The sequence below is a fragment of the Myxocyprinus asiaticus genome, chromosome 44 (genome assembly GCF_019703515.2).
Source record: "Myxocyprinus asiaticus isolate MX2 ecotype Aquarium Trade chromosome 44, UBuf_Myxa_2, whole genome shotgun sequence".
NCBI lineage: Eukaryota > Metazoa > Chordata > Actinopteri > Cypriniformes > Catostomidae > Myxocyprinus > Myxocyprinus asiaticus.
In genome coordinates this window covers 20,491,673-20,635,851 of record NC_059387.1, presented here as the reverse complement: position 1 = coordinate 20,635,851, position 144,179 = coordinate 20,491,673, and the positions used below count along the sequence as shown (strand labels likewise).

The following is a 144,179-nucleotide window of genomic DNA, read 5'->3' as shown; positions in this document are numbered from 1 at the left end:
TCTAAAAGAGTTGCATTAACGGAGAGCGTCTTTTTAAAGATGCCTCTCCGTTTGTGTATATTTCCTGGTTGCGGTCGTTACCTCTCCGCTTCCGATGGCCACGATCATGGTCTTACATGCTTGGGCGCTGCCCACGCGGAGACAGCGTTCGTGGACAGGTCATGTTCTCACTGCGAGAGCGTGACCATGGCAACATTGCGGTCGCGGTTTTTCCTTCATTAGAGGGAAAGACCACCCCAGCGGCTCCCTGCCTCGGTCCTTCTACCTACGGGTTTGAGGCCATGTCGGTTAGCACTGGGGGCAATTTGGGGACCCCAATGGGAGCCACTCCGGCGGGTAACTCCCCACGGACCTCCCATTCCCCAGTACGCTCGTTTGCCCCGCTGGGATGAGACTGCTGGCTTGTCTCAGGGCGAGTTCACGATCTCTTTTCGGCACTCGCAAAGTGGATGAGTTCTCTATTGCAGCCTGATGCTGAGGACTCAACTGGGCTCCCACCTTCGGGTGTGGTAAACCAGTCGCAAACTGATGCACAGCTGGCAGCCATGCTTGCCCGGGCGGCTGCGTGTGTCAGGCTGGAGTGGAACCCTCCACCCCCCCTGAACCCTCGCAGCCTGATGATTAGTTCCTGGGCCCGGAGTGCCGCTCACGGCCGCTCCCTGCCGTTCCCTGCCCCGGTCCCTTTCTCCCCGGAGGTGCATGAGGAGCTCATGAGGTCGTGGTGGGCACCTTTTCACTGCCTGGACCCGGTCTCTGAGCTCCTCCGCTCTCACTACCCTTGATGGTGGGGCTGCCAGGGGGTACTCGGCGATTCCCTAGGTGGATAAGGCGATTACAGTGCACCTGTGCCCGCAAAATGCAGCCACCTGGCGGGGCTGCCTGAAACCCCCATCAAGCGCCTGTAGGGTTATGTTGTTACGACGCTTCCAAGATGGGCTGGGGCGCTGTATGCAACGGGTCTTGGACTGGCCGATGACTACGTTGGCACATCAACTGCCTAGAGTTGTTGGCAGTACTGCTCGCCCTGCGGAGGCTCCGGCCATTGATCCAGGGCAAGCATGTGTTGGCCCGGATGGACAACATGCCGACGGTAGCATACATCAACTGCCAAGGCAGCCTACGCTCCCGTTGCATGTCATAATTCGCCCGCCGTCTCCTCCTCTGGATTCAGCAGTGCCCCAAGTCGCTGTGAGCCGCTCACATCCCGGGCGACCTCAACACCGCAGCGGACGCGCTGTCACGACAGGTTACTTCTCAGGGGAGAGTGGAGATTCCACCCTCAGGTGGTCCAGCTGATTTGGAGTTGATTCGGTCAAGCGCAGGTAGACCTGTTTGCTTCCCGGGAATCCTCCCACTGCCCACTGTGGTACGCCCTGACTGAGGCACCCCTCAGTATAGACATGCTGGCACACAGCTGGCCCCCGGGACTATGCAAATATGCGTTTCCCCCAGTGAGCCTACTTGTACAGGCCCTGTGCAAGGAAAGCACCGATCCGACTGCGCATCTCTGGGGGTCTTCGTGTCGGGAAGAACACCACTTAGCGAACAGATGCCACTTCAAGGCATGCAGACACCTCGTAGAGGGAGCCCTAGCCTGAGTGATCGTGTCTACCACCGTGGGTGGTAGGCCACTTAGGTCTTCTGCGTCCCGTCCAAGGGCCAGACGTGGAGATTCCAGAGGTCTGGTAGCGGGTGCCAGATGGTGCCCCGTCCCTGAGAAAGAAGGTCCTTTCTTTCGCTTGGGGGGGGGGCTGCTGTCGTGAGGAGCGTGAGGTCCGAGAACCACGTCTGGGTGGGCCAGTAGGAAAGCATGTCCGTCATTTCGGCATCAGCCTGTGACTGGGCAATCGTCCCCGAGGGGGGTGCCTAGCTGAGGCTTCTGCGTCCGACTGGACAAGCCCACTCTCCGATGCTGCGCTCAAGAGCTCATCATCTTTGCGGGCTCCGAACAAGAAGCCAGACGAGCCATGAGACGAGCCGGCGAACTCATCCGGAAGCCTGACTGGGGCAGACGAGCATGCTAGGGAATGGGAGGTCCGCAGGGGGATACCCGGCAGAGGTGATCCCATTGGGGTCCCCAAATCATCCCCAGTGCTAGCCGCGCTGGCCTCATACCCATAGGTAGAAGGACTGAGGCGGGGAGCCGCTGGGGTGGCTTGCTTTCTTACGAAAGCAAGCTGCAACGGCAACGTTGCCATGGTCATGTTCTCGCAATGAGAACATTTGTGCCTCCGTGTGGGTCGTGCCCAGACCCGAAAGACAGTGATCATGACCATCCGAAGTTGAGAGATAACGACTGCAACCAGGAATAACACACAATTGGAAAGGCATCTTTAAAAAGATGCGTCTTTAAAAAGACGTTTTGTGTGTGCCTCTCTTTTAGAGAAACATACTCTTTTAGAGGAAAAGCTCTTTCAGAAAATACACTCTCTTTGTTTTCTGCCGAAGCGCCCATGGGCGTTCTCTGCAGTGCACCAGTGCAGAGGAGGGAGAAGCCACTGAAATGCGCCGTCAGATCCAGCAGAGGTGAATGAACAGTAGAATTCAGCTCAGTGAGCATGACCGTTCAGCTCCGAAGAGAAAATCTGAATGAGTGGTTGCATACCAGCTCCTTTTATACCCATATGTCCGGGGGAGTGGCATGTAAATTCCACTCGCCAATTTTCATTGGATTTTTATCAAAGACCAGAGGTGTCTCGGGCTCCCAAGAGTGACCCATAGTGTCACTATATCGACACAACGTCGAGTGAGAGACAGATTGGGAACACAGTTCAAAACCTGAATGAGTGGTTGCGAGCCAGCTCCTTTTATACCCGTATGTCCGGGGGAGTGGCATGCAAATTCCACTTGCCAATTCCCACTGGCCTTTTTTCAAAATTAGTGGTGTTTGGGGTTCCCAAGAGTGACCCCTAGTGTCACTACATCGACACAACATCTCGTTCCCTCCATCAGGGAATGGAGGTTACGAAAGTAACCAGGACGTTTTCCAGACACTCAGGTGACATTTCACCCCACACTTCCTGTAGCACTTGCCATAGATGTGGTCTTGTCGGGCACTTCTCATGCACCTTACAGTCTAGCTGATCCCACAAATGCTCAATGAGGTTAAGATCTATAACACTCTTTTCCAATTATCTGTTGTCCAGTGTCTGTGATTCTTTGCACATTCTAACCATTTCTTTTTGTTTTTCTGTTACAAAAGTGGCTTTTTCTTTGAAATTTTTCCCATAAGCCCTGCACCCCTGAGTCTTCTCTTTACTGTTGTACATGAAACTGGTGTTGAGCAGGTAGAATTCAATGAAGCTGTCAGCTGAGGACATGTGAGGTGTCTATTTCTCAAACTAGAGACTCTGATGTACTTATCCTCTTGTTTAGTTGCATCTGGGTCTTCCACATCTCTTTCTGTCCTTGTTAGAGCCAGTTGTCCTTTATCTTTGAAGACTGTAGTGTACACCTTTGTATGAAATCTTCATTTTCAAGCATTGTATAGCCTTCATTCCTCAAAACAATTATTGACTGATGAGTTTCTAGAGAAAGCCGTTCTTTTTTGCCATTTTTGACCTAAGATTGACCTTAAGACATGCCAGTCTATTGCATACTGTGGCAACTCAAAAACAAACACAAAGAAAGTTCTCTGTCTTAGGTCAGTTAGGATGTGAAATCTCAGAATAATAGTAGAGAGAATGATTTATTTTACCTTTTATTTCTTTCATCACATTCCCAGTAGGTCAGAAGTTTACATACACTTTGTTAGTATTTGGTAGCATTGCCTTTAAATTGTTTAACTTTGGTCAAATATTTTGGGTAGCCTTCCACAAGCTTCTCACAATAAGTTTCTGGAATTTTTTTCCTCCAGACAGAACTTTGCAACTGAGTCAGGTTTGTAGGCCTCCTTGCTCGCACACACGTTTTCATTTCTGCCCATAAATTTTCTATCGGATTGAGGTCAGGGCTTTGTGATGGCCACTCCAATACCTTGACTTTGTTGTTCTTAAGCCATTTTGCCGCAACTTTGGAGGTATGCTTGGGGTCATTGTCCATTTGGAAGACCCATTTGCCGAGCTTTAACTTCCTGGCTGATGTCTTGAGATATTGCTTCAATATATCCACATAATTTTCCTTCCTCATGATGCCATCTATTTTGTGAAGTGCACCAGTCCCTCCTGCAGCAAAGCACCCCCAAAACATGATGCTGCCACCCCCGTGCTTGACGGTTGGGATGGTGTTCTTTGGCTTATGTTTTTTCCTCCAAACATAATGATGGTCATTATGGCCAAACGGTTCAATTTTTTTCATCGCACCAGAGGACAGTTCTCCAAAAAGTAAGATCTTTGTCCCCATGTGCACTTGCAAACTGTAGTCTGGCTTTTTTATGGCAGTTTTGGAGCAGTTTTGGAGCAGATGCAAGTATCTATATCCACTGTAATAGCTCAGCAAGGAAGAAGCCCTTGCTGAGCTATTACTGTGGATATAGATACTTGTCTACCTGTTTCCTCCAGCATCTTCACAAGGTCCTTTGCTGTTGTTCTGGGATTTCTTTGCACTTTTCACACCAAACTGCGTTCATCTCTAGGAGACAGAATGTGACTCCTTCCTGAGTGGTATGATGGCTGCGTGGTCCCATGGTGTTTATACTTGCCTACTGTTGTTTGTACAGATGAACATGGTACCTTCAGGTGTTTGGAAATTGCTCCCAAGGATGAACCAGACTTGTGGAGGTCCACACATTTTTCTTGGCTGATTTCTTTTGATTTTCCCATGATGTCAAGGAAAGAGGCACTGAGTTTGAAGGTAGGCCTTAAAATACATCCACAGGTACACCTCCAATTCAGTACACCTCCTATCAGAAGTTAATTGTCTAAATGCTTGACATAATTTTATGGAATTTTACAAGCTGCTTAAAGGCACAGTTAACTTAGTGTATGTGAACTTCTGACCAACTGGAATTGTGATAAAGTCAATTAAAAGTGAAACAATCTGTCTGTAAACAACTGTTGGAAAAATTACTCGTGTCATGCACAAAGTAGATGTCCTAAACGACTTGCCAAAACTATTGTTTGCTAATATGAAATCTGGTGAGTGGTTAAAAAATTTATTTTAATGACTTCAACCTAAGTGTATGTAAACTTCTGACTTCAACTGTAGTGCCGTCGAATTTAACACGTTAACGCAAAATTAGTTTAACGCCACACATTTTTTTAACGCTGTTAACTCGTAATATTACCCTTTGAATAAACCATCGCTTATGAGAAGCAAGTCAATTTGCGCAAACACAGCTAATGTCACATGCATTGACCGTTGGGAAAACAGATGGTGAGAGACATTATGCTGATACCTGCGCCAAGCATTTTATCAATGTAGCACAGCAGTAGAACATGCCCGCAAAGCACAGATTGAGCTTGGGACTTTGTAACATCATTGCAGCATCAAGACAGCTGCCATCTGAACAGCTGCCTTGCACTGCGAGGCATGTAATAAAGTTGCGAGGCGCGGTGCAAGCGCGAAGTGAAAGTGTGAGCGTGAGGCGATCGTCTATGTTCCGTAAATAATCAAGCATTTTTACTAGTGGCCTCAGACTTTTGGACCACATAAGCCAGTCTGTGATGGTCAGGTCTCTTTTTTGTTCTCTCTATTTCTCTCTCTCTTTCTCTTTCTCTCTCTGACCTGGCAATGATCCGGGTCAACTGATGAACTGATTTGTCCCTGTACGAGAAGACCGGTGAAGCAAGAAGCACCCTTACTCTGGGGGAGCTCTGGGAGGGAACTGAATAACTCTTCTCAGGCATTCTGTGTTTTAAAGCAGCACTTAAGTTGCTCGGGGACAGACAGATAACTGCTCGTGTATGTGCTTGTTAGTTCATGTGAGGTAATTAGTACCCCGTGCCCCCACCCCATCACCCTTACCGCAGGTCCATGGCTATGGCTACATGATAATATCTCTAGACTACATTATTTAAGTGTGATAAAATTGCTTAAAAACCTTTACTGGTGTTGTGTCTTTATTGCAATAAAGTCGTAAAACATTGGAAAAAACTTTACACATATAAGGTTATTAAGGGATTTTATATACTAAAATCATGTTAAAACATAAATTGTATATATATATGTTTGTGTCTTGTGGCTAGACTTTTTAAAGCATTTAAACATTTATGGTCTAACCCCATTCACTTCCATTGTGAGTGCCTCACTGTAAACGTCATGTTTGCTTTTTATTTTTCGGTAATCATTTTTCCTTTGTGGTAAATGGTAATTGACTTTATGCCACAAATGCTCTCAATTGAGCTTAACTTGAATTGAACCTGGAACATTCCTTTAAAGGTTCTAATAAAGAAACAATAAAAATTATTAAAAAAAAAAAAATCAAAATAACTTTTGAGTCACACAGCCATATACACAAGTGCAATGGTGTGTGAAATTCTTGGGTGCAGTTCCAATAAACATAGCAGTCGTGACAGTGATGAGACATATACCAATTTACAATAACATCAAATTAACACAACACAATTTAAAGTCTAATATACACATAATTACACACAACACAATATACAAATAATAACATACACTGTACAGTATACAATACACACAATATAGATACACATTATTCAATAAAAAAGTATATATAATATATATAGAATGTACAGTAGGTTGTATTGTACTGTATTGACATTCAGGCTGTTGGTTGATAGTAAGTTGTTAAGAGAGAATATAATAATAATTTATGACAGTCCGGTGTGAGATATAAGAGTAAGAGTAATAAAGTGCAGTGCTGATGTATTTTGATCGTGGGAGATCAAGAGTTCAGAAGTCTGATTGCTTGGGGGAAGAAGCTATCATGGAGTCTGCTGGTGCGGGTCCTGATGCTGCGACACTGCCTGCCTGATGGTAGCAGTGAGAACAGCCCATGGCGCGGGTGGCTGGAGTCTCTGATGATCCTCCGAGCTTTTTTCACACACCGCCTGGTATATATGTCCTGGAGGGAGGGAGGCTCACCTCCGATGATGTGTCTGGCAGTTCGCACCACCCTTTGCAGTGCTTTGCGGTTGTGGGCTGTGCTATTGCCGTACCAGGTGGAGATGCAGCCAGTCAGGATGCTCTCTACAGTGCTGGTGTAGAACCGTGTGAGGATGTGGCGGTTCGTTCCAAACTTCCTCAGCCGTCTCAGGAAGAAGAGGCGCTGATGAGCCTTCTTCACGACGACTTCAGTGTGGATAGACCATGTGAGTTCCTCAGAGATGTGGACACCCAGGAACTTGAAGCTGCTGACTCTCTCCACTGGTGCTCCATTGATGGTGATGGGACTGTGTTCTCTATCTCTTCTCCTGAAGTCCACCACAAGCTCCTTTGTCTTACTGACATTGAGGGAGAGGTTGTGCTTCTGACACCAGTGTGTCAGAGTGTGCACCTCCTCTCTGTAGGCTGTTTCATCATTGTCAGTGATCAGACCTTCCACCGTCATGTCATCAGCAAACTTAATGATGGCATTGGAGCTATGTGTTGCCACACAGTCATGTGTGTACAAGGAATACAAGAGTGGGCTGAGAACACAACCCTGTGGGGCTCCAGTGTTGAGGGTTAGTGATGAGGAGATGTTGCTGCCTATTCTAACCACCTGGCATCTGCTTGACAGGAAGTCCAGGATCCAGCTGCACAGTGAGCTGTTTAAGCCCAGAGCCCGGAGTTTCTCATCTAGCTTGGAGGGCACTATGGTGTTGAATGCTGAGCTGTAGTCTACAAACAGCATTCTCACATAAGTGTTCTTTTTTTCCAGGTGGGAGAGAGCAGTGTGTATTGTAGATGCAATGGCATCATCAGTGGAGCGGTTGTTGCGGTAAACAAACTGCAATGGGTCTAGAGAGAGAGGCAGCACAGAGCAGTTGTAATCTCTGATTAGTCTCTCAAAGCATTTGCTGATGATGGGGGTCAGAGCAACAGGACACCAGTAATTTAAGCAAGTTATTTTTGATTGCTTTGGAACAGGCACAATGGTGGATGTTTTAAAGCATGAGGGGACTGCAGAAAGGGAAAGGTTGAAAATGTTCATAAAAACACCAGCCAGCTGGTTCGTGCACGCTCTGATGACGCGGCCCAGAATGCCATCTGGACCTGCGGCTTTGCGGATATTCACCCGTCTGAAGGATCGGGTTACATCCGCTACAGAGACGGAGAGTGAACTAACCTCTGTAGCTTTGGCCGCGAGAGCTCTCTCCGCGAGGGCTGTGTTATTTCCCTCAAAACGAGCATAAAATGTATTTAGCTCATCCGGGAGAGAGGCAGCAGTGTTCATGGCGGAGTTTATATTCCCTTTAAAGTCCGTGATGATGTTAATTCACTGCCACATGCTTCTAGAGTTGGTGGTGTTAAACTGTCCTTCAATCTTGTTCCTGTACTGGCATTTTGCTGTTCTGATTTGCTGTTTTTCGGAGGGCATAACTGGCTTGTTTATGCTCCTCCGCATTCCCGGAATTAAAAGCGGAGGTCCGCACATTAAGTGCCGCGCGAACATCGCTATTTATCCATGGCTTCTGGTTCGGATAGATCCGTGTTGTTCTGGTCGGAACAACGTCCTCTACGCACTTTCTGATGAAACACATTACACTGTCAGCGTAAAGCTCAATGTCGTCATCAGAGGCGGACCGGAACATCTCCTAGTCCACGTGATCAAAACAGTCTTGTAGCGTAGAGTCTGATTTGTCCGACCAGCACTGGATCGTTCTGAGGGTGGGTGCTTCCTGTTTCAGTTTCTGCCTGTAAGCGGGCAGAAGCAGAATGGAAGAGTGGTCCGATTTGCCAAATGGTGGATTTGTAGCCATCCCGGAAGGGAGAGTAGCAATGGTCCAAAACCCGGTCCCCGCGTGTGTTGAAACTAATATGCTGGTGGTATTTTGGTGCGACTGATTTGAAACTAGCTTTATTAAAGTCCCCGGTCACAATGAACGCGGCCTCAGGGTGCGTGGTTTCCTGCTTGCTTATTATCCCATACAGTTCCTTGAGTGCCCGGTCTGTGTCGGCTTGTGGGGGGATGTACACAGCAGTGATAATGACCGCTGTGAATTCCCTCGGTAGCCAGAATGGTCGACACAGAAGCATGAGAAATTCCAGATCAGGAGAGCAGAAAGACTTGATAGAATGTACGTTCCTCGATCACACCAGGATTTGTTGATCATAAAACATACACCACCACCTCTGCTTTTACCTGAGAGGTCTTTCACTCTGTCCGCTCGTTGCACGGGGAACCCCGCAGGTTCAATGGCTGAGTCTGGAATCTCCACAGACATCCAAGTTTCCGTAAGGCAGATAATGCAGCAGTCCCTCGTCTCTCGTTGGAAAGAGATCTGCGCTTTCAGCTCGCAGAGCTTGTTATCCAGAGACTGAACATTTGCCAGTAGAATACTGGGTAGCGGGGGTCGATTTGCGCGGCGTCTTACTCTGATGAGAATGCCGGCTCTGTTTCCCCTTTTCCTCCTGCATTTCCGCGGCCATGCAGCACAGACAAAGAGCTCCGCTTGCGTGTTTGTAAACAGCGGGTCGGCATTGAGGAATTTGAAGTCCGGTTTACGGTGTGTAATTGCTGAACCAATGTCCAAAAGTGTTTGTCTGTCGTAGACAATAAGGCAGACAACATCCGAGACAAAAAACATAAGAATTGTAAACAAAACAAACAAAACACTACCATGTTGTGTCAGAGCTCGCAATGCAGCAGCCATACTCGGCGCCATCTTGAGTCCTGTTTTGAATATTCTATTCTATTAAGGTAACTAGTAGTCAAAGATGCACAAAATAGATTAAAAAATCATTTAACCACTGGAAACATTCAAACCCTGGATCCAGTTAATTATGACAGATTCACTTCCTCTTGCTGGTGAGCCCAGCTCCTCTAATATAGAACCTCAGAACTGGATTGATTTAGAGCTTCCTCCTCCCTGTTAATAACAATAAAACAGACAGACTCCACCAAAACCTACCCATTTATGCCTCACCACCACAGGGAGGGACCCAGCCCCCATTACACATGTCCTGTGAGTGCAGACTCCTGCAGAGCCTCTGAAGTTTGGGATGACTACTAGGTCAGGGGTCAGTCATTAGGAAGGGAGGAAGCTAAATGGAAACCACTATCATCAGCTGTAAAAGGGCCCTTGCATGGGAAAGAACATTAATCATGTTTACATAAATCACATGGCATAATACCTAAAGGTGTTAAAATACTTTATTCTATCCCAGTTTAACATGCAATGACAATTAAATGTAAGCATTCGTAGGATGATTTTCCAGAAAATTGTAAACACATATCTCTGTTTTTTTTTTAGCTTCCCGACTAACTCAACAAAGCAACATTGGTGCAACCAATAACACGAGTTTGGGGTGGGACTGTCTTTGTTTTCGTCCAGTGGAAGACAGGGGGAGTGTTTGGGAAACCTGTTTGAAAGCAAGCAGTATTTTTCCAATTATGTTTGGTGGCACAGAAATTATACTTTATGGCAGAAAAATTCATTTTTTTTTTTTTATCTCTATTCTTCATTTTTATGTTCAGCCACAAGCACTATATAGACATATGTTTTAGCAATTAAGTATTTAAACATTAACATTATAATTATGTAAATACTGTGTGTATCTAATGTGATGGAAATTTAAAAACACTTTTCGACTAGCAACCCAAATAGCGCTGTCGGGGACACACACCACAACTTTCTTAATGAAGCTATTAAACACAAACAAATTGCCTGAGCAGAAGGTGTGGATGAAGTTGGCAGCTCTGTGATCTTGTAAAACTACAACAAACTCTCTTTAGTTTATCTACTCAGTCCCGTTTTAGGTTTGCATTTTAGAGCAACACAAGAGAATGGATGCTTTTGTTCCCTTGCCCCTTTTAACACCTGATAAGATCTGTGGTTTAAAAGCATTTGATGAAGTGCTCGAACCTCTTCTAAGTGCGTTCTAAGAATGATGGCGTTGCCATTAATTTGCACAACACTTACTTCATTGTCCATGTTCACTAAGGTTCAATATGTACCCCATTTTTAAGACTTTTAAGTAGCTTTGTCTCTATCATTGTTTCACTGTGGATCATCAACTCTTTTGATAACATTAGAGGAAAAGAAGAGTTAACCCAATACACAAACTCTGTTGGTAAATTGCTGGATGTTTACTGGGAATAGTGTTTGTAATAGTGTTTGCAAAGTTGTTCCAAACAATGTTGTCTGTCTTCTGTAAATCACCAAAGGAGAATGTTTGGCAGAATGTTGGCCTCAGTCACCATCCTTTTTTATTGCAAATAAAGTTAAATTGTTTTGGAACAAAATCTTCTTCTTTTGGCTGCTCCCATTAGGGGTCACCACAGCAGACCATCCATGATCCACATATTTGACTTGACACAGGTTTTACAGTGGATGCCCTTCCTGAGGCAACCCCTAGTGGCTGGGGTATTCTCACTCACACCTATGGGGCAATTTAGAGTCTCCAATTCACTAAACCTGCATGTTTATGGACTTTTGGGGGAAACCCACATGAACATGCAAACTCCACACAGAAAGGCCCAGTTGAGCCAGGCTCAAACCCAGGACCTTCTTGCTGTGAGGTGACAGTGCTAACCACTAAGCCACCATGCTGCCTGGTTTTGGAATAAAATGAGGGTGAGTAAATGATGACAGAATTTTCATTTTTGGGTGAACTAACCATTTAAAGATGTCTTTTGTTTGGAAGTTCACACGGACAGTTTAATAATTTTCCCATCACATCCTTATGAACTGTGTTGCATAATGCAGGGTTTGTTTTCTCTGGAGCCATGCAGGAAACAATAATTAGTGTTTTGAGAATGTAAGGAAATGACCATATGACTGACCTGCATGGTTGGATCAAAGACAGGAAGTGTAGAGTGGTGATAGGGCGAAAGAAGAAAAGGAAAGATATTTAGACTGAATGACAGGAATATATATATATATATATATATGGGAGACCGAGGCTAGTTGTCACACAGGGAGGTTGTCACGAGGTCTGTGTCTTAGTAACTTTAAGGTTTTGAGTCAAAAAGCCTATTCTAAAAGCCTACTCTATCTTCCGAATTAAAATTCCAATATCCTCACATATTAGCTGTTGGGTAAACAATAAAATTAGTCTACCATACATTCAGGCAACGGTCAACTATATAATAAATGTAGATTGTATCTGAAAGGTTAAACTGTGTTCTCAGGACAAGTGTATTTTTCATGTCAGGTTGTGGCAGGTTGTCACATGTTTAAAATGTTTACAACTGATTAATTATGATATTTGTTGGCCAAAACAATGGTTTGATAATTTTGTACATTACATTTGCATTTTTTGATATTTAATAATTTTTTTGTTTGTTTATTATATAATTGTTATGCAGTTGAAATGAAAAGAATAGGCAGATTAGTGTGCAAGTTCCATTGTGACAACTTACCCCATATAGAGGGATAACATACCCCGCTATTGGGTCAACATGTGTTCATTGAACTGTATATTTTTCTCTGGACAATAAAATTTGAATTTTTCTTACCCCCCCTTTTTTTTTTTAGCCAAGACTTTATTATGTACCTAGAAATTGACTTTCAAAAATACACTTAGAGAAATATTCACAGGAGTTACTAAGTGTGACAACTAGTCCCAGTCTCCCGTATACTGTATTTAGGTAATGAGAACAATAAGGAAGGGTAAGGAGAACAATAAGGAAGATCAGATGGTGTGTAAAAAGTTGTGAGCCCTGCCTCCAGTAAGCCACCACAAGCCCACACATACAGGAAGTTGGTTGAGCCCTGGTCCCTGGTCTGCCCACATGCTAAGAGTGAAGTCAGTGATCTCCACCCTCGTTCCTCCTCACTTTCCCCTGGATGCCTCTGGTACTGCAGACAGTGTTCAGCTCTGCTCTGCTCTGCTCTGTATGCTTTAATGGGCTCTTCATGCAAATCTGGCTTTGTTGCCACACTTTGTTTTAAGATGCTTAATATATCTGGCTAATCTGAAAACCCATATCTGTGACTCAGCCTCTTGCTTTGCTAGTCTGACAGGGACTTAAGACCCCAGTACACTTACAGAGAATTCACACAAGATCAGTATAAAGAACATGTTTGAACTACTCCTTGATGATTCAAAGTATTATATGCAGTATATTATGTGTCATTTGTCTTGTTTACATTCTGAAATCATGTAGCTAATATGTGGCCATAATATGCACCGATTACTCTCTGTTATTGTAATTTATGATGACACTGACACTACTGCAAAGTTGGGTGTATAAAAGAGAGTTCATGGGTAGAGTACAATCAAAAGAATGATGATAGACATAACTTATTTTGGGCAGATGTGTGAATGGCTTTCGGCTGCAGAATGCACGAGTGAATGGGCACTTAAAGGAATGTTCTGGGTTCAATACAAATTAAGCTCAAACGACAGCATTTGTGGCACAATGTTGATTACCACAAAAAAAATAATAATTTCAACTCGTTCCTTTTCTTTTAAAAAAAGCAAGAATCTGTGTTACAGTGAGGTACTTACAATGGAAGTGAATGGGGGCCAATTTTTGAACATTAAAATACTCACTGTTTCAAAAGGATAGCCACAAGAAATAAAGGATATGTGTAAACATGATTTTAGTGTGATAAAATCACTTTCAAACCTTTTCTGTGTAAAATTATAGCCAACTTTGCAACTTCGTTACCATGACGATGAAATGTCAACAAACCCTAAAACCCTAAAACGACTGTAAAAGTGACAATTTAAACAACTTTACAACTCAAATAATACACAAGTTTTAACAGAAGAATTAATGTAAGTGTTTTTATAAAATTATAAGCTTAAAATTTCTTAAAATTGACCACATTCACTTTCATTGTCCCCATTCACTTCCATTGTAAGTGCATCACTGTAACCACGATTTTTGCTTTTTTGAAAGAAAAGGAGGAACGAACTGAAATTTATTTTTGTGGTAGTAAACATTATCCCACAAATGCTGTCGATTGAGCTTAACTTGTATTGAACCTGGAACATTCCTTTAAGAGTATTTGAGTAGGTTTGATTCCTTTTGTTGACTAATTAATCAAAAACTTGCATGACATGTTCTTAGAAAATGTCTCTATGCGAACGATTGTACAGATGTAGGTAAGTTTGCACCAGCTTGCTAATAACTCTGCATGCTGGTGTGTTCATGTTGACTGACCTTACTGATGATGTGGACCAATGGCAGTAAGAAGGTGATTGGCAGCCAGTATGACAATTTCCTGAAAGTTTGCCCCTGTGAGCTGTTACGAAAAACTAAACAAATCTATAAACACCTTCTTTTTGGACAAATTTTGTTCTAAATGACATCAGACCTGTTTATTCTTCAATTTTGTAGGAAGTATGCAGGGGCCTTTAGTCTAGCTCCCAATGTGATCTTGCAACTACCCTCAAGTGAGAGCCCATTTAAAGACCACATAAAATTGCTGACTTGCTGACTGTGTTGACTTATTTGCCATTGGAACAGGAAGTTTTGGGTGGTACTTTTCAAAGTTTCTCCTTTTTGTAAAATAGCCAATAGTCTTTTGTTGATATTACAGTCATGAATCATGGTTTGCTACTTGCAATTCAGAAAAAGGTGGTATTAGGGGGAGGGAGTCTTCTCATTCAAGAGAGCATTTGTCTGGACAAACATTTGGATACGCCCATGAGTGCAAGATGAGTCATCAATATATTTTGGTCTGTTTTCCCAGAAGAAGATATTTTTTAAAAGATAGTTTTATCAACTTTTAGCAGAACACTATCATTTAGATGACCTCAACGCTAACAGGTTTGGACTAGAATCCTCAAAAATCCACTTTATTTAAACCAAGTATTTCTTTTGGTTTAAAGATTGGCTTACTCAGAAAAAAAATTATAAATAAATAAATAATGAAACTCAATACTGCAATAACTACTTCTTATACGTGAAGCTTCAGCTCCATTCTGGATTAAACACAGCTTAAACCCAAATGGATTAAGACAGTATAGGTATTTCTCTTTTAACTTGGAAGAGATATATTGGAAGTCTTCTTTGTGTTGTCTTGGTAAGGCATGATGGGGGCTGGGCACAAGAGAACAAGATAGCTTTTTTATCAGAGAAGGCAGACATCCACACATAATCAGAGAAGATTTAGCTTAGTGGAGTTTGCTCACAATTCCCCAAATCTGTTTCAAACAGATGCAACAGATCAGCAGTATGCATCCGACAGCTGCATCGGTGGCATGAACATCTGAATTTGCAATGGACATAAGGATTTTTGGAGACAAATTTATTACCAGTTTATATGGTGTTACATGGCCTTGAGCCAAAAGTATCAGAAGTCAACCTTGTACTCGTTGTAAACCAAAAGTGAATTTGTTTTTAGTCCACACATTCTATGACATGCTAAACTCCATCTAAAAGTATTTTAAACATAATTAGGCCAATTCTTTTATAATTAATTATGCATAGTGTTTTTCTAAACTCATATTAATTGAGAGACTTTATGTAAAACCTAAAAGAAATGATTACCCATTGTAAGACCTAAGATATACACTTTTCTTCATTCCTTTGCATACATTTGTATTTATTTTGCATCAACTACCCATATTACTAAACAACATATCAAATTGTAATTTTAGTTTTGGGGTTTGGGCTTTTTTCTCCAGTGCACCAGTAATTTATGGATAATTGGATATTGCGCCAAGTGACACGTTTCTGCTTGCTTTGGCTGTAGGATCAGTGCATTACGGAGATTGGAAAAAAAAAAATCACCATTACGCAGATCTAAAGACCCCACAGTGTACAAGACCAAAGGCAAATCTGTATGACATGTTCTTGACTTTCCACAGCAAGTCTTACCATCTGCCCTGCTGCCTAATGTCCAAATGAACACCACACACTCACATTCAAAACCACTGATCAAAGCCAAGCGGAAAAGATAAAAAAGGGACACATACCTTATCTGATAGGAGTACATAACAGTCTTAAACAGCTCCATGCTCCTCAACACTGATGTGAAGTCTGAGCTGAGGTTCTCTGGGCCTCAAATGGCCCCTGTCTGACCTGATTACAGCCCTCTTCCTGCCTCATTGAACCTTTGAAGAACTGCTCTGAAAAATGGCATCTAATTCAGCAGTGCTTTGGGGAAAGACATTTCAACTTTGGCCACAGCTGATGGAATAGGACCTATGCCTCATTTTTGCATTATTAACACTGAGTGCTACTTTGTGCCACTAAGATGTCTTCCTACATGATTTACTTAGTGTTAGTATGCCCTTGTTAATTTTTCCTTGTCTTAAAGCACAGATGCAGGTAAAACTAGTGAAGCTGAAATGTGTACCTGAAGTGTGTATTTTTTTACCATTGCTCTTTTTGTTTGAACATGTCAGCATCTGGCTCAACCAATGCCATGAATTTGGGGTGGGACTGTATTTTTGGTAAACCTGTTTGGAAACATTGTATTTATGTTAATGCGCTAATAAATATTTGGCACACCAGTCACAGTCCTATAATGCACTACACACACACACACACACACACACACACACTTGTTCCAGTCTGGCACTCAACTGTCCTTAAATTACCCCTTTAGATATATTTCTTTCTGTTTTCAAAACCTGCATTGGCTCTTGACAAAGCTAATATTGCTAATATTTATCTTAAGATCAAGGCATGTGAGACATATGGAGCAAAGTGAGCAAATTCCCCATAAGGTCATAAACACTACTATTGGTTTGTGGCTGAATAATCAAAGCAAAGTGTCTCAGGCCCATGCATCCAGAGCAGCTGCTGGAGAAATCATCTCTACAGAGGCTCGGTGGAGGGTATATTTGTGGGGAAAAGGGGAGAACTGTTGTAAGTGAAGGAATCTGATGTTGTGCATTAGGAAAGCTTTGGAGTGCTTGAGTACTCTACGGATTCCTTATCCTCATCAATGTTGTGTAAAGAAAGGGAGTCTAAACCTAACAGGCCCTCAAATCCTCCTCTGGGGCCTCATCTCAGGTCGTGGTGCGCGGTATACTCCGCCAAGTATGGCCCTGGCAGCTGGCCAACCCTGGTCTGGTTGCAGGTGAGGAAGGCTGTTCACTGTTAACAAAGGCAGCATTTGTCTTCAATGCTAAAACAACTTGTGACAACCATGATCCATCATAAAAAAGGTTTCCACTGGAAGCCATTCTGAAACAATCAAAACATGATTGTGCATGCACGCATGCAACAAACATGATCATGTACCAGACTTAAAGCACAGCTATAAATGTCAATGATACCATATGTTGTAAGGTGAACTTGTGCATGATAAAGAAACTGCTTGATATGGACACCTGATCCTATTGTCCTCATTTAAACTCTCCTGCACTGGATAAACACATAGCTCACAAAACACTAATGATAAAATTGCGATGAAGCCAAACAAATGTGGTGAAATGGAATCCAACTCATTCCAGCCAGTTTCCAAAGAGAAAACGGATGGGGCTGAATGGACTACACCATTCATTCTGTGTTTCAGAGCTGGCTCCTATCACACACAAATACTGTCCTTAAATTACAGGCTGTGCATGTGTTATTCTCTGTACTGTCTCAGTCAAAATGACTCTAAATAAACAGAACTAAGGCAGTTTGGATCGCAAAATATATTCTAGAAATATTCACGGTGGCAATGAGTGAGTTATGTGCTTATGTGCCGAGACTAATGATCCAGCCTGCTTTATTTCTGGAATACTGAGTGCGGAGGAGTCTGTGTGCACTGAGAAAAGAACTACTCAGCCAAACAGTCTGGCCATACTGATGAATCCTCTGCCATCTTAATATCTGACTTGAGCAATTTCAGTTAGTGATATTGCCAATATGTTGTCTTTGAAGTATCACCTTTGGCTGCTAGTGAGGAGATAATGTTTCTATTGAATGCACAGGTGGAAACAAGGATTTCTCAGGTTGAAATGGAAAACCTGGATCAAATACGACTAGTTGGTGAAAAATGAAATTAATTTTAGCTGATACATCTTAATCTAGCGATGGTATTCCTATCCAGGGTGTAAATTATGCAGGGATTGTGGGGGTATGACCCCACCAAAATAAGGTTTGAACTCCACCAAAAGAAGTAAAAACCTGAGTTCTCGTCCTGAATTGAAACCAGGAGTTCATCACGTTTGCATAATCAGTGACAAGTGCGATTCAGAGGTTCGGATTTCCATCTAAGATTATATTTTTACCCTACTGATGGTTAGGTTTAGGGTTGAGGTTTGGATTTGTGGGTAGAGTTAGTAAAAAATGCATTCTTCTTCACTGTATTACATAATTTACAGCTAAAAATAACTTGCTTTACAGCTCGCTTTTGGCGCCCCTCTGTGGGCATTTCACTGGGAATTCACTGTGAGATCAGTATGCAACAGTACACTGCTTGCACGCATTCGATTTTGTTCAGTATTGGGCGGTACTACAAAGTATGACAAGTACTTTATCAATTCATTGTTTATCACTTTATTATATATTTGTATATAGATTGCAAATATAACACAAAAAAGTATTTTAGAAATGTATGTTTTGCTGATGTCATTGCAAAATACTGTTTCTGTCTGTGTTTTGTAAAATGTCTTTTGCTGATTTCTGCCCGGATAACTCAACATTTTAGTCACCCTAAATCCCAGCTGCAGGTGAAACAAAAAACAGTTTCACCACCCAACAATATTTCTCATGTTAATCTAATATATCATGATGGATATATATTTGTTTCAGCCACTTACTCAACACTTGCTGGTCTAATGTCCCACTGAGCTTTTCTCAAGTAAATGCTTTAATATTTCCAACTGTTCTGCCCTGCCAATTTACTGCCTCCTGGTATTCATGCTCCATTGCTCTGTGACACGGAATGCCTGATCCTACTTTGGATTCCTTTGGAAATATTTGCATTGGCTGAAAAAAAAAAAACCAAACAAACTAACTGGCCAAATTTTGTCTCATATGTAAGTTATTCAATATTAACTTCTTGTTTTTTGTTGTATTAAAGCAATATCACACTTGCAATTGTTGTAGTGTAAATATGCACATCTGTGATTACCTGCAGCCTCTTGCCTATTGCCGAAATACAGCTGTGCTGATATACAGTACAAAAGCACCCTTGCTTGATCGCTTGATTATGCTTGGGATAAGTGTATCTGCTTGGCAGAAACCACCACACTGCCCCACAAAAACTGATCCATCTCTATGATCCCGGTGTCTTTCTTTTTAATAGAGTGGAGGGCAAACATGCCACGAATCCTCCTCACTGGGAGCAATTCCATTCCATGAATTAGCATTTTTATTAATCCAGAATCACTCACATGAATGGGAATTATGGCTCACAGATTAGTGCAGTTTTCTCCAAGTTTTTTTTTTTTTTTTTTTTTTTTTGTGGCAATCTATCTTTGCAGAACCCATAAATTCTCACCAAAGAGTGAACACAAACATATGCAGGAGGGGAATGTGGTGAGGGAGTCAGACATTTAATCCTCCATCATTATCTTGCTGCCCAGCAAACAGCCATCTGCCAGAGTGTGTAGCTTGTACAGAGCTCGCTGGGTGACAGTTATGAAGGGTGGGACACACCCAGCCCTCAGTGCTGACCACATTGCCTAAATTAGCACATCTTGTACACTCCAAAAAAAAAAAAACAATTAACAAACACCACAATTCTAGAATATTTTGTATTTTATATTTTAACTTAAATTCATAACATTAAATTCAATTAAATTTGTAAAAAAATAAGTTTACTTGATCCATTTGAGTAAGGTCTACATGAATAGCTTTTGTAGCATTGATAAAACTGGCCAGGGGATTTTGATTTCCCAGCATGCTTTGCAGGGAACTGGATGGTGTGAACAAATGTTGAAACTAAGTGTAATTTATGCATTTTTGAGCAAGATAAGAACAGGATGAGTTTTGTTCATGTTTACTGTTCTGTTTCATCATATTTTAAAAGCAGTGATTGTTTGGCTGGGGGGGGAGTGGTTACCATTTTGGTGAAGACTGGTGCTTGTGCTTTAGTTGAGGATGGACTTGCACTTTCATGTGGAGTTTGATTTGAATGCTGTTTAGCTCCATAAGCAGTTATCATTAAACTGACAGTTCATCAGTTTCTCTATCCTTACACTTGCTCACCTGGTATATACTAATGATTAAAAAAAGAACTTAATTTGAACCAACATAAGACAATTAATTAAATAAACCTTAGTAAATTAGTGAAATTACATTAGAACAACATAAAAAAATTTGTTTGATTAACTCAAAGTGGAGTTAAACTAACTATAGTAAATTGATTTGACATAATCCAACAAAATTATGTTGGTTTAATGAAACTTCATTAATTAGAAGTAACTTAATTAAATTGCTTGTAAAATCTTTTTTAAATGAAATTAAGGTAATGAATTTTTTTGTGTGTGTGTGTGTTTGTGCAGTGGAAAACTGCCCATTTTTCTTATTTATTGCCCGACTCTGAAACCTCATCATCTTGTGGGCAGAAGAGAGAGAGAGAGAGAGAGAGAGAGAGGGAGGTCATGGAGGCCCTGATGAGCACTGTTTCAGTGGAAAAATAAAACTCCCCTCCATACAGCTGTGAGGTGCCAGTAAAAACACAACAGTAAGTGTTGTGAAACAAATACAAAATGATGAGTCATCTTTGAGATCAAACATGTGGTTATACGAAAAGTTCACCCAAAAATGAAAATTTGCTGATAATTTACTCACCCTCAGGCCATCCAAGATGTATCTGTGTTTCTTTCTTCATCAAAACAGAATTTAAGATTTTTAGTATTTCATTTCAGGCCTCCTCCTTTAAACAGTGCAAGTGAATGTACTTGCATTGATTATTTTTAGAAACAAAACAATACTTATATACTTTTTAACGACAAATGTTCACTTCCGTACATCTCTGTGACGTACGCTCATGAGAGGGATGACGTAAACTTGTTGGTAAATTCACGCGTGGAGGAGGAGGCAGGAAGCGAGTCATTGTTTACAAGAGAAACTTGCATAGACCACAGACCAAGTGCCGTTCACTGGGGAGTCCTGACCAGGGTTGGGAGGGTTACTTTTGAAATGTATTCCATTACAGATTACAGAATACATGCTGTAAAATGTAATTTGTAATGTATTCCGTTAGATTACTCAAGGTCAGTAACGTATTCTAAATACTTTGGATTACTTCTTCAGCACTGGTAGATTTTTTCACTTGTTTTGACTATAAAAACTAGCCCAGTACAGTAAGACAAATTACACATGTTAAAAAAACGTTCTCTGAAAAACCTAAATATCTTATGCAGTTTTGTTTCTAAAACAAGATAAATCAAACTGATCTTGTTTTAAGGATTTTTAGATATTTATACAGGAAAACAATACAAAAATTATTATCAAGAATACGATTTTTGCCCTAATATCAAAGGTCTTACTAGAAAAAAGAAATTATGATCCAACATGAATTTTCTTGATAAAAATATATGATCATGCCTGGTAACTTGCATGTAAAATGGCTAGAAATAGCATTTTAGCTTAGTGTAAAGCTGACAATTTACACAAGGATTATTTCTATTTCTTCTGCTCCAAACTTACTTCAAACTTACTCCTCTGTCTGCTCATATGAATGTAACACATCATAAGAAAGTGTTTCACCACTGTTCAAATGCACTTTGGATTGCATAATTTATATGAATAAATGTTTTCCATCTGAAAGGACTTAATATTAAATGAAACAAATGACAATAAAATGCAAAGTCATTTCTTCAGCAATCAAAATACTTTTTAAATGTAACTGTATTCTAATTACCACTGATTTAAATTGTAACTGTAGTGGAATACAGTTACTTATATTTTGTATTTTAAATACGTAATCCCGTTACATGTATTCCGTTACTCCCCAACCCTGGTCCTGACTTGGCTGAGATGGATCCTCAAGATTCTTATAAAACAACCCATCATACAGTTTGATACGTTGTAAATAATGGGAAGACACACACACACACACACACACACACACACACATACACACAGATACACACACTCACACACACAAAAGAAAGATTATTCACACAATATAAAATAAAATAAAAAATAATTTCCAAATAATAATACAAAACATTTTACTGCAGTAAATAACCATCCTTTTCAGAGCAATGCCGTTGCATTATCTACTTGTGCTTTTTCTTTAGCACAAATATATAATAGGCTATATGACAAAGTTCCCTGTCTGTCACTCATTCGAAGTTGTGTCGATGACACTAGGGGTTCGCTCTTGAGAGCCCCAATCACCTTTGCTTTATTCAGAAAAGGCCAATGAAAATTGGTGAGTGGAATTTGCATGCCACTCTCCGCCCCGGACATACGGGTATAAAAGGACTTGTTCTTCGGAGCCGAGCACATGTGTGTGTTCGTCCCGTCACCTTGCTATTGCTGCTGGATTTTACGGTGCATATCTGCGGTCACCCTCGCACGGTCGAGTGTTGTGCTTCCCCTGGTTGTGAGTCCACAGGTGTAAAAAATAGTATATTTAAAAGTGTATATTTTCTCTAAAAGAGCTTGCACAAACGATTGGCATCTTTTTAAAGATGTCCTTTCACCTTTGTGCTACTAGGCATGGCTGTTATCTCTCCCCACCGGATGGTCACGAAATCTGTCTTGAGTGCTTGGGTCACCAGCATGCCGAGGCAGCTTTTGTGGATGGGTAACATTTTCACTGTGAGAACTTGCCCATGAGAACGTTGCGGTCGCGGCTCTCTTCTCCATGAAGCAGAGAGCCACCGCGGCTGCTTCCCGACCCGGTCCATCCTGTGTTGAAACTCAGGCGGCTGGGTCGGCGAGCGCCGTGGGCAATTTGGATGTGGGTATGGGAGCTTCTCCGCCGGCTCAGTTTCCGTGGACCTCCCATCCCCCAGCACGCTTGTTCTGCCCGGTAGAGTTCACGAGCTTGGCAGGCGGTCCGCCTCAGGGCGCATTTAATGTCTCGTGACGAGGATGAGTTATCGGTCACAGCATCAGAGGGTGGGCTCCTGCTTTCGGAAGCAGATGAGTCTACTGAGCTCCCGCTCTTGGGTGGTAGAGCTCAGGACGAAGCGGACGCTGAGTTGGTGGCCATGCTTGCCCGGGTGGCTGCAAACATCGGGCTTGAGTGGAACCCTCCGCCCCGCCCTGAGCGTTCGCGGCTGGATGATTGATTTCTGGGCTCTGGCCTCATTCCCTGAGTCATTCTCCAATGCTCGCGATGGCCAGGCACTGGAAGTCTTTCCGGTCAACGAGTGGGACACGAGTATCTCGCGTTGCCTTTTTTTCCGTTGAAGGAAAGCCGGCAAACAGGAAAGTACGTTGGTTCTTGGGGTCGCTCAACCACCCCAGACACCAGCCACCATTGCGGGCTCGCAGGACAGCACGCCTCCCCCAGACGATCTTCCCCGTGGGGCGTCTGCTCTGCCTCGCCGTGAACCACCCACCCCGGGCATGATAAATCCTATCGTCCCCCTGGTGCCGTTAGCGCAGAGGCTGGAAGCCTGGTTAGCGCTTTCCAGCCCGTCGCGATGGCTCATCAGAATGATCCGGCTTGGCTACGTGATCCAGTTCGCCAAACGACCGCCCAGGTTCCGTGGCGTCCTCTCCAATGCAGTGCGTGACGAGGATGCCTCGGTCCTTCAGGCGGAGGTCGCCAAGGGGGGGGTGGGGTTGCGCCCAGTCCTGGATCTGCATGCCTTGAACAGAGCCTTACACAGGCTTCCGTTCAAGATGTTGAAGCAGAAGCGCATCCTAACATCTGTACGACATTGGGATTGGTTCGCAGCCATCGACCTGAAGGATGCGTACTTTCATGTATCGATCCTTGTTCGACACAGACCCTTTCTTCAGTTTGCCTTCGAGGGACGAGCATACCAGTACAAGATCATCCCTTTCGGTCTGTCCCTGTCCCCTCGCGTCTTTACCAAAGTCGCACAGGCGGCCCTGGCCCCGCTAAGGGAAAAGGGCATTCACATCCTCAAATCTCGATGACTGGCTGATCCTAGCTCACTCGCAAAATCTATTGTGTGCACACAGGGACCTTGTGCTTCGGCACATCAACCGACTGGGGCTTCAGGTCAACAGGGAAAAGAGAAAGCTCTCCCCTGCGTAGAGCATCTCTTTTCTCGGTATGCAGTTGGACTCAGTCACCATGATGACACGCTTTACAAACGAGCATGCACAGTCGGTGCTGGCCTGCTGGCGGTACTTCCCCTCGGGATGATGCATTTGAGACCACTCCAGCACTGGCTACAGACTCGAGTCCCGAGGTGGGCATGGCGCCACGGCACCCAGCACATGATAACATGCCACGGTGCCGGCAATCTTTCAGCCCTCGGTCAGATCTGGCATTTCTATGGGCAGGGGTTCCCTTAGAGCAGGTCTCGAGGCGCGTCGTGGTCACGAAGGATGCCTTGAATTCGGGCTGGGGTGCCGTTTGCAATGGGCAAGCAGTATCGGGGATCTGGACAGGGCACAGGGCATCCACATGTTAACCTTCCTCCAGTAGGATGTGGTCTCCGTAGTGCTCTCCCTCCAGGAGAGGAAAGAGCACTTCCCCAGCGCTATTCGAGCAGGTGCTCGGTGGGAAATTGCTTAATACAAAAATACTTAATATAGGAAAGGCCACCGCCTGTAGCATCCTCGGGTAAGTGCCTCCTCCCACCCTTATCGGGACCAGGGAGATGCCTTATCTAACTTGCTGGAAGGTCACGACGTGGTCGAGTGCTCGCTGTGAGGCACGCAGCAGCCTGCCTGTGTCCACTCCTCCGTACCTTGTGACACGGTTCAGCACCTGCAGCATTTCGTATAGGAACTCCTAGTGTCACTACATCGACACAACGTCAAGTGAGTGACAGACAGGGAATGTCTTGGTTACTGATGTAACCTCTGTTCCCTGATAGAGGGAACGAGACATTGTGTCCCTCCTGCCGCAGAGCTGAACCGACCGCTGACATGGCCGGGACTCTCTCTCGGCTCCTCAGCACAACTCTGAATGAGTGGTGCATGCCATCTCCTTTTAAACCCATTTGTCCAGGGCAAAGAGTGGCATGCAAATTCCACTCGGCAATTTTCATTGGCCTTTTCTGAATAAAGCAAAGGTGATTGGGCTCTCAAGAGCGAACCCCAAGTGTCACTACATAGACACAACCTCTCGTTCCCTCCATTAGGGAACAGAGGTTACATCAGTAACCAAGACAATTTCACACATACCTGAGTTCGCTGGAAAAACTGCATGGGCACAGCCGATGAATTCAGATATCGACCCTTTGTTTCTTTCGATGGTCTGAAATCCTCAGGGGTAAAATGTTCCAATATTTGAGAGAATGTAGGGGTGTACTGATATCCATGTTCAGTGCGATAAGCCAGAGCTTCAGTCGCTCATGATCATGTATAGGCAATTGATGAAAAGTTAATATTTTTCCCGGTGTGCATTTTCTTTGGGGTTTCTGAAGGTTGAAGCATCCAGGATACACACACCAAATGACCATTTTGAACAATAAACTTATACAAATACAAATCTACAGCAAAGACAATTAAACTTTTGTACTGCGCTCCTTCTCTTGTAAACAATGACGCGCTTCCTGCCTCCTCCTCCACGTGACGCGTGACCTTACCAACGAGCTTACGTCATCCCTCTCATGAGTGCGCATCACAGAGATGTATGGAAGTGAACATTTGTAGTTAAAAAGTATATAAGTATTGTTTTGTTTCTAAAAATAATCAATTGTTTGGGTTCAGAAGAACTTTATTTGTCGACTGGAGTCGTGTAGATTAAGAAAGAAGTTTTGATAAAGAAAGAAATTCAGATATATCTTGGATGGCCTGTGGGTGAGAAAATTATCAGCAAATTTTCATTTTTGGTGAACTATTCCTTTAAGGGAGAGAGAAAATAGCAGATTCCTGTCTCTTTTGGAATGCAGCCAGTGTCATATTAATCAATGGGTCTAATTACTGAGATGAAAATACAGGATCAATGCCCGCACTGGGACATACTGCAAAGAATCATTTTCTTAATCAGTATATTTGCTGATTAGTGAAAATGGATACACATCCTTAAAACAAAATGCAATTAATTTATCAAAATAGTAAAGATTTTAAAGGGGCATTCAGTAGTTCCTAGCTAGCATTAGAATTGCTCTTCTTCGTGTATTTTAAGTATAATAAATAACCATGTATAATAAAAATGTTTTATAGAAAAATATGAGTACAGTCTTCATCTCAAATGAGTGTACACCATTCGGATCAAACTTCACAAAAACACAATTCATTCGTTAATGTGTAAAACTATTTAAATTGGCTCCAAACTACTGAATGCACCTTTAAGATTTTATTACAATATTCAGACTTGTTTTTAGAGTATATATCTGCAATTAAATTTATTTTTCTTAATTTGCTTTTCTTGTTTTAAGCACAAAGCATGTAATTTTTGTTAGATTTAAAAAAAAAAAAACATAATATTTCTTTTTTAAACAAGTCATAATATCTTATCCAATTCTGCTGCTCAAATAAATGTATCTTGTTTTAACAATGTTTAGATATTTTAGTGGAAACAAAAAACAATTACTGATTAAGAAAAAAGAATTCAGTGTTTAAAATCTATTGTCATGCGAAGTGGCTTTTGGAGAAGTTCAGTGGTTAACAGAACCTCTGGGAATCAGTTTTAGTTTTACTTTGAAATAAGAGTGCCTTTGTCAAACACATAGAAGGAACCTTGTAAACATATGAATATAATATGTTGCCCTGTAAGAGTTCTGCTTCTGGTCTAGTTTATTAAAGAGGCCAGTTTGCTGGATTTAGATGCAAAGCAGAAAACAGAAGAAACCAGGGACAGAAGAAAGGACTAATCAAGATAATCCACTCCGCATCTGTTAGGGATACATTAATAAGATGAAAAGGAAAGATGTTATTTGCTTACAGTTCACTTCAAAGACATTTGTCATGAATCCTATCAAGGAGCACAAAGCTTTTTTCTTGTCATAATCAGTTTACATCACACTTGTAGACATGATGCCAATCACCTCCACATTTACTCACAGATTAAATGTGAATAAATCAATACATATTTTGAGTACCTTTTAGGGTCATGTGATCATATTTTAACTAAAGGAATTACACCTCTTAGGTGTTAGATTCAGGCAAGACTGTTTCTTAACACCATTAAACTTTCAGCAATTAATACTAATCTAGAAGATTAATACACCTTTGACAGCATACTTTAATCTGTTTAAATCCGTTCTGTTAAGAATGCTTGTAATAAAATTAACATTACAGGCTCAATACATTATACTTGTATAGCTACATCTAAATATTTGGTAACATTTTACATAAGGTAGTATATGGTGACAAAAGTTAATGAAATTATTTAATTGAATAATTAGTTTACATGAACCACAATGAATTGTTTTATATTCTATTATATATTCTATATTAATTATAGATTAACATCAATCTTTCTATAACCTTTCTATCATATATACAGTATATATATATATATATATATATATATATATATATATATATATATATATATATATATATATATATATATATATGCAGTACTGTGCAAAAGTCTTAGGCACATACGATGTTTCACACAAACTTTTGTCTTAAGATGGTTTTTTTATGTCTTCAGCTTTAGTGTGTCAATAGGAAATATAAATTTTAGACTCCCTTTTGCAAATAGAATAGAATAGAAGAACAGGGAGCCCTGCAACAGATGGCATGGCCCCCACAGAATATGATCATTCCTGGTAAAATGGCTAGAAATAGCATTTTAGCTTAGTGTAAAGCTGACAATTTACACAAGGTTTAATTCTATTTCTTTTGCTCCAAACTTACTTCAAACATACTACTCTGTCTGCTCGTATGAGTGTAACACATCATAAGAAAGTGTTTCACCGCTGTTCAAATACACTTTGGATCACATCATTTATATGTATAAATGTTTTCCATCTGAAAGGACTAAATATTAAATGAAACAATTGACAATGAAATGCAAAGTAATTTCTTCAGTAATCAAAATACTTTTTGAATGTAACTGTATTTTAATTACCAATGATTTAAACTGTAACTGTAGTGGAATACAGTTACTTATATTTTGTATTATAAATACGTAATCCCGTTACTCCTCAACCTTGTATGCAACATGTTTCACAAGTAACTAAAACATTGGCACAGTACTGTATATATACAGTATATATAAATATATATATATATATAAGTATACTATATAGTATTAGAAAATTAAGATTAATAGGTGTGATGAAAGTATTGATCATTATTAATTCATATTAACTATTGCATTAACTAATGTTGATGTGTAGAACCTTATTGTAAAGTGTTTTCATTATACCTTTTACATATAAACATTTTAGGCTAAAATGCTAAAAAACAACAACAACAACACACAAACATCCAAATGGGTGCATTTGATGATTTATTTAAATAACTAATAAAATCACCAATAAAAAAACAACCAATAAAATTGTATACAAATCACTGTCCGATAGATGATGTCACTGCATGCATAAGAGCTGTTTTGGATGCATTTGTGTGTCTGTAATCTGTGTTTTGTTTGCATGATTAACAGCCTCTGATGCGTTGATTAATCACTGTCGATGGATGGGAAGCTTCCAGAGGCAGTGCTTCATCAAATTGACACAGCAATACATTTTCACCCATTAGTAACCTTACATACACACAGAATGCACACACTCAACCAACAGTGCTGCTTACAAAGTTATTTGCCATTCACTTAGTTTCTGGCATTCAAAAAGCCCATTTTACTTGTTTAGTGGGTTTTTGATCTTACTGAACAGACTGTCATGAAATGTTGAACTGTTCATGACACACTTTCATGATGCTGTAGTGTGAGGCAGATGCAATCAAATACAATCAAATTATAACGTGAGTACTTTAAAGTTTTGTTGTTTTCTAACATACAGTACCATGTTTTGGGAATATACCATCACAGAATGAGATTTCAATGCCAAGAATAGTATTACTGATGGATTATAATCTCAATTCACATAATCTGGGTTCACATAATACCCCCCGTGATAAACATGTTTATCATGCCCAAGAACAATGATGAGACATCAGCCTCGCAGTCTTGTTTATGCCGCTGCCGTGTTCTGTTTGTTGTTGTTTGTCTATAATGGATTCAGCACCCTAATTTATGATACTATCACCAAAATCGGCATGATTTCACTCTTAATTTACATTTACTAATGCTGTTATCTGTTGCTGCAAAGATTTTAATTATATTAAATGATTGATCACAATAATACTATGAATGTTTAATGTAATTAGGTCTTTGACAAATAATATGTACATGGAATTTTTTTATATCATAAGATTTTAGGGTACATTTAGATGAATGTATAAGAGCAAGTGTATAAAGGTCCTGGTCACCAGTTCTTTTACATTTTTTTTCTTCAATTTGTATTGAACTTTTTGCCTTCACTAGTTAATTTTTAATGGTCCTGTGGTGTGAAAAAATTATTTGTAATATAATTTTTTTTTTAATGTACTGTAGTCTCTCAATTAATATGAGGTCGTAAAAGCTGCATGCATAATAATTATAAAAGAATTAGCAAAACACTGTTAAAAAGGATTTTAGATGGAGTACAGCATGTCCCATCACAGGACAACTAGTGTTGAGTGTAATCTGATTACAAAGTAATTAGTTACTGTAATCTAATTAATGGTACTTGTTTTAGTCACGAATTAGTGTAACACATTACATTTTATATTCTTATAATCAGGTTACAGTTACTGATTCTAATTACTTTTTAGTACATGTGTTATGCTTATTTTACAGACATATATTACAAATAAATAAAAACATTTATGTAGAGTAATACATTTAAAACATGAATTAAGTTAATATGTATATATATATATATATATATATATATATATATATATATATATATATATATATATATATATATATATATATAATAACTTGCATACTAAAATGAACAAGGAGGAAATAGATATCATTTTGATTTCATTGAGCGGAAAAACAAAAACTGTTTTTTTAGAGAGTAACTTAAAAGTAAAGTAATTAGTAATGTGATTACTTTTCCATGAATGAATCAGTAAAGTAATTGATTACAATTACTTTACAATTCCAATTAAAAAAAATCTGATTACAATTTTGGAGAAGTAAATAGTAATTGTATGGATTACTTTTTTAGTAATTTACCCAACAACGAGGACAGCACACCAAAAGCATTTCATGTCAACTACCCAATGACATTTCTTCCTAAACATTATATTTTATTAATGAACTTCAACATATTTGAAAGATTTGATGGTATTAAATTACATATGACAGGTATTTTGCATTAAAAAGAAAAGGCATACATCTAAAACTTGATATTGCTTTTTAACATGCTGCCAACATTAGAGAGTACTGCATAAGGACCACCATCAGAGGTGGGTAGAGTAGCACAAAAACTGTACTCAAGTAAAAGTACAATTACTTAAAAAAATAATTACTCAAGCAGAAGTAAAAGTACTAACATAAATAATTACTTGAGTAAGAGTAAGAAAGTATCCAAGTAAAAGAGTACTCAAGTAGTGAGTAACTTGTTACTTTCACAAATGACATAATGGATGTTAACTCCCCTACATTCCATTACGTAATACACATTTAACATGTATTACAGAATTATTATTATTATTAGTAGAAATTCTGTCATCATTCACTATCATGTTGTTCCAAAGCCGTATGACTTTCTTTCTTCCATGCAACAGAATAAGGAGATTTTAGACAGAATGTTTGCCTGAGTCACTATTTACTTTCAGTGAATGTGTTTTTTTTTTCTCCATATTTTGAAAGTGAATGGTGACCGAGACTGTCAGTCCCTAACATTCTGCCTAACATCTTTTGTTTTCCACATAATACAAAGCGTCACACTGGTTTGGAACAACATGAGGGTAGGGAAATTATGACAGAATATTAAATTATGGCTGCGCTATCACTTTAAAGAGATAGTTTACCCAAAAATGAAAATTCTCTCCTCATTTACTCACCCTCATGCCATCCCAGATGTGGATGACTTCCTTTCTTCTGCAAACACAAATTAAGATTTTTAAAAGAATATTTTAGCTCCGTAGGCCAAAATTGTGATGCTCCAAAAAGCACATAAAACCAGCATAAAATAATCCATAAGACTCCAGTGGTTAAATCCATGTCTTCAGAAGTGATATGATAGGTGTGGGTGAGAAACAGATCAATATTTGTCATTTTTTGCTAGACAGCAGGGGCGATATGCAGAGAAGTATGTGAATCACCAAAAACACAAGAAGAATGAGAAAGTGATCTGTTTCTCTGTTTCTCATCCACACCTATCACATTGCTTCTGAAAATATTGATTTAACCACTGGAGTCTTATGGATTACTTCTATGCTGACTTATGTGATTTTGTTTAGCTTTAAAATGTTGCCACCCATTCACTTGCATTGTTTGGACCTACAGAGCTGAGAAATTCTTCTAAAAACTTCATTTGAGTTCAGCAAATGGAAGAAAGTCATACACATCTGGGGTGGCATGAGGGTGAGTAAATAATGAGAATTGTAATTTTTGGGTGAACTATCCCTTTAAGGGCTCTTGTCAGATCTGGATGAATTTGTCAACAAGAGAGGTTTGGAAACATTTCTAGTAATTATTACAGTGAAAACACGAAAATGTCCCACAAGGACATTATATATAATGCTGAAATATAAACCAAAGCAAAATCATGCTTTATTAATGCCTTCTTTCGCTATTTCATAGCTTATAAAGTCCTGTGTGGATACTTATTTCAGTGTAGTTACAGTTTCAGTGTAGTAAGTATTTAGATCATTAGTTCTGTACAGCAGTACCACAGCACTCTAACTGCAGAGTACGCAGCCTAGTGCATAGGGCATCAACCCCGGTCGTGGAACACTCAATGTGTCTGAAACCGCCCCTATCCACTATATAGTGTACTATTTCGGGTGTCTGCCATTTTGTAGGAGTGTCTGAATTCTGAGTGAGCCACTCGTTCCCAACTTTTGTTCACTCATTATTACCCACAATGCACTCTAATTTTGAGTGTACATTCGATGTACACTCGACAATGGTTAATTGCCCACAAACCACCATGGGGAATACGTACAAGCTGAGAGTTTACTGCTTCCTTTACGTCTGCAATGTTTTATTTCATGCTGAATGTAGTAAATTACTTTTTGACAAATCATTACTTGATTAAAATAACATAATAACATATAGAGAGACAAAACATACAGATACATTTTAAAATGTACTATTTATTTGATCAAATGTGTTTACTCTTTATATTAACACACAGTATATATTAAAAATGACAAACAGATGAAGATTTATTGTATTTTACTGTGACAGCCCCAGAGTTCCGACATTCGGTGTATACGTCAGCGTCCGAATTCACTCATCACGCGAATGGCAGTGATTTACACTTAACTTGGATGTTTAAATGGATTTATACAGTTAATCCGCCTGAAGTAGCTGCGATAGTTTCCAGTACCCCTGCGAGGGCGCGTGGTAAATGCATTGTCACACTTCTCAGTGGAAGGAGGAGGCAAGAAGCAAGGTTTCCTGGTTAGGTAGGTGTTTAATTGAGCACCCTGTCGTTTACAGTTCCACACAGTCCACATTTTCACAAACAAATAGTTATTTAGATAGTCCCACTTCATTACATTATCTGCATAACAACGTATGACGCCGTGGCCTTCCTTGTGCCAGTCTCTCTCTCACCGCGTCTACTGGCGGTGTGGCTCTTTTATGCCGCTCTCCCCGTGCTCAATGAAATTAGAGACAGGTGTTAGACATAATTTAGCTCAGGTGTAAGCGCCCTTACCGCTTTCTCTCTCTCCGGAGAGATGCTTGACCACGCCCCCGCTGCCACATATCCACTCCGCCCAACTCAGGCCGGGGCAGCATCCGGCCTGCCTACCACTCCCCCCCCATTCCTGGAGAGGAAGTTGGCGACAGCCATCTGCACCCCCGGTCTGTGGACCACCTTGAACTTAAACAGCTGAAGAGCCAGATACCAACGGGTGATCTGCGCGTTGGTATCTTTCATGCGGTGGAGCCACTGGAGCGGGGCGTGATCGGAACAGAGGGTGAAGGCCCGCCCCAACAGGTAGTATCGGAGAGTTAGGACCACCCTCTTGATGGCGAGACACTCCTTTTCCACGGTGCTGTACTTAGTGTCCAACGAGAGCTTACGGCTAATGTACAGCACCGGGCGCTCCTCCCCCTCCACCACCTGCGAGAGCACGGCCCCCAGCCCTCTGTCTGAAGCATCTATCTGTAAAACAAAAGGGAGAGAGAAATCAGGTGAATGTAAAAGCGGCCCCCCGCAAAGTGCGGCTTTAACTTGCGTGAATGCCCGCTGACACTGCTCCATCCACTGGACCGGGTCTGGAGCTTCCTTTTTAGTGAGATCAGTCAGCGGGCTGGTGGCGTCCGAATAATTAGGCACGAACCTTCTATAATAGCCAGCCAGCCCCAGGAACTGTCTCACCCCCTTTTTGGTCTTGGGCCTCGGGCAGGTCGCAATCACCGCTGTCTTGTCAATTTGGGGACGCACCTGCCCGCGGCCCAAGTGGAACCCCAGATACCGTACCTCCACCCGTCCAATCGCGCACTTCTTCGGGTTCGCTGTGAGTCCCGCTCGGCGCAGCGATCTCAGAACCGCCCTCAGATGTTGCATGTGCCGCTGCCAATCATTGCTGTAAATGATGATGTCATCTAAATAGGCAGTGGCATAAGCTGAATGCGGTCTGAGGATTCAGTCCGTGAGCCGCTGAAACGTAGCCGGGGCTTCAAACAAACCGAACGGAAGTGTCACAAACTGGTGTAAACCAAACGGTGTGGAGAAGGCGTTTTTTTTCATGGGAAATTGGTGTCAAGGGGATCTGCCAATAACCCTTCGTCAAATCCAATGTCGAATAAAATCGAGCAGTGCCCAACCGATCGAGCAACTCATCAACGCGAGGCATTGGATACACATCAAATTTAGACACCGCGTTGACTTTCCTATAATCCACACAGAACCATACAGACCCGTCACTCTTAGGCACTAGAACATCTGGGCTGGACCAATCGCTGTGGGATTCTTCTATTACCCCCATATCGAGCATTGCATCCAATTCTTCCCGAATGATTTTCTTCTTGTGTTCAGGTAATCGGTAGGGGCGGCTACGTACCACGACCCCCGGCTCGGTCTCGATGTGGTGGTGAATGAGGTTTGTATGCCCCGGTAGAGGGTAAAACACATCCGCAAACTCCTGTTGCAACCTAGCAACCTCCACGCGTTGATTTGGTGAGAGGTGGTCTCCGCAAGTGACTGGGGTGAACTGTTTATGTTTTGAACTCACCTCTGGTCCGAGCTCCGCCTTCTCGGGAACTACCGTAGCCAATGTCACAGGGACCGCCTCCCTCCACAATTTTAGGAGATTGAGGTGGTATATTTGACATGCGCCCCCTCTATTGGTTCGTTTAACCTCATAATCGAGATCTCCCACTCGTCGTGTGACCTCAAAGGGTCCTTGCCACTTGGTGAGTAATTTAGAGCTCGATGTGGGAAGCAATACAAGCACTTTATCTCCCGGTGCAAATTCCCTTAGCTGAGTTCCCCTGTCATACAGTCGGCGCTGTCGTTCTTGAGCTTGGAGCAAATTCTCCTGTGTTAGTTGCCCCAAAGTGTGGAGTTTTGCTCTAAGATTAAGAACGTATTGAATTTCATTCTTACTGTTTGAAGGTCCCTCCTCCCAGGCCTCTCGCAATACATCAAGCACACCGCGTGGGCGTCGCCCATACAGCAGCTCGAATGGGGAGAAGCCAGTAGAGGCTTGCGGGACCTCTCGTACTGCAAATAACAGGGGGTCGAGCTATTTATCCCAATTTCTAGCATTGTCGTGCACGAACTTACAAATTATGTTTTTGAGGGTTTTATTAAATCGTTCCACCAGGCCATCTGTTTGAGGATGGTACACGCTGGTGCGAATTGATTTAATACTCAAAAATTCGTACAGCTCGCGTAGTGTCTGTGACATAAACGTTGTGCCCTGATCGGTGAGGATTTCTTGCGGAATTCCCACCCGGGAGATTATTTTGAAGAGTGCCTCCGCAACACTGCGTGCTGAGATGATGCGAAGAGGCACTGCTTCTGGATATCGCGTTGCATAGTCCACTAGGACCAATACAAAGCGATGTCTGCATGCTGACCGTTCTAATAGCCCGACGAGGTCCATTCCAATTCTCTCAAAGGGGACCTCGATCAACGGAAGAGGGCGCAATGGCGCTTTTGGGGTGGCCAGTGGGTTAACCAGCTGGCATTCACGGCATGCTGCACACCACCTGCGGACATCGCCGGCAATGCCCGCCAATAGAAGCGGGCTATTAGATGGTTCAGTGTTTTCCTTTCTCCTAAGTGACCCACCATGGGATTATAATGAGCCGCCTGGAATACCATTTCCCGACGGCTCTGTGGTATCAAAAGTTGGGTTGTATCCTTTTTAGCCTGAGCGTCCTGTGTCACTCTATACAACCGCTCATTTATAATCGCAAAATAGGGGTATGAAAGGGCGATGTCCAGCTGGAGTCGTTGACCATCGATGACTCTCACTTGGTCAAAGGCGTGTTTGAGGGTTTCGTCTCGCGACTGCTCCAAAGGGAAATCCCCCTCAGGGAATTCCCTGAGAAGGGGAGGGGCTGTAGCCTCTCCCCCTCTCTCGTCATTATGACGTGGAGCTCTCGAGGACGGCCCCGGCTCCGCCTCCCCTGCCAGAGCATCGCACATTGCACATCTCCCTAATTTCATATAGGACCCATCCGCACAAATTCCCTTTAATAAAACTCTAAAGTCAGGCCAATCAGTCCCCAAAATCAGCGGATGGGTGAGGCGGGAACTAACTGCGGCCTCCACTCTATGCTTTTTCCCCCAGAATTTAATCGTCAGGATCACCACCGGATACTTGTGAATATCCCCGTGCACACATTTCACCCTCACCGTTTTAGTTGTGCCCAAAGGGTTGAGCCAAGCGTTGGTGGATAGTGGTTTGATTACACCCGGTGTCCACCAATGCTTGGTGAGTACCCCCCTTGATACTTACCGGTATCTGGTACGCTCTGGCCCAGTCGGGGGCAGCCTGCGGGAGGTCCGAGACCTGCACCACTGTCCCCAGCTCCATTAGAGGGCACTGATCCCAGAAGTGGTCTGGGTCCCCGCACCTCCAGCAGGCTGGCCTAGGCGCTACACCCGCACTTGCGTCAGCGGGCGCCCCCCCTCCCCGAGGGGGAGAGCGGCAGGGCATCGGGGTAGGGGAAGGTGTCGCCTCCCACGCCTGGGGAGGTGGTCTCGGTGGCTGAAGTCCTCCTCGTCTGCGTGGGGCAGGAACAGGCCCTGGGAGAGAGCAGAACAAGAGGAGAGAGGGGAGGGGAATGAGACAGTTCCACACAGTCCACATTTTCACAAACAAATAGTTATTTAGATAGTCCCAGTTCATTACATTATTTGCATAAAAACATATGACGCCGTGGCCTTCCTTGTGCCAATCTCTCTCTCACCGCGTCTACTGGCGGTGTGGCTCTTTTATGCCGGTCTCCCCGTGCTCACTGAAATTAGAGACAGGTGTTAGACATAATTTAGCTCAGGTGTAAGCGCCCTTACCGCTTTCTCTCTCTCCGGAGAGATGCTTGACCACGCCTCCACTGCCACATGCGTAAATACTGCTCATGACATGCGGGACGCAGGAGAAAGCACACTGATATTTTGCTGCACTGATTTAAAAATGTACACTTAAAAACTGGTCTCATAAGAGCCCAGTTACAGAATCACCCTGAAAATGACTATCACATTACACAGAAAAGTCCTTGTTAGGATTAGAGCCAAAACTTACCTCAGCATGCTGCCTTAAACTGGAGCTGTGATTTTAATCTCGAAATATCAGCTTGTCTTGGTGTTAAAAGAAGGCATTGCATGATGAAACTATTCTTTTTTCCACTGTGCGGAGCGAAGAAAGTGTTTCACTTTGAAGAGTTTGATGCTGCAGCATTGATGACTTGAGTGACAGTCTGTGACAGCAGCACGCGCAGCTGTGTGAACTTCCGCTCTCGAAAAAGTCCCATTCAGTAATCTCTCAATATATTACACATTAACTCAAATTAAACCCAGTAATGTAACGACAGGAACGCCACCCATTGTAAAGAAGTAAAAGTAAAAACATTGCATTAGAAATTTACTTGAGTGAGAGTAAAAAGTACCCACTTTTAAACCTACTCTAAAAGTATTGTTTTTTTCAAAAAGTTACTCAAGTAAATGTAACAGAGTAAATGTAGCGCGTTACTACCCACCTCTGACCACCATCTAATATTTGACTGTAAATATTAATATCCGCTCATGGAACCTGACTGAAGACGTCTACACAACACACACACACACACACACACACTCACACATAAACAGTGTGTATCAGATGCTAGATGATGGATGAAGAGGACTTGTATGTGCACGTGGCACACAATTCTAGAGACTGTTACCTTGCTGCTTAACAAATTTTCCAATTGTGACACGCTTATGCAATTCCAGCAACAGGAATCATCATCTTAATACTGTCAGTTCTTTTTTCTTCATTTATGAAAACAACCTAAAAGGCAATTGTAACTGAGTGATTTAGCTAATGCTCTGGAAGTCTGTATCCAGCTTTAGCAGTTTAGGTAAACAATCCTCATGTGAACACGCCAACAATTCCAGTGCTCTCATCAGATTGGATTGCCAGCTATTTGACATTCTCCACCTCATTGCAAGAGGATTAAAAGAACATTGCAGCCTTTTCCAAATAGTGGAATTTACAGTGCTCTTGTTTTTTATTGCATTCATGAAATGCTTTTACATACTCTTCACCCACAAAAGTTCAGTAAATAAATGATTGTGGCAATGAATGCGAGTGTGTGTGTGTGTGTGTGTGTGTGTGTGTGAGAGAGAGAGAGAGAGAGAGAGAGAGAGAGAGCAATAGATTCAGAGACAGTGAGATTCATTGGGAGTGTCTGTGTGTATGAATGTGAGTACCATGTGTGTGTGTGTGTGTGTGTGTGTGTGTGTGTGTGTGTGTGTGTGTGTGTGTGTTGTGTGTGTGTGTGTGTGCAGGTTTGGGTGGTTTACGGACATTTTTTTAGGTTACAAACTGGTAATTACAAGGGTATTTTTCTATAAATGTGGTTTATGAGGACATTTCTAGTGTCCCCATAATTCAAATCACTTAAAAAACATACTAAACAATGTTTTTTGAAAAGTTTTTTTGTGAGGGTTAGGTTTAGGGGTGGGGTTAGGGAATCTATAGTTCGTACAGTATAAAAATCATTATGTTTATGGAGAGTCCACATAAGGATAGCCACACCAACATGTGTGTGTGTGTGTGTGTGTGTGTGTGTGTGTGTGTGTGTGTGTGTGCCAGGTATTCCTTATGTTGTGGGGACCATATGTTAGGGTAGGGTAGGGTTATGTTAGGGTTAGACAACAATTATGTCTATGGAGAGTCCTCATAAAACATGAAAACCCAGCGTGTGTGTGTGTGTGTGCGCGCGTGATTGAATAAGGTGTTTTTTTTAATTTGTGCTTTGTGAAAGTGTTTAACTCAGAATAAGTGCTTGTGCATGAATGAGAGGTATTCTCTGTGTTTGCATTTTAGAGCATGCTAAATGTGTGCCTTCTGTGTGTGTGGGATCCTGGGCAAAAGTGGTGCATTGCATAAGGGTAGAGAAAGAGAAAGAGAGAGAGAGAGGGACCTGCTCCAGTGATTAATGGGGGTCTTCTGTGAGACGCAGCCAGGCGCCGAACACAATCATGGCCCCAGACTGACGCTCCAACAGACTTGTCCTTCACTTGGGAAAGAGAGGGCCCGCTCCTCCTTCCTGCTCGCTACTTCCTCTTCTGCACCTCCCTTCATATTGTTCACCAGGAAGGGAGAGGGAGAGAAAAAAAGAGAGGGAGACAGAAAAAGAAAGTGTCAGCACAACAGCCAGTATGTGTGTGGAGGCTGGCAGTGAAGCAGGCAGTGTGAGGCCTGCTGGTTCTGCTCTCAGTCAGGGTTATGCCGCCTTTTCTGTGCTGTTTAACAGGGTTTTTAAACAGACTTTAACCTGGGTGCACTCTCAATGGGGCCTTTGTGGAAAAGGATGTGTGGACACTAGCCCTCAGCAAACAGGACCACTTCGTTCCTTTCTCAGGCTCTGAGGGCATAGCTAGTTTGAGTGCTTGTGAGCGTGTTTGTGTGTGTGCTCTTGCTGCAAGAATGAGATGGCTTCACTGGTGTAATATTTATGCTTAAAGCGATAGTTCACCCCAAATTAAATGAATCGCTTGATTCGGAACACAAAACCAGTCTGACAAATTTGTTCTTGAATTGGACTGTTATGATCCAGTTCTTGAGTTTAACTTCTGAGCAAGTTTAATTGCACAATATTACACCTATTATGCTTTAAAAAAACAGCAATGTTTGCAGTCATGTAAACGCCTTAATTTGTTTTATTTTGTCGGGGTAAAGTCACAAATGATTTAAGCAAAACTATTAACATATGTTGATTTTTGCCCATTACCTCGATTTTGTATTGCATGTAAACACCATTACTGAAGTTTTTACCGGCTTGTCCAATGTACACAAGTGTTGATTTGAAGTCTCAAAAACGTGGTTTTCTTGCATTGTCAGTTTTTTGTTGTAAGCCGATTTTGGTAGCATATTGGTGTGCACAGCTCTCTAGAGGGGAAAACTTTGTCTGTTCCCCACGCAAAGCTGTTGCATGGCTTCAGAACACTTATGCATATTACTCACAAATATTATAGACTGCTTTGATGAAACTTTTATAGAGCTTCTGCTGTCCTTTTTGAAGCTTGAAAGCTCCAGTCTCCATTCGTTGAACAACATATTTGAATGGGGGGGGAAAACAGCCAATGTATTCTTTAAAAATTCTCTTTTTGTGTTTCACAGAAGAAATACGGGTTTGGAACAACATGAAGATAAATAAATGATGACAGAATTTTCATTTTTGGGTGAACTATTCCTTTAAAGTCAGTGTGAATCCCTGCTTGCAACCCATTTTACTTTTTTAACGTGATGTATTTCCGAGTGAAACAGAAATATCTAGGGGAAAAATCTAGGGAGGGAAATGATTTCATCCACTGGGAATTGATTGGATTGTGAAAAGTGTGCATACCATACCAGAATGTATTCAGACCTCACTGTGTTTACTAAAATAATGTCTAAATAGCTACAGTGTTTGGATATTTGAATCTGCACCTGCAGAACTCCATTGAAAGTTCTTCAGATTTCCGCAGAATTGAAAAGGCCCGACATTCACAAAGCTCCACATGTCTCTGCCCCTTGCATGTTCGTTAATTAGGTATTTTGGTTACTTTGATTTTGGTCTAAGAATAAGATCCGTTTTACACATTTTACCATGTTTTAATCCTTCCACAGATTTTACCCAAAAATCAGTGCAGAAAATTAGAAAAATGTCCACAGATTCCTGCTTATTGCCTAGCTATTGATTATCATTATCCAGTAGCCTGCATGGCCTAAGTGACATCTGCAGAAAAGGAAGGTTGTTTCAGAAGTAGAGCATGTTATTATATTTTGATTAAAGATTTCAAAGAACATTTTGTAATTCTTTGAAATGACAAGCAATGAATTGAAGTCCACCACTACACCTAAATGTAAGAGCTGCTTTTCCACCATCGGGCCGAACAGTTCTCATCGCAAAACCGAGAATGGTTCTTAAGTGGAAATACTACTGTAACCGTTCCGTACAGTGCTCAAAACTGTTTGGCCAAATGGTGGAAATCCAGAAAAGCATTAATTTCTTATTTATTCCATGTTTATAAGGACACTGGGAATATATGATTTTTGTGTATGTGTGGTTTCAGTTGGTCCTACATTTTTTTTAGTAAATTCAGAATACCTCTTAGTGCGACCTTATTATTGAATCATGACTTCTTCGTGAAAATGTTTATATGCAGATTTCACACACTAATATGTGCAGACCCACGGTTAGTGAATGAAGCCCACTGTCTTCCTTCTAGATGTTCCTAATCTTACTGTGGTCTCAGTGTCCTGTTGACATCAGTTAACAATCAATGATAGATTTGCCATGTGTGGGGCAACATTATTTTAAATCAGCCCCCCTGAATTAAAGCACGTCCTTAACCGTGCAATATGAATGAGATGGAGAGGAGGAGAAGGGTTGGGCGAACACCTCTTTCACAGGCCATTCAGATGCCTCCCGAGTCAGCCTTTTGTTAACTTTAAAAGACTGTGGATCCATTTAGTTAACCCAGCGCAGCCCGGGGGCACATTTCATTATTGGACCTCTCTCAGGGTCCCTAATTGGGAAACACTGTTGTTGCCACGGCACCTGCGGTTGGCCTGCACGATGTCGTAGCCTTGGTAACAACACAGTGCTGAGGTCCTGCCAAACTCACCCCTTCTCTCTCTCTCTCTCTCTCACACACACACACACATACACACACACACACACACACAGTCACACAAATACAAGTGCGCCATTGAAGATATTTCCTATAGTCCTAGTGTAAAAAGTTGACTAATGGTTAATTTAAAGAAAATAAAACTAGCTTGTAGTAGTCACAGCCCTGCTAAGTTGTGTGTGAGTTGTGTGTGGAATTAGAGCTAAGTGTAGTATCTAGACATTTATAGAAATAATTATAAATAAATTACATTAATAGGAGTAAAATACTTGTACATTGCTGTGCATTCAGTCACACTTAATGGAGTGATCTTATCAGCTCTTCTACAGTGCTTAATGAGCTCTACAGAGTATCTACCACAAATCTCTGTTATCTGAGATAATTGCAAATCATGTCCAGGGAGGTTTAAATTCTTAACACTTATTATTGTACTGGGGTAATTTCATAAATTGTAAATGCCTCTCAAATGCATTAAAACTGTCTCTGGGTAACATGGAGAAATGCATTGCACAAAGTTCTTGTTTTGAATCGAGAATTATAAAACATGACGCATAGGCCTATTATGTTGTCCTTAAATCACAAAAACATTTCTCATGGGTGTGATTCATGACATATGAGTTAGTCATGCCAGATACATCTTTCACTAAATCAGAAGTGAAATAAAATGAATATTCCTGTTCAACAGCTACGATGTAAGGCTAGAAGGGAGACAGTGTTATCCAGGTATCCAGCTACAGTATAATGGGTAGTTCAAACATAGCTTGTTATTCCAGTGCCTATTTAAAGGAACAAACATGCTTCGCAAATGTGTCATTTCAGTAATAAGGAAGTACCCTGTTTAACGGGAAACATTTGCAGTGTGTTTGGTTTCCCTTTCTCAGAGGCAGAGTGTGACGTCTCAAAGGGGTTTCCGTCACTGTCTGTTATCTCCACCTATTTAGATGGAAACTGATATTCAGCCTTGGGAAAGTTATTTGAAAAAAAAAATTCTGGGCATAGTGAAGAAACACAAAAGTCTAATTTATGAGAAAGAGGAAAGAAAAGAACTAGATTTCAAAAAAGAAAGAAGACTGAAGGTAAAAGTCACATACACATAACAGACTGCATAGAGTGTGTATAGACTGAGAAAACAGACCTAATGCATGACAGTTTATCCCCCACAGATGAAAACAATATTTATTTTAACAAGTAAAGCCACAAAATGTACAGTCATCACTATGTGTCTGCTTATCAAATCTGAGGACATGCAAAACATTGCGCTCACATCACTCTCCCCATGTTATTTTGGGAGTTTACATACACAAATATGCAAGCAAAGGGGTAGTTGCAGTTATCAGCCTTGTAAAAACCAGCCGTCTAACTGACAAAAGAGCTCTTGGCCATGAAGCCGCAGCAGCTCTCAGATGAGAGTTTGAGAGCACGTGTGCAGCATGTAAACACTGCAATAAGGATGTGCTGCAATCCTGCTGACATGACCTGACACACACTCAACAGTGTATTGACTTCTGCTGGCTTATCTCAGTTGCTCTTAAAGATATGCACAATGCAGAGGAACTTCATCAAGGTGATTTGGAAAAGGTGTAAAATAAGGGGCAGTATGTTTATAGAAATGAGTATTTTCTGAAATAAAGAAATCTGAGAAAGTATATACTGTATCTAAAAAAACAAGATTGCTAATATAGTTTTTTTTTTTTAAATAGCTAGATCTGCACTTCCTAAAGGAAAAACCAGTGAGGCATCAAACGAATAGTATAATTTGATAAAGTGATCCACAAAATGTGAAGAATTAGGACACCATCACTGGCAGTGGAAATTTATTTTATTTTAAATTTCTTAAAAAGCATACAATTTATGTGAAGCAAAGCTATGCAGCACACCTAAGGATGAAATCTGGTTTGTGTTTAAAATTTGTAGGTTAAAGGTGAAAAGTGTTTGGTTTGCACCACAAGTCATTACTTTTACATGCACAGTTATAATCGAGCTACAGCAAGTTTTTGCGTAGTCAAGCTACCGTCTTCATGTCTCTCCAAGTATAATGTGTAATCAAATATTTAAAGGAAAGACATTAAATATGCTGTGTTAAACACATGCCAGGCTTCACCTCTGACTTTCAGAGCATGCATGTGCACAACGCCGAGGCCAGTTGTCGTCCAGTAAACATACACTGCCTACATGTAAGAGGTCGATTTCCAATCGCATTATCTAGGTCTTTTAGTCCGACTTCACAAAAGTTCACATAACATTTTAAAAAGAGGAATTGTTGTTTTATTCTGACTGAAATCAAACCTTTAAAGTGCATGTAAAAGTACCGTCACCAAATGGGTTGCAAATATTTTTTTCAAACAGGTCTCCCAAATACCAATGGCCATAGCTACCATCTTCCATTGGTCCCAGATAGTCCCGCCACAAACTCACACCATTGGTAAAGTCAGTGTTGCTGTGTTGGACATGAAGCAATGAAAGCAATGTTTTGATAGTGCCACAGAACCACAGTGTTTACATTTTTCAAGGGAATCACCCTACCAATAGTCTCTGCATATTAAGCTGGGATAGGATATAATATTTTAACACTGAAAAAATGACACGCATCACTAAGTGGTGCTAAATAGCTGGGATGTGTGAGAATAATAATGATAAAAAAGTATTAAATATTTCAAAAACAGTGTCTCGTGGTTTATCTTGCAAGCAAAGCACTAATTATCTGTAAATATCTGTGAACATGTTACTCAGTCAAGTAAAGAACAGAGATAATTAACAGAGACTACACGAGGAGAATAAAACGCTCTTTTCTATTGTTCTCCTGTTGAGGTTTTGAACATTGATGAATGATCGGAGAGGATATCAGACTCCGTCGTGAGACTACAAAGATCTTTAATACTGATGGGGGTGTTGGTCAGAGTCAGTCACTCTCTGGGCTCTACTGCCATTTTAATCCACTTGTCACTCATCATTAACCTTTGCAGCTTTAAATTCATGACCCTCTGTTCACTTTCTACTGTGTTCCTGTGCGGAGATTGGGGGCTGTGGAGTAGAAGGGGTTTATCTACAGCATAGGCTTTGAAAAATGAACCTGCTTTTTCGGTAATCATCAAAATTGGCTCGATCTCTCCAGGTTTTTTGTATACCTAAAGCCACAACTTTTTAAATGTCCTGGCTCAAATCCTCAACTATTTATTATAGACATTGTTTTTCTTAATATAACCTGACACCTCTAAATCAATAATGAAATACATTCAGTCTAACAAACTGTAAATCAATGAGAGCAATATTGAATACAATCCCTGCGGGACAGACTCATGAAGACATTAGTCTGACAGCCTTGCTATGTTGCTACGTAAACAAAACCAGTCGAGTCTTTTCTCTTTCAGTTTTTTTTTCCCTTCCTCGACTGCCAAATACATGCACAGAGAGTCTGTGAAGGAGAAAAACACACATACACATTGAGGGCAGGGGCAGCATAATGAGTGTTTGTTGGGACTGAATGAGACTATTGGAAACAGTGAGTGTCTGGTGCAGATTTGAGCAGGAAAATACCAGCACATGAACTGACACCTAATACAAGATACTGTATATAAGAAAAGAAGTATGCAACTATTTATACACCTATGACAAGTATATAGTGTTCAGCTCAATTAGAGAGGAAAAAATTAGTACTATGGAGAAAAAGTGCAAATGTTAAAGTTGAAACATAATTAGTTTTATTTAGTCAATAAATGTCAAATTAAGAAGGAATAAATGTTTCACAATGTTTTTCAAATATAAGACCCCGATAAAAATGATTTAACTCTTCTCATAGAAAAAGTATATTAAAAAGTTCTAATGTTGAAAAAACAAACAGTTCTTTGTCTTTGAACCCTCGTGACAGAGTTCTGGTGGGGAAATAGGCTTCAAGTTTCTTAGCTCTTCTTTAGAGAGAGTGAGAGAAGGAGAGAGAGGGAGAGAGAGAGAGAGAGATAGAGAGAAAGAGAGAGAGAGAGAAAACAGAAGTAAACTTTCCTTTAATGGGCATCTGATGATGTCATATCACTGGCTGGATCATCTCTCTGTGAGCGAGGCAGACGCTCCGTGTGGTAATTGGTTGGCAGTCAGTTGGGGGAAGGGTATCTCTGCTCTCCTCTGCCTGCAGATTAACCCCTGTATATAACTCAGTTTGCTTTCTCTAAGTCTTGTGTCTTTTTAATCCCCAAATTATATATGTAATTAGCTATAAATAGAGGTGCACTGTAAGTTCTGTAAACTTGTATGTTGTTTAATGTGTTTTGTTGTGCTCTTTAAATCGTACTGTGTTTATGGAATCGTGCTACTTCTGTACCGACCCATTTAATTACAGATCAGACGTGAGAAGTTTGTGGTTGGAATTTTCCATTTACCTCAGAAATTTTTGCAAAACACCCAGTATAATCAAGTCTGTTGTCAGCGTACATAATCCCATAATGCTTAAAATGTATTGATAGTTTGTTGTACTTTATAATCAGTAGCAGTGAGAATACAGGCGAACTAGGGCAAAAATTGACCTCCTACTGAATAGCAGATACAGAACTGCAGTATCAGCACTTGCCTCAGCTACAGGTGACCAGCTGCCCAGCTTTGTATCCCCCACTTAGGGACAGCTGGGACCATCAATCTGTTCCCAAAAAACCTGCACTTCACCCTGACTCCCGTGACTATCCTTCTCTTTTTCAACACTCACCGAAAAGGCTTTGTCCTGGTCAGGACGTATCACTGTCTTTCACTTTAATCTGCAAACTTACGAGAGAGTTTGTTATTCCTCTTCTTTAAAGGCAATTCTGGGACATTAACCAAACTTTCAACAATTTGAATTCTTGAGTAGCATATCAAAACTTAGTTGTGTGCTTGTTTTCTAATGTATGCGCTGTGGGATATGAGCCTTGCTCAATAATGTGTGATATGTGAGTCCGTTCATGTGAGGTGCTCGCAAGAACACGTGCAGCTATGGCTTTTTTCTCTCCCTGCAGATGGTTAGCATTGAGGGCCATTATTATTCTCGTTGTGGGGCGTCCTCCATAGTAAAGTCTCTGGCACACTTTTAAAGACATAGTGGGTAATGTATGCAGGCCTAAGCCAGTGGCCCTGGCAAAAGCGTTCCCCTCCCCCCATCGAGAGACTTCTTTTCTTGGAAGAGAAGACAAACATTTGTCAGTATCAGTGTTCCCCTGAACATTTTCCACTTTATTAGGGAAGGCAACTTCTTTCCCAACCAGAAATTTGAGAAGACTTCTTTCATGTGCTGAACTGTCTTTTGTCAACATTATTATTCCACCGCCACACTTGTGTCACTATAATGACTTTACATTTGAAACATTCTGTTACTGTTTTGTTCAGGGTTTTTCATTTGGCCAAAACCACAATGACACAACACTACAGCATGTCAACCACTATGTCCTTCACAAAACAACAGCAGTCCTTAACAGATATGAGTGGTTTTACAGGAGTGAAGTAAGCGGAGAAGTGTTCTTCTAGAGTGGGGGAAGCCACATGACAAAGTACCGTGACTGGCCATCCAGGCACACTTTAACAGCTTCTAAAAGCATGTAGGCGACAGCCAAGTTAATCAGGGAGAGTCGATCTACACTATCAAATACTTTAACACATTCTTCTAGTCTCAATGCATGCACTAATGCATAAATCAACATTGAATCATATCACACCAATGAATCACACCAACAATTCTAAGGCCTGCATTAAATAAAAAAATTTAAAAAAACACTCTTGAGCCAGATTAATAAAAAGTTACTCCAGTAAACAACATTAACCAAAACTTAGTAGTATGATTTGCAAATTACAACAACAGGAGACCTGGGATTTTCAGCATGACTCCAGACCTACTCTGCTGGGTGTATTTGCTTTGTGGATGGAGAAAGATAATGCTCTCTATGGGACCCTGCCGATATGAAATGAGGACCGACCGTGATCCTGTGTTCAATTGGTGCACTATGCACACTAACACAAGCAGTTTTTGGTAGCCCCACCCAAACACCTTGGCTGCATTTTACACCTGTGTTGACACTAGCAGCACACCCTGAAAGTTTACTCCACCTATTGGCTCACCTGCACTTCACACCATTCTGATAAGTATTGCATTTGTGGAATTCTGTCATGCAGGTGTGGGCTGTTTATGATGACAGGTAACATGACAACGGTAACAGTAGGGATTGTTTAGGCAGGAGGAAACGTGATGTACAGAATGAAATCTTATCAGAAATATGTCAGTTGATCTCAAATTTAAAACCTTGTGGTCCATCTTAGTTGAACTTGCCTTCGATCCCAGTCTCATCGCCTTAATAAATAATGAAAACATAGGCTATTTAATGTACTCTAATTCCTTATTCATTATGTTTTAGAGTTGTTTCCATGTCTAAAGTCAGAAAAGCACAGTTGCATCACTTTCACCAATATATTAGGCAATAGTTTTACAAGAATTACTACAAAATGATGCAACAGATTTACATGTCTTATGACTCATTTAAATCAGTGGAAACTGACTCTGGAATTGAAAAACAATAACTACACATAAAACATCAAACTAAATAGGTTTAATTTATTTTGTCAGTCTAGCATAATAGTCTAATTAATATATAGCCTACTAATTATAAAGTTTAATATAGCGCACCATTTATTAACTGTCTTACAAATTCAAGTTATCTTTTCAATGTTAAATGGAGATAAAAAATAAAAAAAATAGTTAAAGTAGGTCTATATAACCTTACAAAATTTACCAGATATAAGATATTACAATGAAAATGTGATTACATTTTATTAGGGACCACTGTCATAAAAAAAGAAAAAAAAAGAAAAAAAAAAGAAAAGAAAAACAAAATAGCAGGAACATTCTGAAAGCTCCCACACTGTTGGAAGGTGATGCCATATTAATGTAATATGGATTTACAGTATAACACTAACAGGAGTATTATGGCGGAAACTATTGCTACAACAATACATTTTTAAGGGCCATTAAAGATTTACTGTTTCACATTATCGGTGGATATTGTGTTCCGGTCCTTGCTCGATAATCTTACTATCCAATGATTTCAATTTTCTGTCAGGATGCTCGCGCGCCAGGAGGAGTGTTGCTCCGCGCAGAAGGCAGGAAGCGGCGCGTGGGCAGTCTCTCCCTCTGTGTCACCGCCTGCGTCACAAGCCAGGAGGGAGTTTTCCACTGACGAAAAGGCTGTGCTGCTCAGCCGTCGGCTTCAGACAAGAGGAACAGCTTCAGCTGCTGTACGCCGACCGCACAATAGGCACACAATCAGAAAGGGGTCTCTATACGGATGAAAACGCAATCGTATCACTTGGATTATTATCGGTTTATCCTTTACTCCACTGTGATATCACTAATGCTGATCGGATACATTATCGGTGAGTAGCGAAGGTCCGCGGTGTTTAACGTTACACATGTAATTTGTCTAATAGCCAAACCTCGGTGCTGGAGTCCAGCCAAATAGTTTGAATGTTATTTTCTCTCGTCAGTATAGACAGGTAAATATATGTTGTGTAACAATGTTAAGTAGTTTAGTTAAAGGACATGCTTGTGTGTTACCGTGACATAAAAAACTAAAGTTTACATTAGTCGCTATTGTCTCGCTTTTGCGTTTCAGTGTAATGAGTACATACATAGCCTTTTACGTACTCATGATTTAATGTAAGTAACAAACTCGGCTTTCTTTTTTCATTGAATGTGTATGAGTTACGGTTAACGGTTTTAACCCTATTGCTTACAATATTGTACAATAGAGACGCGTGTGTTCAGAATAAATCTAAATGTTGTCTCATTCAAGATTTTAAATGGCTGTGGTTAATGAGTTTGTGTTGCTGGGCTTGATTACAATAATAATAAAAATAGATTATTCATTTAGACAGCTGTTGGCGTTTCTGAGTCGGTCCATTGGCAGAATTCCAGCATAGTGGACCTTATATGTCTCCGATAAGCCGTAAGTGCTGGTTTGAATGTGTGTGTGTGTGAGTGAATTCCTCGTTCACGTTTACAGTGCTCGTGAGTCTTCTGAAGCGAGAGCGACTCCTTAAGGTGCCACACCGTATCATTTTAATAGAGTTTGCCTGCAGACCTGCATTCATATGCACTTTTCAGTGATGTCACCGAGTAATAAGAGTGCATGTCCGCAGCTAGACCCCTCTTGATCATTTGATTAATGATGTGATTGACACCAGTCAATCACGAGGAGGGCTGTTCAGGTCATCACGAGAGAGGGAGGCAGCAACAACCACCCTAACACGTTGTGCACGGCGTGATTGGAATAATTGAGTGATAATGTAATCTAATGTTCTCATTTCACACAGGGTTGTCAGTTTGTCGTTGATTACATATTAATGGGATGATAGGGTTTTTTCCTATCTTTGGAAGTACAACAGCGATGTTTAAGGCGTTCTTGAATGATCGGCATACTATATAACAGTGAGGTAATATAATCCCTGTTTGTAAACAGATTTAATGTTTGAGAGTGAAAGTTACTGCGTTCACCTGTGAACTTTAGGTCAATTGTCCTAGTATACTGGGAAAACGGGAGGCTACTCTGTTTTTGTATTTGTTCTTTTTTGTATCTGTTGTAGAAGATCAGCTTTTTGTCGCGCGCGTTTCTTTGTGCGCGAGCGCAGATTTTGCTCAGTCAGTTTTGCAGAATGCTGCTGCTGTCTCTCGCGCGACCTCACTCGGATTGTTTGTGAAAACGACTCTGTTTATACACAGCACCGTGATACAGGTCCGTTTTCAATGACTTTTATTTTTCTTAAATAAGCACAAATAAATTGACCATATTAATATTAAGTATTGTTAGTTATTTGTTTTTGTTTAAAATTGTGTGTGGCATTTACGGTGGTCCACTAGTCACAAAACATACATTTATCTTGAAATAAGTATAACCTGCCTGAGTAAGGAGCAGTGTTGTTTTTTATTTTTTATTTGGAGTAATGTTGTTAAACTTATCGAATTGGACTCATAAAAGATAAACGTGCCTTTTTTTTTTTTTTTTCATTATTTACTTCTGGGTTGAGTAAGTGCAAACTTGCACGTGTTTTGTGGTGGACACAGCCTTCCCCATTAGCCAGCCAATCAACTGATTTAAATGGCATGTGTACATCTGGTGTGGATGTCTTGGCAGTTTCCTTCTCCCATCTTTTCAGTCTTCACGTGTCTCATCTAAACCACACATACCTTTATTGTGAGATCTTGTCTGCATTATTTAGTGGACACATCATCACTACATGGTATCTTTTTATTAACACCCACCAGACTGAGTGTTCCTATTTGGGGGTAGTTCAGTGTGTGGCTTTTATGCAGTGGGATGGGGGGTGGTTTTGATATCTTTAAAACAGCGAAGCAGAGGTGACCCATCTGTTTTTTCACTCTCTAGCATTCCTCCCAGCTTGTGAGGTACCAGTGAGTGCCCCAGACATTAGCTGACCCCTGCGCTCCCCCACTCTAGACACGCATACACTCTCCCTTGGGAGTCTCTAAGCAATGGTAAAGACAGCTAGTATTTGTTTTGACACCATTAGGTTAGTTGGAACAAACTCAGCAAGCCGGTGACTTCTCGGCGAAGCTTCACTTTGGAAGTTTGCATTTCGGATATTGATGCAAATTGTTCCGTGAGTGATGGAAATATCTCTTCCAGTTTAGGTATTTTCCTGGGCTGTCATATTTTCCACTCATTCACTTAAAAATGTGAGAAGCAAATTGGTTCAAAACATCTGTAAGCTTTTAAATCTCTTGCTAAGGTGTTTTGTTTCAGGAATAGTTATCATTTTTAAGTCAGAAGTAGATTGTTTATTAATCTCAGTGTTTGTAGGTCTTGGGCATCTTCTGTTCTGTCTTTGGTAGTGTTGTCCATTTTCCTTTTATATGGTAAATATGTAAATTAACAGGTTTGGAAATGCTCAGTGTGATGAATATAGGGCTGTACAGATTTTATTGAATGGGCTGTGAGACAAATCTTCAACTCCACCCTTATAACGCAATCTTTGATGCGTGTTATATATATATTATACGCACCATCAGGTGTTTTTATGGATATGCCTGTCTGAGGTGGTTTCTCTTGAGGAATAGTGGTTTGGAGTACAAAGACACATCTGGAATAGAGCAAACCATTTTGCTCTTACAGAATGTGTCACTATGCCAGAGGAGAATTCCTGTGGCCTGGAGACATCAGAATATTTTTCTGTTTAAAGTTTTTGCCGACTACCACCCTCCCACATTAGTGCGTGATCTTATTTGGGATGAATGTGTACTCTGCATGGGTTGAGGCTCAGGAGCAGAATATCTCTGGCATAGGTGAACACCCAGCGTTCTAATAATCAACACAACACTCTTCCTCCTCACCCTGGCAGCAGTTTCAATGGCCTGACCAGCAGGGGGAGCGCTTCTTGACTAATACACATTCTTATCTAGATGTGGGTGGAATTTTGGCAGCTGTTCACCTCTGTATTATCTGGATTTGATTATCTCGCCAGTGATTTTGCACCTTTCTCCAGTACACCTGAAGCCAATACAACAGTGATCCCTTTAAGATCAGTCTAGGATACACAGTTATGCATATATATTCAGATCCACACATTTAAATTGCTTTGAATATTTTCCTCCCCAGCTACGGTCAGTTTAGATGAGGTACATGCTGCTTGCTCAATTATCTTGTGCGGATGTGCTGAGCTGTGAGCTGGAGGGGGCAAAGTCTACTCTCTTACGTAAGATCAGGTCGGGATTCCACTGTTTGCCTGTGCGTGCTTCAATGAAAAACATTCAATGAAGCTTGTGGTTTGTGTAAATGTGTGTGTTAATGCTTGCATGCAACATTGAGCATCACAACACTGTGCTAGAAGTTGTTAGAGATCAGTTTCAGCAGTCTGCTGCTGAAGTGGAAGCTCTAGCTTTCCCACTGCACAAGATTTATATTCGCTTGCCTTACTGACAGCAGCATTGAGGATACCTCATCAGGGTGGTGCTTTTATTGGAACGGCAGCGCTGCATAATTTATGGGCCAGTGCAAACATCTCACCTGCTCAGCCCCGTCAAAGCATCTGGGATACCTTCCTGGCAACAGTGCCTGCTGTCTCTTTCACTCTGGACTGCAAATCCAGATCTGCTCTGTGGCATATTTAGGGGTAGACAGACTGCTCTTTTTGTATTACTGGTATTTTCTTCTTTATTGTCCTTTGTCGTTGTTTGTGTTTGAGTGCAACAGGACGAGCTCCAGATTGTCTCCAACTGAGCACCCCAGTCCTCTTACATACCCCCCTTCTTCCTGGGATTATCTTGTCGTCATTTTTTCTGCCCATTTAGCAAGATTAACAAATCAATTTGTCAGGTAGGCTGCAGTCAAGAGACAATGACCCACTTCTAACGCTCAGGTCCTGCTCTCTCTCCCTCCCTCTATCGCCATCTCTTCAGAGCTGTCCTCCCCACTGTCCAAAATCCTTAATTAAAACTCCTCTGCTTGGTAAGCATGCATGCTGTCCTTGGGGAATCTTTCTTGTACATTTTTTTTCTAATTCTGCTATACAGAAGGATGGGAAATGTAAAGGTAAACCCATGTGCCCTCCCAGCAATCTACATTTGAGGGAGGGCTGTGACAAGAACACAGAATAGACAAGCACCAGATGCTGTGTGCAGGTGCTCTCTTGTGCCAAGCATGAGTGGATCGTGTCTCGAAACTTTGTGTTGGGTAAAGTTCAAAGCCAATTTCCCAGTCAAATGAGTAGATTAGGATGAATTCCTCTGCTTTTTGCTTTCTTCTCTATGTGTGTGATGACAATCAAGTTCTCTCTCATATAATATCTCTTTATATACAATTAGGCTATAATGAAAAGGCTCCATTCATAAGACCTGCAGATGTCCGTGGGCTTGTCTGTGCAGAAGGCTGCTTGTTTTCAAGCAAGATGAAGCATGTAAAGGATTTGCTTTCTCTGCGCTGGCTCTGTTTGCATGCAAATGAGGACAGATCTGGACACATACTAGTCTTCACAGTAAAAATAGATTATGTCCTTGGCCTGTAGTGCCAAGTCAGCTGTTTGCCCTGTCATTTGACTGTTTAAAACCTGTGTCAGCTGCATGGCCGATTATTAACACATGGCAAAAACTATTGCATAACTGCACAGTGCAGTTAAAAGTGTGTGGCTTGTAGAAAAGGGTTCAAGTATTGTTTGCAGGACGTTTGGCTGGTGTTGCATGAGCAGATAAGTTTATTGAAGTATACAGCCTACCGTGGATGGTCCTTTGAAGTTACCGTCAGGTTTAGATGCAGATAAATCTCACCTCATGCTTTTTGGCTGTGGAGGAGACATGGCTGAATGTGCAGATGGCACAAACGTGCCATCGATGTCTGGCACATTTACGATGGCAGCACTAATGTCTGAAATGCACATGCAGAACTTATTTTTCTCAGTCTGCTGAAAATGGAGGTCTTTTGCACTCTAGCCTAAAGATGTTGGTGAAAGTCTATTAATTAGGGAGGTCAGTTTGAACTGAATTTGTATTTCTCTATCAGATATTTGTTTTTTATTTTACTGCATGTTTCTGTAATATTGTCATGCTGCCATCTTTTTTTATTAAGGTACTTTTATTAAAGTGCACTGTGAAAGAGTAAAATTAAGTTCCAAGGCTAGAATATTAGACACAACAGACTTGTATTGTGAGTCATATTGTTAGTCACACACTTTATGGAGGAATGAATCAGTCATTTAGCTATAATTTCTGGTAGATGACACACCATAGACTAAGATTGTGAGCTGTGTAATCTGCCAGTCATGACTGTCTGTCACTTTTTTTCCAAGAAGTTACTGTGTGTGTGAGAACAAGCCTCATTTTGCAATACTTATTTACTTTTCATCATCACTTACCATCAGACATCTAGGGAAGAAGGAAAAAAAAAAAAACAAAAAAAAAACTTGACCCCGAATGGTAGCACTGTCTGCACAGTGTTGGCAAAATATGATTGAATTCTAAGAATGACAAATAATCAATGACTAGCTGTCAGACCTTTTTAATAAAGTTGTTTTGTAGAAGTGAAAACTCCTTATCTTTAAATCAAACATTTTCCTCCCTTCCTTACTTCCTTCCATTCTGCCTGTTTCAGCACGATCGTGCCTGAGCTGTGAACTAGCTGACGGGGGTTTATCTCAGGGCAGAGAAACAAACGAGTCCTCAACCGCCAGTATCAAATGATGGTTTTGTGTAAATGCTGCTGTGTTGCACTCGATCTGACCCTTAAAAGCCGGTGGGTACTGGCTAGTCTCTTCCTGCCAAAGGATTGATTTCTTTTATTGCCCAATAAGATACCTCTCCACGGGAGCAGTGGGCTTACATAATAAACATGTTTACTGTGCCAAGCTGTACACATTCACTACAGAGTCTCATAAAATGCATTTAGTGTGTTAAGTGTAACTGCCACAATTGTATATTCTTTGAGTGGGGTAACCTAAATTCCCTCCTCACAAATGTATATGTATTCAGTCCCCCTCCTAATCAATGTATTTGTCTAACTGATTGAATTTGGAAGTGGGTGAAGGGTCTTGTAATTGTTGACTTGCATCGGGGGGATGTGATTGATTGCTTCCTGTTTTCCTCACTGCTTAGAGGCAGCATAAAGTGCGGTCAGCTGGTTGTTTGGATAGAAATGCTCATAGCCTGTTAAAATAATCACTGGACGTTTGGTTGCTGTTAGGATAGAGAATTTCACAACACATCCACATGAACAGAAATGATCTAAGCACTGCTTACTGCAAGACAAAATAATTTCCATAGCCAAACAAATTAGCCATCGCCCAAGACCAGATTGCACTGATAAATATGTGAGCATTGTACAGCCTTTACAATTAACTTTCAGGAGGATGTCCTTTTTGTAACCATGTACATGGCCATTTTTGTTGTAATGGAAAACATGTTAATGGCTTGGCTTATTATGCAAATGCTCTAATAACCCTTTTCCATCTTTGCTTGTTTTCCACAGACCACCAACAATAGCGCCATGAGCGGGGTTCTCAAGAGGAAGTACGAGGAGGTGGAGGAGGACCCATGCTACTCTTCATCCTCCCCTTCCTCTCTCTCCTCCTCTGCCTTCTCCGAGTGGGACTCCGATGGGGAGAGCTGCTACTCGGACACCCTGGATTCGAGCCCCAGCAACCCTAACTCCCCAGCAACATCATATAACAGTGAGTTTCCCTCCTGAACAACTGATGGAACATAACACAGCTCATAAGTCTGCATGGCTTATCTCAGTGTAAGCTACTCCGTGTCCTACCTGATAAGATGTTATTGAGAGTCAAGGTTTTATATTTAACCTATTTCGCACACAGGATGTTTTGATATAGAGTGCATTTACCTGACCACAGTATTGTATACCCATCAAGGAAGCCAAAGGTGGCCTGCAGTGTGAGGTGCTTTGGGTCAGGGTGAGGAAGGCAAGTCAAACTGTTGAGTTTCCCAGGATGACAGGGCAGGAAGCCAGCGAATGTGCTATGTGAGGGAGATAGAATGAAGGCAGAGCTTTGTCTGAATGCCGGGCATGAACCCAGCACAGGTGCTGAGAGAGATGTAGAGGTGGGGAGGAGGAAGGCAAGGATGAAGGGAAGAGGAAGGGAAATGATACGGCTGTCTGGTTGCGTTTATGAAACGGAGAGTGTGGTAGAATATACGGCATATTTCAGTTTCATTACAGTCTGTTTATTTGGTTGTACTGTATTTGTCCAAAGGTCACTTATAATTTTTACAATGCATGTTTTCTGGATTTTATTTTTATTTTTTTTTTGCCAACTGGAATTTGTGTGGAGAGATACTTATTCAATGTTTCGCAGACTAAACAATCTGGATCAATGTGAACAATATTACAACTTAGTGCTCAGACTTTACGTCTATCCTTCATAGCCTCGCTTTTAAGTTGCATTAAATATTGCATGTATCCTGATGAATGGAGTATGGGTAATGTATAGTACTCTTGAACTACTGTATGGGTAGTTCATATCCAAGCACATTTGACTAGGAATGTCATCAGTGGATACCATTTGTGTCTTTGGCCAAAAGCTGATTTCATAGCTGAAAAATGTCAGTGCTTGTTCATTCTAGTTCAGAAGCATCTCCAAAGCCAATGCAAATTAACTTGAGAACAATATATAGAGCTGATCTTTTCTTCAAACAATAACATGCTTTGTATTTCTGAGGTGGCTCTTCACATAATCTCAGGTGGGACTATTTAGATTTTATGCACTGTACTTTTAAATTTGTTCGTCAATTTTTTTTTTTTTTTTTTCTTCCAAAAGTTTTGTTAGAAAAGAGTAAAACATATTTGCACAGGCTTCTAGTTGAAAATGTGCTTGGGTTCCCACTAGATTGCAAGTTTAATGTAAACCAGCTGTGGGGACACTGAGATCCATTCCCTTCTGTTCACTCCAGATAACAATCGGTGAGCTGGCGGCCCTGGGGGAGAAGTGCTCCTCTCTCACACAGAGGTCAACAATTCAACATGAAGTATTCCCGCACAGAGGAAATGGAATTTACAATGAAAAGATGGACAAACTGCATAGCTTATTCCCACATGTGGTTTCCCCATATGGTCTTGTATAGTGTGCAAGGAAGAAAATTTCCCTCTTTAGGTAAGGGACGCTTTGACCGCTGACATTGACTAGTTCACTGGCTGACTGTCGATCTTGGCTGGTAGTAGGAACTATTTGCAGGGGCGGTGAGGATGTACAGATGGCCTGTCTTAAAAAAAGATGGAGTATATAAAAAGCAACTCGGCTTTGAATGCCCTTTACTGCCTCCAGAAACCTCAAACTTCCAGATCAGCCGCTGGGTTGTGATCTTTTGAAGCTTTAGTCCCTCTGCACACTTCAGCGCCAAAGGGAAATTCCTGGGTGGATTGTTTGTCAGACACGAGATTGAAGAGGAATGCAGTTGTCTTCACATATGGCTGGATTGTACAGAAAACTCCCAGCTGGGATTTGGAGCCTGTTCTGATGTTGATTGTTGAAATCGTGTACTTTTTGTCTTGAGTTTTTGTAGTGTCAGTGAATGACAGAATATATCTACTTCTGGCTTTACTTTAGAGCTCATTTGCTCTGTGATTTGCTATGTGTGGCCTGCCATCTTGTGGTGATTTAGTGCATTAGCTACAATAACGTTTATGTGGTCTTGTTTACACACAAGTCTCACCCGCTCCAAGTCCACCCAATAAACCTGGCACACTTCTTACTCAAATACTCCCCAATGAGATACTCTGAACAAAACTCACTTTTTACACCTCTCTCTTTCTCATCTTCTCTTAACACACTCTCAGACATGTGCTTCTTTATTTTCCATTTTGAAATTCAGTGCATGAATTTCCTTGAATGTTTTCACCAACTTTTTTCCACTTAATGTTTTCCCTTGGATGATTCCAAGTCCACCAACTCAGCCAGACAAGAACCTTGTTATGAGACATGTCTTATATTTATCCTCTTTTTTTTCTTTTTTTTTTCCTCTCTCCTCTCAGCCACTTCCATTCTTAAGAAGGCCAAGCGCACACGACGAGGCAACGTGCAGTTTGACCAGGTTACGGTTTTCTTCTTCCCTCGCTGCCAGGGCTTCACCAGCGTGCCCAGTCGCGGAGGCTGCACCCTGGGCATGGTGCAGAGGCACAGTGCCCAGCGCTGCTACACCTTGGCTGAGTTTGCGGTAGAACAGCGTCATCTACGGAGAGAGAAACTGAAGAACAGAATGAGGGAAGAGAAACTGGAAGCTCTAAAGCTGAAGGTATGGTTGAATTGAACTGTCAATAAATAACAAATAGTCTAATTCACCATTCACTTGCTTTATGTCTTTTTAAAGTTTAAATCAAAATATGAGCAGTATAAAATCCTAATCATGCAAATCCTTTTCCTATGACAGCTTACCAAAAATGGTACCCAAGCGTCCGAAGAGGCTGACAGACTGACTATTGAAGACATCCCCGAGGATGAAATCGACATTAGTGGAGTAAACTTGGATGATGGTTCCTTCCTGCATCCTTACCCTTCTAAAAAAAGACACACCATCCTCAAAGCAGCTGGCATTAAGAAGATCGATAAAGAGGAGAAGCGACAACTGCACGAGCTGCGTATGTCAAGGGAGGACTGCGGATGTGACTGCCAGGGCTTCTGCGAGCCAGAAAGTTGCAGCTGCAGTTTGGCTGGGATCAAGTGTCAGGTAGGGCTTCATTCCCAGTAGACTTTCCTTCAGCCTTTATAAATCGAATCTCTGTTGAGTTTAAGGGTAATATTTACAGGTATCGCTTACTGAATCCGCTAAAGTAATGTGATTATTGGCTTCACAGATGGACCACTCATCATTCCCATGTGGATGCACTAAAGACGGTTGTGGGAACACGGAGGGCCGCATCGAGTTCAACTCTAGCCGAGTTCAGACGCACTACATCCACACCATCATGAAGCTAGAGCTGGAGAAGCGTCTGGAGGAGCACACAACAGAAAATGAGACTGCTTTTGAAGAAAAGCGAGATTGCACAGGCCATCCACCAGAGAGCAGCACAGTGCCACACACTCCCGCCTTTCACTTTAGCTCGGAGCTAGTAGCTGCAGGAGAGAACAGCTGTAGCAGTGACATGACCGATTCGTCTAGTTCTTCAGGCCAGAGCGAGGACTCTGAAGTCGTCAAAAGCTCTCAGTGCAAGCAATCGTCGTTAGATGTTGACGAAAACGGACTTAAGAGAATTTTAAGCTTTAGTGATACAGACAATGAGGACTGCCCTGTTAGGAGTAGAGACACTGAGCATTGCAACGATAACTGCGAGTATAAGCAGAAAAAGAGCGAGTTGTCATCTGTGGGGTACGGAATCTTTAGCACAGCAGACGTTTCTCCCAGCGACAATAAGCTTAGCAAGTCGCAAACAGACTCTTGCATGGACAGTAGTTGCACAGCCATATCTGAGCACTTAGATGAGAATGCTAATCAAGGCAATGCTCTGTTCCACAATGGATCTGTACCGCACACCCCCTCGCCCTCCATCGATCACTCGGCCAGCTATATGGACCTGAGCCTCTCCTCAGAATCAGACCTTGAGTTCTTTGATGGCTTCCCTTGTCTGGGCCCTAGCTCGCTCTACAACTCCCTCAAGGAGTACGAGCATGTGGACAACTTTTTTCAGTTCCAGTTGCCTGGTTACCCCAGCCTTCCTCAAGCCGCCGACCCAGGCACTTGTCTCCTGGAATCTCTGATTGGCTTGTCAGATTCTGTACCAGAACCCCCAGCTACATTCACGGACAACCAGATGCTTGAGGACGCAATGAAGCTTTCAGTGATGGAGTCTGTAAAGGTCTAATGGGGACATAGCTGTTGTATGATCACTGTATAGAACAATTTGGGGATTGTAAATGAATGACATTTTCTCTTAACTTTATGAATGGAGACAATAATGGCCCTCCATCCAAGGCTATCAATATTTGCATTATCTGCCTTGAAGATGTTAGCAAAGCATTAATTTATAACAGTCTTTATTATCATTTTTATTAACGCCATCCCAGTGGCAGCTAACATTTCAGTTCAAAAAAAGGTATGGCTGACTGATATTTGAATATTTGTACATATGGCCAGGAAGGTGAAGAATTTCTCACCCACATTGGTGGTATTATAATTTACCATTATTATTGTTATTATTATTGCCAAGGTTATTTATATGAAATCAAAAGGGGCACAGATAGGAGTCTTGAATTAATGCTGATTATGTATCTCAGGGACTTTTTCTAGCTTTTGAAAGTAATGCATTTGACCATAGCTGTTATGGATCTTATTTGGCCTTTTTTCGAGAATTTTCACCAAACCACAAAGAGCATTTAAATGGCCCCCTTTTTGGGTGCTTCTGTCTCTGTCAGTTTTGGACTTGAGATTAAGGGTGGTCTGTACTTTTATTGCAAAGCTAGAGGAAGACTCCTGTTCCACAAAACAGCTCCTTGGGATTTATAATGGTACACAAATCCCCCAGAGGCTCCACAGTTAGCACTTTATCTGTGAAAAAAACAAACACACACACAAAACAATCGGAGAACAAATGGGTCAGTTTTGCATTCACACTATTGTCTCTGAGTTATAGATTGTTTTCATGCCATTTTCTGGTTTTGGATCCTCAGCACAAGGTGAAAGTAAGCATTGTCTTTAATTTATTATACACACCACAGAAATCTCAGTTTTAAGTCATATTCATTATGGAAGAGCATATAACTGATATCTATTGACCATTATTTCTAATTGCATTTTATTTATTCTTACAGAGTTATTTATTTTTTTTGTTTATCTCCGAATGCCAGCTGAATATATCTGAGCCACACTGTGCTCTGGAGAAGCTGAATTAAGCAGCTTATTTTAGCATTTTTGGGATCTCTGTTCACATTTCCCACCTTAAATACATGAACCTGTGTGAAGCACATCTTTTTGTCTTTTATTAATGTTTCATTTGTAGTTGTGGAGGAAGGGGCACCAACAGCAAAGTATTTAATAATCTATTATATTGCTATGAAGTAACACTTTGTTTAAATTATTTCACAGTTCGCATTTGAGTGGAAATTAATTTATTCAGGGTTGGGCAATAAAAAGAATGGTGTGTTTAAAGAAAAAAAGAAGAAATGTTTACTATTTGTGCCTATTAACACGAGGAGCCATGGTTTCCAGTCTAATGAATAAATTTTTGTAGCTGATGCTGTATAATCTACCTATTAATTAAATCAGAATTATGGGTCTGTTTCATTACAGATCAAGATATTGCCTACGATAACAGAGAATTAACATTTTGTAACTATGTAGATTTGAGAAAATTCTAATCTGTATTATTTACAAATTATTTTATTAATAAATTAAATCTACAATGTTATTCAAATATTGAAAGATTTGTAATATATTGATATAGCCAAACCTATGCTTGAGTAGGCTTTTCTGGCCAGGTATGTGCATAGTGAAAACACAGGCACAGAAATATCCAATTTCCTATGTCTGTACAATGTTAATACCTAAAGGACTATACCAAGCTAAATTTGTTAGTACTCAGAATGGTTGAGCAGACACAACTGACAACATAATTTTGTGGGTATAAATTAGTAGTTTCAAAAACGTCCTGTGGATAAATCCTGCATATATTATGCAACGTGTATTATATTATGCAAGAAAATGCATTTGTTTTGCCCATATCATTTTCACTTCAAAATGAAGACATTTAAGGGTTGTGTTTCTGAATGAGCTGAGAGGAACTAAATCGGAGACAATGTACATATCTGACCATCCACACTTCAGCTGTTGGCGCAACATGTTCGGAGTATTTGCATGACCTGTTCATACATTTGTCTCAGTACTATATGCGTTTAGAGATCAAAAATTCACAATCAGAAATGTATTTGCATTTTTTTTTTTTTTTGCCTTCATGTGCTGTTCTTGAAACTAGTTAGGATTCATTTCCATGGCCAAGTGGGCATGGCTTAATTCATTCAAGTCCAGTTTATTCCATTGTAAAGATGTATCACCTCATCACAATGAAATGGAAATGACTGGTATTTATTAGTCATGATTGATGTATGTTTTGATCTATGATGCTTTTCAAAGTGTTTTTTACTTCTGCCTTTTTTTGTTGTATATATTTTCTGCTTAAATGAAACTAAAGACAAAACCAAGCAGTTCTTTTATATTATATTTTCACGCTTAACAGATTCAAGCTGTTCATTTCATTTGTCATTTGACAGAAGCTTGTTCCTTCAAAATAAAAGTCCAGCTTTTTCTTAAATCTCTCATTGTTTGTTGTGTGTGTGTGGTTGAAGTAAAAATGAGTTGCTAATCTAGATTCCCAGACACCCCAAATAATTATTAACTATGGAAAATATTTATATATATATATATATATATATATATATATATATATATATATATATATAAATATCTTAGCAAAATACTTCCTTATAAATATCAGAAAATAATTGATAATGCAAGTAACAGAAGCATTTTTGAAACAAACTATTCCAGTGCTTCACAAACTTTTCAGGCCAAGTACCACCTTTGATCAAATCAGAACATTCAAGTACCACCAATTCACCACCAATGTTCACTTAAATATTTTTCAGCATTTGGCAAATATAAATTTTTGAGCATAGTCTTGACTCTTGAGGATAGTGAGCAACATACACAGTGCCACAATTTGATTAATATTCCTGTCGTTCACACATTCAGTATTAACATTTAGAAGTTTTGCAATCCAGTTCAAACAAACGACTATTTAATAGGCTATATATTTAGAAATTTGGAGCCTAGGCATTGCTAGACCCTGCTTTTCACCGCCAACAATTCTGCAGCTAGCATCACCCTTAAAAATATGTGATAATGTGCACGTGATCTATGAAATCAGCGGCTGCAGTAATTTGAGGTTACCTTTACTCTTATTCATGACTTTACCAGTCGTTCACTTTTAAACTTATCTAACAACGTATTATCTTTCTAGTCGAAGGCGGACTGTCATTGGTGACATAATGGCAATCTTCGTCACATAGAGCTGGCTACCTTACCCACAGCTGTCAAACACGTGCTCCATTTCTCTGTCCCTCATCCGAACAATTTTCCAGTTAAGTCAAAAACAAATTACAGCCAAATCCAAACCAATGTCTTTGAGTCAAAAGCACCACTTAAGATCGCCTGAAATCAAGCTCGCAGACTTGTGTAAATTAAACGGATATTGCCTCGATCGCATCAGTGTTTGCTCTTTTGTTTTCTGCGTGGGTATAATATTGCGGTGTGCGCACAACAGACAGCGCAGCCGCGCGCAAATTCAAATCCCGCACTGCCGATGTAAAAAAAGAAGAAAAAAGTGGGCTATAAATTAATCTTATAGAGGCACATTAGAAATAAATCATGCAAAACATTTGAATAAAATCGATATTTTTATCATTTTTATTACTGCTGCTGGTACGCGTACAACAGTTGGAGAACCACTAAACTATTCCGTGAAATAGGACGATAGACAAATGGACGCATTTTTTTTTTTTTTTTCTCAAATGCTTGAGGACGTCTTTCGAAAACACACTGCAAAAGAATGAAAATGGATTTTGATTTTAATGTCACTACTAGAGCATCAACAAACGAGTCAAAAGAACGGAAAAGCAGACATTTTAGTTATTTTAATGACATGAAGTTCTAAAGGAATTTGTAAACGAAACTGTTCACAAATTATGCATGTACCTGTTTCTAAAGAACACGCGCTTGACGTCTCAATTGCCGCTTCTCTCTAAATATTTTATTTCAGTAAAAACATGTCAATAAAATAGAACCAAGACAGAATTCAAAGTAAATGTCCAGGACATCTCGTTCCTCACACTTGATCCCATATGCACTGACAGCACTTAAGTCACTCGATTAAACTGATCTGAAATTAGCCCCACCCCCCAAAACATTAATTTGACTTAAAATGTGAGCTGATCATTTAAAAGATGACGTATAGGCGCAGATAAAGAATATCTAATTAATCACATAAATACAGAACACTGATCCAGCGCTCATTATTTGAATGCTTAATTTTGTTAATGACAATTCAGAATTAACTTCAAACAAATGTATACTGTACCTGTTGATGAGTCCTGCATGTTGGCTTGCAATTATTTTAGATTAGTTTCTTACGTCTACTTCTATATCGTTTGTTGATATTTTAGACTGTCTTACATTGACTGCCTCCTAGAGGACAAACTAATACATTTCCATTTGTTTGCAGAACTTAAACAATTCAATGCCAGAATTGACTTGCGTTTGTTTTGTTTTTTGAATATATATATATATATATATATATATATATATATATATATATATATATATATATATATATATATATATATATAATTATTATTATTATTATTATTATTATTATTTTTTTGTAATATTGGATTTATCAGATGTTCTTTGAGCAGTTCACATTGCAGGTCAAACTAATGGGGATCTACTGAGAATTCTATAGCGTTCAGAGACTTTCTCACCACTGTACATCTTATCCTTCACAAACATGGAAAAGAAAGCAATTTCAAATTCAAACAACAGCTGGGGTTGATTAAACTTAAAACATCCCAGATTTAAATTTGTTCACATTCTAATACTGGAGTTAGCATTTTAAATTCTGGTTAACATGATCTTTTATGAAAAACATTTTGAAAATAAACTAATTCTAGAGCTAAAAAAAAAAAAAAAAAAAAAAAAAGTATGTACTGATAATGTGGTTTTGTGATTGTGATCACAATACAGCACATTTTACAAAATCATTACTTCTGAAACCAACAGAGGCTCTTAATGTAGAGATTATTTAAATTGGGCTTTGTTGTTTGCATGCTGCACTAGCATCTAACAACCATGTTTGTCCTGTATAAATCTGGTGACTATTTAATAAATGAACCAAATACTACTTTTGTAAAACAGAGCAGCTCTGACTGATAACGGCAAATAATTCATGACTTTGTAGGTACTATATACTGATCAACTGTTATTGCATAAAGGGTTAATTCACCCAAAAATGCACTCACCCTCATGTTGTTCCAAACTCCTTTTGACTTTACCTTCTCCATTGAAACATAAAAGGAAATGATCTTTGGCAAAATGTTAATCTAAGTCACCATTCACTGTCCTTATATGAAAAAAAAAAAAGATGCAGTAAAATTGAATGTTGACAGGCTATCAGTTCTTAAAATTAATCTCCTTATGTGTCCAATGGAAGAAAGAAAGTCAGTAAAACTAATAAAAGAAAGTCAAAGTCGGGGTTTCAACAATATGAGGGTGAGTAAATCATGACAGAATATTTTTGGATGAACTATTCCTTTGAGTCTAATAAACTCATTACTGATTACAGGGATACTGATTTATAATGGTTTTTTTTCATATAAGGCATACATTGAATTATACTGTAGTTAGTGCATAAGGTTAAAACCACCGTTTGTGGATCACACTGTTTTCACACTGGAAACTGGTTGCACAGCCGGAGCACATGTTTCTGCTGATATTAAAGACAGCTGATATGTGCCATTAGCTCCCAATCCAAAGAATCTCTGATTCTGCTGTGGCTTTACGAACGCTAATGCTAAAGCTGCTCAAACATGCTCAGGTACCTGGATTTAGCAGATGCTAACAGCAGCATGAGGGGTCGACTGAATCCTGACCCACATTCCTTGAGTCACCGATCTGTAATTGAATCACTTTTTAAAGGGACAGTTCACCCATTAATGAAAATTCTACATCATTTACTCACCTCATGTCATTCCATCCAGATGAGGATGAGTAAATGATGACAGAAGCTTAATTTTTGGGTGAACTGTCCCTTTAAGACTCCTTAAAGACCAGATACTGGACCAGACAGACAGCAACAAGTCTGCTGAAACATGTTAGCATCATATTCGACAGACTTTTTAAAATTGATATTTGCTCAGCATTGCAAAACTCACAGGAGCGAGTCGATCACTTAAATTCACTTTGCTAATTGTCACCAATGCAGACAGACAGAGTGATTATAAATATGAAGAATGTGCAGAAGTCTTTCTCCAAAGATTCACACAGTGCTTTTGCCTGTTAGCCAGCACACGTCTCTGCTAGCGGGCAGTTTGAGGCACTGTGTTCAAATTATAGCACTGTGTGATCAGTCCGTAGGAGACGAAATGTTCCAGTACAGCTCCTTGAATACCACCCAAGTCACATGCACATTGATCAAGCCCTCCTTACTAGCCAAAAGGAGGTATTAACACCACTGTAGACGGAGAGATGATGTAAAAAGAGCTGATGTTTTTCACATGAAAGCTGTTTTGCTGTAGGGAACACTGTTTTGAATGGAGATATTACAGTAGAAAGCATCCTGGAGGCCGTAGTGTCATACAGTTTTGCATAGTACTGATTTGTGCTTGTGGTACATCTTTGATATTATCATCTTGAAATCCAAGAATGAATACAGAAAAAATGTCCTCCCCTCCCCGATTTTAGCACCATAATGTCTTCCAAACAACACTACAGCAAGTACTTTACATTAAAGGTGCACTCATTGATATGTGTTCGCTAAATGCTAAACTTTCAGAAAATTTTAGAATGAAATTGATGTACACTCATAGAAAATGAAAACTGTAGTCATATCAGTCTTAAAGAAAAAGCTGCTTTATTCTACATATGGTGCTGGGTGCACATTTATGAGCGCTGCCATGTTGACATCAAATTACCAGTCAAACACCTGCTTTATATCAATAATCCCTTGTAATTGGACATATTCAATCGCAGAATAAATTAATAATGGCTGACTGTGAATAGGGTATTTCAGGGTGTTTCTTCAAGTCGGGTACTTATTGCACTGTGGATTTTTTTCTTTTTTGTTTATATATTTTTAACTTGATCTCCTTTTCTCCCAATTTGGAATGCCCAATTCCCACTATTTAGTAGGTCCTCGTGGTGGTGTGGTTACTCACCTCAATCCGGGTGGAGGAGGACAAGTCTCAGTTGACTCTGCTTCTGAGACAGTCAATCCGCGCATCCTATCACGTGGCTCGCTGTGCATGACACTGCGGAGACTCACAGCATGTGGAGGCTCATGCTACTCTCCGTGATCCACGCACAACTTACCACGCGCCCCGTTGAAAGCGAGAACCCCTAATCATGACCACGAGGAGGTTACCCCATGTGACTCTACCTTCCCTAGCAACCGAGCCAATTTGGTTACTTAGGAGACCTGGCTGGAGTCACTCAGCACACACTGGATTCAAACTCATGACTCCAGGTCAATACTCGCTGAGCTACCCAGTCCCCCTGGTCTGTGGATTTTTAAAAAGTACCTTTTTGTAAAGTCTGGCATTTTTTAATTCTTCTGAAAGTCATTAAAAATCCCACCACATGGTCATTTCCCCACACCTCAAATTAAAAATCCCATCACATGGTCATTTCCCAACATCTCAAATACTGTAGAATGAAATTCTATTAATTGTTTAATAGAATTCTCTGGTGGAAATGGTGATGGAAATGACATTTGTAAAGTTTTTTTGTCTCGCTAAGGATAATTTCATAGTTCACATTTTTATGTGTCCTAAATACACACAATTAAATACTATTTTCCCTTTTTTTTTTTTTTTGGTTGCATAATTTGGTAAAATTACAGCTTGTTTGAAAATAAAAATACTATAAATATACAATAAAAATACTCTGCTCACAAGTGACATTTACCTTGATTTTTCTTTGTTTTTTTTTTTCAAACATCATGTGTCATATTTCATTTTAAGCATGCTCGTCACTGGCAATTATGTCAACTTTGGTAACAAGTACACTAACTTCAAACAAATTTGCCCCATATTATTATTGATTGATTGATTGATTTTATTTATTTTTTAGTGTGATGGAAATGATGCCTCAACTGTGGGAGTCGTAATGAAATTTATATATATATAAATAATTTTCACACAATAAATATTGAAGTGGTTTATGTTTATTTTACTCTTTGCTTAGATTATCATAGTTTTAAACATAATTTGCATTTTTATAATGCATTTTAATTTTCAAACAGTAAAATCTATGCATAAAAAGCACTTGAAAAGTACCAAAAATAAACAACGAAGGCCTGGTAAAAAGTTTCCAAATCAGTTTTAATGTAACCTTCAAATAACAATAAGAAAATAGGTTATCTAAGAAATCTGTTTGCCTTAATATAAAACAACCCCATGGACATGACAGTGCCCGATGCTGAAGAAACACCCTTCTACAGTGGCATCGGTAACTGAAAACCTAGCATCTACATCTCAGTATCAGCAAAACATAAAGACAAAATTACTGAGTGCACCTTTAATTTGACGTGATTTGTATTTGCTGTGGGTTTTCATTGATGACATTCTCTGTTTGTATGCAGCAAGCTCCTGAAAGCTGCGTGGGAGACAAGCAGAAAAAAGGATGTGCGGTAGTCCTGTCTTGTATGGAGGAGGACACCTGACAGGAAGGCATGTGGAGGCAGATGGAGCAAAGAGTCAGTGCGTGCCTTCAAATGCAAGTGTGCATTTCCTAGAAGGAGCAGATGGGCGGGGTTATTGCTTTGAGTGCGTTTCCAGGGCAGCTCTGGCTGCAGTGTCCGCGATTAAGGGAGGGCTGCTCTGGGGGTTCGGGACGGGGTGTGAAAACGGGGCAAGAGCGTGTGCGAGCATGGCTTTTGTGGCCTCCTGCATGGCAGATGAGTTCGCTAACAGTGCCCAGGGGGGCCAGATGCTGCTGCCAGCGTTCCAGGCGATCTTCCTTGTATTTAATCGAGTACCAGGTGAGGAAGATGAAGATAAAGCCCACAAATTTGAGACTTGCTGCCAGACCGAAGTACACAAAGCGGAAGGAAGTGACATCATACTCCCAGCAGGAGCCATGAACGCCGCAGTCCTGTTGCCAGAGCATACAGGTGGTGTCAATCACTGCACCAAAGTAGATGGGCGTAGGAATGTAGGCTGCAGATGCAGGAGAGGAAGAGAATTATGTATATGGTAAAGGAAACTTTCCATCATTCACTTTCTAACTGATTCATATATTATCAATATTATCTTAGTTGTCTAATATTTCTAGTGATTCCTGCTAGGCTGCCATCAATGTAACAAACCTTTATAAACACTAGGTGATGCTATTTGCAAAAAAAAAAAAAAAAAAAAAAAGTAACTAAGGCTGAGGGAGTTTGACATAAGGTTTGTTTTCAAATGATAAAACATCCATTAATCTCCTGCAGGGAAATATTTGTGTTGAGAAAAACCCCTATAATGTAAACCACTTATGTAATGACAGGGTTAATAGCTCGTCTGAGTCTAGATAAGTCTTATCTCATCATTCCTGCAGTGAATGCATTCAGAATTTTTTTGTAACTTACCAAGAGTTCTTAGCAGCACAAACTGCATTCCTAATGCAAACGGTCTCTCTTGCTCATCTACTGACCTACAAAAGAAAGAAAAAACAGTGATTGTATTATATTCTTTATAATATGATCTATTACAAAATTTCTAGATTTTCAAAGCCCTTATGTGGTCACAATCATATTTGACCTGTAATGGACTATTTTCACAAACAGTGATGACACATTTCTGCCTTAATTTAGGAGTGTATGTATGTATATATATATATATATATATATATATATATATATATATATATATATATATATATACACATTTATTTTTTATTTTTTTATGAACATTTTAAATATTTATTTTTGTATAATGTATAATGCTTGGCATTAATAAAAAAACAAAACAAAAGTCAGTGGGATTTTTACAGCTGCTGAAGGAGTGACAGTTACAGTAAATTGGCTTCTTTCTCTCATCTGACTGCCGTGATATTTTTTCCTCTTTTGAGAGTCATGGAATCTTAATAGTAGTTTTTTTTTTTTTTGCTGTTGGAACACATAAAAAATAAATAAAAAAAAGTAATAATAATAATAATAAAAAGATGCTATAGTTTCCAATGTACCTGTATAAAAGTTTACCCCACTATAGTTGATAGTGAAAAGGGTCCATGAAAGTACAATAACATGTTAAGAAAATATTATGGATTTATCATTGTAATTATTTGCTTTGATACATTTTTGATAATCTTTGTGGTGCAAGCTTACAGAACAAAGTCTGCATTTAATAAAGTCTTCATAAAAGATAAAACGGTTGCTTCTGCTTGTTACCTGAGAGTGACAATTATGGCAGAGGGTTGTGCACAAGCCGTGATGAGCGTCACAATGAAGAGGAAGATCAGGAAAGGGATGAGAGTGTTGCAGGTGCGATCACACTTCCCTGACACCGCAAACCCGTTCTCATTCAGGTAGGTCTTCACAATGACCAGCTGCAGCTGGTTGCCTTGACCGCTGGTAGGAGGGGTGATGACCTGTCTACTCTGCACACATGCACAGTCGGTGTAGTTTCTGATCTGCAGAGAAAAAAGATCAAATGTATTAACATCACCATGATGACTGTAATTCTGCAAATGTTTTCATATCAGCAAAATGCTGAACAGCTTAAAAATAACAATGCTTCTTATAAAAATAGGACTGTATTGGCGTAAAAACAGCCATTAACCTAATATGGGAGATGGGAGTGAAAAATATTTTATGATATTCTAAACAAATTGTTAATTGACATTTGCAATGCTCTAACCTAATAACACAGATAAGATGACATGACAGTAGCTTTCAAGTCTGTTTTACCTTTTTTAAAAGAGTTGATGTTGTATCAATGAACCAGATCAGGAAAAAAGGGTATAAAAAGATGTAGCTGGACTGAAACTGGAGTTTAAACATTTTTAACAACCCAAATGAAGAAGATATTCTTTAGTAATCACACAAAAGATCTGTATGGAATATCTCTTTAGACTTGATAACTGAACACTAAGTCATTTACAAGATGATTAACAATTTAATATTAATTTCTGGTTTGTATTTTTTGTGATTTTGACAGATTTGTGTTTATGACTTAAATACTGCATGGACCATCTCCAGAAGGACGTCTGTTGTGTCTCACCCCGGTGCTGTCATTGCCAACCGTGCTGCATCCTGCCAGGCAGGGATTAAAATACGTGATGCCATCTGAGCCACAAACAGGAGCATACTCGTTGATCCGACAGCCACAATTCACATTACAGCCTCCTGTCAGGTTTCTATGGGTCAGAGTCAGCGTTGGCCTGAAAAAAAACCCCAAAGAAAACAAACAGAGGTAGAGGTCCAAGTTTGAGAATAAAATACAATCCTTTAAGGCTCTTGTAAGCAATTTGCAAAAAAGTAGGGAAATCTATTTGGAAATAATACATTTTTTGCTATTCCATATGGTGCCACTAATGCTTTATGAATAATAAAGTGAAGGATTGCAAGTCTTATATTCATAAAAAAAAAAAAAAAAAAACATGATATAAATAATACAGTATACTGTACAAAGATTTTTTTTTTTTTTGGTTGTCCCTCTGCATAAACAATACACATGACTTTCATAGCCACAAATCCTCTCCAACTCTCATCTCTCTCAAAGGGAATTAGAAAAGAAGTGAGAGATGGAAAGAGAAAGACAGAAAAAGAGGAGAAATAAGGAGAGAGATACAGAATAAACTGTTATTGTAAAACTGTGGGAACCCCAGGCATATTCAAACAGAACACTTTCCCACATTAAACAGAGCAAATGGCAAATGCTCCAGTTGACATTGCATTATCCTCACAGATCTACAGCAGAATAGAGAAATCAGTCATGACATAACACGGCCAGAAAGATGGACGGAAACAGCGGGGATTGGAATTCTCCACTGCTTCTTTAAACAGAACAAGACAGACCTCCATGCTATAAAAGCAGTCACCATAGTGGTCATCTCTCATTCTTATGTGACTGAAAATGTTTACTGCTTTAAACATAATAGTTCACCAAAAAAATTGTGTACTTCCGCTTTTTTATTTTGTGCAAACTATTCACACAAACTTGGAATTTCAGTGTTGACTCATTACTCTGAGCAAACGCACTTTGTATTTCTATCTGCGTCTCGCACTGCACCTCTATCTGTTGAAAGGGCCTCGCACTTTTGTGCCATGCCTTCTACAACTACGCAGTCTCGCTGGTCAGGGCCATGTGAACTTCTCTACTTAAGAATTCGCACAAGAAACCTGTTATGTCACTCAATGGCTGCCTTGTTAGGTAGACAGCAGGAAATAGACAATGGACCTCATAGTTCAAATGGCACACTGTACGTAACACGGGGAGGGGGAGAGGATTAGGTAGCTGCAAGGGAACATCCACAGAATTGGTCACATGCTTAATCATCAAAAGGTTTCCGTGTATTTTCAGGCCATACATGAAGACATACTGTACAGTGGGTTTCAAAAGTCTATATTTAAAAACTGGGATTCAAATCTAATTTAAATCTGGAAATAAACCATGTTTGGTAACAGTTTACAATAATGTTCCATTCGTTAACATTAGTTAATGCATTAGGTATCAATGTATCATGAAAAAAAAAATTAACAATACTCTGTATTTTTTACAGCATTTATTAATCTTTGTTAATGTTAGATGATAAAAATACAAGTGTTCATTAGTTCATAGTGCATTAACTAATGTTAACAAATACAACTTTTGATTTAAAAAATGTATTAGTATATGATGAAATTAACATTAACCTAGATTAATAAATGCTGTAAAAGTATTGTTCATTGTTAGTTCATGTTAACTAATGTTGACAAATGGAACCTTATTGTAAAGTATTATCCAAAGTTTTAGGATTTTGAAAAACAAAAAAATATACTGTATGCACGGGAGAAATATGGCACTAGCACCTGTGGCTAAACATATGCCTCTGAGTTTGTTGTATTGTAGTACTTCTTAAATTCCACTATGTCTGGAACCACAAAACATAAACAGGGCACCCATATCCTTTTGGAATAAATCACAACTAACACTGAAAGGTTTTAATGGCTGAGTAATTAACTTACCCTGTGGTATAAGGGATATTGATGCCGCCCAAGTTTATGCTCTCACAGCCTACGATGAAGAGGGTGGAGAAGCACAGAAGAGACACTCCACTGCAGATCATGGCCAGCTTAGCAGACTCACGAGCTCCAAGCTTCAGTTTCTTTATGATGTAGCCACCCAGTACAATGCCCACACCAGCACTGGGCACAATAATCACCCCTAAAGGAAACACAGAGAGAGACTGGTCAGGCATAGACTGAAAAGACTATTTGCATGTAATGTCTAAAAGATTTAACCTAAACGTGTTGTCTTGGACGTCATAACCATGAGCAGATGTTTACCGCCTTTTAAGTATTCACATTATTCACCTACTCTGATAAAGAGTGCTGCACTGGCATCAAGTCATAACAGAGGTCATTTACATATAGAATTCTTTAAGTTCAGTAAAAAAAGAGGGTGTAAGATGGTCATGCACAATTGAAGCGTGTCTATTTTCTGTGCATGAAACCTTGATTAGTATAAGTGGATTTCAGGGATAAAAAAAGGAAAAGTAAATAAAAGTAGTAAATTTAAAGCTGAAGTGTTTAATTTCTGCGATACTAACGTCACCAAGCAAAATTGCAAAAAATACATAATGTTATTAAAAAACCTTTACCAAACACTCCCTCATTCTGCCATTGGTTGAACAAACAGACATAAACTCACACCACTGGTTGAGTCAATGCTGCTCGAACAAACAGAGCAAAATCACAGAGCTACAGTATGTTGATTTTTGGGAGAATTAAACCTATAAATGGCTTACTTATCACTTTACGTTGGAAAAGGAGAAAGTATTTTAACATTTAAGAAACTACACACATGAGCTTTGAACTTGACAAAATTACAAAATTCAGGTCAGGGAAAGAGCAAGTGAGGACTGTCCACAAGTTTCAATTGGTGGAAGTCAGCACAAAGACCTGAAAAAATGTTAACATCCTGAATTGGGCTTAGAGGACCATCGTGGAAAAGAAAATGTTAGACTCTATTGCTGTTCTCTATCATTAGGTCTAGAGATGTAATTGGTAGAGGAGTGTCTCTAGAAGATATAAAGATTGGCATCAGGGGCTGGCAGAAAAACAGTGAGCAGGGAAAGAAATGTGATGTCGGAGCAGCCTCCATGAGGGCAGCACACGTGCTGGCAGAAGAGCTCGGAATTTGAAAGTCAAAACTGACTGCTGGCAGTCACAGGTCACTGTGTAAATCCATTGGATAGGCAAGGCAAGCACATGCCAGCCCTCAGCAAACTCCTCATCAAAGTAACTCTGAAAGCACACAAACAGCACATTTATCACTCTCTATTCTCTCTCTATATATCTTGAACTCTCTCTGATAAACATTTTCATTAATGCATTACTTAACATCTATGCATTTGTTGCTTTTATCCAAAATGACTCAAGCTAACCATTTTTACCAGTGTGTGTGTTCACAGGGACAAACCCACTTTAACATAATCTAAATTCAGGCATCATATGCCATATCTGCTTCTGTGAGAACTGTTGATACGGGAGCAAAGCTGGGAAAGATGATAACTGGGATAGCGATATCCAATTCACAAATTAATAATTGTTTTTAACCATTCGCAAAGCATTTGTTAATCACTCAACTATGAGGGAGAACTTTGTTCAGGAGTGATCAGGCTGATCACACTGTGAATTCAGTGACAGTTGGTCAAAAGTCTTGCAGATGAAATCGGTCTGTGCTTACCGAAAATCAAATCACTGCCCCTAGTGGCTGAAGTTGGAAGTACTGTTGCATGTATGCACACATGTGAGCTTCAGTTTCCAGGTTAAATGTCCAAAGAGTGCAGAGAAAAGTGTGCTGTATATATTTGAAAATTAAGTAATATAGACAAGAATGCATATTTTATCAACCATACACCCTACCCCACACCCCAAACCTAACTGTCAGTGGAGTAAAATAAAAATTTCAGAGCGAAAATACAACCTCTGAATGATGCTTTTTCATGTAGTCACTTATAAATATGGGTAGTTGTGGGTTGTGTTTTTTGGCCTTATTTCCACAATACAGTTTTTTTATGTAAACATGCACTTGATGGACGTCTTTGACTGTTGTGCTGCATCTTGCTGTCTTTTTCAGCATCTCATGCAGGAGTGTAAAAGTTTTCAGATGCCGTGTCAAGTTTAAAAGAACTTAATCTTTTAAAAACATGTCTCAGGAGACTTGCTTTCAATTCCTTGTGCTTCATCTAGCTTTTTTTTATGCAAAAACGCATTCAGTCTGAACGACCCCTAAGCTGGTCTTTTCAGCAGGAATGATTCCAATGAATTAGTGAAACTTTGTTTTGAACCAGTCCATTATAACAAACTGACAAATCACTGATTCGCTAAAATGAATCAGACTTTTTGACACTATTCAGGAAAATACTTCTGAACAGACAGTCTGTTTAACTTCATTACTCAAACAAATTTTAGTACACCCACACACAGATAAACACACGCAACCTGACAAGGTGGTAAAAACACCCATTCATAAGACAACCAAGGCTGTGTGAAGCCAATACAGTATTCCACTGGGCTATATATAGCTGGTAGTGTGTCAGGAACACCTCGCTGTGATGAGAGGAGGAGAAAGGAACACTTTTAAAACAAACTCCCTCCAAGCAGTGTCAGGGTTCGGGGGAGGAATAGGATTCAATTGCAGATGGGAGCAGGTCAATATAAGGTTTATTACAAAAATCCAAAAGTCCAAACAGGTCAATAATCAGAAAATATACAAATCTAAACGAAAATACTGGCCGCTGGAAACGCAGGCAGGGCAGGGGAAAAATCAAAACAGGCAAAGGCAAGGGCAAGTACAAGAACAAACATAGACCGATGAGATAACCCACAAACTCAAGAAAATGAAGGGAAAATCCACGAGTATTGATGAAAGGAACTGACAAACACAATAGGAAACAGACAAAATATATAGGGAGGAAAATGAGAAGGGCAAACAAGAACAGGTGAAACAGATGAATCAATAATGAGACAAACGAGGGGGCGGGGTCCAGAAATGAGACCAAGCACATGGTGACAAGAAAAAAACAAAAGCCATGCACTAGACAGGAAAACCAACACACAAAAACAGGTGACAGGGTCCTGACACTGAATTAAAACTTGACCAGAATGTCGGGAACCTGACACTACCCCCTCTCTACGGGACGACATCCAGGTGTTCCAACCTAAACAAACAAAAACAGAAGAGAAGAGGGAAGTCCAACAAAAGAAAACAGACACAAGTTCAAAAGTGGAGGGGGGGCTATAGTCCAGGGCAGAGCCGGTGGGACAAACCAGAGTGGGGCTAGTCAGAGGGAGGCCAGTGGAGCAGGAGGGCAGTAGACAGACCAGGGCAGAGCTGGTGGGACAGACCAGGGTGAAGCTGGTAGTTCCAACCAAAGGAGGGAGGGTGAGGGGAACCAGGATGGTGGCTCTAGGAAGAGGGCATGGTCTGTCGGCAAGGGGAGTGGCTCCAGGAAGAGAGAGATGTTCAGTGGCCAGGGAGAAGGCTTAAGGGAAGGAGCAGGGTCTGGAGGCCAGGGAGAATGCTTCAGAAAGGGAGTGAGGTCAGGTAGCTTCACAACAGAGGAGAGCTCAGGGACGGCCACTGGGCAGACGTTAGACTGGGCAGTGGCCACTGCAGGCTGGACTGACTGGTCATCAACTGCTGGGGACTGGACATGGTAAGTGGCAGCAGCTGGTGTTAAAACAGACTGAGTGATGGCAGTTAGGGAGTGATCCTTAACCAAGAGTGTAGGTGACAGGGAAATGGCCTACGTGGCCTGGAGCACTGGCAATAGGGAAGATGCCTCCATGGTTGGGAGTGCTGACAGGGGCAGGGGAATGGCCTCTGTGGCCGGGAGCACTGGCAGCGGCAGGGGAATGGCCTCTGTGGCCGGGAGTGCTGGCAGCAGCAAGGGATCAGCCTCCGTGGCCAGGAGTATGGCAGCAGCAGGGGAATGGCCTCTGTGGCCAGAAGCACTGGCAGCGGATCGGTCTCCATGGCTGGGAGCGCTGGCAGCGGCAGGGGAACGGCGTCAGTGGCCGGGAGCGCTTACAGCGGCAGGGGAATGGTCTCCATGGCTGGGAGCGCTGGCAGTGGCAGGGGAATGGCCTCCGTGGCCGGGAGAGTTGGCAGCAGCAGGGGAACGGCCTCCGTGGCCGGGAGAGTTGGCAGCAGCAGGGGAACGGCCTCCGTGGCCGGGAGAGTTGGCAGCAGCAGGGGAACGGCCTCCGTGGCCGGGAGAGTTGGCAGCGGTAGGGGAACAGCCTCCGTGGCCGGGAGAGTTGGCAGCAGTAGGGGAACAGCCTCCATGGCCGGGAGAGCTGGCAGCGACAAGGTAACAGCCTCTGTGACCAAGAGCACTGGCAGCTACAGGGGAATGACCACGACAAGGGACCCCTCCGAGAAAGCTTCAATGGACTTGGGTGTAGGGGCCACTAACCTCCTCTTCCTCTTCCTGTGAATGGTTGCAAGCATTGCTGCGGATTCAGACCCATCCTGGCGGTCAGCTGCAGGTTTGGCTGCCTCAAGTCGACCAACAGCGAGCTCCTCAGACTACTGGTGGTCAGACAGAATGGGACCCCCTGAAACTACTCTGTCTCCAAAAGAATGACCGAAGACAGCCCTGATGCCTTCAGTGAACAGTACCACACTTCTGAGGCAAGGAGAGTCGAGGTTCTGCAGCACTTTGACTCAACATCTTGCCCGCCCGGTCAGAAAAAGTAAGTGACACTATGAAGTTCGGCCAGGGGCAGAAAAGATGGCTCCTTAATAAGCAGATCAAACCAGGCCAAAAACACACCGCAAGTGTCTGGATCCACATCAAAAAATTCTGGGGCTGATGGACCCTGAGCCCACTCTGCACAAACAGGCAAAACTGCTGAGTCTAGAATGGTCAGTTCCTACTGACAGGGTTTAAGGGAGGAATAGGACTGAATTGCAGATGGAAACAGGTCAAAATAAACTTTATTACAAAAATAAAGTCCAAACAGGCCAATAATCAGAAAATATAAAAATCCAAACCAGAATACTGGCCGCTGGAAACACAGACAGGGCAGGGGAAAAATCAAAACAAAAATCAAAACAGGCAAAGGCAAGGGCAAGGACAAGAACAAACAGACCAAAGAGATAATCCACAAACTCTAGAAACCAAAGGGAAATTCTACATGAGTATTGATGAAAGGAACTGACAAACACAATAGGAAACAGACAAAATATATAGGGAGGAAAATCAGAAAGGCAAACAAGGAGAACAGCTGAAATAGATTAATCAATAATGAGACAAACGAGGGGGCGGGGTCCAGAAATGAGACAAAGCCATGGTGACAAGAAATAAACAAAATCCATGTGCTAAACAGGAAAACCAAAACACAAAAACAGGTGACAGGGTCCCGACACTGAATAAAAACTTGGAGAGGAGATTAGGAGAGGAGGAGAGCTGTTCAGAAGGAGTCTCCTTGAGAGGCTGTCCTGGGAGACTCAGCACGGCTGTGTGCACAGCTGGCAGAGCTAAGTGTGTATTGGGGAGGAGGGCAGTGCAGGACATACCAAGGCAGAGTACAGATATTCCTGTAGGCCACAAGCTGGAGTGGAACAGGGTGTTAATGACCACAACCCACTGACAGATCCCTCTCTTTTTGCTCTCTTATCGCTGTCAGTAGTGCCATCTGATGTCATGGGCCTTGGAGATAAAATTAGATGCTAAAAACTAAAGAGCTTGGTAAGGAAGTAATCAAGCAACTCTTTTAAAATAACAGATTCATATTAGATATGTAAAAATATCAGCTGAGGTACTATTACTACAGCTCATACTTCTCAAGACCATTAACCCTGAGTATTAAACTTTGGTATGTAATTCGTCCCGCACTGTGTGTGCTACAGACATGGGTGATACCCCAATGATGAGAAGTGTACTGTTTCTAAATAATCAGACTTAAGATTTTTGCCTGATGGATGATAAAACAGTTGAAAAAGCCCTATAGATTTACATTAAAGGAGGGACCCAATCCAAATATAGGGACTTTGAAGTGGGCTTTTTTTTTTTAACTTGGGTCAGAAAGCAACCACCTAGCAACACCTCAGCAACTGGATAACAGTCTGGATAATAGTGGTGTGTTTTGCATGAGCAAGCGACACTCACATTTCACATTGGAAAATGTCAAAATTAATTATTCAGCCTTTTAATGCAGTGCATTAGCAACAAAAGAACACTTATTTAACTTGTTGGGGGATTTCCATGTCTCTTGAAATTATAGGAATATTGCAGATATTCAAGCAGGTATATTATGAATAGTTCACACATTTTTGTACCTAGAGCAAGCTATGTTTTATAGCACCTTAAATTCCAAAAATGTATTTGTAAGAAATCTAAAGAGGAGATGTAGTTTTGATGCTCCCTGGCCTCAGTTTTGTCTTTTATAGTACACAATCTGTCTTCTGTCCCTCTTTAGTTTACTGCAGCTTATAGACTAAAGTAAATCTTGTCAGCCATAGCAGAGGAAACAGCACAAACCCAACAAATTGTATTTATTGATAGGTAAAACATTCAGGATTTTGTGAACGCACTGACTTCCACAGCGATATCAATCTGCTGTAATCAGGGACTGGGTTTAAATCAGAGGCAACATGTTTTCTGCGCTTCTGTTTGAGACGTTCTCCATAAAGAATGGATGTCTTGCGTTTCTACCAACAGTCTAGCAGGGTTACATTCTAACTTTCCTATTTAAATCTGAAATCACACAAGCATAGTTTAGAGTCGACATAGCAACCATACTGCCAATTTGTTTCTCTCCCTGTATCCTGGCAACAAGCTTAAGAGCCACATTAATGACTCTAAAACCAGCTAGTTGATATTAGGGATGTGTGAGACTAGTCGACTAAACGGTTCGGATGCTGCTAGTTGACACTGGAATTACTAGTCGGTTAATATTTCCCCCCATTAAACTGATAATAATTTTTAAACATTTACATTGGCTTTATATTTTTACAGAGGCTGCACATAAATTACTGTCATAATAATGTTACATATTTTAAATAGAAATAATTGTACAAATATTATTTAAAAAAGAGGATATCTTGAGCAGATACAGAGTTTAATTTCACCTCAGGCTGCGTGTGCTTCTTCCCTCTCTCACTCGCGGCACACGCAGGAAAATGTCCTCTCGCTAGACAAGCAAACTCAGCAAAGTAGTTATGAAATCACTTCGGTGGTGCGGGAATCGGCTTTCCAAATGTTTGAAAGTACCTAAGGATGTTTTCACATTTGAGTCTTCTTTACATCTGTGCATCTGTGCGTTTTCCACTGAGCAGGCTTTTTCAAGCGCAGGACAGCCACCTTAGGTGTGTTAAGTCCCGTCTTTCACCGGACCATGTCGACGTGTTAATTTTACTCATCAAAAAAGTTATGCTTTTGAGTTAGTAGCCTAGAAAATAACTAGCCTTCTTAATCAGCAGATTAAAAAAATTGCATACCTAGTCTAAAACGACTGGGTATGCAATTATTTTAATCTGCTGATTAAGAAGGCTATTTTCAACGAGGTGCCGACTGCTTAACGTGTTAAACTATCTTTTATTCTGTGTGCACGTCATGTTTAGAATACATTAGGTTTATTGTAGGCTACATCACAGGCATATTTTTTCTATCCTACAGCTACTTTTTTTTTTTTTTTTACATCTTAACTGTTATTGGTTGACATTCTTTACAGAACAGCTGTCATATTAGATCAATGGCTAATGCACAACTGCACGCGTGAAATACGCGCAACTTTTCAGCACATTTTTTTTCTCTCTCATAGATTTGGCTTAGTCTACCTGTTAATTATTTTCAACAATGTCCTGACTATTTTAATATGTTAAGTAACTTTTACTTGGTGATTTCCGTTTAGAACAGGCTTTTAGGGTTGTTCCATTGATCCTGCACTATTCATTCAATTGTTTTCAATAAATATGTCTATTAAATATTCGCTAATGTTGATTCAGTGAATGCATGTCATGTTCTATATTTAATGTACAATGATCATAATTCAAGGTGAGCACATCGCAGATAAATGGCACTTTTCAGTGGAATTTAGCGTCGGATTTGGAATAGATTAAGTATTTTAAATGGGTCGCATAAAAAATGTTCTTTTCTTTTTTTTTTTTTTTTTTTACTGTTTTCTGAAGGTTGGTTTCTCTTTAGACTAGTCGACTAGTCGGTTATAAAACTTCCGTTTAAACAACAGTCAAATTAGTCGTAGCGCACATCCCTAGTTGATATACAGTGTGTAGATCATAGAGATGTTATAAGCGATAAATATTATTAGTATTATTGCACATACTTAGGGTTAGGAATTTGAAAAAAAAAAAACAGTAAATACTGTTTAGTATTTATATACCGGTAGTAAATAAACTGGACCAAAGTCAGCTCTCATGGTAGTACCCTCTACCTAACCTGGGCTGACAGAAGTGGATCTCCCTCTCTCTACTGAGTCCTGCCTGGCTTTGATACAGAATCCTGGCCAACCTCCCATTACCTTATGAGAGAGCATCTGTGCTGAGATATTTGGACATATGCATGGCTTAATGATCATCTTGAGAGGGATGGCAAGGTGCTTTTGAAGCTTTGTTTAGATGAGCAAGTGCATAAACAAGTGAGAGAGGCATCTTCATTTTTTCTTGATACCCAGCCCGTGATACTGTGTGCTTTCAAGGAGGGGTACTTGGTTATATAGGCAATCATAACAGCTTTATATAGAAGCAATCAAGTATGCCTTCACAAATAGAAGTGGGTGCAGCTGTGAAAAGAATCTAACACATAACATCACACTTCTTTCTTAGCACATCTGTTCTTTAATGTGATGAAGAGTGTGTGAATCATCTGTGTGCGGAACGTGTGATCTGACAAGAAAGGAAATCATCAAGTAATTATCAAGGAGAAAAAAGGAAAATAAAAGAAGATGTTTAATTAAAATTGATGCATCCCAAAACGAGATAATTTTGTACCTGTGTAAATGCTGGCATTGGAGGCAGGGATTCCAAACTGTGACTCGATGAACTTGGGGATAAAGGTGATGAAAGCAGTGACGATAGCGCTCTCGGCTGTGTAGGAAAGGCTCACAAACAGGAATGTCATGTTGCTGAGGATCCTTATGGCGGCCTTGGGGAGATCTGCCCAACAACAACAACAGCATCAGCATCAATTCTCTCAGTATGAACCAATGGCAAATGCCCCTGTATCACAACTCTGCATATGCACACAGGCTTTAGATTAGATTATCTCTGCTTCATAAAAACACTCAAAAACATCTCATAGACAGAAGGATTCATGTAACATGTCTAGATATTAATTAACTAATGGCCAAAATGTTCTAATAATGAAACTATTCTAGTAGCTGTAGACAATATATCGGTTTTACCGATTAATCGGTGCCGATAGTTACTTTTTGGAACTATCGTTATCTGCAAAAAAGTTATCTCATTTCTCCATCTCTGTGAGTTAACGAAACCCCACATGAAACACATGAGACACGTGTGTACAGTGCAGTGTGTCTCTCACTGTACATGATGTAACTAACAACTAGTTGTTAAGTACGGTTCCGTTCACACATCACAGGTTTGCAGAGAATGCGGTTGTGAGACCTGAAAATTTGTGGGTGTCTGTTCGGTTATAGATTGCGGTTGTCACTCTCGTAAATAGCCGAACTGTTTGTGAACGTAACCATATTAATCACTCACAACAGGTGTGACAACCGTATTCTGCTGATGTGTGAACGTTGCCTCTTACTCATTGCTGTCGTTAGCGTTGTTCAGTTATGATTTAAGCCTACTTATGCAAACACATGCAGGCCAGGGGGGAATGGAAGTAGGCTAGAGTAGGTTTATAGAACAGGGTTTGTCTTGATCATAGTAACATGTGTGTATTTGTCAAAGCAGGACAAAAGGCTCTCCAGGCTATTAATAATTGGTTCTAATGCTGTTACAATTAAGAAACAGTGTGAAGAGAATAGCAATGAGATTTTTACTACTGAACTGTTTTACTTTGTTTAATCTGCTTTATTGTTTTGCACCGTCTACTTACATTTTTTATCGAAGTTAATATAATTGTTTCTGAAGTCTCTGTTTATTTGTGTTGCCTTGTTATAATATTGTGCTGTGTCACCATGATAGCTTGCATAAATGCAAATTCATTGTACATACACTGTACAATACTAATGCCATAGCTGTATAAAAGTTAAAAAGGCACGACTGATATTAATAATGAACAAAATTTTAAAAACTAAATAAAAGCAAAACTATAAAATAAATCTATAATTTGATGGGAGGAGTCTGCCAATTATTTGAGGCACTTTGGGGTCATTCCTGTGGGTTCTCCTAGCAAATTGGACTGATTTTTTGCTTTGTTATTTCCTTAAATTTCACTTGTTGACCAAGCAAAATGATATTTTAGTTACTGGGACAAGTGTGCTCACAGGGTTCCCACACCGTTTAACCAATACATTTGGTACGCAGGGCTCCAGACTAAACGGAAACATTAAGGAGCCGAATGGCGGTTTTTAGTCGCCAAATCACAGAATTGCTCGAATTAGAAAAGGAAGACAGCTGATAACCCATTAATCTAAGTTTAATATACAGAATATATTGTTGAGAAGATAAGTTTGCATTCCCTTTTGTCTCAAATGTTCACACCCCTTTCATAATTTATACAAATATAAGAGATCAAATTAAAAAAAAAAAAAAAAAAAAAAAAAAATTTAGTACTGCTCTTCAGAATCTACATTACATAATTACATAAAGTATCATATGCATATAGTAGTGTGTTGCCTTCTTGAGCATCAATGAATGCTTGCACCTTGTGTAATAGTTGTGTACAAGTCCCTCAATTGTCCCAAGTGTCAAAAGCTTGATCTCATTCATATATATATATATATATATATATATATATAAATGTATTTAAAATATTGCCTTAGTCTTTCTTTACTGTTACCGGATGGCCCTTAGACACAAGAGTGCAAATTGAATGAAATCCCAGATGCAGTTTATTGTGCTACTCCAATCCCAATCAATAATTACCAGAAGAAAAAAGTGGTACACAATACGAGACTTTTAATTATAAAAAAAGCCCAAAATACACAAGGGACTCTTATTTTGAAATGTCTGCACTCCCAGATGTGAGGACACTGATGGCTGATTCGCTGAGAAAGTGAATCTGATTCAAACTAACCTGAGCTCCTGAGTTCAAACCCTCAGTTCTTTTTCGGGTGATTCATGAAAAAGACCTGGTTCAAAAGAGTCATTTGTTCACGACTATCTCGCGCTGGGTTTGTTGTTGCATGCGGTGCAGCAAGCTCATCGTCTTCACAACATAATGGGTAAAAAGCAGCACGAGATACACTGGTTATGTGCGCACTAAAGATGTATTCAATGGGGACCCGGGTAGCTCAGTGGTAAAGACGCTGGCTACCACCCCTGGAGTTCACTGGTTCAAATCCCAGGGTGTGCTGAGTGACTCCAGCCAGGTCTCCTAAGCAACCAAATTGGCCCGGTTGAGTCACAAGGGGTAACCTCCTCATGATTGCCATAAGTTGGTTTGCTCTCGGTGGGGCACGTGGTGAGTTGGGTGTGGTTGCCGTGGTGGGTGGCGTGAAGCCTCCACACGCACTGTGCCTCTGCAGTGGCACACCTGGCGAGCCATGTGATAAGATGTGCGAGTAGATGCGGAGGCAGCTGGGATCTCAGACACAGAGGCAGCTGGGATCCATCCTCTACCACCTAGACTGAGGTGAGTACACTTAGTGTGTACATTGGGAACTGGACATTCCAAAATTGGGAGAAAAAGGAAAAAAAAAGATGTATTCAATAACTCACAAGAGGATATCTGATGAAAGCACATATAAATGCACACAACACGACTATCGCCAATGGCAACTAGATGTTAAATTATTGTCGCAATCAATTATTTTTGGTCGCATTTGCAACCATTTTAGTCACAGCCCTGGTATGTGCTGGGTAAGTTACTTTCAAAAAGTAATCAACTTCGGATTACTGATTACTTCTCTAAAACTGTAATCTGATTACTGATTACTTAATGGGTAAAATAATCAGATTACTAATGACTTTGAAGTTACTTTCAAAAACCAATCAAACCTGCGAAAAATACAAACGTGACACTAATAGCTCTTTTAATACTTTAATATTGACTGAAAACAATAACAAAATTACAGCAACATGACAAAGACAGCAACTTGGCTAAAGAGATCCAATGCATACTGTAGTAGTATCTTCAGGTGTGTGTCTGTGTGTGCGTGTGTGTGCGTGTCCCTGCTATCTACAACCTTCTTAGCTGTGTGTGGCATGTATGTGTACAGTATGCTTGTTTACCTGTGTTAGTGTGAAACATTTCTGAAACATTCATTTTGCAAACAGCTTTGATATTAAAACCATTGTGCATTTGAATGCTTGATTGTTTCTTTTCAGTGTGCATATACAGGTTTGCTTGTGTATTACATCATGCATGAGTATGTGTGCATGTACAGTATGTCTGTTTGTGTGTGTACATGTGCAACATGTGTGTGTTTACACAACTTTACAGTGAGTGGATTATTTCTACCTCCCTGCTTGTGCTCGGAAAAACTGAGTATCCTTTATCACTTGCACATCTGTAACGCTATTGCATTGTGTTTGTTTTATTGTGTACTTTTTCAAGACGCTGTTCTGCAAATGTTTCCACCTTGTGAGCGACATATCCCTCTCTGTCAGATGGGAATGAGTGCTCTTTTCTATATATGCCTGAAGCCGATCCCCTCTCCTCCCGCGGCAGCTGCACAGGCACGTGTGAGATTTGAGGAGGATTTATTGCCGGCCCAGCCTTGCACGCTTCCCTCCTCCAGCCAGGGCTGAGAGCACACTGACACAGTGCTCACTGAGATTGATTGTGAGTGCATGAAAACTTGAAACGCTTCGCTTTCATTTTCAATTTGAACAAACAACTACACTCCGCTGCGTCCATAGTAACGTCGCTCACTCACCTGCCGTCACCTCGATATGTGTCCTCTATGCCATGGTGGTTTGTTAGAGTGCATACTCATTAGCTGACACAGCAACACACATATAAGTACTAACATAGGATCGTAATACATTTTAAAATGCATTCTACTTAATTAATTTTACTGTCTTAGCAATAAATGTGTAATACAAGTAATGTAATTTTATTAATGTCTGTAACTGTAATCAGATTATTTAATTTGAAAAATAACGGCTTATATAACCGCGTTACCGCAAAATGTAATTAGATTAGCGCGTTACACTGTTACTGAATATAAATTTACAGAAGTTTTCCTCAAAAAGAGCAATTTCTGTCCAAAGAAATATTTCAGAGCTGACCCTGACTAGAAAAACGTATATTCGCTATAGACTTTTCCAAAACTTGAGAGTTTGAGAGTTTATTACCATGATTTCAACGGCTGGAAATCACAATGGTAAACTTCCTTTAAATTACCAAGTTTTTCATGACTATCTGAACCCTGACCTTAGTTATTAGTACTAGTATACACATTTTATTCTCTTAGAAAGGGCTAAATGTTCAGCAATAAGTTCTTAATTGCCAGCAGCAGTGTCAGAGTCAGTAATGAAAGGGACAAAATTAGTGATGAAAGTGGCAGAATTGTCATTAATGCTCTTCCCAGGTGAATACTGAAAAAGCAACTTCTGCAATCTTTAGTTATAACTTTTCAAGCTTAATCATCAATTTGTGATTTCATAGCAGCAGTGCCATTTGAAAATCTCCTAACACTGGTGGTCAGCAGCACTGTGTAATTAAATAAAGGGATGATGAAGCCTATAGGTTAAAGATCTGGGCCGGGAACTGAAATATCGCAGGTAGTACATGAACTACTTCCAATGTACCCTTGAGCAAGACACTTAACCCCAGGTTACACCAGCAGATTGACCCTCTAATAACTGTACTGTAAGTTACAAATTACATGGAGATCTTTCAAGGTAGTGTCATGAGAGCACTTTTAGAGGTAAATTATGCTGTCTGTTCCATCAACTGATGATATTGCTGTTATATATCAACAGTGTTGGGTAATGTTACTTTTAGAAGTAACCCATTAGAATATTGCGTTACTCCTTAAAAAAGTAACAAAATTAATTAAAAAGTTACTTTTTATTGAAAGTAAAGCATTACGTTACTTTTGCGTTACTTTTTTCTCACCGCCACTCTCTCTCCTGCTGTGCATTCAATGCAAATACAAGAGATATGTAGACGCATTACAGGGCATGCTAGCTATTGTACAATACTCATGTCAAAACAATATACTAAACAAACAGATATTTAGAAAGTCTACAATCAGTAGGTCTTCACGTCATATTTATAATAAAGACTCAATAACTGGAATATGCATAATTTGTTTTTCCATCGACATGGCAGCCAACATGAATAATGAAGAATAACCACTGTCTTACCTAAAGCAGCAAAGTGCAACACTTGAACCTGCATCATATACGTATGTCATCATGTGCTGTGCCCATCGACAATGCCAGAGGCAACTTTTAGTTTTTCAGAAGTCAGGATAAAATTCAGTGGGGAATGCTAACCTAACATGTTCAAGGAATAAGTCTGATGAATAAATGAATATTTTTCACTTAAATCATCTCAGTGCACGCTTGTTTTGAGCTGATCCACGGTGCGAACAGACGCCACTGGTTGATCGCATACAACTGCAAATGCGCATGTTGATACAACTTGAATGGAATCGTTTTTAATGCTACCAAAATGGCTTCAAAGCTTTATGTTTTACCAGTCAAATTACTTGTTTATTATAGAACAAAGATGTTGAATATTTTAAGAAATTAAGACATTTTGTCTGCGTACACAAACCATGTAGTACGTTGCTCGCAGCTGCTGATGCAGAGTAAGCATTATTCATCCCATTCTCCCAGTTAAGGGAGCTATAACACGGAGCAGTTCGGCTGCATAAGTCAGTGAATTGAGCGCGTATTTCACCCTGTATATCATGCAGTGGCCAGTGGAAGACTAGTCTTATAATCCCTCTGCCTAAATGCATTTACAGATTTTTTTTTAATGCAGTGTGTATTTACACATGAATCAATCGTGTTTCACTCAACCAAATTTTTAATGTTAAATGCTTTAACACAGAGCAGTTCGGATGCAAACTGATCTTAGAGAAGTAGTTACGGGCAGCTTTAAAACAAAGCAATTCGGATGTACAAACAGTTTTTCAAGACTCATTCCATGTTGTATGTATCTGTATAATCATGCTGTGGCCACAGGAAGACTTCTCCGGCTTATACCTGTGCTATGTTTACACACTTTTAAATGCAGCCTACATGAATCAGTCACAAGAATCAAAGTATCACTTATCCGAATGTTAAATTTTTGACAAAAAGTTGCCTTATGAGAACACATTTCTTAACTCTGGCTGTCATTGTCATGACAATGGAAAAGTTTATGACAACTGCTCATTTAAGCTCCAGTGCACAAAAAAAAAAAAAATCCACCGCTGCAAATGATGAGTACAACTGGATTCCACAGATGGGTTCAGATTTACATTCCTTTACCAGCAATATTTTGCCATTTTTAAAACATAAATCTCAGGGTGGATTAAAAGAAGACTTGTTGTGCTCTGCCCATCGTTGATAAGCATGGCTCATACTCTCTAGAACTACAATACCCATCATGTGCACACTACAATGCCCATCATGCACACATATACTACAACTTCATTGAACATCTCTAGTAAGCCTCCCACTCTCTAGAACTACAATGCCCATCATGACCCTCCTCAAAGTTTGCACACTTTTACTCCTGATTTATCACAATACGGGGAAAGGAGAGGTGTACAAAAGCAACGCGATACTTATTTTAAAAAATAGCTCAAATATTATGGTCTAAAATAAAAAAATATTGCATTACTTTACTCGTTACTCGAAAAAGTAATCTGATTACTTAACACATGTTACTTTTATTGCATTACCCCCAACACTGCATTTCAAGCAATCCCTGCTGAAAAGGACAGCTTACACCAGTGTGGTTGTCCATTCTGGTTCAGGCTGGTTCATGCTAGTTTGACGCTGGTCTAGCCTGTGGATAAGCATAGCCATGGTGTACAAAAGTAAAATTGCTGGTCAACTAGCATGGTCTAACAGGTTAAGCTGGTTGACCAAGGATGTCTTGCTAGTAAAGCTAGACAAGAGGGCTGGTAGGGACACCAGAACACTGGCATCCCATTCTGGAAACCAGCATTCAAAACACAATATATGCTGGTGAACAGCTGTGCTGGTCTTCTCAACAGGGATATCCCCTAAATGAAAGCACAGATTTGCAGTGAAGCAGTTTTACTGTACATTGGCTGTAGGCTTCTCTATACAGTATGTTGACCGAAACAGGGCTAATCCCTGCAAATCTGTGGCACACTGATTACACAAAAATATGCAAGATTTTCAAGGTAACGTTCCAGTATTTACACACACGCATCCTCTAGTGTGAATCACCACATGACATTTACGGTATCCATTTTTCATCAGACACATACCTTTGATGTCTTTGCCAAAGCCCATAGAGGACGCGACAGTCTGGCCTTTGCTGTTGGATTTCTCTTTCAGGATGTCGTCGTCATTGGAGGTGTTGTCCGCCCCATGCCTTTTCTTCCTCTTGTGACGAGGGGGCAGTTTCTTGGGGAAGGTGAACATGGGGAAGATAACCAAAAGCATGGCAAAACCACAAAGCAGGAAACCACTCCACCTGAGAACATAACCATATGGATAAATGATAACTGATACACAAGCAAACACACATTCTGATGTAGAGATTTACCAATATTGTTTTTTTTTACAGCTGATATTGATACAAATTATTTTAAAGTGTGTATGATAACCAATATGCAGAACCATTTTTAATTAGTGTTTCATTTCCACTTTTGACACAATAAAAACTAAATGATCATTTGACTACAACAATAAAATAACAATATTCAATATGAATATTTTACTGTAACAATAAGAATAAAGATTATAATTAATGCCATAATATTTATATAAAAAAACTATTAAACTTAAAAGTTTTTCACTTAAATGGCTGTTAAATAAATAATAATAATAAAAAAGAATAATTTATGCAAACAATACACAAGTTAATTTACCTGTGAACATTGGTGTTTCCTGTAAATAAAGCAAAGTGATGTAATGGCGTTTTTGGTGCTATTTTTTAGACACCCACTAAACAATGCTATTTAACCAACATTGAAAAACTGATTACCGATAAATAAAAATAAATCGGCCAAACCAATTATCTGTCTATCTCTCCTGTGAACACTGTTGTTTCCTGTTCAGAGCACAGTGATGTGATGGTGTTGTTGAGCGTTACTCTTTAGAAACCCACCAAACAGCGGCATTTAACCGATGTTAAATAACCAATTAAGTAACAAAATGATTATTGTTCTATCTCTACTCACATTCAAAACAGATCTTACCAGTTGCCAACAAAGCGTGGATCACTCTGGTCAATGCTGATGATGGTTTTGGGATCCACATAGAAGCCAATCAGAACTCCTCCCAGCAGGTACCCTGCAGCTGGCCCCAGAGCCCCCATCACATACATAATGGCTGTAAAAAAAAAACAACAACCTCACATTACAAAACATGCTCCGCTACACCCACATAACACCACATCATAGCGAGTCTGATTAAAGCAGTTAATGTTTTTTCCACTTTTGCTGCTCAGTGAGCTCTTGACTCATTGGATGACTGAGTCATCTATGCTGGGCTACTGAAGAGGATGATGGGCTAAATATAATAGTGTGCCATTGTTTCACTTTGTTAGAAACAACTTTTATTGATAACAGTGTTCTAACTGTCATAAAGTTTTGTTTAAACCATAAGACAGGATGGAGAAAATATCAGAGATGAATACAGAGGACATTAAATTCGATAATATCAGTCTTACCCCATTCAAGTAAATAGGAGGTGTGCTTGCATGACAAAAAAATAGCTGCCATGGGGCGATACAAAGATTGCCAAAGAGTGGACTGACTCACTTTAAAAAGCACTTTGATGGTATTTGCTAATCCTGATATGGACCCCAGATTGTGTGTACTGTTGGAAGAGACACACACAGAGTGTTTTCCCAACATTCATCTGTTTAAGCCAGTTCACAGAAAGCAGCAGTGGACTCTTTCCTCTTCCACATGGCCCATGTGGCTACACATTGAGCCAAGCCAAACTGGTTCTGATCCAGCCAGAAGCTCACACAGATTTCAGACAGGTGCAACATGACTGGGCCTAATCTCTTATCTGCCTCAGTACGGGAGAAGGTTTGGCCGATGGCCTGCCCGGTTATATAACAAAAGCACAAACACAGCAGATCAGTCACTTTTTATTTGATGTAAACAGGACTACATTGGCTTTGACTCCTGTCCTTACATGAGACTTCTAAAGCCAGAACTGAGAGACTTAGTTAAATGTAACACACACTGTTAGAGAACAAGTTCTGCGTGACATTTGGGCATAGACATTTCACACTCTGAATCAAATTTAGTAACCGCAATGATCACACTGAGAAATTATGCTGCCTCCTGGGAAGTTCCTTCTTACAAGCTCAGAAATTGCAATTAAGATGTGATGCGTTCAAGTGATTTTAGTTTGGAATAAAATGGATGCGATGGGTAATTCCATATTTATTTCTCTCTTTTTCATTTCCCAACAAAGACAGGATGTTTTTTAGTGCTAGTGCAACATAATGAAGAGTAAATACATACTGTTATACACAACATTATTGGGTAATTGATGCTTTATCTATGTATTTTATCATTCCTATGCTGCCACAGAGAATGACAAGAAATTATGTGTTGTCATGCATGCCTATCACTTTATAAACATGCTAAATGAGTATTATATTGTAGCATGCTTTTTCAATACTCTTCAATAACAGTCCACAAAATGCACACAAGCAAACATGTACCGTAAATATTTACAATTAAAACTCATAACCAACACCCATTTGCTTCTGCTATGATTCTTTAATTGACAAGCCTTTAACTCAAGTGAACTTAAAAGGCAGTTTACTCAAAAATGAAAATTTTGTTATCATTTACTCACCTTTATGTTGCTTCAAACCCATAGGACTTTCTTTTATTTGCAGAACAAAAAAAGGAGATATTTTAAAGAATGTCGCAATCACTGATTCCATGCAATAGCAGTTAATAGTGATTCACTTTGAAGCTTAAAAAAGCACCCAACAAGGTCATAAGAGTCATCCGTGTGACTTGTGTGTTATATTCCAAGTCTTCTGAAGGCATACAATCATTTTGTATGATGAACAGACTGAAATTTAAGTCCTTATTCACTCTCAGATCAATTAAAAATCATTGATCACTGAAATATTTTATTGAAAATCAAATATGGCGATAAGTCGATAACATCAAAACTCATTGGTTATGGTAAGCACAAGTTGCACGGATTAATTTTATGACACTTGAGCTTTGCGGTAACTTGTGGCAAATTGTGCATTGTTACCAAAAGTTTGCCGGCGAATCACAAGCTCATTTGCATGTGAAAATAACGAACGCCAAACTTGTGGCAAATTTGCTGCAAGTCTGTGGCAGTTTAGTTATTTGTTAGGGTGCTGATGACTGCTTGCATTTCTAGGGTCACAAATTTTATTTACAGCAGTTTCTTTAGCGAGTAGTTTTGAGCTCCTGCTTCCCCCAACCTCCCCCTCCTCCAGCAATTTCATTGGCTGTTGTTCACTATCGGTCTCTCGCTCGTCAGGACAGTGCTCACGCATGACGACAAGACGTAATTTCAAGGAGTTTTAAAATCCGTCTTGGCGTCTGGGACGAGTCAGGGCGTGTCGCAGCAGTGCACACACAATAAGATCATTCGTCCTGAGATCTGAGACTTTTCAGTTGCCGACCTGTCACAGACTCAAAACATCAAAGGAGACAAGCATAAGTACTGTAGTGTACATTGGGCATAAGTAGACTTTTGTAGTTGTGCACACACTTACAGTGTGAAGTCACTTATACAGTGGCCCACAGTCAGTAGCCCACTCCCATCAGCTTTCCTATGAAAATCACTTAATCTCCCATATCTTTTGAAGTGATAACATTGCACAGATGTTGAAACATGTCTTAGAATTCTCACATAATTTTCCAGTGCACAGCCCTTCAAAGTGTTATTCACATGGGTGGCTTTCTTTGCAAACTGTGGTACACTTGGGTCTCATCTAGCTGCAACACCTCAAACATTCAATCAGCCTTATTTACACCCTAACTAAAAATCAGGTTCTGCTTAAATAACCCTGGGAGTGGAGAGAAATAATATTGCTAAAAACACAAAAGCTGCTGGTAAATCTTCTTATCAGCCCAAAGCAGAAACGCCCATCACCCAGGCCCAAACAACATGCCCACATCACACAAACAGAAAGCAGAATGAGCACAGCCTTTAACAGACAGTCTTTTTTAAATCAGCAAAGAATAAAATGCCCCCCGAGAACATTCTGAGAAGCTGTCTGCCCAAAGCATTAAAGTCATCAAACAAATTAATTAACTATTTAAACTATATTCATGAGTCTGTATGTGGTACCAGGCCTAGAGTTTGGACTTTGCTACATGTGCAAGAGCAGTTAATTTACTCAAACCAGATGGAAATTCACTCAAATGACAAAGTGACATGTAAAGACTGCGTACGTGTCTTGTACAGCATCTCAAATCAGAGTGGTAGGTCATTACATTAATACTTCAATGTTAATCCATTGCAATAACAAGAGCTCACACTGAGTAGATAATAAGCATTGCTAAAGACCAGCAGGAGTCATCTAAAGTGTTTATCAGTTAATCTAAATATATAATGATTTCAATGTCGGGTAATTTAGAAACAAGCAATCATGCATAATTTTCTTTCCTTGGAATATTTTGGAAGCAGAACAGAGCTCCAGAGACAGGAAACAGAACTGACGTCCCTGCATGAACCTCCTCTGGGTTAAACTCAGTACATGAAGAGCACAGTAAACCATTCCAATATTCCCAATATTTTTGTTTAATCTAAAATGTGCTTTTGAAATGCTAGATATGGCCTTGATAGAAGGATGGAAATATCTGGTGAACTTTTATTGTGTAAAATGCACAGCATACTATAGCAGTTTATCAGTAAGTGTGAGGTAAGTTTGAGGTGAACAAATCTGTAATTCTTTGGCATGGAAAACATCATAATACAGTAGATATTGTAGGCTGGTTACACTTGATGAAATTGTAATGGGCTTAATTACAGGTAAAGTAGACATATTTGTACATTTGTCAGGCTAAACAGAGTTAAAGTAGAAAGAACAAGTTAAACTGCATAAGAATTCCGATGATAGATGGATCCTATTTTTTATTTCTGCAAACAGTCATGAAACCTATAAATGTCTTCCATGCTATAGTTCTTAAACTGCAGATGAAGTTGTTTGGTTCACTTCATATACTGTCTCCATGATTGCCAAAAATAAGTTTATTAAAAACAGAGCTTAGGATGTAGCAAAGGAAAAAAAAAATACCCCTGTTACGAAAGGGTACACTTTAGTTTAGACACTACACTTCCATGTTACACATCCCATACACTGGGGGTGGGGGGGCAGGGTGGAGCTTACCTGTCCGGATACAGGTAAAAGGGATGGTGTCAGAGGCACTGGTCTCTCCCCATTCGATCGACGCTCTCTGCCCATTGATTGATGCTTCTGCCCATTGATTGACGCTCTTGCCCCAGCGACTGCTCTCTCTCCCCATTAATAAATGCCCAACAAAGAGAGTGTGCACATGGAGTGAGCGTGCCAATGCAGAAGGAAGCCAGCCTTGGAAAGAGATGGGTCAAAATACGGACATGTTTTGTGGTGGAACACGCAGCATTGGGGTACTAAACGTGCATCAGGATTATGTTTTCGTTTCGGACAGTGTGTACTTTTTCCAAATCCCCTTTCTGAACAATCACCACCAAAGATTGAGCTGGCCCCATGCCTCGAGGAAAACTCGCCTCAACAGCCACACAAATGAGCTGGTCAGGTGTTCCGGAGCGAGGTAAGATCACTGTCGTGTCACACACAAAGAAGAACATACTGGTGTCAAGTGATGCTCTGCGAGGGTTTATTTTCGCTTGTAGGCAAGCTCCGCTTAAACTTTGCTACAATTATCTTTTTGAAATTATCTTCAGTTATCTTTAAGAAAGTGTTTCACCACTGTTCAAATGTACTTTGGATCACATCATTTATATGTATAAATGTTTTCCATCTGAAAGGACTAAATATTAAATTGACAAATGACAATAAAATGCAAAGTAATCTCTTCAGTAATCAAAATACATTTTGAATGTAACTGTATTCTAATTACCAATTATTTAAATTGTAACTGTAGTGGAATACAGTTATTTATATTTTGTATTTTAAATACGTAATCACGTTACATGTATTCCGTTACTCCCCAAACCTGTTTATGCGGCACTATAAAAAATTTCGACTGACATGGAGGGCCTCCTTGAAATACGTTGAGCAATCATGTCTATGGAGGTGAAACTTTCCACCCTGATCACAAGAATGGACGATGTTGAGGAGTGAGATGAGTCTCTGGAGTCGGCCGAAAGAGATCTGCAGGCTAACCCGCCGGCCACCAAAGCTGATGTGGAACGGGTGTGGGAAAAACTAGAGGATATGGAAAATCAGAGCAGATGTAATAATGTTCATTTCGTTGGAATCCCAGAGGGAAAAGAAGGTCAAGATGTGGTAAGGTTTTTGGATAGGCTCATTCCGAGTTTGATCGACACAGTGGACCACCAGCTCAGAATTGAGCGCACCCACAGAGTTTTAGTCAGCTTCCCGATCTATCCTGGCAAGATTCTTGGGGTTGGCTGACAGAGACTTTGTTCTACGAGCTGCAAGGAATAAAGGCGTAACAAAAAGTGGGTAACTTTGCCTGCACTCGATCAACAATACAGACCACACATCGTGTAGTTTGCTGATGTGGCCTGAGAGGGTTGTTCTGTTGTCTGCCCACTGGCTCCTGCCTGACTCTCTTTTTTTCCCTTTCTTTTTTTTCTCCCTTTGTTAACTTGCTGTTGAGCTCATTTGCTCATGTTGTGGGTTCGATGTTATTGTTTACTGGGACCTATTTTATTTTTCATTTTATTAAACATATTTATGTACAATATAATGGCATGTTTTATGTTAAGAAAAAAACAAAAACAAAACTATATATATATACACACTGTATGTAAAAATCACCGGACTTGAGCAATCTGGTAGCAATAGTGTCACGGAAAGTCTCAAGAGCATGCATGGACTGTCGGTTTTCCGAGTGATGGACACCAGTTGGGACTGTCATGTGTGAAGCTGAAGTGCTTTTTTTTCTGTTCCGTGGGTTATTAAGGATGTTATGGTTACATCAATGTTGGATAGTGGTCTATATAATTTAGCCTTGGGTACACAATTTGTCTTTGCATTTCACACTTTATTATAGGTAAAATGTTTCTCTCCACATGGAATGTTAATGGGTTGGGGCACCTTATAAAAAGAAGGAAGGTTGCATCTTTTCTTAATCTTAAAAAGATTTACATAGTGTTCCTTCAAGAAATGCACCTTTCTTCACAGGAAGCTGAAAAACTTGGCACGGCATGGGATGGACATGTGTTATATAGCGCTGGTTCGAGTAAGAGCAGGGTAGTCATCACATTGACAAGTAAGCATTTACAATTTAAATGTCTCAAACAGATTAAAGATAATTTAGGAAGAATCATTATTGTTTTGGGCTGAAATACAGGGGCAAAATCTGATTTTGGCTAATATTTACACTGGCGGCCAAAAGTTTGGAATAATGTACAGATTTTGCTCTTATGGAAAGAAATTGGTACTTTTATTCACCAAAGTGGCATTCAGCTGATCACAATGTATAGTCAGGACATTAAAAACATGAAAAATTTCTTTTTAAAAAAAAAAAGTTTTTTTTTTTTTCTGTTTCAAAAGTGGCTTTTTCTTTGCAATTCTTCCCATAAAGCCTGCACCCCTGAGTCTTCTCTTTACTGTTGTACATGAAACTGGTGTTAAGTGGGTAGAATTCAATGAAGCTGTCAGCTGAGGACATGTGAGGCATCCATTTCTCAAATTAGAGACTCTGATGTACTTATCCTCTTGTTTAGTTGTACATCTGGCCTTCCACATCTCTTTCTGTCCTTGTTAGAGCCATTTGACTGTAGTGTACACTTTTGTATGAAATCTTCAGTTTTTTCATTGTATAGCCATCACTCCTCAAAACAATAATTGACTGACGAGTTTCTAGCGAAAGCTGTTTCTTTTTTGCCATTTTTGACCTAATATTGACCTTAAGACATGCCAGTCTATTGCATACTGTGGTGTTGGGCCTCATGTATTCAGATAGAAGACAAAGGCAGGCCTAACACAGTCGTAAAAACCTAACTCAGGCCCCCACATACCAGGTCATAAATTATACAGATAAAAATCGCACCAAAATCAAACAAAGGGAGTCCAAAACAGACTACAAATCCCATGAAGCCTTGCTCACTAAAGGATCGAACTCTCAACTCCTATTGGATGAGGCACACAACAGACGTCCCTCAAACCATGACATCATCAGGAGTAGAAATACCTCTGAAATGCTTCCAGGATTTGCTTCCAGCAACTTTGTTCACCGAGTACAGACATAGCTCATCGCTGTTCTCAGGTGCAACCTCGTGGCACAAGGAAGTAACGTCCGACTTGAAACTGTGGCCATACAATCTCCATCTCGCTGGACGAGTTGAGATTACTCTGTGTTCCACCGAACACTCTAACGGATCCGAAGGAGACCGCTGAGCAATCCGCATCTTCATCCATTTGCCTGCAGAAGTGAAGAGATTAAAGATTTCTCTTCCATCTTCAATCAAGTCGACACTTCTGAGTTCTCCGCCAGCCCGCCGAGAATCAACAGCCGTGCCCGCCAACAGAGCGAGGAAACGGCCTCCCGTTATCACACGAGCCTCAAGGAATCGGGTCGGAGTTAAAAGAAAATGGTTACACATTCTACCTGTGTCCTCATGCGATTCAAGTAAGAGGTTTACGTCTGGGCAGAGATAGAATATTATAGTGTGTTATTCTTGTGTCTCAAGGTTTTTGCTTGTACAGTTTACGGACCACCATGTCTGCTCATTATTAATACTCAGGGTATTAATTATCACGAATTTGTTTTGCTGTATTGTGGTCCAACCAAATTGGACTGTTGTGCATTTTCGCCATTGCGGGTGAAACCGGCAAACTGAGTTATCCATTAAAGAGTCAAAGAATGCGGGACTTTTACGAGCCATCCACTGCGTCTTTGAGCGATAAACTAACAGCTGCTTTCTCTCCCACGATCGCGAAATCGGCTTTAGGGCCGTCACTTTATTCTCTCTCTCTCGTACTAACCACACACACACACACACTCGCTCTCTCACACACACACACACACACCCTCATGTGTTATAGAATTATTTTTATTTCCATATCTAATCATATCACTGTTTAGTTTGTAGTTGTAAGTCGGAAGTTTATTGACTGCACTGTATTAATTATTAATTGATATTACTGCATAAATAAACTTTGTTTATATTACAAAGAGAAGTGTTTTGGTTTGTTTTGCATACGCCTGATTCAAGCCTTCATTCATTGTTTCTTTTTTCCCGAAAATCAATATTCTTCGGATGTCGATTTTCCTACGAAAACAATCTAATATTGAGACTGTTTTACTATCTGGTTATTAGTCCCTGATCCCAGGGTGGTGCCCCGTCAATGTTAATCCTTATTAATATTCTATTTATTTTTGATAATTGATAATTATCTTTGATGTTTGTTGAATTTGAATGATCAATAAGCTAGTGTTAATTTTATTAATGTTTCATCGATGTTAACAATTAATGATTATCTTTGACAATTGTTGATTTAAAGGATTAAAAAAAAGCTAACATTGATTCTCATCAATTTTCTATTGATTTTAATAATTAATAATTATCTTTGATAATTGCTAATAACCAAACCCGCTCCTAAACGTAGCACACTACATTTACTGGAGCCCCATATGAGGTTTTAATGAGTTAGATTCAATTAATTAATTTAATATTAATTAATAACTAAAGAAATAATTATTAATTATTTCTGATAGTAACACTGATCTAAACAACCAGTAAAGCCCTACAGTGGCAACTCAAAAACAAACACAAAGACAATGTTAAGCTTCATTTAATGAACCAAATAGCTTTCAACTGTGTTTGATATAATGGCAAGTGATTTTCTAGTACCAAATTAGCAATTTCGCATGATTACTCAAGGATAAGGTGTTGGAGTGATGGCTGCTGGAAATGGGACCTATCTAGATTTGATCAAAAATTACTTTTTTCAAATAGTGACGGTGCTGTTTTTTACATCAGTAATGTCCTGACTATACTTTGTGATCAGCTGAATACCACTTTGATGAATTAAAGTACCAATTTCCTTCCGAAACAGCAAAATCTGTACATTATTCTAAACTTTTGGCCACCAGTGTATGCACTCAACGCTGATGATCAGAACTTTTTTATAGATCTTGAAGGAAAGCTACAAGCAGCTGGGATCCTTCATGATATGATTTTGGGTGGAGACTTCAATATTTTAAAGGATACGCTCCTTGATCATAGTGATGCAAAGGTGTGTAGACCCTTTAGAGCAACGTTGACACTACAGAGGATGTGTAAAAATCTTGGTCTTACAGATATTTAGAGACTTCTGAATCCATCTGGGAGGGACTACACTTTTTTCATCATTTCATAAGATTTACTCTAGAATGGATTTTTTTTTATATATCTAAGTCACTTATTCCATCTGCCACTGACTGCTCAATTGGGAACATTTTAGTTTCAGATCATGCTTTGGTGAAATCATTTAGATGGTGCTTTAATACATCCCTTTTACAGGACCCAGCATTTCAACAAATGTTAAATATAGAAGTTAATGCTTATGTAGAAACCAACTGGTCCTCAGTGTCCTCTGTGGGCATGGCATGGGAGGCACTTAAGGCAGTTCTTAGGGGGCATATCATACAATATGCCTTATTCATTAAAAAGATCAAAGCACAGGAATTCATAGAATTGGAGAAGATTATTAAAAGTGCTGAAACAGGGCTGAAGCGCCAAATGTCATCCAATGGTCTTAGAGAGTTGACTTAGTTAAAGTATAGGTACAATACTATTTTGTCACAGAAGGTAGAGTTTTGGCTATTTAGGGCAAAACAGACATATTTTGAGTCAAGGAACAAGGCAGGGAGACTTCTTTCCAGATACATGGAAATTTTTCCACCATTCCTTCAGTGAAGTCTTCTAGAGGCAATATATTTACTTATGCCACAGATATTAATAAAGCCTTTAAAGAATTCTATTTTGATCTATATAGTTCCACGTCCACGTCTACCGATAAGGAAATTAGCAACTTTGTAGAGCCATTAGAACATTCTTGACTCAGATATTACTTTGGAGGAGCTTGTTGAGGTAATTAAAGCCTTGCCAACAGGTAAGGCACCAGGGCCAGATGGTTTTGCCACAGAATGTTTTAGATCTTGTTGCCACAGAACTGGCTCTACTTGTTAAAAGTTTACAAAGAGTCATTAAAAGAAAGGTGAACTACCACCAACTATGGCGCATGCCCTGATCAGTCTCATAATTAAAAAAGATAAAGACCCAAATTAATGTAAAAGTTATCACCCAATTTCTCTGATCCAGTTAGATGTCAAAATATTGTCTAAAATTCTGGCTAATTGATTGAGTATGGATTGAGAAATTTAGTTAGAATTAATTTTGACCCATTGATGAAAAGGTTTTAGTGTGATGTGGATAGGTGGATGTGTTTTGTTTATTCCTGCTACTGGTTCCAGGGCAAGACAGAACAATAAAGGGGAGAAAGGACAGCCTTGCCTGGTTCCCCTACCAAGACAAAAAAAAAATCTGAAATTAATCCATTAGTTTGCACTGCTGCTATCGGTTGTTTATAAAGTAACTTAATCCACACAAAAAAGTGTTCCCAAACCCATACATTTCCAAAATCTTAAAAAGATAGTCCAATTCCACCCTATCTAACGCCTTCTCGGCGTCAAGTGAGATGGCAGCGATCAGGGTCTGATCATCAGGTTCTGCGCTAAGATCCAAGAATTCTGGGTAAGAGTCCAGAAGTGGTTATTTGTGAGGTTTTAGATACCCAAATTTCATTCTGCCCCAGACTATGTATTTTGGGTGATGGGGCGGTTATTAAAGTAGGTGATAAACATACAAAAAGCTGGGTCTAAACTAGTATAATGATTGGCAGACAGATCATTCTTAGAGGATGTAAGTCATTTAGTGCGCCCTCATTTCAAGAATTGTTCACCGATTTGGGCAGGGTGGCGGCATTTGAAAAGATGTCATATAAACAGTTTGGCAAAACAGACACATATGGTAAGTAACGGGACAGGTATTTGGCCTTTCTGGAGGGCTCTCAGTGAGGACCATGTGGAGAGAAAAAGAATTGTGGTGATAATAGTAAATTCTATTCTTTGTGGAATTCTTTCTTTTCTTTTTGTTTGTTGATTTTAATATTTTTTATTTTCTCAAATATTTTCTTTTGTTTGTATGCTTATATGTGTGCATGGTGTATTTTAGGCTTTGACCACAGGGATATTTGTTGAGGGACGGGGTGGGGTTGGGGAGGGGGAAATAATGGGATATAAGTTGATTCTGTGTGTATATGTTTTGTTTATTCAATATTTCACATAAGAATCAATAACAAATGCTAATAGCAAAAATAAATAAATAAATAAATAAATAAAATAAAATAAAAGAAGAAGAAGAAATAAAAGAACATACTGACAATCATTTCAAACCCACACAATTAGTTACGAATGGGACTAGCATTGGTGTATGGATCCCTAGACAAACGATAGGCAGGTAAGAGGTTAAGAATTGTTTTTCTGTTTTAGTCTACAGTTAGCACCTGTTTGTAGCACCCCTTAAATCTGAGGCAAAGACCCTTTTCCCGATCCCTAAAATCGAACTGGTTGATAGGAATGTTGCTCCAGGATCATCAAGGATGTTGTTAGAGGAACACATTCTACTTGCCAAAATCACAGTCACTTTAATAATAAAAGAACAAGCTGTCCATTTATTCTTCACCCATTGACCTACAATCATAATTACACACACACACACACACACACAAAAAAAAAAAACAGCCCACAAAGAAAATTCATAATCATTAACGTTATCATTAACGTAAGTGTAACGACAAATGATCAGTATGGAAACAGTTCAGTCCGGAAGTCAACATAATATCCATGATTAGTAGCCTCTGTAACGGCTCCTATATCATTGAGAGTTCACCTCAAATGTTAGACAGATGAGCACACACATATTTTATCTTCCTCAATTGTGTAACAGAGCTCCGTTTGGCTCTATTTATCATGTTAATAGTTTTATACACGTATAGAGGGTAAAAGAGGGTAATTTAAGTGGAAAGCCTTCAAGTTTCCCTGTTGACTGGCAGAAATCCAGCCTAGATTCTACCTCTGCCCACCGTGCCTTTGTCATTTTTCCTGGGAAGGACAGAGGAGGTGCTTGCTGAAGACAGAAATGTGCTGGCTATGCAAGACCGTATTGTAGTAATCAACATCAACAACTGACGTCACAACAGCACGCTCTAAGAATTCCAAATTAACCTTCACATTCACCGCTGAAAAGACCAGCATTTCAAGATCAGGTTTTTTTTTATTGGGAGTCATGTGACGCCATGCGAGGATCGGATGTGTGAACGGCGAGCTCTGCGCATTTTGCTAGTTTTAATACTTTTTACGTCATAAACCAGTGAGATTTGATACACCCTGATCCTTAACTGTTCTGGGAAGATAATATGTCAAAGAATTCAAAATCCTCGGGCTCTGGAGACATTAAATGACACTTACGTGCTCAAGCTGACGCCCCCCCGGAGGCCACATGCAATTTGCCTGGAGAAGTGAAGGAAATTCGGCGAGAATTGTTGAACATGTCAGCAATGCTTATGAAGGTCGTTGCTGACTTGGAGGATCTTGCAGTAATATGTTGATCGATCACTGCCATGGAGACAAAATTCACTGAGGTGGTTACAAGAGTCAGGGATGTCGAGAAACGGATCGATTATCTGGAGTCAGCGAAGCGGGAATTAGCTGCTAATCCGCTAGCAACCAAGGTGGATTTGGAGCATGTCTGGGAGAAATTGGAGGACTTAGAGAATCGTAACCGGCAGAATAACGTCCGAATTGTTGGAATTCCTGAGGACGAAGAAGGTCGGGATATGGTGAAATTCCTGGACAGGCTCTTTCCGAGTCTGTGCGACATAACAGGCCATAAGCTGGAAATTGAGTGAGCTCACAGGATTCTGGCTCAGCGATCCGTGGAGGGAGACGGGCCCTGATCAATTCTGGCCAAATTTCTGAGATCATCCGATAAAGATCTGGTGTTACGTGAGGCGAGGAGTAAAGGAAGGCTTTCTTGGAAGAACCACAGCATTTTCTTGTTCCCAGACTTTGAGATTCGACAAGAGAGAAACGTTATCGTTTCAAAGAATGCAAGAAACTCTTATATCAACGGAAGGTTGCTTTTGCACTGATGTTCCCGGCCAAATTGAGAATAGATGCTAAGGATGGCTGTAAGTATTTGCATGTCCCCAGCAAGCGATGTCCTTCATAAAGTCAATGGACTGAGTAAGTTATTTTGTGGTACTCATGTTGCAGCCAAGTGGGCCGACTCACTGAACATCCACTTGACCATCCGAGGAAGCTGAGCGCCTTTTTTGTTTCTTTTTGTGCTGGTTCCTTCTTGCGGCTGGAGTTTGTTTTGTGTAGTAGCACTCCTTCGGGACAGTGTTGTGGATGAATCTGGTTGGAATATGTTTTGTGGGGTATTTCTTGCAGGACATTGGAGTGATTGGGTCATTTGTTGCACTCATGTAGCAGTCAAATGGGCCGGCTCACTGAAACTGAATTTGACTGTCCGAAGAACGGCCTCGGACAGTCAAATGAACGGCCTTTTTTTTAGTTTGTTTTGTGGAGGAACACACCTTCGGGACAGTTATGTGGATGAATCTACATGTTCTTTGTGTTTATTCCACCTATTGGCTGGAGTTTGTTTTATAGATTATATTCTGTTGTGTAATTATGTCTCACAAAATTTTTATAGAAACACCGGACTTGAGCAATCCGATGGCAAAGTTGTCATGGGGGCTCTCGTAGGCATACATTAACTGTTTGAGTTTAGAGGGATGGACACCTGGTTCTGGTTGGTTCTGTCGTGCGCTGGGTTAATGCGCACATTTTTCTTTTTTTCTATTTGTTTGGTTCGGTGGGAAGTTTGGGGTTTGATTGTTGCACTAATGTTGGAATGTGGTCTTTATAATCTTGTTTTTGACACACTATCTATTTTTTCTTCTATGTCAAAATGTCAAATGTTAATAAGAGTGGATTGTCTCTCTCCACGTGGAATGTGAATGGGTTCAGGCACCCTACAAAAAGAAGGAAGGTTGTTTCTCTTCTTAAGCGTGGGGAATATGGTGTGGTGTTTCTTCAAGAAATGCACCTTTCTCTGCAGGAGGCTGAAAAATTTGGGAGGATGTGTGGTGGGCATGTTTTCTTTGGTGCTGGCTTTAGTAAGAGCAGGGGAGTCATTACGCTGATGAGTAGGCATCTGCAATTCAAATGTCTCAAACAAATTGAAGATAAATTAGGAAGGGTCATTAATGTTTTAGCTGAAGGGGTAAATTCTTATTTTGGCAAATATTTATGATATAGATCTTTTAAAAATATTTTATAGAATTTATAGAATCTGGTTCTTGGGGGGGGATCCGGGCAAGTTTGGGAGTTGCCGTCTGGTTTCCCAGGTCCAGCTAGACGTTGGAGTGTTGTCGGGGCTTTTGGCTAGCCGAGGGTGCGTTTGGTGTGGTGGAGTGGGATTGTCATTTTGGGATTTTGGAGATGTGCGGGTTTGGAAATGCTTTTTTGCGTGGATTGGGTTGCTTTGTGGACACACGGTGGTGGTGGTTCAGATGAGTGGATTGATTTCAGATTGTTTTGCTCTGGATGGGGGCGCCCAGCGGGGTTGCCCTCTTTCCCCATTGTTGTTCTGTCTTGCCCTGTGGCCATTGGCGGCCGCGGTGGGATGGGGGGATGGTTTTCCGAGGGTGGTGGCGGGAAGTTGAGCGTGTGGGCTTTTGCTTTGCACGGACAATGTTTTGTTGTTTGTCTCCGACCCTGCTGGTTCTGTGCCTTGCCTCCATGGAATTGTTGGTTCCTTTTCTGGGTTCTCGGGGTGCAGAGTAGGTTGGTCTGGGTCCGGAGCTTTGACACTGGTGGCGTGCTGCCCAGTGGTGGCTTTTCAGCAGGGCACCTTTTGGTGGCCCAGACAGGGCATTGGGTGTTTGAAAGTTTTGTTCCCAGTGGGTTTGTGTGAATTGGTTGATTTTGACCCTTTAGTGGGGAGGTTTTCAGGCGGTGTGGGTAGATGGGCTTCATAGCATTTGTCTGTGACTTGGAGGGTTGGTGTTGTTGGGGTGAGTTGTGTTCCGGGATTCGGCTGCCTGCTGTGGTCTCTCCCTGTGGATGTCCCCCACTCTTGTTTTGGGCGGTTTGGTGGTGTGGCGGGGTCCTTCATTTGGAGCAGTGGATGTCCCGGATTGCATTTCGGTGGGTTGCATGGGCCGATTGGCGGGGGTGGGCTGGGCCTACCCGGGATTTTGTTTTGTTGTTATGCGTTTTGTCTCGGACATTTGGCTCGTTGGTTGCTTCTGCCTGGGGAAGCCCCTCCCTGGTTTTGTGTTGGGTGGGGGGTTCTTGCCTCTGTTTCGCCATTGCGGGGCCTTTCTGTCAGGCTATCTGGGGGGGTTGGGTTGCACCCCGTTGTCTTGTATTTGTGCTCAGTGTGGACAGAGGTGTCCAGAGTGTTTGGTTCGGACATTTGTTTGAGTGTGGCCACAAGCATATGGCTGAACCCGGAGCTGTGTGTTGGTGGGTCCCCTTTCTGCTGGATGGAGTGGATTGTGGGGGAGGTTGATGCACTAAGTGGCCTGTGTGGGAGTGGAGTTTTGGATCCTTTGAAGGTGTGGTTCAGCATTTTGGGATTCCCAAGTTCTTTGGGTGTTTGTGGCTGTGCCACCTGCTCTGTGCTGTTTTGGGGTGGCATGCACCCCCTGGGTCTGGGAGTGGTGGTTGCTGCTTTTGGAGAGGGTCATGGGGCATCGGTGTGTTGCTCCCTGCTGGTTCGGAGTCTGGGGGGCAGGGCTTTTGATTCTCTCAAGAGGTTGTGGGGGAGGGATTTGGGTTTGGTGCTGGGGGAGTGTGGGCTGGGATACTGGGGGACGTCGGGTCTACATCTGGAGGTGCAGGGGCGCACCTTGTGCAGTTTGGGATTTTGCGTTGATTCTGTTGGGCCCCCTCTGGATTGTGTGGGCTTGGTCTTGGGGGCGCACCCACCTGCTGGTGGTGCCGGTCGGTGGATGGGGACGCACCTGTGTTTTTTGGGGGTGTGTTGGGATCTGTGAGTTTTGGTTGGGGGTTCGGAGTTTTGTGTGTGGCATGTTGGGCACTCAGGATTTATTTTGTCCCAAACTCTGTGTTTTGGGCAATGGGGTGGTTGTTGATGTGGGGGATGAGTGTGTGGGGAATTGGGTCCTGGCCGGTGTTGTGGTCGGCGGACGGGTTGTTCTTGGGGGATGAGGGTCAGCTGGAGTGCCCTCGTTTCAACAGTGGTGCGTGGAGATGGGCAGGTTGGTGGCATCTGGGGAGAGGTTGTGTGGAGGGCTGGCTCACGTGTCAACTTGCATGCTCTTCTGGACATGGTACCCTGATTACTCTTTCAACAGAGCTTCCGTCAATCTTAATTGTGCCTTAATAAGCTTGTAAATTTATTTGATTATGTCACGCAAACGTTAATATGTATTGCCTTACAAGTCATGCCCTATAGTAAGTGTGTTTTGATGTCATAAGATAGCATTGTGTAAGTAACAGGGTGAAAAGAAAGTGTTTATAAACTGATAATCTGCCCTTTTACTCGTGATTTGTGTAAACATTAATAAAAGACGTAGTTGTAGTGCTTCTAGCGTTTATTTTACCAGTAAACTGCCGCAATACATAAAACAAGCCAATTTTGCAAAAATTTAAGTATAGAAACATGATTTTATGAGACTAGGTTGGATAGTTTCCGCAAAGACATATCAGACAACATGAGGGTGAAAAACTGACAGAATTTTCATATTTAAGTGAACTGTCCCTTAAACCAGCAAGACTTGGTCAACCAACTTTATCAAAAACACCTTGCTGGTCTACAATCAAACTAACATTAACCAGTATAAATCAGTCTAAACCAGCCTAGACCAGCATAGAAAATTTATGCTGTTTAAAGCTGGTCTTTACAGCAGGACTGCAACTTACATAACAGACCCTTTCAGCGGACATGTCACAGGATGTGCAGGATTAGTCATTCGACACAAATGCAGTGTTGACAATGTGGTCCTTCCAAAAAAAAATCTCAAAGGATCCAATCAGGCTACAGAAAGTTGAAAAACCCTCCAATGAGCTGCTGGAACACATGTAGGAGGACATTTCCACTGCATCAGTAGATACCGCAAATACAGGATCCTGCACCTCGCTTCAATGCCACTCATGGACATTCCTTTGGAGTTGTGCATGGAAGAGTGTGTGTTGTCTTTCCCATCTGAGAGGGATGTAAGTATGGCTTGTTTCTAGTGAAAGGGCATATGTAACTGCCTAGGTTTGTGATTTTGTCCCAGGGTCACCCACTTTTCTCCCCCATCATCACACAGAGCTCACAATGGTGACTGAAATGCTTTCAACCTAAACATCTCCTTGAGGGTGTGTTATCTCTGGAGAAGACAATGAAGTCTGACACGAGCAACTTTCATGCTAAATGAGTCCCCAATGACAAAAATAATTAGGGGAGATTAATAAATTGATTTCATTACACAGAGGAAAATGAAAATCAGAGTGTATGCACCAATACATTGTTGCAGAAGAGTCCACAACACAAGAAATAATTAATGGCCCGTAACAGTCTTAAAACAAACTGAGCATGAAGCATATGATAAAATAAAACAATTTAATGTTCCCCAATGTCACTGCCTGTGTCCTGTGGGGGATTCATTGCAGGACCTTTTTGTCTCATTATGTATATATATATATATATATATATCGGCATGAGTTCTGTAAACTCTCATTGGGCTCAAATGGAGCCTTGTACCCAAGAGAATTGTGCCGAAGCACAACAGCAGCACAATATGTTGCAATTCATCATGCAACTTTCTGTCAGAGTTGAAGCCCAAAAATAAAACAGAAGAGCAAAATGTCCCTGAATAGAGAAGATGAATTCAGAGAAAGCCATTGAGCTGAAACTCTTATTGTTGTTGAGGCGGGATGTGATGTAAGCATTCAGTGTGAAAAATAGCCATACTTAAAACTTTCTATATGCAGTAGTCAAGGCAGGGAAGAATTCCCATCTAAAATGTCACTGTAAGTGTTCAGCATTGGATCTCTGTGGTTGTTCGACCCTATAACCTTGCCAGGAGACAGGGCTAAAATACAATGAAATAGGGAATGACATTGGCGTGGGGAATAGCATTGTCATGGAAACTTGCTGATGCAGCAGTGTCTTCTTACAAGTTCTAACCTTATATATCTCTCAGAGAGCCCCTATCAGAATGGCCTGACACAGCTGTCCCCATACACATGGCTATGGTGACAGCTCAATCCAGTCAGATTGTTTGTTTTTAACTCGACATCACTATTTTACGAATACCTAGAACAAATATCTATGTAGGTACTTTGAAGGACATGTGTGGTTTCAATCTGACCACCCTGTCTAGGTTTATTATTTTACATTAACCATACAGTACATAATGATTGCACATTATCTCGCTTATTACACAGCTACTTTCCAAAAAAATGAATTCAGGGAAATAAAACATTGATTTGAGTTTTAATTATTTTATTATATGAGAAGAGAGAGACCACGGAGTCATACAAGAGACAAGAAACGAGCACAGCTATGTTGGAAATCAGGTGCCTGGGAAAACGGTAAAATATATACAGTTTAGCGGTCATTATATACAAAAATATTTGACCTCCAGCATTCCCACACCTTTTGACCCATGAATTTCCATGACTTTTCTGTAACATTTGTATTTCTATGTATTAAATAAAATAAATTGTGATGTGATTTTTTTTTTAATAAAATTCCAAACTACACATTGTCATAACAGTTGTCATAACAGTAAGCAACTGCACTCTCTGGTTGAAGACTCAAAAGCCTGAAGTACAGTTGAAGTCAGAAGTTTACATACACCTTAGCCAAATACAAACTCAGTTTTTCACAATTCCTAACATTTAATCGTAGAAAACATTCCCTGTCTTAGGTCAGTTAGGATCACAATTTTATTTTAAGAAAGTGAAATGTCAGAATAATAGTAGAGATAATGATTTATTTCAGCTATTATTTCTTTCATCACATTCCCAGTGGGTCAGAAGTTTAAATACAATTTGTTAGTATTTGGCAGCATTGCCTCTAAATTGTTTAACTTGGGTCAAACGTTTTGGGTAGCCTTCCACAAGCTTCTCACAATAAGTTGCTCGAATTATGGCCCATTCCTCCAGACAGAACTGGTGTAACTGAGTCAGGTTTGTAGGACTCCTTGCTCACACGCGCTTTTTCAGTTCTGCCCACACATTTTCTATCGGACTGAGGTCAGGGCTTTGTGATGGCCACTCCAATACCTTGACTTTGTTGTCCTTAAGCCATTTTGCCACAAATTTGGAGGTATGCTTGGGGTCATTGTTCATTTGGAAGACCTATTTGTGACCAAGCTTTAACTTCATGGCTGATGTCATGAGATGTTGCTTCAATATATCCACATAATTTTCCTTCCTCATGATGCCATCTTTTTTGTGAAGTGCACCAGTCCCTCCTGCAGCAAAGCACCCCCACAACATGATGCCTCACATTGGGATGGTGTTTTTTGGCTTGCAAGCCTCACCCTTTTTCCTCCAAACATAACGTGGTCATTATGGCCATAAAGTTCAATTTTTGTTTCATCAGACCAGAGGAAATTTCCCCAAAAAGTATGATCTTTGTCCCCATGTGCACTTGCAAACTGTAATCTGGCTTTTTTGCCAGTTTTGGAGCATTGGCTTCTTCCTTGCTGAGCAGCTATATGTCAATATAGGACTAGTTTTTACTGTGGATACACATACTTGTCTACGTGTTTCCTCCAGCACCTTCACAAGGTCCTTTGCTGTTATTCTGGGATTGATTTGCACTTTTCGCACCAACCTACGTTCAACTCTAGGCATTTGGAAATTGCTCCCAAGGATGAACCAGAATCGTGGAGGTCCACAATTTGTTTTCTGAGACCTTTGCTGATTTCTTTTGATTTTCCCATGATGTCAAGCAAAGAGGCACTGAGTTTGAATGTAGGCCTTAAAATACATCCACAGGTACACCTCCAATTCAGTACACCTCCTATCAGAAGCTAATTGGCTAATTGTCTAAAGGCTTGACATCATTTTCTGAAATTTTTCAAGCTGCTTAAATGCACAGTTAACTTAGTGTATGTAAATTTCTGACCCACTGGAATTGTGATATAGTCAATTTAAAGCGAAACAATCTGTCTGTAAACAATTGTTGGAAAAATGACTCATGTCATGCACAAAGTAGACGTCCTAAACGACTTGCCAAAACTATAGTTTGCTAATATTAACTCTGTGGAATGGTTAAAAAATTTGTTTAATGACTTCAACCTAAGTGTATGTAAACTTCTGACTTCAACTATACATAACGTAGTAACAGTTCTTATTTCAAATTGGACATGAAGAAAGTTGTAACTTTGGGAACAGCACTACACTCATCTTGCTGTTTGTTTTTGATGTACTAAAAAGAACCGGCTCATAAGATTCATTGATCAGGAATTAGACTACACTGCGAACTTTAGATTTGAAAGAACCGGCTCATTAGAGTCATTCGTTCAGAAATCAGACAACACCTGACATACTCAGTGTTTCGCACTATAGATTCAGTAGAAGGGCAGTGTTGCCACTGAATAGCGCAGCAAGAAACACTGTCAAAGTATTTTAAAACAGTGTTCTGTCATCATAGGTGGAAAACTGCACATTCGGGAAACGTTAACGGAACTGAAAGTCATTAAAATCAGCAGGTTCCAGTATTTCAAAAAATTTGGAACCAACCCTACTTTCACAGAGCAACATCAAACCGATAAAATATTTGACAACAGAGAATAATTTGAAAATGGACTATAGAAATTTCCATGACTACTTAAGTTTGTTTTTATTATTTCCATGACTTTTCCAGGTCTCAAAAACAAAATTTAAAATTTCCCTAATATTTCCAGGTTTTCCATGACCACAGAATGCCCCAACTGACCAATTAGAATCAAGTATTCCAGAGAGCTCTGTAATAAGTGGAGGTAATATGTACTACTACATCAATGATTTATGTGTAAACCATTACCCAGACATGTCCCCACCCAAAAAAAATAAATAAATAAATAAATAAATACAAATAATGTCCAGAGTTTACAGTGCAGAGTTAACACATGTCTAAGGAAATGTATAAATTGAAGGAAAAAGGGAAGAAAAACAACACTCGTATTTACTTTCACTGACAACACCTTTTTTGGAGAAAAGCTGTTAGAATGGGAATCCTCCAACAACATAGTCCTGAGGCACTCCTAAACTACGGTGAGAAGTCCAGCCTGAAAGAGCAATGAAGCACAGTAGCAATAACTCACATCAGTAAGCTTTACCTCAAGCACAAACCTGTGAATGCAGAGAGGACCATCCTCTCAGAGGGCATTTGTTTCCCTGGGCCAGGTGTGACTTTGAGGCTATAATGAGGTGCAGAGGGGGGCACAGGGGCCTCAAAGGCCATAGAGCAGAAATGATCCATCAGACAAAAAGAGCAATGTAGCTGACACAGAGGAGACAGACAGAAAGAGAAAAACGAGAGAGAAAGGGAGAAAGGTGAGAAAGATAGAACTCTGTGATTCATTCAGCAAACTCAGTATTCCCACTCAACAAGTCAGCAGGACTGCAATGATTAAGCTCATAGATTTTCCTTTGACATTGCCCCACTTCCAATACCATAAGCACTCTATGGCTTGACAAATCAACTCATGACACACACTCTTATAAGTTTAGGCTGTCAGCAATGGGTGAACAAAAGAAAGCTAAAAAAGTGATCACATATGAAAGAAACACGGCCCGTTGAGGTGCAGTGAGGCTAGCTTTGAGCGAAAGAAACACTTCAAAGCAGTCAATTTGTCTAGCAGATCACATGGATCAAGGTGAGCTCAGGCAAAACAAAGGTGAAGCAGGTTAACTCAGGGTAAAGAGCGAGCATCTATTGTTTCTATGACACATTCTTTGGGAAGGCCTTAATGACAAATCAATGGCTTCCCATGCTTAAAAATATGACCCGGATCTCTGGGTTATCACTTTCCACATGACACCTCCGAGGCACTTGAACACGTTCCTTGACAGAGGATGAAGTTTACTCAAGAGACAGAATGCAAGAACACTGTCAGCCACAACATCTAGTGACTGATTGAGTGGCTCAGTGACATTCTAGTAGCACTAATACCACAGTAATGAAATCAGAAACATATACACATACATAATGTTAAATTTGCATATATTCAACATTACCTAGTAAGATATAGAGATTATGCTCTTACTGCTTCAAACTAGGTAAACTTACAAGTGACGGAACATTCTGAAGATTGAAAGATCGATGAATGCATCCAATCCATCTAATTCAACAAGTAGCTCAATAAAGAAAAAAAGACAAAGAAAAAGACAGGTCAGGGCATACAGCCATGAGCACATTAAGCGACTGAGCACATTTATTTGCTGAAGCGGTGGGTCTCTTCAGGGGTTCTGAAGCACATTGCTGACTCCCTTCGTGCTTTCTGCTGAATCTGATGCAAACGTGTAGAACTGCGATTAATGCTACAGCAACAATCACTACAAATCTAAAACACGAATGCTGATGTTCAAAGTTCTACCCTAAACAGAAGACTGAGGCAGGAACTGCCTTCATTAAAAATGTTTCAGCTGCTGACAGTAATGTGATGCCAAGAGTGTAACAATTGTTGTCTCATATCTTTTGAACATGAATTGAATTGAATATTTCAGGAGAAATAATGCAAATTTCATGTTTTGCTACTTGTAAGTGAATGGTGACTGCAGGCTAACATTCTAACTCCTTTTGTGTTCCACAAAAAAAAAAAAAAAAAGAAAAAAAAAAAAAAGCCCAATGGGTTTAGAACAACATAAGGGTGAGTAAATGATGACAGAAGAGATTCTTACAGTATGTTCCCTGGAAAACCCTTCTAAAATTGGCTTCTACTCTAAGATGAAAGCTCCTGCTAAAACCAGCACCTCTACCATCCAATCAGCTATAGAGAAGCGATGGGCAGGATTGGTGGTGCTTTCCCCCAGCTGGAGATATCACAAGGTAAGGGCTCCCTTTCCCTTCCCTCCTGAGGTGGCACTAAAACTGATGACATGCTCCACATGGACTTGCCCTCCTCTTCCAAAGACTAATTGCCCAACATGATCACACGGGAAGTCGGCGTGCTGTTTCCGAAAGTTCTGGTACCCTAGTATAGGCAACAGTATGCTGACTCACTGACATGCCCTATCTCCCATTGGACATATTTGGAACGGCTCAACAACAATTACTTTCCCTCGTGGCACGACTGGTAGCTCGTTGCGTCAGTTGCATGGGAGACTACAGTTCAATCCCATTCAAACGAGGAAGTAATCACGTTTGTATAAACAATCACGAGCATGATAAGGAGGTTGCATTTTTATCCCTAACATTGCATTTTGTCGCTACTAATGATTAGGGTTAGATCTGGGTTTGGTTGGGGGGTAGATTAAATAAGCATTTCTCTTCACTGTTTTACACCCTGTTCAGCTGAAAACAATTTGTAAGGGGGTTCGGTGGAAAGGAGGAGGCGAGAACCGGCTTGACAACTTAAATAATAATTTAATAAACAACTTAAACAAAACACACAACTAGAAACACACAGTACAGCTGTCTGTCATTCTCTCTCTCTCGAACTGTCGTCCCCGGCCGCCTTTATCCCTCGCGCGCCCCATCAGGCTGATTGGGGACCGGGTGTGTCTCATTCCAGCCCGGCCCCGCCCTCCTCGGCTCTACACAATTATTTTTACAACTGGCTACTGGCGACCTCTCCTGTATATAAATGGATATCACACTTGTTTATATGCTCTGGAACACTTACCGCTTTAGCCTCTGGAAGCAGTATTTTCAAATTCGGTCAATGTATACCGATTTCGGCTAAAGAAAACTTGCCGAATTTTATGTGAGATCAGGCTGAATTGCCACCTAAATATTATTTGCAGCTTTGATTTTATTGCCTGAAAAAGAGTGCACACTGGGGACCAATATCCTTTAAAGGTAGGACAAGACTTTAAAGCCACAGAAAAACTTTGAATGGACATACTACCTACTACTATTGCATGTAAGTAAATAGATTCATGTACATTCAGTGAATACCACTACTGAAGGTTTGCAGAAGTTCCTTGACAATCATTGACGTACACATACAGTGATGCCGTACTTTCTTAATACACAATACATGTACTTTCTTAATACACATACTTTCTCAAATAATAATCAGTGTAGATGTACATTACTTTTCCCTTAACACAAATTATATTGGTACTATAAATGGGGCAAAGACTTATGACAGTGATGTCTGGAAGGAAAAAAAAAGATCCTGGTAATGAATCCTCTGCCATGATGACATTTACACTGCTCTAGTTTCCAACTCAAACGGGGGAAAGATTTTGTTCCACCACAGACAATGACATTGGGTCTTTTTTAAGACACGTGTAGGCATTTGTGTTTCTTATTTGTGCATTTTTTTCCAAGCTTTAAATATTATTATTATTATTTTTTTTTTTTTTCAATTTTCTGCACAGATTGAGGGGGAATTCTGCAGAATTCTGTGGAATGGATTTAAAGGTGAAGTGTGTAATTTCATTGGAAAACACATCTTACAAAAAAAATAAAAATAAAATAAAATAAAAAAATAAGGTTGACAAATATGTCCAGAAAATAAGAGTTTTGGATAATTAGATGTGATCTAGAAGCTTTATACTGCTTTCTACACTGGATGCCATTGAAAAGACTGTAAGTCTATCTCTCACATCCTCGATATCATTCACGTCAAAAATCAAATATGGCGCTATAATGAATAAGGTCAATAGCAAAAATAATAGGTGTGTTCGACTTGAACTGCGCCTTGCCTTACCAATCAGTGAGATTTGCCACTTGCAGTCAGGGGAGGAGTTGAAAAGAGAGCTGTCAAGCCATACACTTTTGGCTTCCAGTCGTCTGCTGAAAGTACACCACTTACGGAAAATTGCGCGATGTTTCTTTTCTTTATTACAGAAAAAGTGGAATTCAGATAGACAGAAGTTTGAATTTTACATATAATAACCATAAACATTATTCATTTGAAAAGGTTATGTGCTGCTTAATACAATGTCTGCTGTGTGTACAAGATGAAAGTCCAATAAAAGCCTATTTTATTTGAATACCAATAAAGGGACAGTAGATTTAAACATTTTGAATTGTTTTCTTTATGAATAAACATGATATTACTATGATAAACATAATATAAGATGATATAAACATGATGTATATTTGTAAGAACACGGATTTGTGACAGTTTAGTGGAACAGAAGGTGTCAGAATAAACACCTTGGTAATGGCATACTACCATACTACTCTTATTTCTGCCATAGATTGATATAGCAGATAGTGTGGTATGTGTAGTATGCCATTGCGAACTCAGCTCATGAAACATATGCCACCGGTGTCATCGGGGCATCTAGCCAATCGTGAATAAGCTGTGTCGTCATCAGAGTTTGTGCATTTGCTTTGGAGCAATTTTGGTCCCAAACTCGTTCAGTTGGTTGAGTCAATCTAGATTCTGTATGTCAGGCTGATCGGGATTCTCAAACAAATAGGGCAATGTTATGATAGCACCACAGAGCCACAATATTTATACATTTTGGGAAAATCAATATACAAATGGCTTACCTACAGTTGTCTTTGAATATAAAGCCAAAAATATTCAATAAGCAAACATACCCCTTCAGAGTTTCACTTTCAGTACAGACAGGGAACAACATCAACAGAAATGATTGTTTCATCACATCCACAGGTAGCACCTGAGACATGGAGTGGCTGATGCTCTAGACAGTCCCAGCCCAGGACTGCTTGATTTACACAATGGCAATCACCAGCTCCATGTGACCCGCTCATCAAAGGCACACTACGCTCATTAAAGGGCTTTAGTGCAGTAATGTTATTACGAGGAACCACTCCAAAGAAAAAGTTGCTAATCCCTTTGTACCTCTCTCTTCGCCAGCTATGGCGTTAGGTCACTCACCGTGAGGACGCTCACTCTGGCCTCCTAAATCTGTAATCCTATCCTTTCTGGGAGCTGTATCTTGCTCTTTATGTGTCTCTGTTCCCTTCCCTCTCTTTCACTCACTCTTCCTCTTTCACCTGACCATGGGAAAAAAGATGGGGAGACCAAAATTGGGAAATTAAAGCCAGCTTGAAACAGCAACATCAAAAAATAGTGAAGAGAAAAAGCCTTTCCATGAGTGCTCGACAGCCACATTTAATATGATACAGAAATGGCTGCATAAAACCAGACTTAAATTTATAGGCCCTAGGGATAAAATTGCATTATTTACCTGCATTATTTATTTATATTCCAATTTATCAGCATATCTGGTTACATCACCAAAGACTGTGTTTAACTGGATTCTAGAACACAAAGTACAGTCTGTCCTTGCTTTCTTTAATATAATTCATTTGACCAAATAATACAGTACATGTTACATGGTAGGAATCAACTTTGTAGTCCATTCTGAAAAACTGCAAAGCCACCTACACAATCTGTGCTCAAAAACACCTTTCAATCTGTTATAGCGATACCTGTAATTGACAGATGCCAATGAAGATCTCTAATATTTTCACACTGCAGTTGATACGACACACTTATATGCAAAGTCAACAATTTACTGAGTTTTTATACAGTACATTAACATGCAATAACTGATAGAATGACACCTTTTCTATTGATTTATATTATTCCACTGACATAATAAGTAGACTAACCGACATTATTAAGTTAAAAATACAGTGAAATTAAATGTCTTAAAGGGATAGCTCACCATTTACTCGTGCTCATTTTATTCCAAAACCCATATGACTTTGTTTCTTCCATGCAACACAAAAGAAGATGTTAAGCAGAATGACAGTCTCAAGGCCTTTTCACCCCAAACGTGAACCTTTGGCGTGATTTCAAATTTTTTATGGAAGCAATGGATTACTAACGAGCCCTTCACACCTGGAACGAATGTTCGTGCCGAATCACTCACAGACAAAGAAACGTTTTTTTTTACGGTGAGTTTGTCGAAGAAATGCCCCAACCAATCAAATTTGAGCTATGAATCATGTGACAGGAGCTGCTGCAGTTCCCAAAATCAGCTGAACAGGTGGCGCTAAAGCACAGAAAGCTGTTCTGACCACTGACATTAAATGCTGAAGGAACTCCTGAGGAAATCCTGAACCAGCAGTGAGGATGTGATTCATTTGCATCAAATGTCTTAAAAACAGAAACCTATGGGTTCTCTTAACATGTAAATGATATTGCTGCATCCCCTTTAAAAAGCTCAATGATCTTACATGGATCGTCTTCATAACGTATTCCATATTGCTGTAAGATGGTTCTGTTGGGTGAGGTGTTGTATTTCTTGCATTATATAGACTCTTTGGCCGTTTAAATGCTGTCACGTTTAATTAGTAACACGTTTTGAACAAATTTAGATACACATGCAATAAGATACAATCAGTATAGTTCAAATTGACAACATCGGTTACAACAGTCATTATATGTGTGCATTACACAGAGAATAAAAAAAAAATTACTTAACATACATGCGTGGCAGTGGCATATAATCACTCTTATTTCAAATGATAACATGTTTTAACTGTTAATATTATTTTTAAACTCATATTTTTTGTAATCACCCCTCAGTCTGTGTACACATGATAATAATGCCAGTCAACTCATCCAGCAGGTGAACTGAAATAGTTTGTGAGTGTCTCAAAGGTTTTCTTTCTCATTGAGCAAATCAACAACAAACTCTTCATCACTTCTGCAGCTTGTAGAGAAATCAGTTTTCTTTTTTCGATCTGCTTGTAAAGTATTTCTTCTCATCTGTCATAGGCGGAGGGCAGACCAGCTGAAAGGTGCGCTGAGGCACCTACCGTTCCAGGGTAAAATTGTTTGTCGATTAGCACCACCTATTGTAAAGGCATGAATGTCCTAATGGCTGTCATTCGCTTCGCTTTCAATGTGCAAGGGCCATTCGTCGCGATTCGCCTCTCAAAATCGTGACGCCTTTGTTGTGAAAAGGCCTTCCATCACTATTCATCTTCATTATGTGGAAAAAAGATGCAATGAAAGTGAATTGTAATTGATAAAAATATACTGCTTAACATCTCGATGTCAAATGAGCAATATGAGGGTGAATAAATTTTATTTTTTCAGTATACTATTCCATTATTCACAAAAATCCATGGCACTAGGCAAAATAATGTGAAAATGATTAGTCTATGTGTGGAATATGCCATCTCTATAATAGCATAATAGAGTGACAATAATTTCCACACTGAATTATTAGTCTGAGGGTCATGATCACAAACATGTTGAGTGAAAACGTGCATGGAGCATCAGAGAGCATTTCTGTGTTTTCATCATCACGTTGGATTAAAAACTGGCTTTGCACTGATTGCATGAGCTTTAGAAATTCCTTTGCCATGACCCAGTATTCTGGGTAAGTGACAGATGATCCCTCTGCACATTCTTTCTAAAAGAGCCATCTGGGCCGACAGGCCTGAGCGCACTGTATTTATCTGTAAAATGGTCATAGACAATGAGCACCAAATGGGGGAAGGGGCAGTGAGACGGGTACTCAGTCTTTTGTGCGTGTGTATTTGTGTGTGTGCATGAATCTGGACAGTGGTGTCAAAGAATGAATTTAGGCCTACAGCCTTTAAATTTGAACCACAGTGACAGGCTGGTATAGTTTATGTAGGGTTCAGGAAAAGCATGTTATTAAAGTGATAGTTCACCCAAAACTGAAAAGTATGTCATCATTTACTCACTCTCATATTGTTCTAAACCCATATGACCTTCTTTATTCTGTGGAACACAAAAGGCAATTTCTTTTTAAGAAAGTTCTGGTTGCTCTTTTCCAGTTACAATGAATAGGGACTAGGGCTTTTATAGAACTTCAAAAGGATGTAAAAGTATTAGAAAAGTATCATAAAAGTGATTAATATGGCTTGTGTGCTATATTCCAAATCTTCTGAAGTCATACAATCCATTTAAGTGAGGAACGGGTTGATATTTAAGTCGTTATACACTGAAAATCTTGACTTTGATCTCCTTTAGAGAAGTAGCGATGTCCAATTTTTGAAACAATCATTCTAATGAATCAGAATAAATTTCAATGAATCAGTTTATCCATAAGGGGAAGATTAAGAGTCTTTTATTTACACAAAGCCATTGTATGACTTCAGAAGTCTTGGAAAATAATGCACAAATTGTATGGATCCCTTGCAGACATGTGCTACTTTTACTTTTACTCTCTAATGCTACTTTTACAGTGATATTGCATCTTTTTTGAAGCTTAAAAGCTCCAGCCTTTATTCATTAATTGTATATAAAAGAGCGACCAGAACATTCTTACAAATATCATCTTTTAGGCTTATTTGTACTTGCTTGGCGAACAAGCTTCTTTTAGTTCACCTAAATGCACTTGTGTTTTTGTTCTGCAACGTGTTCGTTTGGTGATTTTTCTCCTGTTTGCGCACATTTCTGAAATTTCTGACCTAGAAGAACTCAGCTTGTTTCGAATTAATCATGGGTGTGGTTTGGACATTATGTTCTATATATGCTATTGTGCTAGCTGAGGAGATTGTAGCTAGCTAGTTTACTATCTTAACATTAAAATGGATAACTCTGAAGCCCGACTCCGAGGTTGTCCGACGTTCTTCAATTTTACCTAATGCTTAACATAAACTAATTTTAAAACTGTGTAGTGCATAGAATAAATTCAGGCTTTGTTCATCTATGTTGCTTTAGTCACCCTAACACCTGTGTCCTAATCTGGGCTGTGAGGAACAGTGGTGAAGAAAATAATTCCTCAAGAGTTCTGTTCTGTTTTAGGCTTACTCAAGCAAACCTTCAAGCAATCCTGGTACTGTCTGCCTGGGCCTAAAGAGCTTAGATAATTCAGATAGTGAAGAAGGATCCAAGTACAATATCTCTCCCTGCTTTGAAGCAAACACAGAGCAAGACAAAGGATTACTAAACTCCATTATAAATCAATACTCCAGGCACAGCACAACAGCAAAACAGCACACCCAGACCTCCTAAGCAGCAGCTGTCCACATTCAAATGCCGCTCAGAACTGGCGCAAGGTCTTCAAATGAGATTAACATCTGAATTGAGAATTTGGGCTAATTAAGATATACACAGCAATGACAACACGGCTAACTTCAAATAGCGAGAAATTCCTTATGGATCAAACCTTAAAGCTATTGTTGTTTCATGGGCACAATCTGTTCTGAGCACACATTGCAAGACAATGGCAAAGACTAATTGCATATCAGCGAGGACTGACCTTTTATGAAACATTTTTTACTTTGTGTTCTAAATACCAAATGCTTTTTATTCATAGGAAAATTCTGAATCCTTGTACAGGCACATTTTACAGATGCATAACTCTCAAAGTACCTCTGAGAATGTCTTTATCCATTACCTCTCCGTTGGAACTAAAACATGGCAAACATTCTTAGATACCGAGAGAGCTATACCCAGAGGGAAGGTCATTAGATAAGACAAAGTCACGTCTAAAAACCCAGATAGGCCAAAGAGTGATTAAGGGATATTAGCCATGGCAAACGCACAGAGGGGCTGCAAATCATCACCTTACTATGTATTTTTAGCAAAACAGCAGGCTTTAGAGGAAAGATGTTGTGCAAGTGTTCAGTTTTAATATGATTTCTCAAATCCTGCTGTTTAAACAAGTTACATCAAACTGTCTTTAAAGAACAGGGGTCAGTTGAGACAACTGGTGTCTTTCAGACCAAGACTGAAATGAAGGAGATACTGTATTTAAATGTCAACCACAGCTAGAAGCAACAGTACTTCCATAATTCGACAGCTAGCAATAAAGTGGCATGGGAAAACAGTCTTATAAACAGATTCTTTATTCTTTTTGAAGAATGAATGTCCCATAAAGGGATAGTTCACCCAAAAATGAAAATTCTGTCAACATGTACTCACCCTGATGTTGTTCCAAACTTCATTTCTTCCATGGAACACAAACGGAGGCTGCCTCAATCACAATTTACACTCTTTGCATCTCATTTTTTTCATACAATGAAAGTAAATGGTGACTAAAGGCCTCAATATACTTCTGTAGAAGTTCTTCTTTGGTCTTCATTCAGGGATAAAAAGATGTTTAAAACAGCTGAGCTACGGTATACTGTTTGCGAACATTCAGACACCCACCACACTGCAGGGTGAGGGCGTTTAGAGGTACATTTAAAACCTTTAAATTGAGTAGATTTGATTCCCTTTGTAGACTAATTAACAAAAACAAAGAAATTGCATGAGACTTTCTTGTAAAATGTCTCAATGTGAACGATCGTACAGATGTAATTAAATTTGCACCAGTTCGCTAATAACTCTACACGCTGGTGTGTTAATGTTGTCTGATTTTGACTGACTGGAGAATATAAACAGAATTACCTGTTGGTATGTAGGTGGTGCTCTAGGTCACACCCACCGATGATATGGACCAATGACAGTAAGAAGGTGTTCAGCAGCCGGTCAGAAGTTTTCCTAAAAGTTCGCCCCAGCGAGCTGTTACGAACCAACGAAATGAACTAAAAAGCACCTTCTTTCTGGCCAGATTTGGTTCTAAATGTCGTCACACCTGTTTGTTCTTCGATTTCGTATATAGTATATCGGGGCCTTAAGGCTGTCAGTCCCTAACAATTTGTGTATCATCTCCTTTTGTGTTCCACAGAAGAACAAAAGTCACCTGGGTTTGGAACAACATGACGGTGAGTAAATGATGATGGAATTTTCATTTTTGGGTGAACTATCACCTTAAGCAAGTGTGGACCAAAAAAGGCCCAACAGCAACTGAGTCTTAAGTAACTGCCCGGCTCATCCTTAGATAAGCTTAAAACAAATTCTTAGAACCTCAGAATCTCAGATTGCTTTGAGGTAAACATTCCGGTGCATACATCAACACAAGAACACTTGCACACTTCTACTGCAACTGACTGTAGAGAACACAAACTCATTTGTCCTCTGTGACAAATGACAAGATGATGTCCAGCACCTTACCCTGACCCTTTCTCTAGTAGTTGTAACAGCCATTTTCATTTCAGTTCAACCACTGAAGGCTGCAACCTTCTCGAAGGATCAAAGCAATGAGTAAAAGTGATCCACAATCTCTATCGTTTAATGACAATCCCAGATCTGTTATTAGGGTTAATCTGTGTAATAATATTGAACATTATGAGCTGTTTAAACGGACATTGTTCACAACCCCTTCGGACAGGCACTAATTACAATTAATGCCATAGCAAGCGTTCTGATCTCATTTCAAACGCTATGTGACATCTGTCAGAGCCAATCTGGCACACAAGTGCAATAGACCCATTTGTAATATTTAAGTCATACAAAACAGCATTTTAAAATCATTCCATGTCATTCAAGTCACATGAAACGAAGACAAAGTCACATATTATTCACATAGCCCAGATATGTAAACTAGGTTAGTTTTATTTTTTTGTTTTTTTTTGTAAGCACCGCTATAAAATATAACCTAAAGCAAGCCAACTGTTAGAGACCAGACAAGATATCCAAATTTCATGTGACCTTAAACAATACCAAACATCTAAGGGGCAGTTCACACAGAACACATTTCTGTGTTTGTCTCGCTCGTGAACTTTTTTGACACAAAAGAGGACCCAGTTTCTTTTTTGATCCTTTTAGCATTTATGTGGTCTCAGAACCCTTGTTGTTCACACCACAACTCCTGTAAAGATGTAAAGATTATGAAATTTGGCTTATGATGATAAATTGTCATGCTTAATACACATATACCTTAAGAAGTAATTTATTCATATTTAACTTGGAATCTTTTAATAAAGTAGGGCTATACTATTTCTTTAAGGCTTTAAAAATTATGATTGAATTGTTTATTATATAAAAATATTGCACATGGATAGAATGACATGAAAAGTATTATTTTAAATGTTAAAACATTTCCAAGTACTTAAAATGTGTCTCTTTTTGGTCAACTTTACATTTACATTGTTATTTATGAAACCCAGACAACCCATTCAATTATATTATATTATGCAATAGTAATATATTTCTGTCCTACATTCTTCTCTTTCATACGTTATGTTAAGGCTCTCCGATAAAACCTACAAGCCCTTATTTGGCATGAAGGAAAACGTCATGGTTACTGGTGTAACCTCCGTTCCCTGATGGAGGGAACGAGACGTTGTGTCGATGTAGTGACACTAGGGGTCACTCTTGGGAGCCCGAGACACCTCTGGTCTTTGAAAAAAGGCCAATGAAAATTGGCGAGTGGTATTTGCATGCCACACCCCCAGACATACGGGTATAAAAGGAGCTGTTATGCAACCACTCATTCAGGTTTTATGCTGAGGAGCTGATATAAGGTCCGGCCATTTCAGCGGGTAGTTCAGCGTTGTGGCAGGAGGGACACAACGTCTCATTCCCTCCAACAGGGAACGGAGGTTACACCAGTAACCATGACGTTCCCTATCTGTCACTCACTCGAACTGGCTGAACTGTGTTACGTTAACTGGCGGTGTGTGGTGGGCAGACTGCTGTGTGCCTCATAGCCAGCAGACCAGGTCAACACGTAACCTTCCCCAACATAGTTATGAGTGTCGAACGGCCCTTTTTGGGGACAAGTCGACTACCCAAAGATAGAGACAGGCTTAACCCAGTCGTGGCCTCTTTCCCCTTCTCTTTTTCCACTCCCTAAAAAAGAAGGGGGATTATCCTACTGGGCCGCCAGGTCTAGTCGGGGGGTGTCCCTCCCAAGGGGAAGACACCGCGGAGACCACACCTCGCCCAAAGAGAGGGGGGATATTTAAGTGGAAGAATACGTCACATGGTCTTCCCAACCATGTGGAGAGCCTTCAAGGTAGATCCTACCCAATGGGGGAGGAGTTACTACAAACATGGAGACTGGGGCAGAGGGGCTCTGCCCAAGGAAGACGCAGTTTGCCAGCAGGGAAACGAACTAGCAGAAGATATATATCGCATGGGGTTAGCCTTACAGGGAACCGCCACATGCGGAGCACCTACCCCAGAACAGGGCTCTTAGTTAGCGTGTGTACTGGGCCGGCAATGAGTCTCTCCGAAAACTCGACTGTCACAGGGCTCGGAGGAAGTCAACCAGGGAACAAAGTTTGTGAACACTACTGGGAATTAACGGCGCATGTCTTCAGCTCCAAGGGAGGTGGAAGGCGCTATGTGCAAGCGATACACCCGGCCGGCTATCCCGGCTTTATCCGCTTGTGTTGCGTGCCACTACCTGGGACAAAACCGGTTCCACCCAGAGGTTGTAGAGCCTTGCAAAGGTGTTGGGTGTTGCCCGCTGCTCTGCAAATGTCTGTTAGAGAGGCACCTCTGGCCAGGGCCCAGGAAGCTGCTACACCTCGGGTAGAATGGGCTCGTAGCCCTACTGGGGGCGGCATGTTCTGGGCGAGATATGCCATAGTTATGGCGTCAACAAGCCAGTGGGCGATCCTCTGCTTGGAGACAGCGCTTCCTTTCTGCTGTGCACCAAAGCAGACAAAGAGCTGCTCAGAGATTCTAAAGCTCTGTGCGCGATCCAAATAGATGTGTAAAGCGCACACCGGACACAGCAACAACAGGGCTGGGTCTGCCTCCTCCTGGGGCAGTGCTTGCAGGTTCACCACCTGGTCCCTAAAAGGGGTGGTGGGAACCTTGGGCACATAGCCCAGTCGGGGTCTCAGGATCATGTGAGAGTAACCCGGACCGAATTCCAGGCACATTTCGCTGACAGAGAACACTTGCAGGTCACCTACCCTCTTGATGGAAGTGAGCGCAGTCAGGAGGGCAGTCTTCAAGGAGAGTGCCTTAAGCTTGGCTGACTGCAAAGGCTCAAAGGGGGCTCTCTGTAGACCCTGAAGAACTACGGAGAGATCCCATGAGGGAACGAGGCACAGTCTGGAGGGATTCAGCCTCCTGGTGCTTCCTAGGAACCTGATGATCAGGTCGTGCTTCCCTAAGGATTTACCGTCGACTGCGTCATGGTGTGCTGCTATGGCAGCAACGTACACCTTCAAGATGGAAGGGGACAGCCTCCCTTCCAACCTCTCCTGCAGGAAGGAAAGCACTGATCCGACTGCACATCTCTGGGGGTCTTCGCGTCGGGAAGAACACCACTTAGCGAATAGACGCCACTTAAAGGCATACAGGCACCTCGTAGAGGGGGCCCTAGCCTGAGTGATCGTGTCTACCACCGCGGGTGGTAGACCGCTTAGGTCTTCCGCATCCCGTCCAGGGACCAGACATGGAGATTCCAGAGGTCTGCCCCGTCCCTGAGAAAGAAGGTCCTTCATCAGGGGAATTTGCCAGGGGGGAGCTGTCGTGAGGAGCGTGAGGTCCGAGAACCACGTCTGGGTGGGCCAGTAGGGTGCTACCAGGATGACCTGCTCCTCATCCTCCCTGACCTTGCACAGGGTCTGTGCAAGCAGGATCATTGGGGGAAACGCATATTTGCGTAGGCCAGGGGGCCAGCTGTGTGCCAGCGCGTCTATGCCGAGGGGAGCCTCGGAGAGGGCGTACCAGAGCGGGCAGTGGGAGGATTCTTGGGAGGCGAACAGGTCCACCTGTGCCCGTCTGAATCGACTCCAAATCAGCTGGACCACCTGAGGATGGAGTCTCCACTCTCCCCTGAGGGAAACCTGCCGTGACAGCGCATCCGCTGTAGTGTTGAGGTTGCCCGGGATGTGAGTGGCTCGCAGCGACTTGAAGTGCTGCTGACTCCGGAGGAGGAGACGGCGGGTGAGTTGTGACATACAACGAGAGCGCAGACTGCCTTGGCGGTTGACATATGCTACCGCTGCCGTGCTGTCGGTCCAAACTAACACGTGCTTGCCCTGGATCAACGGCCGGAACCTCTGCAGGGCGAGCAGAATTGCCAATAACTCGAGGCAGTTGATGTGCCAATGCAGTCGCGGGCCCGTCCAGAGGCCGGCGGCTGCGTGCCCGTTGCAAACAGCACCCCAGCCCGTTTGGAGGTGTCTGTCGTGACCATGACGCACCTGGAGACCAGTTCTAGAGGAACACCTGCTCGTAGAAATGAGGGGTCGGTCCAAGGGCTGAAAAGACGGTGACAGACTGACGTAATGGCCACACGGTGTGTCCTGTGGCGCCATGCCCGTCTCGGGACTCGAGTCTGGAGCCAGTGCTGAAGCGGCCCCATTCCCTTTCAGAAAATATACTCTCTAGTTTTTCTGCCGAAGCGCCCAGGAAATTTAGCAAGTATCTCCTGCATGTATGAACCAAGAACATTAGGCGAATGTTAAATTAAAGTGAAACTATCAAAATCATTGCTAGTATTTTTGCGGGAGTTTGGCGTGAACCTTCGCAAACAGTGCGCGCATCACAGCATTTCAAAGTGGTTCATCTTTACACGCTGCTCTGAGGTGAGGTGGTCCTGAGGTGGTCTGAGTACGGTTCGCTTTTGGGTCCTTTTAGGGGGGTCTAAGATCATTTGGTTTGTTCATATATACACGTTATACAACCCTTAGAGGTGAAAATGCCCTAAAAAATCATCTAAAAAATGCGGTACTCGTGAGCGAGAGGCTGAAAAAAACAGCAAGACACGGCACAGCTTCAATGCAAACATCTGTCTAGCGCATTCTTGCTTCAAAAACAGCACAGACGTATGCAAAAGCGCATTTGAACAAGTTCTTGCACTACAAAAAAGCTAGACACAGTGCAACGAATACAACAGAATGCAGGTGTCTTGAGACAAGTTTTTAAAAGTTTAAGTTCTTTTAAACTTAGCAGGTCGTCTCAAAAACAGTGTTCCTACGCAAGACGCTAAAAATCAGCAAGGTGTGGCATAACAAAGACATTTGTTTAGCGCTTGTTTACACACGAAAACACTTGAAAAACCACACAGATGGATGTATAAATGCATTTGAACATGTTCTTGCACTGAAAAATTGTAGATGTAGTGCATAAAACAGAACACAGGTGTCTCGAGACAAGTTTTTTTTTACTTTACACAGCGTCTAAGAAACGTGGCACTTCTGCACGTGATGCTGAAAAAACTGCAAGATGCGGCGAAATGGTCAAAGACATCCATCTAGTGCATGTTTGCATAGAAAAATTAGTTTAAAAATGTTCGGTGTAAACAGCCCCTAATGCTGCAATTCACTCACTGCTGCTGCAGAAAATCAATTAATACTGTGAGTATGTAATGAAATAGAAGACAGTACTCTAATAATAGAGAGTGTTCATTTGAGGTGGCATGGTGCATAAATCTCCTCTAACAACTGCCGCCTGCTGAGAGCGTGACACAAGGATCTTGCCATGTTTACATGCTGAGGAGTACGGTAGGGCAGTGACGTAGGGTGGTAAATGGCTTACTGAGGACTTGCTCAACTCCCTATCTGCTGAGCAATCCTAACATGTAACTGAAGTCTGTGTCCCAGTTAGGTAGTGGCCAGTACATAGTCAGAGGAAGCCATAAATGCCGTTACATGGGTGCAAATATTCTGAAGGGCTCCACAAAGACAAATGCACTTTCAGCTCAGCGAATGTGATCGCACATAATGGACGGAACATGGTGGGGAAAATATTAAATTCTGGAGCTAGAGGACAGATGTATTTTGTAGTGGTGCACCGATCAGGAAATTTGAGGCCGATACCGATCTCTGATTTTTTTAACACTATGATCGCCCGATACCGATTTTTTCTTAAAAGTGCCCTTTGCCACACTTTTGCAAGTTATATGCTGCAGTTATATGTTTGTGCTCCAAATAGTAAAATTATGGTAACACTTTACAAAAAGGTTCCATTTGTTAACATTATTTAACAACATTACTGTAGTTAACATGAACTAATTAATTTTAGTTACACATATACTAATACATTTTTAAAATCAAAAGTTGTATTAGTTAATGCACATTAATGCACTATGAACAAACAATGAACAATTGTATTTTATTAACTAACTTTATAATTAATAAATGCTGTAAAAATATATTGTTCATTGTTTGGTCATGATACCTAATGCATTAACTAATGTTAAAGAAATTAAGCCTTTTTATTAAGTGTTACCAAAATTACATTAAAATTACATTAACTGTGAATTGCTAACATTTATTTGTATTGAAAACAGTTATTAATAGTTCTGTTGTCAATATCAAAAGATCATTGTGACATACTGGCAACCAAAAACCATGAGAGCATCACACACAGCAGAGATACTTTCAAAAATAAGAAAAATATATCTATTACAAGCTCTAAAACTGCTCCAATGAGAAATCATTAATATCTATGATTTGTTTACTGTCTTTGGCATGTTGTTGTAACACAAATCACTAATTATTAAGCAAATGCATGACGACGTGGTGCTGTTATTGAAGGTTAAACAGTTACATCTGTTATTAGTGGTATTGTGACCAACATTAATCTGATTTAAATTGGGATCCTCACAAAATAGCATTGAGATGAGTGAATGATGAGATATTGAGAGCACCTGGAGAGCACGCATGTTTGATTGACACTGAGCACGCTCATGTTAAAAGGAGTAAAGCTAAAAGTGCTCATGATCGCTCAAACGGTCTCTATCGCTCCACATAACATCTGATTGTCACAACTCGCATTACATCACGTGTACTTAGATTTGTATTTGCATGTTTATTTGTTGTTTAATTCGTTTTTATACCCGTTTGCAGCCTCTTTATCTTCTTCCTGTTCACTGTGCAACGAGTCAGAATAACTGCTGTAATGACTCTAGAAAATGGGCACGTTAATATTCATACACGTGTAATTCATACACATTTTAAAAAACAAATTGGCATATTCATGTGAATTACATCATATCTGAAAGTTTAAATTCACGAATGCTTAGAATTGCCAACAACTCACCCTCCAAAGTTCACTCTGTCATGCTTCAAGGGCTGAGCAAGCGCTCATTCATTAGAGTAGCAGTGTGTATGTGTAATTCCTTGCGTGCTGCAAAAAAGATCGCCAATAAATCTAGACACGATCAGTCGATCCCCGATCACAGATTTAAGATGAATATTGGCCGATTTCGATCAGTGCATCCCTAGTATTTAGATCAGTGTGTCTGTGTGTGTGTGTGTGTGTGTGTGTCGTATTAACTGTTGAGCACACAGAATGAGATGCTGCAAAAATCTGTATTTTATCTTATTTTCCAGCAGAAATATCTTTAAAACAAGATAAATTTACTTGAGAAGAAATATTGTTTGTTTTGTTTTGTTTTAAGTATACTGTAAATCTCAGTAAATTAGATTTTTATTTAAAATAATAATAATAATAATAATAGTGCCTATGGGGTAAGAAAAATAAACTTAATTCAAAATATAATCTCTGAAAGTCCTAATACCTTATGCACTTTTTCTTTTTAAGTAAATGTATGTCATTTAAAAGATTTTTAGATGTTTCTATGGCAAAGACTGATAAAATAATTTTTTTGTGAATGTATTATGATAAAGACCACAGTATAGTCAAAGCCTCTTCCACTTTCCTTCACACACACAACATGCAGCATCTGTTCCCCTGCTAAATTTAACAGAAGCAGGCAGACAAGGTACCATGGATGTGTTTCCCCCGAGCGGCCTGATAATGTGTCTAACAATATAACACAGACTCCATCCATCTCACAGTATTCCTCCATTACTACCACAAATAAAAATGCTTGGCCTCCAGAGAGCCGTCAGAGCATTATGATGAACTATCTCTGACATGGAAAACGCTATAGCCAAAAAGAAATAATGCAGGTCCTTATTATAGTTTTAGGGCTTAAAGTTGAAAAACTGCCAACTGGAATATCATTACTTTATTCTGCATTTCGCAACAGACTGAAACACAAACACACTCTCAAATGAAGGGGCGGATCTACTGGGGTGGCATGGGGTGGCAAATGCCACCCTAAGAAAAAGCATCGCCACCCCATCTACCACCCCAGCATAAGTATCAAAATGTATCAAATATAAATTTAAGTATATTATAATTGATTTTGACATTGTGTAGGGGTTTATTCATGTCAAACTGCCTAAACTGTCACCTAACGCACAAATAACTACAGACCCATAGCGTTACTGATTACAGCAGCATCCAATCCCGTGCCAATCACAGCATCGACCAATTGCCTACCTATTATTGCAGCGCATGTACAGTGTTTGGGCTCTTGAGGGTTGATGAGCTTATTTCCTCTACAACAATGACCACACTGACAAATAAGTGGAAAAAAGAGAGGTAAAAGGTACATTTCTCTGGTGTTTCCAAGTATTCACTGAATGATTATTAGATACTTTGCTGTCAGTTATGGGTTGAGACGGGTGAGACGTGCCCTCACCACTATTTGAAATAGCTTTTGTCAGGTATGTATATAATCCACATGAAACATCTCCAGTTCTTGAGTAGGAGTTTCTTTTTCATCTGTATGTGTTTTGACTGGCGATCCAGTGCTGGAATATGTTATTCTGAATGTTATGATAAGTGTTCGTTGCGGATGTCATCAGTGTCGTTTAGCATCAGCGGTTTTGCCGCAAGCTCGCGCTCTTTTCCGTGTCCCCCATTGTGATGGCCTTCTCGGCCGCATTGTTTGTGTGTATGTAGTGTGTGTGTGTTTGTTGTCTTTTTCTCTTTCTCTCCCTCTCTCTTAATCACTCTAAGGTGTGTGGTAACCAGTTAAGCTGATTGTTCATGGGGCGCACCGGTGAGCAGTGTGTTTCATGTCTGGGTTGTGCTATGGGAGAGGGTCGTTCATGAGCTGTGTCATCTCGTTCAAGGGCACACATTGATTTTTTTTCCCCGGGTTCCCGCTGCTGGACTGGAGAGTTTGTGGTTGTTGCTGTCTGAAATTCGGAGTTTGATGTTTTTTCATATACAGAACTGTCAATAAATGTGTCTGTGTTTCCGCTACTCTCGTCTCCCCACATATTTTATTGCATTTTATTTTAAACACCCATCCACTGATGTACAGATGCAATCTTGTTTTATTCAAATAAAAACTTATATCTGGGCTAATTAGAATCCAAAACCTCTAAAAAATAAAAGGCAAGAAGTTACCACTAGATCAATCAGTCATGTTTTAAATCAAAATGCTGATCTATGTATTCATCTACTGACTAACAAAATCCCAAGACTGATAGTGGCAGATGTAGAAATGAAATTACCATATTATGTGAAATATTTATTTGGGTGCTTGAAACGATCAATAAGAATGACTGTTGATCAAAACAGGTAATTTAAAAGAATATTTTACTGTGCATAACATAATAATATTCATGAGTTTTGCAGCACTGCCCCACCCCAAACCCCAGTACAATTTTCTGTACAGTTTATTTTTATTTAGACCTAACTTTGTGCTAATCTTCGCTTTCAATGGATTATTCCAGCTGTTACAAAGGTGATAGGCCTTCAGGACTTTATTACAGAATAACATGGTATATGCATGCATTTGGGTACACTTAACAAAGATAGTGAAGTTTTTTCCAAATTACCGGTTCTAAATGTCAAGCTAAGGAACAATTAGAATTTGTTGATGTGTTTAGTAGACAAAGTCTTGGTGCTCTGGAGTAATAAATGTTGTTACTTAATTTTAATTATGCAAAAAAAAAAATATATAAAAATACAAAATAAATGTAATGTTGGCAGATCAGTAGCAAAATGGTTACTATGTGGTTCCTGTGGAAATGCAGTTGTATCGCAAATTCATGGACATTTGCAATTTCATAATGACTCCAATTAATTAACTAGTACTTGTTGCAATGAAGCTTGGTACCTTAATCCATAAGAACTACGCATGGGCACTTGCTTTGGTGTTGCCACCCCTCATAGTCTGCATACCACCCCCTTTCCACCCCATAAAAAAACATTCTAGATCCACCCCTGCCCTAACGCATTGACACAAAAACTCGGAGAATACCAATCCAATCAAAACTGACGCCCTGGCTGACACCAGTCTATAAGCCATGAGAACCACGCTAAGAAAATCGTTGGCCTCTATATCAGTCAGAGAAACACCTGTGCCCCCACTTCATTAATGAACTGCGCATGTTGCTGACTTGAAAGTCCTGTCCATTGTTCAAATGGAAAGCATGATTATTAAGTAAAAAGGCTAGTGTGTATAGGGATGTTCAAGATGTTAATCAAGAGACGCTATATCATAGGCTAATCTCAGTCATTCATCATGGAAATGCCACTGATGACTGAACAGGGGTCAGTGTGTGAGTATTTGAAAATGTTTCAGGAAGAGGAGATGGTTGGACAATGAACTCATTGTCAGCTTAATAAAGTGCATTTGCCTGAAAGATTGGTGAGAATTTTAGAAAAATCAAGTACAGATTAATGTTATCTTTAAGGAATAGTGACTTTATAGTGACTCACTTTAAAGCTTAAAAAGGATTCAAACGCATCTTGAAAGTAATCCATGCAACTTGTCTCATATTCCAAGACTCCTGAAGGCTTAATATGCACTCATGAATATGCAATGGACGTCATGGTTTTCACTGAAAAATGACCTACATTTTGGGTTGTTTCTCACCAAAAACTAGTCGAAAAGAAAAAGTTGTATGCCTTCAGAAGTCTTGGAATATCATGATAGGGCTGGGCAATAAAATGATCTCGATATTTATCATATTAAATAAAATCACGATATCAATGATAAACTTTTGAGTAATTTTTTATATTTAGCCTATGTTCTACATCTAGACATGTCGCTAAAAACGTAAGCAGTTCGGCTTTCTCAGACTGTATGATTGCTCACGTTAGCTGCCTTGCTAACGATTAGGCTATGTCCAGGTCCGGACCCCAGATTGATTCTATCCGTACCGCAAGACTTCATGATGATGGTTGCACCCTCTCATCGTCTCTAGTGAGCAGCGCGACAAAACAACAGTGCTGTGTACACCAGCTCTGATCTTTCTGCGCTGTACACAATTTTTCTTAGACTGTAACGTTTTGTGTTTTTTCCTTGTAAATTTAGCTACATTAATCAGCATGTTACAGGCCTTTAATAAAAAACAAATACATTTCTGTTCTAATTTAGTGAAAATTAATCAGATGTCATCATCTCTGACATGTATGACAAGGAAAGATAATAAAATTACTAGTTGGTAGCCTAGTCTTTCTCACTTTAATGAAAATATAAAAATGGTTCATTCAGACTTTTATATTTTCAAAATTTTCTCTTAGGGATACCCCTGAACCCCCATACAGTATCATACCTTAGTCACAAAGGCTTCTATGCCCCAATACTTGGGTGTCAGAAAGTAAAGAAATATAAAAATAGGTACTGTAATTTGAATGTAAAAATATTCAAACAAATACTGGACTGCTGTCATTATGCTTGAAAACGAACAGATGATCTTTTAACATTCATATCCAACTGCACTCGATTGATAAACTCCATAAAATAATTTAATTCTCAGACCCCACTGCTTTGGCTGTCTCTGGGCCCTCAATGCAGTTTTGTAAAGACTATTTGTGACTGTTTAGGATTCATTCTTTTTTTTTTCTTTTCTTCAAAAAAAAAAGTGCAATGTGCAAATGTGAATGTATATCATGATAAATATCAATATCGAACAATATGAAAACAAAACATTGTGATAATATTTTTGGCCATATTGCCCAGCCATATATAAAATGCAAGAGTCTACTTTTGTGATATTTATGGGTCCTTAGAGAAAACATATGCAACAACTCCAATGTATGGAAAGGACAGACCGTGATATTGATTAAATATCTCATTTTGTGTTCCGCATAAGAAAGAAAGTCATACGGGTTTGGAACGACACGAAGGTTAGTACATTTTTGGGCGAACTATCCCTATAAAGGGCATTACCCTTGGTTGGAGATAATAACGAAAATTGAAAGAGTGCAGAGAAAAGAAGAGTGTATTTTACTGTGAGGGAACTTGTCTAAGACACCTTTGAAGAGTGCAATGGGAAGTATAACTGCCCTAAGTGACGCTCGTGGAATGTGTGTGCAGCTCAAACAAAAGTTGAGGAGAAAGCAAACATTCCACTGTACTTCCTCTCAATGAACAGCCAATTTCAATTTACCTTTCTTGCCCCAAGTGCTTTCGACAAATTGAGATGGGGTTTGAATTAATTGGAAGAGGGAGATACCAAAAAGAAATTAGACATACAAATGATTGTGTCATTACTGTCATTATGTCATATTACTTCTAGTTCGGGGTCTCGTTTTAAGACATTCTGCCTAACGCCATATTGTGTGCAAAGTAAATATTTCCTTTAAAGCAACACTATGTAACTTTGTTTTGTTAAAAAATATCAAAATGTTACTGTTGAGAGTGCAATAAAAATCCATCTTCCAAACCATGTCTTTACCCAAATACACTTAGATAAACCTATAATAATGATATTATATTATAAATAATTTAGAGCTGTTGGGATGGATTTCGCAGGAAATTGCATACATGTACGTCATTCGCCCGTGCGTGTCACATCATATCCGTACACAGAGAAAATAAGATCCGGCTTCTGTAGCGCGTGTGTGGGAGTAGCTGAAGCTGAAAGTTTGTTGACCATGGCTCATTCAAAACGGCAAACCTCCAGAGAATCACCGGTTGTAAAAAGAAAAAAAGAAACCCCGAACAGAGCAGGGTCTACAAGCAAAAAGGGAAAGCATCAGAGTCCGTAATAAAACCAGAATCAACATCGGCTTGGCTTTTCAGAGGTGGCGACAACTCCGAGATCTGAAAGGATTTAAAAGTGACCCAGAGATGGCTTTTTTCTTACTCATCAGGTAAGATATTTTATTGATATGGTTTATGTATAATTGTGTAATCACACACACAAACATGTCTGTGTGTGTGTAGTGAAATACAATAATTATACTGTAATCGGTGCAGAACTTTTCACTTGCTAGCACACGTTCTTTATAATGGCAATCATTTATATAAATAAATCCTTTAGTCCTAGGCTTGCCAAGGACATATGAGTCTTGAATTTATGTTGACCACTGGTTGGTAACAATGACAATCTATAAATTAGTTACTACCGTGGTCTATTTGGCCAGAATATACTGCAGTTATAAAAACTTTACAACGTTTGCCCTTATCAGACTAGCAATCATTACTCTAATGTTAACAAATGTTGCCTAACTTTTGTAACGTCATTTACTTCAAAACATCAATGTTTCCAACAAGTCAAAACAACAGCATAAAATATGGCACTTATCTGATCAGATGACATGTTTTCGGAAATACATCTTTTCCTTTCTTTCATTATTTATTTGCCCATTCGCTCTGATAAGATGTCCTGTATCCTTGTGTACAACGGTGCCTCGAACAACATTCATCCGTGCAGAGGAGCAGAGCCGAACCACAACCAAAACAATGTTCTTCCGCAAGACATATGCAGTTTTATTTTTTAACTGCTAGTGGGCCAAAAATTGCATAGTGTAGCTTTAATGTCTTAAAATAGCTAAAAAAACAAAAAAAAAAACAAAAAAAACTGCCCGTTAAGCAAGGTTTCAGGGTAGAAACAATAGTCTTAAATAGTATTGTTAATGCAGTGCTATGACAAAGTATTTGCCCCCTTCCTGATTTCTTCTATTTTTGCATATTTTTCATTCAAAATTGTTTTAGATCTTCAAACAAGATATAACATAAAACAAAGGCAACCTGAGTGAACACAAAACACAGTTTTCAAATATATATATTTTTTATTGAAGCCAAAAAGTTATCTAACACCTATATCACCCATGTGAAAAACTAACTGCCCCCTTAGACTTAATAGCTGGTTGTGACACCTTTAGCAGCAGCAACTGCAACCAAATGCTTCCGATAACTGGAGATCAGCCTTTCACAACGCTGTGGTGGAATTATGGCCCACTCTTCTTTGCAGAACTGCTTTAGTTCAGCCACATTGGAGGGTTTTTGAGCATGAACTGCCCATTTAAGGTCCTGCCACAGCATCTCAATCGGGTTCAAGTCAGGACTTTGACTAGGCCACTCCAAAACTTTAATTTTGCTTCTTTTGAGCCATTCAGAGGTGGAATTACTCCTATGCTTTGGATCATTGTCTTGCTGCGTAATCCAGTTGCGCTTGAGCTTCAACTCATGGACTGATGACTGGATGTTCTCCTTTAGGATTTTCTGATAGAGAGCAGAATTCATGTTTCCCTCAATTATTGCAAGTTGCCCTGGCCCTGAAGCAGCAAAGCATCCCCACACCATCACACTACCACCACCATGCTTGACCGTAGGTATGATGATCTTTTTGTGGAATTCTGTGTTTGATTTACGGCAGATGTAACAGGACCCCTGTCTTCCAAACAATTCTACTTTCGACTCATCAGTCCATAGACATTCTCCCAAAAGGTTTGAGGATCATCAAGGTGTGTTTTGGCAAAATGCATATGAGCCTTAGTGTTCTTCTGGGTTAGCAGTGGTTTTCGGCTCGCCACTCTTCAATGGATAGCATTTTTGGCCAGTGTCTTTTTGATAGTGGAGTCATGACCAGTGACCTTTATTGATGCAAGAGGCCTGCAGTTCCTTGGATGTTGTCCTTGGCTTTTTTGTGACTTCCTGGATGAGTTGTCGCTGTTGGAGGAATTTTGGAAGGTCAGCCACTTCTGGGAAGGTTCACTACTGTGCCAAGTTTTCTCCATTTGGAGATAATGGCTCTCACTGTGGTTCTTTGGAGTCCCAGAGCCTTTGAAATAGCTCTGTAACCCTTCCCAGACTGATGTATTTCAATCACCTTTTTCCTCATCATTTCTGGAATTTCTTTCGACCTTGGCATAGTCTGCTATTGGGTGAGATATTTTAGCCAACTTCATGCTGCTAAAAAAGTTCTATTTAGGTGTTGATTTGATCGAACAGGACTGGCAGTAATCAGGCCTAAATGCAGTTTCATAGATTTGGGGATTTAGTAACTGGGGGAAAATACTTTTTAACACAGGCCCAGTTGGTAATAGATAACATTATCATTTAAATATCTGTATTTTGTGTCTACTCAGATTTCCTTTGCAAATACATTTTCACAGCATTGTACAGAGAGAGGTGGATAGTTTTCTTTCTCTCTAGCACTCTGCCTTATCACATTCACTATGGACTTCAGATGATGCAAGCTGTGAAAAAACGAATTTACTTTAAGGCAACAGCATACATCCTTTACAATAGGGGCTGTTCTTTATTCCAAAGAGTGTGTGCGTGCATGTTCTTTGATGTGTTTTCACCCTTCCCGATAGCCCCACCCTATTGATGGATATGCCCAGTTTTGCTGTAAAAGCACTGGGACGCTGGGAGTGTATACAGCTGGGGGTCACAGCCAGAGGGGTGATGCCCCAGACATAGGATCCGACACTGCCCCACTTACTCACCAAGCTGTAGATAAAGGGGTCTTCTTAAGTATTCACTTCAGTGTCAAAACCCAGTGGCCTGTTCACATCGAACATAAAACCAAAGCAGCTTTGTTGTGTCAAAAGCTGTCAATATGCAAACACACAGCATGCTTAATACTTCCATGGTTACCATGGATAAGACTTAACACATTGATTATAGCATGATGCTGAATATAACCAAAACAAGAAGATTATCTAACACTGATGTCACCCTGTTTAAAGCACAGAACAGTTTCTCTCACAACAATCTCTCTAAACAACAGGAAGGTGCACCCAAAGCGCCTCATCCAAATTCATCAGCATGCCCAATCACAGAGCAGAAAGAACAGGATTTGGAAAAGATTAAAGAAAAAGGTATATGACAGAGAAAACATGGGTCATGTGATGGTGCGTTTTACACCCCTCATCTTGCAGTGACCTCTAGGATTGGTTTGTATATTTGATTGGGGTTTATAAACAGAATTTACATAATTGCTTCTAATATGTTGCTTCTCATTACACAATTCATTAAGAGATCTAAAAAAAAAAAAAAAAATTACTGTGGCGACAGTTTCGCAAAATGTCATGTGGCTTACAACAGTTCTGAGGTGAAACATCCAATTTGTGGCTCTAGGGGCAATTAAAATTTTCTCCCAAACAGATGATGTTTTTAATGTTAATGTTCTATTGAGTTTTAAAATAAGTGTTTATAAAGTCATAATCAGCCATTGCACTCATGAAAATGCACAGTTATTGTAGCACCTCTATTGTTAATTTCACCAGGAAACTATGACAAAACGTAGTATGCGGCACGTAAAAGTCAGTTTGCAAAAATGTAGATAACTTTCATTCTATGAGACTAGGTTGGGAATAAAAGTTGCTGTTTTAGCACCTCTAGTGTTTATTTTACAACTGCTGCTGATAAGTACAATGAGCCATGTGAAAAAGGTATTGTAATGTGCATGGTTCTAAGAGACCAGGATAACATTTCCGTTAGCATTCCTTTAAAAAAATGTAAAGAAAAAGAATAACACTCTTAACATAATTTTAAATACTTCATATTGCACTGTTATCAATACAGTAGGAATGACTTTAAATTGATTATACTGACTTATTAACAATAAATTAAGTACAATGACAGATTTAAAGAATAAAGCATTCTATGCTCAATTGAAAAGACAACAGAAGCCCAAAACGATGTTGGTAATCAGGGTTCCTACACCTTTTGACCATTGAATTTCCATTATTTTAACATAACTTTTCCAGTGGTTGGTGATTAGCCTAGAGCAGGAGTTTTCAAACATTTTGATGCCGAGGACCCCCAAACATGATGATCACCTCGTGAGGGACACATTTTCTAAAATATATAGGCAGCTTTATATTTTCTGTACAAGATAACATTATATCTGTGTGAAAAAAAAAATAGTAAGCATGATATTCTAAAGATAAATACTTTGCTTTATTTTGTAATAAGGAAATTAAGAAAATAAAAAGAAATTATTACAATATAATATTGAAAAATCTGGAAAATATTATTTTGTTTTCAGTTGAGAGCATATCATTTTTTTCTACCCATTGCTAGAGTAATGCTAGGTGTATAAACCTGGAGAAAAACATTTTAAATTTGCTTGACATGTATTTATACTCTTTAGGATGCAGAATGAATGTATAATTTTTTTTTTTTTTTTTGCATTTTCTGCGGACCCCCTACCACCTCCTGGCGGCCCCCTAGGGGTCCCCGGACCCCAGTTTGAAAACCCCCGGCCAAGAGGATAAAGATTGTTAAAAAAAATAGAGAGAGATTGCAGTCAGAAAGAACAATTTTTGCCAATGAAATAGTTCAGAGCTGAGCATAACTTGAAAAATGTTTATTCACTATAGAAATTTTCATGACATTTCCAAGCCTGGAAATTATCATTTTCAAATTCCTTGATATTTCCACATGTTCCATGAGTGTGGGAACCCTGAATAACTAACTACAAAAAATGTCTTACCTAGGTAGAGGGATGCGTTCTCCTTTTTCACATTATCATCCAGGTACGTTGGTCCCAGCGTGTAGATTGGTGTGGAACCCATGCCCACCAGGACCTGGGCGCAGATAAACAGAGCGACATATATGGAGTGATCGTTGCCCTCCTGGTCCCGAGGACAGGATGACACATCCAGACCATCCCATCTGCTCCCGTTGCCATTCATGCACAGGCTCTTGTTTCCCATGGAGGAGTTGACATCTTGGATTTGATAGGGTGGAGAGATGAAATGTGGAAGGGAGAACAGAGCTGCTCCCACGGCGATAAATACCCCACCTACCGCCAACCACCGTGGCCTCTGCCCACGGCCCCCGAAATAACTGATGAAGACCACCACCAACAGACTCCCAATGTCAAAACAGCTAACCAGAAGACCAGATTCAGAGCTTCTAAGGCTGTATCTTTTCTCTATGGTGGTGATGACACTACTAAGGTAGCCCGAGACCATCAACGACTGGATGAATGTCAGGTAACACATACAGAAAAGAAAACATCTAGAGTCCGAGAGAATCACCCTAACGTACTTCCTCGCAGGAAATCGGACAAATCTCATGAATGAAAAGCCTATTTTTTTGCCTCCTGCCCGGTTGGCTTCAGTTCTCATAGAGCTACTAAGACCCACCATGCTGGACATGGAAGGGGAGAAATCTGTCCTGGTAGGTGATTCCAGTTCGCTAGAGTCTCTCTTCTGGTGTAGCTCACTGAGTACTGAGCACTGGTCAGTATTTACTAAAGTCTGTGTCGTGCTGACCAGCCTCGGCTCCAACATCTCATTAACTGTCGGACAGCCACCATTAAGAACGGGCAGGCTTCTGGATTTGTAGTAACCCCCTGAATCCACATACTGTCTCTGGAATTCACAGACTTCCAGAGATTCCGATATGTCACTCCTGGTCTCATCATTATACGATGAAGTCATTTTAGCTGAGATTAAGTGCAAATACAAATAGGATTCAACTATAAATTAAATAAAAAGTTCACAGCAGGAATAGATGTTGGACAGTGCTGACAATAGAGACAAAGAGGCTAAGACAACTCGACCTCCAAGCATGATCCCTCTAAGATCATCTATATAAATAAGTCCAACAGCTATCTTTCTATTTATTTTTCATTATAATTCGGAAAGATTACGGTGCAGTCATATCGCATACATTAAATATATTCTACAGGAGGCTACGTCACCTGTTGTAGCTGCTTACAGTTACAGTCTCGGCTCATTTATAGGTGCAGCAGCAAACAGTTATCCATGTGTTATTACAATGTAACTAATATGTATTACAATGGTCTGGTCATGGTGCTGAAATTATTCATAGTAGCAGAATGTTTCAGATGAAATTCAAAGGACCAGCTGCGCAGAATCCTGAAAAACAAGACAATTGAAATAAACCAAAACTATTATTAGAAAAGTTTTGCTTACCAACAGCATTACAAACACTGTCATTTGTTTTAGGTCAAGCTGCTATCTGAAGGAAGATTAGTGGCTGACCAAGACAAAGAATTACTGGAAGCGCGTGCGACAACAGACTACTAATAAAATAATGTAAAAAAAAAAAAAGAAAAGAAAAAAGAAAAGAAAAGAAAGCTGTGCCAGTATTATTATTATTATTTATTTTTTTAAACACAAGCATTTCTTGAGGTATCGTTTACGAAGTCACGACTTTATACACGAGAAATACAAGACAAATACAGTACAATGCAATGTCAGTCTAAACATTGAATCTTTCTAATGAATTCATGCAGAGCAGTTCGCGCACAGCTCGATTGTTAGCGCAATGTAAAATATCGAGAATTGAACGAGAAATAGTGCACTTACACTGGCAGATAGCAACAGAGGTAGTGAGTTGCTGTCCTCGGGCACGGACAGTGAGTGAGATTGCGGATTTGATGAAGGGGCTGACGGAGTCCTCGCCGCTGCATTCTGGGAGATGTAGTTTTCGCCAAATTACCTTTGTTTCTAAAACATAGTTATGCTTGCCAAGTTTCAAATAGGACCACGGAACAGACAAGGCGTAATTCTTTAGAACAATGTTATTTATATGGTATTTATAGGCTTATATATATATATATAAACACTTTATTATTTTATTTTTTTAAATAGGTTTTATGTGTGCTACAAACAATGTAAGAAATGTTGTCAGATAACCTACAGATCTCCACTTTCACTTTCACAGTCCTCTTCTTGTGTTTATGGTGATTCACATTCTTAGTACATATCACCACCTAGTGGGCGGGGAGGAGAATTTACAGCAAAAAGGACTTAAATATGTGTCTGTTTCTTACACCTATCAAATCACTTCTGAAGACATGGATTTAACTACTGGAGTCATATGGATTACTTTTATGCTGCCTTTGTGTGCTTTTGAAGCTTCAAATTTTTGGTCACCATTCACTTGCATTGTAAGGACCAACAGAGCGGAGATATTCTACTAAAAATCATACACATCTGGGATGGCATGAGGGTGAGTAAATGAGAGAGAATTTTCATTTTTTGGGTGAACTATTCCTTTAATGCAGAAACATCTAAATTAACTGCTTTTATCCAAAAATAAATAAATAAATAATAATAAATATTAAATCTGACTGAATCAACCTGACAACATTACGTTATACCAAAGAAAGTAATTACAATTTTTTACATGAGGTACAAATAACAATAACAATGTGTGGTTGTATAGTACATATGAACTTATATCGTCTTTATACATCCGGCTTCTAAAAATAAATGTGTTTCTGAATGTTGAAAATTAAACAAGTTCAGATACCTACGGACTTTCCTAAAAAAATGATCGACTGTCCAAAAAAAAAAAAAAAAAAAAAAAAAGTGTAATTATTGACAGCAAATTAAAGACCCGAATGCCTTGCCTTTTCATGTAACATGAATAAACAAAAATTCAAATAAACACATTTTTAAAATGTGTGATTATAAAGAAAACTTGATGTCAAAGCAATTTAGAAAATATAATTTACAAATATAAGAATTTGTGTTTCGATAGGCAACAATTCGAAAAAATTAATTATATATATGTCTGAAGTCCAGGGATAAGAGACAGAGGTAAATTCTATTTAGCTGCTCAACATTAACTTTTTTTATTGTATTTTATTGTGACTTGATTCAGAACTAGATTCTTAGCAAAGCAAAACATTTTTATATTAACAAGTTGTTTAATCTGAAAAAGATTCATCAAAACAAATTAAGATCTTATAACAAAAGCGTAAATATATACCCATTTTTAAGAATAAATGAACACTAAATATGTATGTATTCACTCTTAAACTCTGAGGTTTTCTTCAGCAGTCACTCTCTTATCCTGGTGGCCAGCTGACCCTTGACCCCTGTGATGGGATAGTACCTCTCTATTTAACCACCCTGTTTTAAAAAAAAATGTAGTCTTAAAATGTGCATGCAACAATTTATATTTGTCAAACATAAGGAGTTTCCAACGAAACTCTAGAAGATGCTTGTGTGCTTAGCCCCAAATTCACATCGTTACAGGTAGGCTATAGACAGCATGTTTCTGACCATTATTCCAGGATCCTTCCAGGAATTTTTGGCTCAAGTCATGTCTCGGCCTTGTCTCTTTTACTGAGGACACCAAACCACCCTTTTATATCTTTTCCACATCCTTCTGAAGCACAAAATATACGGGGGAAAGAAGTACACTGTCGCCATCTGTTGGTCTTATACGTGTACTACATCCATAATTATTGATCACTGTAAATACATTCACAAGTCAGTTCATCAACATGTGGTCATGAGTCCTCAAAAAAAAAAAAAAAAAAAAAAAAAAAACCTACTGGTGGGTAAGGACGTATGTTCCCTCTTTTGTTTAACATTTATGTATAAATGTGAGATATATATATATATATATATATATATATATATATATATATATATATATATATATATATTTTTTTTTTTTTTTTTTACTTATTGAATGTAAAGTTTGAGTTCTGAAAGTTACAGTATTTTTTCTTAGTGCATCAAGCTTTCAAAAATGATGCATCAATACATCAAACTTGATTCCTCATATAACCGCTATATGGTCAAGGTTTAGATACAACACAGTGGCTCCCTCTAGTGGTAATCTCCTGCACAAACATTTCCAGTTCGCGTTTACAAACTTTTTTATTATCTTTGGTAAATGGACAGCAGGCCACAGATACTATAAATAAAAATCACGTTTAAATCAGCGTTGCATATTCATATAAAGAAGTCAACATGTAAAAAAAAAAAAAAAAAAATACGTTTATTTTCCTAATTTATAAATGTTTTTCTATTTAGGATCTTTACAATTATTGTGATAAATTTTTTGTGATCACTTAAAGGAATAGTTCACCCAAAAAATTAAATTTTC

The 144,179-nt window shown here is 40.1% G+C and overlaps 2 protein-coding genes across 2 annotated transcripts; one reads left to right on the top strand and one right to left on the bottom strand.

Annotated features, from left to right (window-relative positions):
* Positions 1-48,692: 48,692 nt before the first annotated feature.
* On the top strand, positions 48,693-62,234 carry LOC127434452 (cysteine/serine-rich nuclear protein 1-like). The gene is made up of 5 exons (XM_051687221.1): positions 48,693-48,855; positions 55,452-55,653; positions 57,969-58,228; positions 58,364-58,660; positions 58,788-62,234. Exons 2-5 carry the CDS (start codon positions 55,470-55,472, stop codon positions 59,790-59,792), a joined length of 1,746 nt encoding a protein of 581 aa, XP_051543181.1. The 5' UTR covers positions 48,693-48,855; positions 55,452-55,469; the 3' UTR covers positions 59,793-62,234.
* Positions 62,235-68,055: 5,821 nt separating this feature from the next.
* Positions 68,056-141,678, bottom strand: LOC127434634 (solute carrier organic anion transporter family member 5A1). The gene is made up of 10 exons (XM_051687509.1): positions 141,638-141,678; positions 139,789-141,184; positions 90,387-90,519; positions 89,451-89,659; positions 81,901-82,065; positions 72,903-73,101; positions 70,957-71,116; positions 70,125-70,366; positions 69,324-69,388; positions 68,056-68,913 (listed from the first exon to the last, which is right to left on the bottom strand). The coding sequence occupies exons 2-10, from the start codon at positions 140,741-140,743 to the stop codon at positions 68,486-68,488; spliced, it is 2,556 nt and encodes an 851-aa protein (XP_051543469.1). The 5' UTR covers positions 140,744-141,184; positions 141,638-141,678; the 3' UTR covers positions 68,056-68,485.
* Positions 141,679-144,179: the final 2,501 nt, after the last annotated feature.

Bases quoted from the DNA above. Each gene is read 5' to 3' on its own strand.
- LOC127434452 (XM_051687221.1), top strand. From the start codon at position 55,470: ATGAGCGGGGTTCTCAAGAGGAAGTACGAGGAGGTGGAGGAGGACCCA. The intron at 55,654-57,968 runs GTGAGTTTCCCT...CTCTCCTCTCAG, and splicing joins CCCAGCAACATCATATAACA to CCACTTCCATTCTTAAGAAG. The intron at 58,661-58,787 runs GTAGGGCTTCAT...TTGGCTTCACAG, and splicing joins TGGCTGGGATCAAGTGTCAG to ATGGACCACTCATCATTCCC.
- LOC127434634 (XM_051687509.1), bottom strand. From the start codon at position 140,743: ATGACTTCATCGTATAATGATGAGACCAGGAGTGACATATCGGAATCT. The intron at 73,102-81,900 runs GTACAAAATTAT...TGTTTCCTTTAG, and splicing joins CAATGCCAGCATTTACACAG to GGGTGATTATTGTGCCCAGT. The intron at 69,389-70,124 runs GTAACAAGCAGA...TTTCTTTTGTAG, and splicing joins GCCATAATTGTCACTCTCAG to GTCAGTAGATGAGCAAGAGA.